Source organism: Micropterus salmoides, unplaced genomic scaffold, assembly GCF_014851395.1.
Source record: "Micropterus salmoides isolate LMB-PRFRI ecotype aquatic unplaced genomic scaffold, ASM1485139v1 Ms_hic_scaffold_9, whole genome shotgun sequence".
Classification (NCBI taxonomy): Eukaryota; Metazoa; Chordata; class Actinopteri; order Centrarchiformes; family Centrarchidae; genus Micropterus; species Micropterus salmoides.
Window position 1 is genome coordinate 21,190,752 of NW_024044681.1, and position 144,179 is coordinate 21,334,930.

The 144,179-nt window shown below is 39.7% G+C and overlaps 15 protein-coding genes across 15 annotated transcripts; 4 read left to right on the forward strand and 11 right to left on the reverse strand.

The window, feature by feature from the left end:
- Window positions 1–10,985: 10,985 nt before the first annotated feature.
- LOC119896142 (olfactory receptor 2AT4-like) lies at window positions 10,986–11,996 on the forward strand. The gene has a single exon (XM_038709633.1). It carries the CDS (start codon window positions 10,989–10,991, stop codon window positions 11,994–11,996), a length of 1,008 nt encoding a protein of 335 aa, XP_038565561.1. The 5' UTR covers window positions 10,986–10,988.
- A 7,875-nt stretch (window positions 11,997–19,871) lies between these two features.
- Window positions 19,872–21,935, forward strand: LOC119896143. The gene has a single exon (XM_038709634.1). The coding sequence runs from the start codon at window positions 19,872–19,874 to the stop codon at window positions 21,765–21,767; it is 1,896 nt and encodes a 631-aa protein (XP_038565562.1). The 3' UTR covers window positions 21,768–21,935.
- Window positions 21,936–24,605: 2,670 nt separating this feature from the next.
- On the forward strand, window positions 24,606–25,592 carry LOC119896144 (olfactory receptor 1M1-like). The gene has a single exon (XM_038709635.1). It carries the CDS (start codon window positions 24,609–24,611, stop codon window positions 25,590–25,592), a length of 984 nt encoding a protein of 327 aa, XP_038565563.1. The 5' UTR covers window positions 24,606–24,608.
- A 13,539-nt stretch (window positions 25,593–39,131) lies between these two features.
- LOC119896145 (olfactory receptor 1-like) lies at window positions 39,132–40,136 on the reverse strand. The gene has a single exon (XM_038709636.1). The coding sequence runs from the start codon at window positions 40,134–40,136 to the stop codon at window positions 39,132–39,134; it is 1,005 nt and encodes a 334-aa protein (XP_038565564.1).
- Window positions 40,137–44,829: 4,693 nt separating this feature from the next.
- On the reverse strand, window positions 44,830–45,834 carry LOC119896146 (olfactory receptor 1-like). The gene has a single exon (XM_038709637.1). The coding sequence runs from the start codon at window positions 45,832–45,834 to the stop codon at window positions 44,830–44,832; it is 1,005 nt and encodes a 334-aa protein (XP_038565565.1).
- A 17,798-nt stretch (window positions 45,835–63,632) lies between these two features.
- Window positions 63,633–64,643, reverse strand: LOC119896147 (olfactory receptor 10A3-like). The gene has a single exon (XM_038709638.1). It carries the CDS (start codon window positions 64,641–64,643, stop codon window positions 63,633–63,635), a length of 1,011 nt encoding a protein of 336 aa, XP_038565566.1.
- Window positions 64,644–66,847: 2,204 nt separating this feature from the next.
- Window positions 66,848–67,858, reverse strand: LOC119896149 (olfactory receptor 1-like). The gene has a single exon (XM_038709639.1). It carries the CDS (start codon window positions 67,856–67,858, stop codon window positions 66,848–66,850), a length of 1,011 nt encoding a protein of 336 aa, XP_038565567.1.
- A 13,347-nt stretch (window positions 67,859–81,205) lies between these two features.
- LOC119896150 (olfactory receptor 1-like) lies at window positions 81,206–82,216 on the reverse strand. The gene has a single exon (XM_038709640.1). The coding sequence runs from the start codon at window positions 82,214–82,216 to the stop codon at window positions 81,206–81,208; it is 1,011 nt and encodes a 336-aa protein (XP_038565568.1).
- A 7,275-nt stretch (window positions 82,217–89,491) lies between these two features.
- Window positions 89,492–90,475, reverse strand: LOC119896151 (olfactory receptor 1-like). Its single transcript, XM_038709641.1, has one exon. The coding sequence runs from the start codon at window positions 90,473–90,475 to the stop codon at window positions 89,492–89,494; it is 984 nt and encodes a 327-aa protein (XP_038565569.1).
- A 12,806-nt stretch (window positions 90,476–103,281) lies between these two features.
- On the forward strand, window positions 103,282–104,834 carry LOC119896152. Its single transcript, XM_038709643.1, has 3 exons — window positions 103,282–103,463; window positions 103,563–103,845; window positions 103,978–104,834. The coding sequence occupies exons 1-3, from the start codon at window positions 103,282–103,284 to the stop codon at window positions 104,431–104,433; spliced, it is 921 nt and encodes a 306-aa protein (XP_038565571.1). The 3' UTR covers window positions 104,434–104,834.
- Window positions 104,835–120,389: 15,555 nt separating this feature from the next.
- Window positions 120,390–121,385, reverse strand: LOC119896153 (olfactory receptor 6C4-like). Its single transcript, XM_038709644.1, has one exon. The coding sequence runs from the start codon at window positions 121,383–121,385 to the stop codon at window positions 120,390–120,392; it is 996 nt and encodes a 331-aa protein (XP_038565572.1).
- Window positions 121,386–122,776: 1,391 nt separating this feature from the next.
- Window positions 122,777–123,760, reverse strand: LOC119896154 (olfactory receptor 6C4-like). The gene has a single exon (XM_038709645.1). It carries the CDS (start codon window positions 123,758–123,760, stop codon window positions 122,777–122,779), a length of 984 nt encoding a protein of 327 aa, XP_038565573.1.
- A 1,224-nt stretch (window positions 123,761–124,984) lies between these two features.
- On the reverse strand, window positions 124,985–126,116 carry LOC119896028 (olfactory receptor 1361-like). Its single transcript, XM_038709498.1, has one exon. It carries the CDS (start codon window positions 126,114–126,116, stop codon window positions 125,133–125,135), a length of 984 nt encoding a protein of 327 aa, XP_038565426.1. The 3' UTR covers window positions 124,985–125,132.
- Window positions 126,117–132,215: 6,099 nt separating this feature from the next.
- Window positions 132,216–133,118, reverse strand: LOC119896155. The gene is made up of 2 exons (XM_038709646.1): window positions 132,604–133,118; window positions 132,216–132,504 (listed from the first exon to the last, which is right to left on the reverse strand). Exons 1-2 carry the CDS (start codon window positions 132,936–132,938, stop codon window positions 132,216–132,218), a joined length of 624 nt encoding a protein of 207 aa, XP_038565574.1. The 5' UTR covers window positions 132,939–133,118.
- Window positions 133,119–141,509: 8,391 nt separating this feature from the next.
- Window positions 141,510–142,487, reverse strand: LOC119896156 (olfactory receptor 6C4-like). The gene has a single exon (XM_038709647.1). It carries the CDS (start codon window positions 142,485–142,487, stop codon window positions 141,510–141,512), a length of 978 nt encoding a protein of 325 aa, XP_038565575.1.
- Between the last annotated feature and the right edge of the window lie 1,692 nt (window positions 142,488–144,179).

Consider the following 144,179-nt stretch of genomic DNA (forward strand, 5'->3'; position numbering starts at 1 on the left):
AGCTACATTACCACATTTGTAAAAGTAACATACAGACAAACATCAACTGCAGACACAAGATAATCACACAAACATATTAGGTAACATTAAAGATAGGTGTAAACATAGTATAACAATAAACCGATATCGTGACTAACTAAACCGGCACAGTCTACACTTACATTGTCTTACCTAATATTAGCGTCGGAAAACACCGCTCGCCCTGCTGTTTTCCAGCTCACCTACAGCTAGATATAATTCATCGTCTCTACTCTGGCTGCTACACCAGTCTGCACTCGTAGCAACAGTTAGCTGAATGCTAAGTAGGTAGCTACGTTTGCTAGCGATGAAAGTAACAAATTACCATCAAAATGATAAAAGCCAGATTACCTGTCCAGCAGAAATAAAGCCACCACGGTGTGTCAGCCCCTTGGTGTCCCTCAGTAGTCACTATCGTGCACAGATCTGAGAGCTGACCGGGTGCGCGCACGGGGCCAGCTCCTGTAGCAGCAGGGCTGGTAGCCATGGCAGCGAGGGAGAGTGACAGTCAGCCAGCCAATCATTGCATTCGGTCCGAATGAAACGAGTGGCTGTGTTTACTGCAGACCTGAGAGGACTACAGACAGACGATTTTTATACTCTCTTTTTCAGAGCACCTAACTTTTTAATATGCATTGGTGTATATAGACAGTTAAATATGACAAAAAGTGTTTTAGAAGCAACTTGCCTACACTGCCTTTAAACGTGTTAACATTTCAACTCTGTGTGCTTTATGTCTGTTCAACGAATAGATTTGTGACTTATTACATTTGAGTGGCTTCACCACATGAATTTTAGCTCTTGGGTTTTGGGGAATCCAGTCAATCCAATGTGTGCTTTTATTGGGATAAATAAAATGATATATATTTAAATAAGGTAGGTCTACTTGTGCCAAGCTATACACTATATGACGTTAAGGTGTCCACTACTGCACATTAGAAATGGCGTGCATGCCAGATCCAAGTTTAGACTTTTAAAGACTGCATGTTAACTTTCACAATACACAGAACAGAAATCTTTCCTGCTGGCCTGCTCAGTAGATAATCCTGGGACACTAAGTTTACAGTTTCAAAGAGCAGTAATTCTGCTTCAGGCCAACAAAAGAAGATAGCAGATCTTGTGGCAGGCTTATTTAATTTTAGGTGGGTGGATTCAAATTCAGGCAATAAATATTATCATCGTTTTGAATGTGAGATTCACTTTATTTTAGGTATCAGTAAACCCCAGTCAAAGTGCCCTGTAAGTAGCTACTGGCATGTGCCATACAGCCCAATGACTTCACACACCAAGATTAAAGAATCTATCAAATTTAACTGCTAAAGACAATGTATCAGAGTACCAAAATATAAAAACTATGAAATGTAATTTATTAAACCACTGTGAGAGGTACAGTCCCCTCAAAAAAGTATTGGAACGGTAAGGCAAATTCCTTTGTTTTGGTATTCACATCTAGATGTGTTAAAGAGGTGGTATTATGGTCATTTTCAGGTTCAAAATCTTAATCAGGGGTTGTACCAGAACAGGTTTACATGGTTTAATTTTCAAAAAACACCATATTTTTTTCATACTGCACATTGCTGCAGCTCCTCTTTTCACCCTGTGTGTTGCACACACCGCTCTACAGAGTGATGCATCTTACTTGTACAAAATCTTTGTTGGGAGTTGCACATGTGCAGTTCCCAGGTAAGGACTACTAGCCAATCAGAAGCAGAGAAGGGCGGGTCGTAAGAAACAGGTAATGTGATCCAAATCAAAGCCGCTTCAGACTGCGATCATAACCTAGCAGATGGTACAAGTTATCCACAAGTCCACAACCACACAACATCATTGTTCCACATTTTTCCATAAACCACTACAAAAATCACCATATTTCAACTAAATTTTAAATAAAAATTGGCCAAACTATTTGAGTTGCTCAGTAGCTCGCATGCAATGATGATGCAGTCATTAGTGACGATTCTCTCTGACCAATCAGCAGTCTGTCTGTTTTCACATTACATTTTAGTATCCCTCAGCTTGCTTGGAACCTTGACGGAGGTGAGGTGTGTTGGACCGTGACTTTAAATTACCCTTTTAAAACTATGTGTAGTCCTTGGTCCTGTATCAGTTCAAGCTGTATCAGTTCATGAAGTCTGACTGGCTATCTCTCCCTGACCCAGTGTTTTAGTATACATCGTCACGTCATAAAACAATTAAACAAAAGTGTAGGTCAGTCCATGATTGGCCCACGTCCTCTGACCCCAAGGTTTGTTATCTGATTCCATGAATCACCATGCCGTTGCAGGCAGATTACGAGCATAGTTCCTGAAATGAGATATCTTGGAGAAGAGATGTTTTGTATCACATTCCAAACCACCCCTCACCCATTATTTAAGTGTCCTTATCTGATCATGCAGAGACCCCCTGTTTCTGCACCTCTCCAAAAAACACACACATCAGGTCTAGTTTAATAAATGATAAACCAACATCTCAACTTCTATCTATAAAATACATCAGAGCTCAATATAAGAAAACACAATAATTTTGGTTACCCTGAGTAATACAAAAATCATACTAAAACCAAACAAAAGCGAGTGGAGCCAAAGGGCCTCTGTGCATGCACAAAAATGAGATATAACTCAATAAAGGAGAGGGAAAAAGCCAAAAAGCATAATACCACCTCTTTAAACAACTTAATAAGTAATGGAACAAATAATCTTAAAGTAAATAACATTACATTAATATTTGGTGGCATAACCCTTGCTTGCAGTAACTGCCTCAAGCCTGCGACCCATCGACATCACCAAAATGTTGCATTCTTCATTTGTGATGCTATTCCAGGCTTTTCTGGAAGCTTTTTTTTTTTTTTTTTTTTTTAGAAGAAGAAGGTTTTATTTATTCACATATACATACATATATTCATTCATATGCACTTGCAATATAACAAAGAACAAAGAAGTGATCATATATGTGAACTGGTCCCCAAAGAAGCTATCTAAAGCTTTTGCTCGGGGGCATTACAATCAAAAAAAAGAAAAGAAAGAAAAAACAAAAACAAGAAAATGTGTGGCCTACATATAAGACATTTCATACATAACTTTCACACAACACATTAAGGGATCCGATTTAACAAGTACAATTTTGTTTTACAGTTTACCTTGAGATTGAAGGAGTAACACTGACATACATTCAGAATATGAGGTAGTACATACATCAAGAAGATGAATACAAGCTTAATAGTTGTTTCTTCAGATTTTGCTTCTGTCAGTTCTTGTTTGTTTCAGGGAGTTTCTCCCTTCAGTCTCCTCTTCAGGAGGTGAAATGTATGCTCTATTGGGTTAAGGTCAGGTGATTGACTTGGCCAGTCTGAAACCTTCCACTTTTTTCCCCTGATGAAGTCCTTTGTTTTATTGGCAGTGTGCTTTGGGTCATTGTCCTGCTGCAGGATAAACTTACTCCAGATTAGTTTCAATGCATTTGTCCGTAAATTGGCAGACAAAATGTTTCTGTACACTTCTGATTTCATTCTGCTGCTACCATCATCAGTTTCATCATCAATAAATATTAATGAGTGTGTTCCAGAAGCAGCCATGCACGCACAAGCCATGACATTACCTCCACCATGCTTCACAGATGAGCTTGTATGCTTCGGATCATAAGCAGTTCCTTTCTTTCTCCACACTTTGGCCTTTCTCCACACTTTGGTAGAGATTAATCTTGGTCTCATCATTCCATAAGATTGTGTTCCAAGATTTTTGCGGCTCATCTCTGTACTTCTACAGTTCTTACACACAGATGGTAAATCGTTAATGTATAAACTGAAAAGAATTGGACCTATAATTGAACCCTGTGGAACACCAGTTGATAATAGTAAGGGGGTAGAATTATATTGGTCGATTCTAAATTCTTACACTTTGTGAACGAGATGAAAGGTATGAATTAATGAGACTAATGAATTTGGAGGAAAAATGAAATGCATGAAGTTTGTGCAGTAAAACTGAATGGTTGACTGTATCAAATGCCTTACGAAGGTCTAAAAAGATTGCTCCCACTATCCCTTCCTTGCCCATATTTGATTTAACCTTTTCCAGAAAATAACAGGTTGCTGTCTCTGTAGAATGATTAGCCCTAAATCCAAACTGCATTGAGTGCAAAGGAAAAGAACTGCAATTAAGATGATTGGTGATTTGTTTAGCAACCAGTTTTTCAAAAACTTTAGATACTGTTGGCAAAATGCTAATAGGTCGGTAATTTAGATGTAAGAAGGGAGTTACCACCTTTAGATATGGGAGTGACACTAGCAAGATTCCATGGAGCAGGAAATTTCAGCCTGTGGCACTGCTGAGGTGTTATGGAAGACCAGGATGCTTCAATAGTGGCCTTCAGCTCTTCTGCATTGTTCGGTCTCATGTCTTTTATCTCATGTCCTTCAAGGTCAGGCGAATTTGCTGGCCAATCAAGCACAGTAAGACTCATGGTCATTGAACCAGGTTTTGGTACTTTTGGCAGTGTGGGCAGGTGCCAAGTCCTGCTGAAATATGAAGTCAGCATCTCCATAAAGCTCATCTGCTGAAGGAAGCATAAAGTGCTCTAAAATGTCCTGGTAGACGGCTGTGCTGACTCTGGACTTAATAAAGCACAGTGGACCAACACCAGCAGATGACATGGCTCCCCAAACCAATACAGACTATGGAAACTTCACACTGGACTTCAAGCATCTTGGATTGTGTGCCTCTCCATTCTTCCTCCAGACTCTAGGACCTTGGTTTCCAAATGAGATGCAAAATTTGCTCTCATCAGAAAAGAGGACTTTGGACCACTGAGAAACAGAGCAGTTCTTTTTTTTCTTTAGCCCAGGTAAGACGCTTCTGACATTGTTTGTTGTTCAGGAGCGGCTTGACAAGAGGAATACGATGATTGAAGCCCATGTCCAGGACCCGTCTGTGTGCGGTGGCTCTTCATGCAGTAACTCCAGCCTCAGTCCACTCCTTGTGAAGCTCCCCCACACATTTGAATGGCCTTTTCCTGACAATCCTCTCCAGGCTACGGTCATCCCTGCTGCTTGTGCACCTTTTTCTTCCACACTTTTCCCTTCCACTTAACTTTCTATTAATGTGCCTTGATACAGCACTTTAAGAACATCCAACCTCTTTTGCAATTACCTTTTGAGGCTTTCCCTCCTTGTGGAGGGTGTCAATGATGGTTTTCTGCACAACTGTCAGGTGAGCAGTCTTCCCCATGATTGTGAATTCCACTGAACCAGACTGAGAGACCAATTAAAGGGGAACCCTTTGCAGGTGTTTTGGATTAATTAGCTGATTAGAGTGTGACACTTTGAGCCTACAATACTGAACCTTTTCACAATATTCTAATTTTCTGAGATTTTGAATTTGGGGTTTTCATAAGCTGTAAACCATAATCATCGGAATTTTATCAAATAAAGGCTTGAAATATCTCACTATTCTATATAATATATTAGTTTCACCTTTTAAGTTGAATTACTGAAATAAATGAACTTTTGCACAATATGCTAATTTTTTGAGTTTCACCTGTATCTAATGTTGGACAGGTTATTGTGATTGCTGGTCACTCTACAATTGTTAGCATGTAGGGATTTACACAATGAACATGTGTATAATGCTGTACTACAATATTTTTTACAATATTTTTACAGTAACTACATTGCACACATTCACACTGCTGAATTCCCTACAGAGTGGAAATAGTTAAACACCACACACACACACACACACACACACACACACACACACATCACTAAAGCCCCTTTTCCACTTCATAGTAGGCCTACCAGCTCGACTCGCCTTTGTTTGGTTTTCCATCGTGGAAAAGTTGTACCTGTACCTGCTTCCAGGTACTTTTTTCTTATGAACCTCCATCGAGGTTCCAAGCAAGCTGAGGTGATACCAAAATGTGACCACTGATTGGTCAGAGAGGATCGTCACTATTCACTGTATGTATGTAATTTCATCAATAAATCCAACTTCTGAGAAGTTTTGTGGTGATAAATCAACTGTGTAGATTTTGAATATTGACAGTTTTACAAAAAGTGATGGCGGAACAACAATGTACTTTGAAGTTTTTGGAGTTGAGGAGCTCTGCAAATGGCTGCGGGGGAAGCCTGCGCCAACCCACAGGAGGAGCTCCCAAGGCCAGCCAGCCGCCCGCTCACAGAGCCCTCTGCCCCTGCCGTCACACAAACCGCTGCAGCAACAACGGCAGAGGAAAACACAACTGTAAGGTTTTCATGCCGCTTATCTGTCTTTACATTCTGAGTAATTTTGAAACATTTTAACTTAAATAAAGCTGTGTGGATCGCTGGTGTGTGTGTGTGTGTCGCATTGAACATTACATCGCGGCAGTTGTGTGAGGGGTAAGTTAGCCTACTATCTCTATCTGCAATGGAAAACAGAGCACGGCCAAACTGAGTCAAGTAGAGTTGAGTCAAGTCAAGGCGAGTCGAGCTGGTACTGGTAATGGAAAAGCGGCATAACTAATCACTGCTTTAGTATAGGCTTGTAAACAAGTCCAAGGTCAGATTACCTGTTTTGAACAATGGATGCCAACAATGGACAGAAAGCAAGGGGTGTAGGACAACTTGGAAGAGGACTAGGTGGAAGATGACGAGGGCAAAGAAGAAAAGGAAGTAGAGCCACTTCTGAGGGGATCAGGACCACACTTCATCAACCACAGGTTGACAATGAGAGAAGCTGGACTGAGAGTCCAGCCAAACTTGAGTCGCTTTACAATGGCGATCAACAATTGTTGATCTTTGTTGTTGTATATTGCAGCCTGCCCATGTCCCTGGCAGTGGCAGCAGCGTACCAGATGGTGATGGAGGTGTAGCTGTTGGTGTACAGGGAGAAGAGCAGAGGGGAAAGAACGCAGCCTTAAGGGGAACCGGTGCTGATGGTCCTGGAGTCAGAGACATGTTTTCCCAGCTTCACGTGCTGCTTCCTGTCCGTCAGGAAGTCTGTGATCCACCTGCAGGTGGAGTCAGGCACGCTCAGCTGGGAGAGCTTGTCCTGCAGCAGGGCTGGGATGATGGTGTTAAAAGCAGAGCTGAAATCCACAAACAGGATCCTGGCGTAGGTTCCTGGGGAGTCCAGGTGCTTGAGGATGTACTGAAGGGCCATGTTTACTGCATCATCTACAGACCTGTTGGCCCTGCAGGCGAACTGCATGGGGTCCAGGCGTGGGTCTGTGATGGATTTTAGGTGGGACAACACAAGGCGTTCAAAGGACTTCATAACCACAGAGGTCAGGGCGACGGGTCGTTTAGTCGTTTAGGCAGTGGTCCTTGGTTTCTTGGGGACAGTGATGATGGTGGAGGCTTTGAGGCAGGCTGGTACATGGTATGTCTCCAGTGAGGTGTTAAAATTGTCTGTGAACACTGGAGACAGCTGATCAGGGTGGATGGAGAGACAGAGTCCGGCCCAGCTGCTTTGCGGTGTTTCTGCCTCCTGAAAAGACCGTTGACATCCCTCTCTGTGATGGAGAGAGGAGGGAAGGGGGTGGAGCTGGCCAGCTCTGAGGAGGGAGGGGAAGATGTGGTGGACTGAGGCTGAAGCTAGGCGGAGGAGTCACGGGGGATGGTGTCCGATTGACTCTCAAAGCGGCAGTAGAACTGGTTCAGCTCATTTGCAAGACAAGAATCGTTTATGGAGTGGGGGAATTTGGGTTTATAGTTTGTGATCTGTCTGAACCCCGTCCAGACTGAAGTGGCGTCGTTTGCAGAGAACTGGTTCTTTAGTCACTCTGCGTACAGTCGTTTAGCTTCTCGCACCTCCTTACTAAACCTGTACTTTAACGCCCTGTCACCACTCCTAAATGCCTCCTCCCTTTTCAACCTTAGCTGTCTGAGTTTAGCTGTGAACCAGGGTTTGTCAGTGTTATAACTCACCCTGGTTCGTGTTGGAATGCAGCTGTCCTCACAGAAGCTGATGCAGTGTCACGAGCTGAAGCTGTCTCCGAGATACATTGGTCCCTTGGTGATTGAGAGAATCATCACCCCAGTGACCGTTTGGCTTCGACTGCCCCCCACACTCAAGGTCCATCCAATGTTCCACGTGTCCCTGCTCAAGCCTGTCCTCATCAGCCCCCTGCTCCCACCTCTCCCGGCCCCTCCACCCGCCCGGCTCATTGATGGCCACCCTGCGTTCACGGTACATCGGATTCTGGACTCCCGCCGTCGGGGGCACGGCATGCAGTATCTCATCGACTGGGAGGGCTACAGCCCTGAGGAGAGGAGCTGGGTTCCCCGACAGGAATGCTGGATGCTGCCCTCATACCGGCTTTCTATCGGTCTCACCCTGAGAAGCCTGGAGGACCACCAGGAGGCGCTCGTCGGGGAGGGGGGTACTGTCACGAACCCCCGGTCGTGACCCTGACCTTCCTGTTAGGGATGTGTGTGTGTGTGATTGTAGTTTTTGAGTTCTTTTCCCCTTGGGGAGTTTATGGTGTGCTTGGTGTGTTTTGGGTTTTGTCTGTCTCTCTGTGTTGTGCTTTCTCCCTCATGCTCTGGGGCTGCTGGTGGGCATGGTGAGCTCCAGTTTACGCACCTGAGACTCATCCAGTAAATCAGCACACCAGTGCCTCAGCCTTCAATCAACTCACCTTAAAAGACCAGCCCAACCTTCCAGTCCCCGTTGGAACACGCCAGCCTGTTGCCCATCCTGAACAGTATCTTGTCTGAACCCTTGCATTAGTATTAACTTGTCTTTCTGTCTCGACCACAGCATACCTGCCCATACCTGACTTGGATTCCCTCCTGTGCCACGGAAACCCCTGAGCTCTGGAACCAGGATCACATGCCCCTTGGAACAACCACCCATCCTCAAGCCACACCTGTCTCTCCCTTGTGTTCAATAAATCTTCGCACTGCTCATACTCTGGTCTGAGTTTCTGGTCCTGGTCCTGACATGCAGGACGTCACAGCCTCTGTAAACTCATCCAGATTGTTGGTAGCCTTCTTGAAAACATCCCAGTCAGTACAGTCCAAACATGCCTGGAGGTCCTCAACAGCTTCACTAGTCCACTTCTTTGATGTCCTCACTACAGGTTTACAGAGGTTTAGAATCAGGATCAGATGGACCATCACGTGATCAGAGTGTCCCAGTGGAGCGCGTGTGACGGCGTGATAGGCACTGCTAACTGTGGTGTAGCAGAGATCCAAAGTGTTCCCCTCTCTGGTTGGACACTTTATAAACTGTCTGTATTTGGGGAGTTCTTGGCTGAGATTTCCCCTGTTAAAGTCACCGAGAACAATAAAAAGGGAGTCCAGGTTTGTATGCTCCACACACAGTATCTGGTCGGCCAGAATGCTCTGTGCGTCCTGAACGTTGTTGTGCAGCGAGATGTAAACACCGACCAGAGTGAATGAAGCAAACTCACGGGGGGAGTAAAACGGTTTACAGTTAATGATAAGAAATTCCATATTAGGAGAACAGTGCTGTTGAATCACTGTCACGTCGGTACACCAGCCATCGTTAATATAAAAACAGACACCTCCACCTTTTGTTTTGCCGGAGAGTTCTGTGTTGCGATCCACTCCGTACAGTTGGAAGCCAGCCAGCTGTAGCGCGTAGTCCGGTATCAGCTCACACAGCCACGTCTCCGTGAAGCACAGAACAGAAGATGAATAAAAGTCTCTGTTTTTCCCCACCAGAAGCTGAAGTTCGTCCAGTTTGTTGTAGTTTTGTTGTGAGTGCACGTTGGAGAGAAATATTGCCGGTAGGGGTGTGCGGAGTCCCCGCCGGCGAAGACGCACAAGCGACCCGGCTCTTTTCCCTCTCCTGCAGCAATTCACAGCAATCACAGCCGAAAACTGAATTAACACACAAAAACAAAACAAAACAAAGCGCACCGAACACCGAGGCAGCTATACTCAGCGCCATCTTGCATAATATTTTAATAAAAATACGATGTCAAAAACCCGGTCAGTAGCATTGTGTTTCTGCTTTGCAAGACCCACTCAGAGAGCCAAGCGTGAGTGGCTGCGTGATCGTTTCTAAAGTCCTCTGTTTTGGCCCGGCTTAACTAAAATGCCCTCCAGAGTTTTGAAACGCAAAAACGGGGTCGGGGTCTGAACGGAGGTGCAAACGTAGCAGAAGGTCTCCGTTTTAATTCGAAAACGCAGTAGTGTGGATGGGGCCTAAGTGTAGCATTTTGATAGTTTGTGTTTGTAAAAGGAAAGCAGTTCACTTCCTGTTAGATTTTTGTTTTATGCAATTGAAAGCTGAGTGAAAGGCTGAGAAATATCTAATGGTTTTGGAGATTTGAGGTGAGGTTATGCTCCTTGAGTGCGGGGTTTCAGAAATCTTGTGACATGTAAAGATTTTGTGTCTAAACAGTTGTAAAAAACTATAGTGACTTTGCTGTAAATCCTGTTGCTGCTCTAGAAACAACATTAATTGTAAGAGTTTATTGTGATGCCTTGCATCCGCGGGTTCCCAGCTCACTCGTGCTGGGACCCCTAATTAATTTTTGTTGATAGAATTGTTGTGAATCTTGTTGTGGGTAGATAAAGAATGAGGTTGTTTCCATTTGCTTAACAGACTGACTTTGGGTAGGCAGGGCTATACCACTGTGAGGTGTGGGGAGGGGGGAGGGGGCTGCTCTCCATGGCTCAAATTGCCATCATTAAGAGAATGACTATTCCAGTATCAGTATGAAGCTTTATCTCTGGAGATCCACGAGGAAAGTATATCTTCCACTGTCCAACACCGCGGGCTGCTGTTGGAGTCAGCATCACACAGAGTTAGTGTTGATCCAGGTAAGCTTCATTTACAGTCTTTCAGCACAGTTACGTATGTTTGAACTTAATTAGAATGCATTTTAAACAATGTTAGACTCAAATGTTATTAATATAATGGCATGAATATGATGCAGCCTTTAAACTCCATCTTTGTAATGTGAAATTGCTTCCATCTTTGTCAGACTGGACTTTACAGAAAGGCCTGTGGAGTTCAGCTATGTCTTATCTCAGGACTGTTTTAAACGACTCTGTCATCATTCATCCTCCAGGTTTTTATATCATCGGATTTGAGACGTATCCCTTCATCAGTGTGTACTTCATCTTTCTAGCATTTGTTTATGTGGTGACATTGCTGTTCAATAGTTTGGTGATCTATGTCATAACCTTTAATCATTGTTTACACACTCCAAAGTGTTTGGCTATTGTGAACCTCGCTGTAATTGATATCATCCTTAACTCATGCCTTATTCCCAGCATGATAAAGGTATTTCTCCTTAAGGACAATTTTATTCCATTCAACTTATGTTTGGTACAAATGTTTGTTTACTATGCTTTCGGGACTTTGGAGTCATATGCACTGGCTATACTTGCCTATGACCGGTTGATTGCAATATGTTTCCCTCTGCGTCACAACGCAATTAACACACTGCAGAGCATGTCTTGTATTGTTGGCCTGAGTTGGGGTATTGCTCTTGGAATAGTTGCGTTTGCAACAGGTATAATGACTCGATTGTCTTTCTGCAATTCTGTCAGAGTGTTCAGCTATTTCTGTGACTACGCACCTGTGTTTAGACTCGCCTGTAATGATTACACATTGCATTGGTCTGTGGCTTCAATATCTAGTTTGGTGAGTCAGGTTGGCCCCTTATCTTTTATTATACTGTCCTATGTCAGCATCCTGGTGACTGTGTTCAGGATGAAATCTATAGACAGTCGGTTGAAAGCTCTGGCCACTTGTGTTGAGCATATTATCCTTGTTGCTGTATATTACATTCCAATTATGACCATTTTTTCTATTGGATTTTATCTGCGTCTCATTGACCCAGACCAGCGTGTGCTGAGTCTGTCACTGGCCTCTTGCATCCCACCCTGCCTCAATCCTATTGTATATTCTTTGAAAACCAAAGAGATCAAAATCAGAGCCCTTGCACTGGTCAGAAAAAATACGTTTGATACAGACCAACATAAGAGCAAACCTCAGAGGGTTAATAAAACATTGCAATAATTTAGGACAATTATTTTCTTCAGTGAGTGAAGAGCCTGAACTGTGTGTTATCTTAATAACGCCTGTCAGCAGAAATGTCAGGGTCAGTGTCCAAAAGGCTATGAGCAGGATACTGTATTGCAAACTACTCAATTTAATGTAAATGTGATTTAATTAAAATTGCTTTACATGTAATATACTAATGCAAACCAATCTTTCTGGCTGTAGAGAGTCGGTTATTCACTCAAGGGCTTAAACTTAATAAAAGTACAATTGGACTTGATCATTTTACCACATTTATGTAATGTTTACTTTAGCTGTATTCTATAAGTGTTGAGAACCTTGTTCAAATGGTCTGTCTTTTGTTTTCCTACATATCTGACTTTTTACAGACATTAAATGTATTATAAATATCATCAGAGCCAATTTGATGCAACCGTATATAAAATCTTTAATCATCTAGTTCATCAGTGATACTTAACACACTGGTTGCGTCTCATAGGTCTTTGTGTTCAGGCCATTTTAGTCAGGGTTATCTTGTATATACTAAAGTGCACGGTTTGTAAACATTTCAATAAATATCTTTGGAGAAGCCGACTGCTGCTACTCATATTCTAATGAAGAAGGTTTTGGACAGACAGATGTTGTAAGACAACTATCTTCTTTTTAGCAAGACTTCTCAATAAATATAATTATATATAAATATAACTGTTTCTCCAGGTTTTTGTTTTAATATGATATTGATGATATGATATTCTCTCAACCCTCTAAGATGAAGGTGTGACACTGCGATGAGATTCGATTATTACAAATTATTTTCAAAACTTCTCTCATATTTAAAGCTGCTTCAACTGCTCTGTAGTAATGATAGTTACATTTGACAAGACATTTCACTGATTTAAACAAACCACTGAATGATCACTCTGGTGGAGCATATAGGGGGGCTAGAACCAGATCAATGCATTATGCAGAAGCAACATATTCAGAGCAAATAATTATGTATGTATAGAAAAGATCACTGAGGTGTCTGAGGTGATTTTAAAACCGTGGAATCATCCTTGATCCAAAGCTGACATTTAAAAGGCAGATTTAAAAAATACCATCAAATTCAATTTGGCTAATTCTAGACACATATCAGACCATATTTAACAACAGAGGCAGCCAAGCTCTCTATGTATGCTTTGATATTTTCCCATAAATCATACTGCTTCACATGTTGTCTCAAACAAACATTACAACTCTGAAACCAATTGAGTCCTGGTAAAAAGAGAAAATAAAAACTATTGATAGAAAGACCCATAGCTACCACCATTGCCATATAATAAAAAAGTACAACCTCTTTAACTGAGGTAGTTTTAAAATTTTGCAGATGCTTGCCTCATCTTTTAGGTGTTACATGGGCTTGCTCCTCCCCCACTGAGCCAGTTCACAAAGCAGAAGGTTAGCAGCACTATTGTAAAAAGAGCATGTGCTTGAGGGGACTGTATTGTACAGTAAAGATGTGTAAGTTTGGACAAACAGCATTCTCAGTTAGAACCACTTGCTTCTGGAACAGTTTACCTATTGAACAGTGAGAATGCACTAATTACCCAACTTTTAAACATAAGCTTAAGACATGGCTTCAGGCAAATCAGACTTGCAGCTTCTAGCAATCCAACCACCTTTCTTCAGCACTTTACTTACCATAATCTTAATGCTTTTTCATACTTCTGTCACTTTTGTCATGTATTTATGTATTATATTATATTGTATGGCATGTTTATTTTAGTACTGTACTGATGACATTGGGCACTAATTTGCTACAGCCTGCCCAAGGACTATGCATGAAAATTAGCTTATTGGCAAATTCTAGTACATTCACATTGAAGTGTAAACAGCAATGTTGATTGCATTGTCCCTGGTAAATAAATAAATTAATTGATTAAATAAATAAATAAGAATAACACATATAAGGCGTGTGTCCTGACCTCTGATATCATGCAATTACCTTTATTCATACCATCATTGCTGTGTCAGACCTCATTTTAAGATTTCCTGCATTAAACATGTTAACCTTTCATCCCTGTGTGCTTTATGTCTGTTCAAATAACAGATTTGTGACTTATTACATTTGAGTGTCTTTACCACAGGAATTTTAGCTCTTGTGTTTTGGGGAATCCAGTCAATCCAATGTGTGCTTTAATGGGATAAATAAAATGATATATATTTAAATAAGCTAGGTCTACTTGGTTGTGCCAAGCTATACTCTGACATGAAGGAGTGCATTACTCAACATTAGAAATGGCGTGCATGCCAGATCCAAGTCCAGACTTTTAAAGACTGCATGGTAACGTTCACAATACACAGAACAGAAATCTTTGCTGCTCCTGGCCTGCTCAGGAGATAATCCTGAGATACTAATTTACAATTTCAAATAGCTCAGTAATTCTGCTTCAAGCCAACAAAAGCAGATAGCAGACCTTGCGGCAGGCTCATTTTATCTTAGGTGGGTGGATTCAAATTGAGGAAGCTGCTGAGTGTGAGATTCACTGACCACAAGGTTAATGGTAACCAATGATATCTTGAGTTTTAACACTGAATGGAAGTTAGTGATTGTAATACAGTAAGACCTTCAAGAAAGAAGATAGCAGTGAAAAGTCCAACACTACTGGCCGTTCTCTTGTTGCCCTTGGAGAGTAAGGGTACTTTGAATGAGATGACAGTTTCATAATAACAGCTTTGTAAACTCCCACCTATTTACTTCCATTTTTAATTGTTTTCTTCTTAATAGGTGCAAAAGGGATTAATTAGATTGAAAAGTAAAAGGTTTGTTTGTTATAGACACGATCATTAACCACAATTCTCTGGTGATGGAATTACAAATTGGGCTCATTAGAACCATTTTGTTTTGGCTCACCATGGCCTGTTTAATGATAAATGCATCCTTAGAGAGCACTGGGCAATTTACAGACATTAAATGTATTATGAATATTTTGTTGGGACAAATATGATGTATCTGTATATAATATCTATCTATAAAATCATTTTGTTCATCAGTGATACTTTACACTGTGGTTGCGCTACATAGGCCTTTGTGTTTGCTCTGTCTCTCCCTCTCCCATCTAGTTCCATTCCCCCCAGCAGCAGCACCTCTCCTGTTTTGTTTGGTTTCTGTTTTGTTTCCACTCATCAACACTCATCACAGATTGGGCTCATTAGAACCATTTAGTTTTGGCTCACCATGGCTCATTTAATGATAAATACATCTTCAGGGAACCATCATAATACACTGTTTATTTTGTGGATACAAAGTTCACAAAATGTTTGAGAGTTTGAATGTTTTGGAAATGTATGTTTAACAACAACAGAATAATGATAAATTTAATTATATTCGTCCTTGCATGGACCAGGATGGAAATCAAGCCAGCTTAGTCTTGCAGTCTCTCTATCCAGAAAGCAATCAGGAATGATGGTTGTGGTGCCTTTAGGGCTTTCTTAATTTTTTTATGAATTATTTCGTTGGTTTTTATTTTTAGTTGGAAATGAGGTACATAACTACTTCTCAGTTCAAAATAAATAATCTGTAAATTAGTATTATTTTCGTTCACACCATGACGTCACTTCCTGTTTAGCTACTTCCGGTTTATCTCCACATGCGGAAAAGAAAGCAGACATGTATGCTCTGAGACTAATCTGCTTGCATCCACTCTGGAACATCATAGAGGCAATGCCGTAAGTTAATTCATTTGACAATAGACATGTTAAAGTTCATATATTAGCAGGGATTTGTTAAAAAATTATGTTTGATAAGTTAATTTAAAAAAACGTTTTTGTTTTTACCCTAATGTGCAAGCTAACAGCCATGCTATATGCATGATGTATGTTCATATTTACAACTATGTACAATTTAGTTTAGTTAAGAACATTGAATATGTTTGTACTGCCTTTATTTACAGTTTTCACCACACAGACAGCATGTATGAAGAAGTGTCTCAGTAAAGGATCAATCTTACTACAAATCTCTCTTCATTGGCTACGGTTTAACTGAGTGTTTAGTCGGTGTTTTACACACACTGCACAAGAACATTACAGTGAAAAGGCAACTTGTGAAGTTTCGAACTGGTCAAAATGGCAACAAGCAGCAAGTCATCCAGATCTGGGAGCATCATGACATCAGCATCATCGGCAAGTGTTGCCCGGGCCCGAGCTAAAGCAGAAGCTGCCAAGGTAAGAGCATCTTATGCTAACCAAGAGGCTAAATTGAAAATGGAAAAGTCTGTCAGAGAAGCAGAAAAGACAACAAGAGATGCTCAAAATCAGTTGGAAACAGTAAGGATAGACACAGAGTTGGAAGTGTTAATGCTACACAGAGAAGCTGCTGCAGCCGTGGTGGAAGCAGAGGTGCTGGAAAACGCTGAAGCAATGCATCCTTTAGACGAAGTGGGAAAATCCGAAGCAGAAGAGGTTAAAATTGAACGCACCAAGGATTATATCCAATCTCAAATCAACCTTCAGAATCGTTCTTCCTCCCCACTCTTGGCAGGCTTACCTGTGGCTTCCCCACCCCATGCAGAATCACATGACAGCTTCGTTACATGGGACCCACAAGTGAAAGACGCTTCACAATTAGAACCTATCAATGAGCCACAGTCTGAAAAAGTGACCAGTACACACTTACCTGCATCAAACTTACCTGATTCGACTAGATTGGAGACGAAGCCTGAAGTCAGAAGAACAGACCCTACCATGGATTTTCATGCCCAGATATATGCTCCGCAACCGATTCCTCCACCTAGAATACCGCCTTTCGCTGGAGCACAGTATTTGGCACGACGAGACCTTGTCAATTCAGGACTGTACCAATTTGACGATAAGCCAGGAAATTACCGTGCATGGTACTCCTCATTTACCAATGCAGCTGATGAAGTTCACCTCACAGCCACCCAAGAACTGGATCTTATGACTAAATGGCTGGGAAAAGAATCTAGCGAACAGGTTAAACGCATACGCTCAGTGCATGTCGGTAACCCCAAACTTGCTTTACACAAGGCATGGGAGAGACTACGTGAGTGCTATGCTGCACCTGAAATCATTGAAAAGTCACTGTTTCATTGGTTGGACAGTTTTCCTAAAATTTCAGCCAGGGACCACACCAAATTACGTGAACTAGGAGATTTGCTTATGGAGATCCAAGGCGCTAAAGAAGACGGCTATCTCACTGGCCTATCATATCTGGATACTTCACATGGAATCGGGCCAATCGTGGACAAGCTTCCATATGGACTTCAAGAAAAGTGTGTGTGTCTTCTGGATCCTGGTACAAAGAACAGAACCAAGGTCGCTTCCCTCCCTTTGAGTATTTCAGTAACTTCGCGCGCTATGAAGCGAAGAAGCGAAACGATCCTAGCTTCATGTATCAAAGCAGTGTAACCACACCCACAAGACCAGACAAATCTAGTGTGAAGAACACCAACAGACCCATTTCAGTGCATAAAACTGATGTTTCTACTACCAATGACGACCTTAACAAGAACTTCCCATTACACAACAAACCACATCCTCTCAAAAAATGCAGGACATTCAGAAACAAACTCCTCGAGGAGAGAAAGGAATATGTTTCAAATGCTGTTCTTCAGTCACCCACCTTGCCAAAGATTGCAAGTCCTCCGTGAAGTGCTCTGAATGTGATAGCACCTATCATGATGCTGCTATGCATCCCGGCCCATCAACTACTTCACCACCACAGGAGAACGGCGGGGAGGGAGAAAATTACCCTAACACAGCCGTTGTTAGAACCAGTTGCACAGAAGTTTGCGGCCCAAACCAATGGAGTCGCTCATGCTCAAAGATCTGCCTCTCAAAGATATATCCGAAGGATGCCAAGGAGAGGGCCATCAAAGCCTATGTAATTCTGGATGACCAGAGCAATCGCTCATTAGCTAGACCAGAGTTCTTCGAGCTGTTCAATGTGGAGAGCAAACCATTCTCGTATCACCTCAGAACCTGCTCTTGAATCGTAGAAACATCCGGCAAAAAAGCAGAAGGATTCCAGATCGAGTCATTGGATGGCAAGGTTCTCATCTCTCTCCCACCACTCATTGAGTGTCACGAGATCTTGAACAATCGGTCTGAGATTCCAACTCCGAGCGCAGTCTTACACCATCCCCATCTTCAACACATCGCCAAGTACATCCCGGAACTGGACCCGGATGCAGAAATACTCCTGCTACTCGGAAGAGATGTCCTTAGAGCACACAAGGTCAGGCAGCAGGTCAATGGACCACACAATGCCCTCTTCGCCCAGCGTTTGGACCTGGGATGGGTAGTAATAGGAGAGGTGTGTCTGGGTAATGTGCATAAGCCGACAGTCAACACGTTTAAGACCAACGTGCTGGACAGTGGTCGCCATTCCATTTTTCAACCCTGCACAAGCTTCATGCATGTAAAAGAGACGCAGCAAAGCTCTAACAGGCCTGAGAGGATGCTGGGTAAGACAGTGTTCAACCAAAGCGAGAACGATAACAAACCTGCTCAATCAGTGGAAGACACCATCTTCCTAAAAATAATGGACACAAACATCTACAGAGATGATGCTAACAGTTGGGTCGCCCCACTACCGTTCAGAGAACCACGCCAGCCTCTGCCAAACAACAGAGAACAGGTGGTCAAGCGGTTCGCCTCTCTGCAACGAACCCTGAAAAAGCAACCTGAGATGCAGGAACAATATGTGGCATTCATGGAGAAGATCTTCGCTAACGGACATGCCGAAGTAGCGCCCCCTCTGAAAGAAGCTGAAGAATGCTGGTATCTCCCAACATTTGTGGTTTACCATCCACAAAAACCCAGTCAGATCAGGGTAGTCTTTGATTCCAGCGCCCAGTACTACGGTATCTCCCTTAACGACGTACTCCTAACAGGCCCCGACCTAAATAACTCCCTCCTAGGCGTCCTGCTACGCTTCCGGAAAGAGAAGATCGCTATCATGGCAGACATCCAGCAGATGTTCCACTGTTTTTTGGTGCGCGAAGACCACCGCAACTTCATCCGTTTTTTATGGCACAAAGACAACGACGTCAGCAAGGAAGTTATAGAGTACCGGATGAAGGTCCATGTCTTCGGCAACAGACCATCACCCGCCGTTGCCACCTAAGGACTGCGAAGAGCCATCAGAGAAGGTGCACAGGAGCATGGTGCAGATACAGTCAACTATGTGGAAAGGCATTTCTACGTTGACGATGGGTTGATATCCGTACCATCTCAAGCTGAGGCAATCGACCTGCTCCAACGCACACAGGCCTCACTCGCTGAGTCAAACCTTCGCTTACACAAGTTTGTGTCGAACTGTCCAGCTGTAACGGAGGCCTTCTCACCTGAAGATTGTACCCCGGTAACCAAGGACCTAGACCTGGGCGGAGAAACCGCACAGACACAGCGGAGCTTAGGTCTACTCTGGGAGATCACAACTGACACCTTCACCTTCTCCACATCAACCGCAAACAAACCCTTCACCCGCCGCGGAGTCCTCTCCACGGTCAACAGTGTTTTCGACCCCCTGGGTTTGTTGGCACCCGTCACGATCCAGGGAAGAGCCCTCCTCAGAGAACTTACCTCTGAACTGTCCGACTGGGATACACCCCTCCCAGAAGACAAACTATGCAGATGGGAAGCTTGGAGACATTCGCTCAGAGACCTAAAACAACTGCATGTACCGCGTACGTACACAAAAACCTCCAACCAGAGTTGTGTGTGTTTTCTGATGCATCAACTAAGGCAATTGGTGCTGTGGCGTACGTGAGAGCAGTTCAGCAAGATGGGAAAGTTGACGTGGGATTTATTATGGGCAAGACAAAGCTAGCACCCCAGTCCAAGCCTACAATCCCAAGGCTGGAACTGTGCGCCGCAGTCTTAGCTGTAGAGATGGCAGATCTCATACAGGAAGAGCTAGACCTGAAGTTAGATGCGACAAAGTTCTATACGGACAGCAAAGTAGTGCTAGGCTACATTTGTAACGAGGCAAAACGGTTCTATGTGTATGTTCACAATAGAGTGCAACGCATTCGACAGTCCTCAAAGCCTGAACAATGGAACTACGTACGTACAGAGGAAAATCCTGCCGACCATGCGTCAAGATCCTTACCTGCATCCCATCTGGCGCAGACCTCTTGGTTCACGGGACCCTCCTTCCTGTATCAGCCTCCAGCAGAAAAAATGCAAGTTAGTGGGACATTTGAGCTAGTTGAACCTGGAAGGGACCCGGAAATCCGACCCCAAGTTCAGACCTGTGCTACATACCTGGAAGAATCTATGCTTACCCCAGACCGCTTCCAACGGTTCTCCACCTTCAACTCCTTAGTAAGAGGAGTAGCATACCTCATCCACATGGCAAGATCCTGCAAGCACTCAAATAAAAACAGCAAATGCAAAGGCTGGCACAGATGTAATTCACCTCGTACTCCAGACGAAATGGCCCAGGCAAGAAATGTTATCCTCAAAGCAACACAAATGGCAGCCTTTGCGAAGGAACTGTCCGCCCTCCGAGCCAACAAAGCAATACCCAAAAATAGCCCCATGCAGAAACTCAGCCCATTCTTGGAAGACAACCTCATTTGTGTTGGGGGCCGATTAAAGCACTCAGAACTCCCTGCTGCCGAAAAGAACCCAATAATCCTTCCCAAAGGTAGCCACATCTCCTTACTGCTCACCCAACATCACCACGAGCAAGTAAAACACCAAGGCAGACACCTGACAGAAGGCGCGATTAGGGCAGCAGGATTGTGGATTTTGGGAGGCAAAACATTAATCAGTTCAGTACTCCACAAATGTGTAACCTGTCGCAGGCTGCGCGGAAAGCTGGAAGAACAATTCATGGCTGACCTGCCACCTGAACGCCTTAAAACCTGCCCTCCCTTTACATATGTGGGGATCGATGTATTTGGTCCCTGGTCCATCTCTACCAGACGCACCAGAGGAGGACAGGCAGAGAGCAAGCGGTGGGCCATCATGTTCAGCTGTATGAGTTCAAGAGCAGTGCATATCGAGGTAATTGAGGCTATGGACACATCTAGCTGCATAAATGCCCTCAGACGCTTCTTCGCACTCAGAGGCCCTGCGAAACAGCTCCTATCTAATTGTGGCACCAACTTTATTGGAGCGCGCAAGGAGCTTGGGATGGACAAAAGGCTGCAGAAGTTCCTCAGTGAGCAAGGATGCATCTGGGAATTCAACCCGCCACATGCCTCCCATATGGGAGGCTCTTGGGAGCGCATGATTGGTGTCGCTAGAAGAATCCTTGATTCAATGTTTCTCCAACATAACACTCGCCTAACCCACGAAGTTCTTTGCACACTGATGGCTGAGGTCACGGCCATCATGAACGCACGTCCACTCCTACCTGTCTCTGCTGACCCGGAAAACCCTTTCATACTCTCACCGTCAATGCTTCTTACGCAGAAGACTGGAGCTCCACCCCCTCCAGGAGAGTTCTCAGACAAGGACCTTTACACAAAGCAATGGAGACAGGTTCAGGCTCTTGCAAACCAGTTCTTGACCCGCTGGAACCGTGAATACTTACCTTCCCTGCAACACAGACAAAAGTGGACAGTACCTCGAAGAAACCTTGAAGTTGGAGACCTAGTTCTACTCAGAGACAAGCAGACTGTCCGCAACTGCTGGTCTATGGCCAGGATCACTGCCACCTTCCCTGGAAACGATGGCCACGTAAGAAAGGTCGAGGTGAAAACAGCTGACCAGGGTAATGTGAAAACCTTTCTTAGGCCAGTTGCAGAAATTGTTCTACTTCTGCCCAAAGACTGATCTAGAGACTAATGTATTGGACTAACATAAATTCTTAGTGACCTCACACAGGTCAGGCGGGGAGTGTGGTGCCTTTAGGGCTTTCTTAATTTTTTTATGAATTATTTCGTTGGTTTTTATTTTTAGTTGGAAATGAGGTACATAACTACTCAGTTCAAAATAAATAATCTGTAAATTAGTATTATTTTCGTTCACACCATGACGTCACTTCCTGTTTAGTGACTTCCTGTTTATCTCCACATGCGGAAAAGAAAGCAGACATGTATGCTCTGAGACTAATCTGCTTGCATCCACTCTGGAACATCATAGAGGCAATGCGGTAAGTTAATTCATTTGACAATAGACATGTTAAAGTTCATATATTAGCAGGGATTTGTTAAAAAATTATGTTTGATAAGTTAATTTAAAAAAACATTTTTGTTTTTACCCTAATGTGCAAGCTAACAGCCATGCTATATGCATGATGTATGTTCATATTTACAACTATGTACAATTTAGTTTAGTTAAGAACATTGAATATGTTTGTACTGCCTTTATTTACAGTTTTCACCACACAGACAGCATGTATGAAGAAGTGTCTCAGTAAAGGATCAATCTTACTACAAATCTCTCTTCATTGGCTACGGTTTAACTGAGTGTTTAGTCGGTGTTTTACACACACTGCACAAGAACATTACAATGGTATCTCTTTTACCGTAAATGGAGAAAGAATCCCATTGCTGATCGAACAACCCACTGGTGTTATTGCTCTGTAGCTGGTCATTAACTCCCACTGACTGTTCATCCACACTTTGTGGTGTCAACGCCAACACTGCATGCTGCTTCACACTCACAATTCCAGACTCCCTTCTTACTTGGGTCAGTTTGTTACTGCTCCATGCCAACATGCTTGCCGCAGCATCTCAATCTCGTGTACTCGCTGTCCCTGCTGTGCTTGCTGTTCCTTTCCTCTCCTTTCCACACTTCCTCTTCCACCTTTTACAGCCTGTGGGTCCATCTTTTGACTATTGATTGGTGGAAAGTAGTTCAATCAAGCACACATCTCCAGAGGTGCAGTCACTCTAAAATCAGGTCAGTCTGGGGAAGTCATAAACCAGTCCATCATAATATAAGAAACTCACAGCAATAATAAAAACACTCCAAACACATCTAATAAAATCAAACAAAAAATCTGCATAAACACCAAAAAAGTATAAAAGCATCACACTTCCAACCTATTACAAGGCAGCCTGCGAAGGGAAGAGGGATAAGTACTCAAACTTGGCAGCTGAGTGCAGAGAAGCTGGATGGAGGGCAGCCACCTTTCCTGTTGAGGTTGGATGCAGAGGCTTTGTGGGATCATCCACCCTGCGCTTCCTGAAGACCACGGGCATCAAGGTGACAAAGTTGAGGAAGGCCATGAGGGAGCTGGCTGAGGAAGCAGAGAAGGGGAGTTTCTGGCTTTGGTTGAGGGGGAAAGATAAGGTGTGGGGTAGGCAAGGGTCTTAAGCATACTAGGGTCAGTTGGAAGGGGCGGCAGGGAGATGTCCCTGCCATCGCTCCACCATCCCAAGATGTTCCGAGAATAATGGAGCGGAGCAATAATGAAGGATGGCTCCCTGCTGATAACCGTGTAGCTGGCCTGATGGCACCGTCAGAGGTGCGACAGGCATTTTTGCCATGCAAGTTTTCCTGTGTTGATATATATTTATGCCTCCTCTGAGTTTCATACGACCAAGCGGAAGTATCCAAATCACTGAATGATTAAACAGAGGATGGTCCTGATTTTTTTATCTAGTCACAAGAGGTCATCGAGATAATTCTCATCAGAATCAGAGTCAGGTTTATTTGCCAGGTATGTATATACATACGAGGAATTTAACTCAGGATTGTACAGTGCTTACGATGTGCTTACTCATACATTAATACAATAATAAAATAATTAAATCAGACACATCAGGCTACAGTATAGAGAACACATACTATAAACAAAAACAATATAGACAGATTGAGACAATAGTGCAATGAGCAGAGTTCAAAGAATGCAGGAGTAAATTCTTATCATTATTATTGCGGTTGGTGCGGTTATTATCTAATAACTCTGAGAAAGTTCCAGGTTCGATAAAGAGAGGAGGAATAGTGTGAGCAGTTGAAAGTCCAATACTTAAGACAGCACTTTGGGTGAACAAAGTTGACTGTTTCACTGCCATTTGATCAGGCTAGAACAAAGTTAATTTAGGCTGAGTGCCACTTTTCTGCCTGACTTTGTGGCCACAGCACCATTATGTCCCTATCATGACCTATTTTAATATGTTTTATTTTATTCTGATGAGATGTACAGTATCCCAGCCTGTAGAAGGAGTAGTGAGATGATCAAACTCATTAAATCACAATTCAAAACAATAATTAGACGTTTGTATTTAGTGCATAAAAAGTATAGTATAATCAAAATGAGGAACATAACTGCTCTCAGTGGATCAAATTAATATCATTAAAAGACTTAGACTTTCTCAGTATCAGTAGGAAGCTTTATCTCTGGAGATCCAAGAGGAAAGTATATCTTCCACTGTCCAACACTCAGATATGCAGCCATCTGCTGTTGGAGTCAGCATCACAAAGAGTTAGTGTTGATCCAGGTAAGCTTCATTTACAGACTTTCAGCACAGTTACGTACTGTATGTCTGAACTTATTGAGAATGCATTTTAAATACTATTGTGTTTGACTGTTATGATTATAATGGCATTAATATGATGCATATGCAACCTTTAAAGCCCATGTGTACTGTGAAATTACTTCCATCTTTGTCAGACTGGACTTTACAGAAAGGCCGTCCTCCAGCACGCAGCCTGTGGAGTTCAGCTATGTCTTATCTCAGGACTGTTTTAAACGACTCTGTCATCATTCATCCTCCAGGTTTTTATATCATCGGATTTGAGACATTTCCCTTCATCAGTGTGTACTTCATCTTTCTAGCATTTGTTTATGTGGTGACATTGCTGTTCAATAGTTTGGTGATCTATGTCATAACCTTTAATCATTGTTTACACACTCCAAAGTGTTTGGCTATTGTGAACCTCGCTGTAATTGATATCATCCTTAACTCATGCCTTATTCCCAGCATGATAAAGGTATTTCTCTTTAAAGACAATTTTATTCCATTCAACTTATGTTTGGTACAAATGTTTGTTTACTATGCTTTCGGGACTTTGGAGTCATATGCACTGGCTATACTTGCCTATGACCGGTTGATTGCAATATGTTTCCCTCTGCGTCACAACTCAATTAACACACTGCGGAGCATGTCTTGTATTGTTGGCCTGAGTTGGTGTTTTGGTTTGGGAATCATTACGTTTTCAACAAGTATAATGACTCGACTGTCTTTCTGCAATTCTGTCAGAGTGTTCAGCTATTTCTGTGACTACGCACCTGTGTTTAGACTCGCCTGCAATGATTACACCTTGCAGTGGGCTGTTGCTTCATTGCTTACTTTCTTGCTCCTAGCAGTACCAGTTACCTTTATTGTTGTGTCCTATGTCAGCATCCTAGTGACTGTGTTCAGGATGAAAACTTTAGACAGTCGGGTGAAAGCTCTGGCCACTTGTGTTGAGCATATCATCCTTGTTGCTGTATATTACATTCCAATTATGACCATTTTTACTATTGGGTTTTATCTGCGTCTCATTGACCCAGACCAGCGTGTGCTGAGTCTGTCGATGGCCTCGTGCATCCCACCCTGCCTCAATCCTATTGTATATTCACTGAAAACCAAAGAGATCAAAATCAGAGCCCTGGCACTGGTCAGAAAAAATACAATCAGCACAGACCAAAGTAAAATAAAACCTTAGAGAGTTGTTTAAATGAAAAAATCACTTACACACAATATTGCTGTTGCAAACTTGTGCCTTTCTATGGTTTCAGTAAATTCCAAAAACTTTTTAATAAATGGCACGACTATAAAAAGGGCTTAGACCAAACCTAAAATATAAAGTAATTATTACCTTAGAGCTTTTAGCATTTTGAATATTTCTTAAATTAAGTGTCTGCGCTTTTAAGGCTTGCATACCATAATGTAATTCTCTTTTACTTGTTTTAAACTGCCACATCAACCATATTCGTAATCTGGAAATTATCTTAGCAGTTATTTTATTTAATTTCACTTCATTTTATAAGTTTCTATGTGTCCTTGTTTGAAAGAGCTGCAAGTTTTTCAAAACAAAGCCAAGAATTGCTTTTCAGACATTTGATTACATAACTTTTGTTCTGCATGTCCCAATGTAGATGGTTTGAGCAGACAAACATAACCATAGAACTATGTGACATGTTTCTAATTATTTTATGTACTTTGATGATCTAGTGTGGAAAAAATGAGGGGCATCTTGTGATGAAATGCATTACAACAATTCATTTTCCAAATTTAAGGCAAACATGAGGAAATGGTCATTTGCAATATTTCTTCAATTTGATGTGTTCAATATTGATGCAGTTTAGTTATGTAAACTTAAGGTTAAGTTTAGTAATTTTGTTTGAGTAATAATGAAACAACTTGTATTTACTTTTGTTGGACAAATTAAAAATATGTAATTTGAAAAGAAAGCCTACTGAATCTTTACTGACTCTTTTCTGAACTTCTGTTTTCATCTTCCTGGTTGAGTAATATACAATAATTAAGGTACAAGGTAAAAGGTTGATTTATTTGTCACAAAACAGGTTGTAGAGTGAAAATGAGTTTGTAACTCCCTTCTGCTACGTAGAACCTACCCCAACAAACCTCAAACAGAGATGATCATTACTCACATGATAGGGTGGTTATTGGAGCAATTCACCACTGGAGGTTTTCTGGTTCTGACAATCCACTGTATTTGTTACCTTGAAGCATAATCAAATTTGCAACATATGATCTCGTATTAAATAGATGTACTTCAATTCACAAGGATATTTTCACAACATGCCAACAGGAAGGGGAAAAAAAGACTAACATGTTTACAGTATGTACTTGAGAATAGTGTGACATAATGTGCTACATTAGATAACTGTCACATCTTGTAAAAATGGATATACTTAATGATATCTTCTCTATCACATTCTCTTATAAACTATTAAATTAAGATGACGAATAACAATACATCACACTGTCTTTTACGCTGTCCATATTGGAGGACGGAGACTTGAGAATAGTAATATGTTGAGGGCCTGCCCTCTAGTGGGTTTATGTGTACAGTGCAAGCTGTACCATGAATGTCTGATGAACAGTTTTTTACAACTGCTTACACACAAAATCTTTACATGTCACACGATTTTTGAAACCTCTCACTCAAAGAGCAAAACCTCACCTCAAATCTCCAAAACCATAAGCTATTTCTCAGTCTTTAACTCAGTTTTTCATTGCATAAAACACTTTTTTAAAACACTAAACACAATTCTCTACCTAAGACACAAAAATCTAACAGGAAGTTACTTGCTTTCCTTTCAAAGCACAACCAATCAAAATGCAACAGTTCTTCACCAGGCCACACACCCACTCCTCACATGTGCAATAACTGCTCAACTGATCACTAACCAATCACTGTTTAGTATTCAGTAGACTTATAGATAGGTCAAAGATCAGATTACCTGTTTTCAGGGTGCAAATTATACAGTGACATAAAGAAAACCCAGTACAGCACAGGTACGTGCATCAGTGAACTAAAATCTTACAATGCTTACAATATCCTCACTTATTTAACTAATGTCATCAGTCTGTAGATGATAAATCAAATTTATTACACCAGTTGATGGGTGTCCCATACCACACAACAACTTTTGTAATCAGAGGTCACCATGTATTCTAGAGCAAAATACAACACACAACAGCAGACCATCAAAATGCTAAAACATAGACCCACACAATGTGAACCAGAACCAAAGATATAAAGATCATAAAATACAGTCTGCATTATCATCTGTAATCATCTCATTATCAAATCTAATTCCTAATTCTTATCATTCCAAGTTGTAAGTGTCAACTTCCTCTTTTACTCATTTTGACTGTGAATGCTATGTAATCTGGGTTCAATAAAGCAGTAGTCATACATCGTTGTGTAATTGGGAATTGTTGGATCTCTTCCCCGCTCTATATAAAAAAGTGCAATGAGATGACTTTGTTATGAATTGGCACTACACAAATAAAACTGAAACTGAATACAGTTGAAATAACAAATCTTGATATTAACATTTATCTGGGCAGGTAAAACCCCTGAATTCCGCACAATTAGATAAAATGTGGATATAGTGCTAATGGAATGATATTATGCTAATTTTAAGTAAAATGCTAATTTTAAGTGAGAAAAATGCTGATTATGAAACTCTGAAGTTTGGAAAGTTGGTTAATTTAAAAAAACAGACACTCACCTGAAAATATTAAGTTACAAAATTGAATCAGCCCGCTACAAAAAGGCCTCAGTTAAGCCATTTTGAGAACTTGGAGGCAGGGAGAGCTAGAGGCAGAGGAAGAGGAAGAAGACCGAGAGAGAGAGGAGGACATGGTTGAAGAGGCCATGCAAGGACAATTATTTCGGATGACATAAGAGCAACTTTGGTAGACCATGTCATAAACCATGGCCTGACTATTAGGGAAGCTGGGCAGAGTCCACCCTAATCTAAGCTGTTTCACAGTTTCATCCATGATAAGGACATTTCCACTGGAAAACAGGTCTGTCTTCAACTCTCTACTAGTATTCTAGTAGACTGTATCTATAGTATTTACAGTACTGTTCCATATCACCTTACCGTATCACATGTTGCAGGGTGGCTAATGCTCCTTTTCCAACAAAAGTGGTAGTTTTGTGAAACATACCGTGATAACGTGTTGAGATGTTTCAGTACTATGCATGGTAAATACAGTAAAGTACAGTACAGTACTGTAAAAAAGAAGCAAATAAGAACAATTTGTGGTTTCATTTTTCTACAGAATGGCTAGAAGACCTACTGGGGGTGGACGCCAACACCTGTTCACCCAACAGCAAGAACTTGCCATAGTGAACCTAGTCAGAGCAAACCAGCTACAGCAACAAATACTTGCAGACAGGCAAGTATTCAACCACATAAATCAAGTAAGCATTACCACTATCAGATGCATCTTGGTAAAGCACAGCATGACCATGAAGCAATTGTACAGGGTCGCATTTGAGAGAACAGTGTCAGGGTGAAAAAACTTTGACAGAATATGTACAGGTAAGTGTTACAGTCCTTTACATTTACAATCCAGAATGGGTGTAGTCCAGTAACAGATGAATATGTACCACTGGATCAGTACCACATAGATACATTCAGAAAGCTACACAGGTACCTGTGTGGTGGGGTGGGTCAGTTCTGTATGTGTAGTAGTGTAGGTGTGTGCTTTGAGTAAAGCCATCCACAATATGTATTTTTTTGTTACAGAGAATCTTGGACATGGATGGCGCTGCCCAGCCGCATGAATGTATTTACATTGACGAGGCTGGATTCAACCTTAGCAAAAACAGACGACAGGGACATAATATAATCCGCCAAAGTGCAATTGTGCACGTCCTGGAGCAGCACATTGTTTTTTTATGCCTCTTCTGCAGGCAATGGAACAGGCCTGCGGAGACACTGAGTTAAGGTCAATCCAGGGATGGATTCGGCACACAAGGGGATGTTTTCCCTGACGCTTAGTGAGAGGAGACATTGCTTGTATGTTGATGAGATCCTATGGCCAGACCCCAACAGACGGCAGGATTCATAAGCCCACTTTCGCACAATTGTGTTTTTCTGTGTTTACAGTAGTGTATTGTTTGTTTTATTTTTGCTTTAACTGAATTTACTGTACTGTAAAATATACTACTGTAATGTAATGATTTTGGTTGTTGTGAAAACATTCCCTCTGTGGAACTAGAATAAAAACAGTGAAAACAAAAGACTGCGGTGTTTTATATAAAGTAGACTAGTGTGTTCCTGCTGATCTGAAAGTGTATTCATATGATGCAAGTGGGTCATCATTTTGTCATCAGAGTGACATTTTGACAAAGGATTGTTAGGTTTTGATAGCAGAGTTTCAATTTGACATAGATGTGAATGGTTTATATCCCAGTGTCGTGTCTTATTTCCTTGTGTGCAGAGTTTTGACACAATGAGGCAAGTTTTGCAAAACGTGTTCAAGCAACAGGCAAAAACTGTAACTTAGAGTGTGGTGGACTGGACTAGAGCTGCCGCTGCCAGTGATGTAGACAAGACGTTCAATTAACGTAAAGGTTAGGAAATGGTATGGTCCATTTTAGGGGCGTCTGAAATTGTATTTCAAGATTCTTGAGTATAAGGTGTGAATACGGGAAATATATTTTACAGTTTTTTCCAACTGTTTACACACGTTTTCAAAACTATGTCTCCCTTTTTCAAAACTCACACACAATTCTCCCAACTGCTCACACAAAATGCAAAATGCCTCATATGTCCTTCAAAATGAAACACTGCATTCAAAATGCCATAAGCACATCCCAAAATGAAACATTGGCATCAGATGGCAAACACTTTTTTCAAAATCGCAAATTATTGGATATACCATCTACTCACTGTTGTTCTAAATCTAAAGCTCATTTGTCTTTCACAGGCATATGTGTACATTTCCATACAATGTTAGTGAGAGTAGAGTGAAACTAATCTGCTAAGATGTGCTGAAAAGTAAACTGTAAACACCACATGCAATGTTGAAACAGCAAATACTTATTTGGAAAAATAGTTATTTTTATAGTTGTAACAACAGCACAGTGTTGTATACAGTAGCATCCAAGAAATGAAACCCATAAACATATGTAAACCAAAAGTCTAATTTTTACTTTTATTGCCAAAAATTAATACTTATTTTACAATACTGTACTGCTGAAATAACCAATATACTGCTGCAACCTGTTCTAATTTCTGAAGGTTCAAATTAAGGACGCCACAGCTATGCCACATTATGGACTCTCAGTTCAGATTCTCTCATGGTCAACCTGTGGTCACATGATCAGTAAGTGTGGCCCTGATCTCATCAGTGATGGCTCTCCTTCCTTCTCTTCTTTGCCCTCGTCCTCTTCCTCCTCCTCTTCTACCAACTCTTCCTCCTTGAACTTTTCCTCTCTGTCCATTGTTGGCATCCATTGTTCAATACAAGTCATTTGACCTTTGACCTATGTATAGGTCTACTGTATACTAAAACAGTGATTGGTTAATGATCAGTTAAGCAGTTTGCACATGCAAGGAGTGGCTGTGAGACCTGGTAAATAAGTGTAGCATTTTCATTGGTTGTGTTTGGAAAAGGAAAGCAGGTCACTTCCTGTTAGATTTCTGTGTCTTCTCTGTGAGAATTGTGTGTAGTGTTTTGAAAAAAGTGTTTTATGCAATTGAAAACTAAGTGAAAGGCTGAGAAATAGCTAATGGTTTTGGAGATTTGAGATGAGGTTTCACTCTTTGAGTGAGAGGTTTCAAAAATTGTGTGAAATGTAAAGATTTTGTGTGTATATATAGTATATATAGCGTTAGTATACAGTAGACCTATAACTTGAGTCACTTTATAGTGGTGTCCATAATTTAAGCCTTGACAAATTAGACCAGGTATGCAACTATATAATGTTTTTTTCAGCAGGACAGTTTTGTAAAATAAGTATTGATTATTGGCAATAAAAGTTACTGTTTAAGACGTTCAACTAACGTAAAGGCGATGGTATGGTCCATTTTAAGGGTGTCTGAAATCATAAGAATCTTGAATATAAGGCATGAATACGGGAAATATATTGTAATATCTACAAATACAAGTAGGGAAGACCACCTGAACTGTTGTTTTTGCCTCTTTTGGCGGGGTCCAAGCCTTACTTAGGGGGGTCAGGCCCCCCCGATCCCTACTGTAATTCGAACCATGTACATATATACATACTCGCTTGCACATACATACATACTGTCATTTGTAAGTATGTAAGGATGCGCGAGGTGAGTATTTATGTATGCGCAAGGTTAAGTATGTATGTATGTATGTGCGAGGTTAAGTATATATGTATGCGCAAGGTGAGTATGTACATATGTACATATGCGCAAAGTGAATATGTATGTATGCGCGAGATTAGTATGTATACATGCGCAAGGTTAAGTATGTATATGTGCAAATTGAATATGTATATATGTGCGAGTTGAGTATGAATAGGCCTATGTTCGAGGGGGGAGGGTGGAATCCATAGTACAGTTAAGGCTCTTGCCTTTGGTGAGGGAGACTGTGGATTGATTGCTACTCACTGCATCTGTATTCTTTTAAATTGGGGGGGGGGATAAAAGTGACTGCAATATCACTAAATGTACATGGAAGTTGATAAGTAGGTGAAATCAAATATCCTACTTGATCAAGCCAAATTGCACAATTTGCTGGCAAGTGTTCTGTGTGGTGCACAGGTACTGTCCTGTGTATCACCGGTATTATGTCAAAGTTTTGATTAAAAAAAAAAGACACACAAACAGTAATGTTAGTTACTGAATAGGGGCAGGTGACCTAATGCCGATGTATCACGTCGACTAAATCGAGTAAATGTAAACGTTATCATGTAACGGGCATGGTTTACTTTAACCTCAAGCTGATAAAAGTATGTCTGTAACAGTGCAATGGGAGTTTACCCGAGTTTCTAGCAGTCTGTCTATAGCCGCTGTCACACTGCTTTTTTTGGAGGGGAGATTATTGTATTATAAACAGAGCCTGAACATGTCTGTGTGAAAAGCTACAGTCTGCATGCCAGTGTTTCACACGTTGATTGTAGGATGTCTGTATGAAAGCGGTTGTGCTTTGGATTATGCTTGCTCATGAGTTCAAGCCTATGGCTGAAGCACACATACAAACACACACCGCTAGTGTCCGCTGAAAACTACAGATTGCCCCTTTAATTATTGTGACACAGCCCACAGTCACTATTAAATCATTACTCCTTTAATTTTCATCAGTCTCACAGTGTATGCAACCACAATCATCTTGTTGTTGATACAAGATACAGAAGTGGCAGGATATGCAATGCTGCAGCACTTTTAACACAAAGCATTAGTTATGTTAGGCTGGCTACATTTTACAGTATTCAATTACATGTTTGAATATATAGGCAGGGCACTAAGACATAGAGTTGCTAATAACAAAAAAGTGACATAGGCCATCCGGCCTCTGTTTTGGTTTATGTAATTCAAGCACCATCCACTAATCAAGTAAAGTACTAGTACCAACCACTAGATGGTGGAAGCCTTCCAGAATTGTAGACTCTTCCATGTGTCAGCTTCAGTCTGTGACTCTAGTTTACCTCTTCCCCTCAGTCTTTTCAAGACTATTTAAGTCATGTCAACTTTTCAGTTATTTTCATTATTTTACCAAACTTGAACTTTTTCCAGCCCTCTGCATGGATTTTAATGGACGTGAATGTAAGATAAATGTATAGTTTGGTTGCTCCCTTAAAAACACAATTCGCCTCCATAGAGTGATATTAGCAAAGACTTAACAACAGCTATAGGTAAGCTCAGAAGCTAAAGGTAAAATAATAAAAAACTGTTCAATGCAGGGAAATTAAAGTGCCATTTAAACTCAAACACAACTCACTGTTTTACATTCAGTTTGAAATTCAATTGCACACTTCTATCAAAACTGTAAACACTGCTCTATTTTGCTACATTATTTTGCCAATTGGCATTCCATATTGACACATTTGAGTTTTTAGTTCACATACCAATCAGAGCTTGAGCATTACACATAAATAGGCCACAGGTGAACACTAGCTTTGACTTAAAATGGAGGCTTTAGAGGGGTGAAAATAAGAGGAGGAAGAGGAGGACATGAGGGAGGAGGTGAAGAAAGACAAGGAGGATGAGGAAGAGGATGAGGAGATGAAGAAGTAAGAGGAGGAGAGGGCAGGATCAAATAGGACCAGGAAGAGGAAAAGGAGTCAAGTCAGAGTGACTGTGGTTTACCATGTTGTCAACCGTGGGATGAGCTTGAGGGAGGCTGGGCAACAGATTCAACCAAATCTGAACGGCTATACTGTTGCTGGTATCATCAGATCGACTGCTCCACCCATAGACTGTCATCGTGACGTCACCCGTTGGTTTGTGGACTGCGGTTGTTTTGTAACCAGCGGCATCGAAGGTGACCGTATTTGGACGAGGCGGTTGAGCTAACGGCCGTGTGTTCAGCTAGCTAGATAGCTTGCTTAGCTAGGTGCATCTTTAATCACGTTAACTGTCTTTTTAACAGGGCTGACAATTTTGTGTAGCGAACAACAGTCTTAAAACTAAATTTACTCACCAGAGAAAGTAAACAGCTCCTCATAAGCTTTTTAAATGGCATTGGTTGATTCAATTTACACAGTGCAGAGGGTACAAGTAAAAGAGGTAATTATACAGGTGAGAAGTAGGGCCATTTTACCATTACTTCTAATGGAGCCAGACTTCTTTTTGCAACCAGAAGAGTGCTGGCCGTTTAATAGAATGCAGGTTTCAGGGACTTCAGATCGCTGACCAGAAGCTTCCTGCTTGGTTCCACCAGATAGGTTAGAAAAGGCAAAAGCCACAAGTGTTTTTTATTTATACTTTAAGTTCGTAGTTGCTGCTTTGTGTGCTTATTCAAAGACATTTGTGTGTACTGTATTGATGCGAAAACACAACTTTTAAGAGTTTGAAGAGTTTTGCAAAGATAGTTTGCTTTTGCAAGAGATGTATAATGTTTTGCTTTTTTGGTGAGAGAAGGTTCTGTGGTTAGTGTGCAGAGTTTTACAAAAATAGCCTATAGTTTAAAAAAATGTAATCCAAGTAATCAGAAAAAAACTGTAAGCACAGCAGTAGGGGAGACTGGGAAAGGTTGTAACAAGTCCAGTTTCTCCAGTTAGGAATCCTGATCCCCGCGAGGAGGGCCCTGGAAGCCACCATGCCTAGAGTAGAGTGCGCCCTTATGGCTATAGGTGAAGGTAACCCACGCACCTGATAGGCCAGGGAAAGGGATCCAGTTGCTGATGGTGTGTTTGGAAGCGGGGAGCCCAGCCTTGGGGGACCCGAAACACACCAGCAACTGGTCTGCTTTCAGAGTGTAAATACTGAACGGACTGGAGACTTCATCTGCTCTGCCCGGTCAGAGCAGACAAGTCCACGTCTATGGGGCCGAACTCTTCGCACAATAACTCCACCACCTCGGGGTGGAGTCTCCATTCCCGGGGCCTCAGCCCCTGTCTCGACAGCAGGTCTGCTCCTTGATTCTGGGTCCCAGGGATGTACATCGCTCTGAGGGACAGCAGTCTCTGCTGGGACCACAGGAGGATCCGATGCGCCAGCTTGCATAATGGGCGCGAGCGCAGACCCCCCTGGTGATTCAAATAGGCCACCACCGCTGTGTTGTTGGTCTTTACAAGGACGTGGTGACCGCGGAGAGCGGGCAGAAAACTCCTCAGAGCTCTGAAAACCGCCAACATTTCTAGGCAATTTATGTGCCAAGAGAAATGATGCTCCTCCCAGGAGCCTCTCGCGAAGCAGCCGTCCATGACCCGTGAGTGAGGCGTCTGTCGAAATAATTGTCCGGCGACATGATGCTCCCAACACGGGCCCTTGGGACAGGAACCAAGGTTTCCTCCATGCTGACAGGGAACGAAGGCACCTGCTCGTAATCCGTATCAGACGGAACGGATTTCCCCTCGGGGAGAATCCCTTGGATTTTAACCACCACTGCAGGGCTCTCATGTGCAGCAGGAGACTTTTTCAGGACAATTTTTACATATTGTAAATATTGTCTGTAGTACGTTTTATTTCTGTCTGGCTTTTATACACATAGTAAACATTTTGCTTGAAAGAAGACCTGTTGACCTGTTGTAATGCTTATTTTTTATTTGCACACATCCCCATAAAGCTTGATGTGTAGTAGGAAGTGAATTTACAGTCCTGTTTTATCTCAGTCCCTCAAACATTAGGTGAAAGTAGAATCACAGACAACACTTGTACTCAAAAAAGATTGTTCAAAATGTCTCTTTAGGCAATTATTATGCATTATCTACAATTTTATTCATATATGTCACTACTTTTGTGACCCCAAGACTTTGGTAAACCCAAGCACCAAAATAATTCATCCACATGAGTAATGGTATGTTTCCATAAGAGATTTGAAGAATTTCAAAAATCTGACTTTCTGATTTTTCAACTTTAGAGCCACATTATCTCTCTCTCTTTCTTTACACAATGCTCTTGGACAAGTGGTGGGCTCATTATAAAGAGGGACGACAAGCAAGACAAACAAGCAAAACCACCCACATTAATATTCAGTTGGTGCACATTTTGTTAAATACTACTATGTCACTACTATGACTGACAGTAACTGAGATACAAACACACACACATACACAGAAAGACACACCAATTATGTAAAAAATAATTTAAGTGTTGAACAAAAAGCTTTCAATATCATGTTTTTATTATATTTCTTGTTACATAATGTTACATTTCACCCTAACGTATGTTACAACTAACATAACATTTTACTCCCTGTGTTTGAGACTAAACCATACATTTTCTGTCTGTGTTGCAGAGATCACAGTTACACCATTTAACAGTAGACACATGTTTGTATCACATTTTGAACGCACTGGCTTAAAGAGCTCCTGAGATATCAAGAGACATGTCAAAAATGTTACAACCATCCCTGGTCTCCCCTAGTAATAATTTAATAATAATAATCTTTATTTATAGAGCACTTTTCAAAAACAAGTTACAAAGTGCTTTAACAAGTGCAAAGACAATGAAACAGAAAACAAAGAACCGATGAAAGCAAGAAAACACTTAAGAGACTAAAATACACGTTAAAAGTAAATAAAAATACATATAAATACAGTGGGGGAAAAAAGTATTTGACCCCTTGCTGATTTTGCAGGTTTGCCCACTTACAAAGAATGCAACAATCTACAATTTTAATCATATGTACATTCTAACAGTGAAAGACAGAATCCCAAAGAAAATTCCAGAAAATCACATCATATGAATTTATAAAAATTGATAACCATCTGATGAGGAAAAACAAGTATATGACCCCCTGGACAAACAGCAAGTATTCTGGCTCCTACAAGCCAGTTAGTCTTTCTTTAAGACACAGCCCCAATCCCAACCAATTATCTACATCAAATACACCTGCCTCACCTCGTTACCTGTATAAAAGACACCTGTCAACACCCAAACAACCAGCATCCAACATCACCACCATGGGCAAGACCAAAGAGCTTTCTACGGACATCAGGGACAAGATTGTTGATCTGCACAAGGCTGGGATGGGCTACAAGAGAATCGGAAAGCAACTTGGAGAGAAAAGATCAACTGTCGGTGCAGTTATCAGGAAATGGAAGAAGCACCACACCACCGCCAACCTCCCTCGGTCTGGGCCTCCACACAAGATCTCGCCTCGTGGGGTGTCCCTGATCATGCGAACGGTGAGGAATCATCCCAAAACCACAAGGGGGGAACTGATGAATCAACTGAAGGCAGCTGGGACCACAGTTACAAAAGAAATGGTTGGTAACACACTACGCTGTCATGGATTGAAATCCTGCAGCGCACGCAAGGTCCCCCTGCTCAAGAAGAAACATGTACAGGCCCGCATGAAGTTCGCCATTCACCACCTGGACGACTCAGAAGAGGCCTGGAAGAAGGTGATGTGGTCAGATGAGACCAAAATAGAACTTTTTGGCCTCAACTCAACTCGTCGTGTTTGGAGGGCAAAGAACACCGAGTACAACCCAAAGAACACCATCCCCACCGTCAAGCATGGTGGTGGCAACATCATGCCTTGGGGGTGCTTTTCAGCCAAGGGGACGGGACAACTCCATCGTATTGAGGGGAGGATGGACGGGGCCATGTATCGTGGAATTCTGGACCAACATCTCCTTCCCTCAGTGAGAGAGCTGAAGATGGGTCGAGGATGGGTGTTTCAGCATGACAACGACCCTAAGCACACCGCCAAAGCAACAAAAGAGTGGCTGAAGAAGAAGCACATCAAGGTTCTGGAGTGGCCTAGCCAGTCTCCAGACCTGAATCCAATTGAAAATCTTTGGAGGGAGCTTAAAATTCGAGTTGCCAGGCGACAACCTCGGAACCTGAATGATTTGGAGGCTGTCTGCAGGGAGGAGTGGGCCAACATCCCTGCCGAAATGTGCACAAACCTTGTCACCAACTATAAAAACCGTTTGACATCTGTGCTGGCCAATAATGGCTTTTCTACAAAATATTGACATGCTGTTTGTCCAGGGGGTCAAATACTTGTTTTTCCTCATCAGATGGTTATCAATTTTTAGAAATTCATATGATGTGATTTTCTGGGATTTTCTTTGGGATTCTGTCTTTCACTGTTAGAATGTACATATGATTAAAATTGTAGATTGTTGCATTCTTTGTAAGTGGACAAACCTGCAAAATCAGCAAGGGGTCAAATACTTTTTTCCCCCACTGTAGAATAAAATAAAATCGGGAAAGGCTCTCCTATAAAACTATGTTTTAAGAAGGGAGTTCACTGACTCAGCTGCCCTGATTTCCTCGGGCAGAAAATATAATTAGGCTGTAGCCTAAAACAGTAGTGTGCTGTTTACAAATAAGCCTGCAGTAATGTCAGTAGTTCAAGTGGGCTACTAAGCAACAACTTAGCTTTGGTTTCAGTGCATTTCCAACTTTTTAACCGGCCTGAATATTAACTGTAGTCTATCAATACCAAACTGGTAGCAGAGTTAGAAAACAAAATATTCATATGTTTCCATTTAAGCGGTTGGTCACTGTAGTTACTGTTATAGGTGAAGCTCTTGGAAATTCATTGGTCATTGTGTCACACCTGTTCTTTAAGACAATGCCAATAAAGTTTTTCAGAACAGAGTTGCACATGGTGTAATTTATGTGTGGGAGGACCTGCATGTAGTACCTGTTAGGAAGAAGTTAAAACATTTGTGCTAATTTAAAAGCAATGTTTCAAAATGACAATAATAGAGTCTTCACTGTTGTGGAAATAGTATATTTCCCGGTCCAGAACTGAACAAATAAATGGATTACAACAAACTGTTGTCTTTTGGTATTTATTAAAAGAAGAAAGAAACACAGAAGTGCAAAGAGGATTCAGCTGGGTCAGACATCTACCACCTGGGGCAGTATCAGACCTGAGCAGAGGACAAACAACTTTTTATTAAAGCAGGGAGACCCCTGCTCCCTCACACAGTGGCCTTGAAAACTCCACTTCCAATCGAATGGAGAGGCATAAGACATAACAATTTCACAGATGTTCATAAACACACACACAAAGCCTGACGTATCGTGGACAGTATAATGTTCGAGAAGGTGAAGATAAGTGCACTATGTTTGGTGCAGTATAATTATCAGCACAAATATAAGACAAATCAATTTTTTGCTTCCACATTCGCCTTTTTGGATGAGGTTGCGTTGCAAATGCTATTTCTTTTGCAAAGTTTCTTGATAGAGTTCAGCATTTCTTCTGTCTTTAAAGAGTATATAATGGGATTAAGCAAAGCTGGTAAGGTGTGTGTCAAAGTGGAGTTTATGATCCTGGCATTAGGATGGATGTAGGAGGTCAATACAGCTATGTTGGTGCTCAAGATTGGGAGGAAGAAAATAGCCACAAGAATCAAATGAGAAGTACAAGTTTTCAATGCTTTGACTCGTTTTTCTCCTGATGCAATCCTGCTCAGTGCTATGGAAATGCAAACATATGTCAATGCTATCAATACAAGAGGAACACAAAGAATTGTAATTAAAACAACATATGCTAATATGTAATTTAAAGACGTGTCATTACACGCCAGACGATATACTGGTCCATGATCACAATAAAAGCTCTCTACCACCAAAGATCTGCAGAAGGAGAGACGATTAATAAGCCCAACCATGAATGCTATTACACTTAGGAAAAAAACCCACGCAAACAGCAGCATTGCAGCAATAGCTGGTTTTGTCACAATGCTATGGTACTTTAAAGGGAAGCAAATTGCTATAAATCTGTCATATGACATTGTGACAAGTGTCCATGACTGCACACCTGTAAAGAACAAAACAAAGAACATATAACTTAAGCAAGCCTCATAGACAATGTATCTCCTGTCAAACAAAAATGTGTCTAAGAGTTTTGGGATGAGAGCAGTGCTCCCACACAAATCTGTCAAAGCCAGATTAAACACAATCATGTATTTAGGAGTATGAAGAGTCTTGACCAGGTAAATAACTGAGAGAAGGAGCCCATTCCCAATAACTGTCAGGATATAGACAAAACACAGGAACACATAGAAATACTTTACATGAGAGATGTTGGACAACCCACTGAGATAGAATTGTGCGGGGCGAATAAATGTGTCATTGAATACGGTAGCAGCTTTCTCTTCTGGGCCCATTATGAATATCTGTTCCTCTAAATGTAAAAAGACAAAATAACAGAATACATAATAAAAAAGGTCACACAGTTGCTCGATAGGAATTGTTGTAACCAAACTCACCTCCAACAACATCAGGTGTGTAGTGCACTAAAGTAGGTTGTACTGTGAGAGATCTGTCATTTATAGGTTACCCCTTTCATTGAGGGCCAGTAGAAATGCAGGTGGCTGAATCACATGGTCATGAATTAGATATTGTTAATGTCAATGTGTGATTGTCTCATGGTTTATGTCATCAGTGTGCTGATGTAATTGACGCAGTTAACTACTTTCCCTCACCAGGATACTGAATTATCCATTTATGGCACAACACATGACTCAAATGTAGAAAAAAAGACACCAAACAGCAGAAACTGTTGTGATGGAAATTCATGTGAGTGAGTCAATTCTGATTGAAGAAAAAGGTTTAAGGACACTCAGGATGTCTTACATAGCATTGGTTATTGAAGCCCTCTCAACTATTGTCACCAGGATACTGAATTATCTGTTTATGGCAAAATCCATGACTTAAATGTAGAAACAGAAAACAGTGATACCAAACAGCTTAAATTATACAGCATAATTACAGCATCAAACACTTCAGTGACATTTTACCTATAATCAGTGCTTGAAGTGGAAAAAATATGTGGCCTGGGCAATATTGCCAAAAATGTTATCACAATAAAACATGTAATATCATTCGATATTGATAATTATCACGATAAACGTCAAATCATTATTTCGTTTTAAGACTGATTTTTGCTCCTGAGTGAAAGTTGAAGATACCAGACAAGTAATTGTGATTTTAAACTATTCGTAATGGTTAAGAACATGACAAACACTTGCCAAACAGTGGATAACTTACCACTTACCATTAGTATAATATTAATTCCATTTGGTCCTTGTGCAAGAAAAATTATCTACATGGTGGTCAGTCTATGATTAGTTAAGTACAAACTTGTCAATAATCATTCATGCAGAACGAGTTCAACATCTTAAAGGTTAGGTGTAGTCAAGCGGGAACCTCCACATCTCAAAATTGAGGCCGCCCGGAAATAACTTAAACCTGCATTCTATCTAACGACCAGCAGGGGGCGACTCCTCTGGTTGCAAAAAGAAGTCTGGTTCCATTAGATATAATTGGTAAACTGGCCCTACTTCTCAGCTGATTTATTACCTTGGTAAACACTTTCATAATGACTTTATGGTCTCAGTCTTTAGTTTCAAGTCTTCTTTAATGCAACATGATGTTCATTTAGTAAATTACGGCCCAATTTAGAGGAAAATAGACAATAAAGTGGCATATGCTTTAGGGCGGGACTACCATGTGATTGACAAGTTGTTACCATGGCTACCTGTTGTTGGAACCAGTATGTATATAAGTTATCTCATATTTACTCTCGCCAATGCAATCTGAAACAATATGGATATATATACATATATCAAGACGTGTACTAATGCAAGTGTGTAAGTCTGTCTGCAGAAATGTACTGACAGGAAGTCTACAGCGGATGGTGTGACTGAAGGAAATGACACACGGAGCAGACAACAACAACAAAATAACAGGAACCGAGTCCTGGCCCTGAGAGGCAACTGAGCTTAACGTACATAGTTCCTGGAACAGTACTGTACAATAATGTATGTCACGTTGAGTCGAGCCGTGCAAATTGTGTGTGTAGTTAGAGCATACAGTACCCGTTTTCCACAGCAGATGCCGCCAGATTACCCGTTTCAGACGGCTAGTCCATTTTAAGCCTGTTTTTAGCTAGCCAATATTATATGTGAATCAAGTTAACATATTCGTGGTGGTGCAGTGGTTAGCACTGTTGTCTCACAGCAAGAAGGTCGTGGTTGGAACCCCAGTTGCCCCGGCCTTTCTGTGTGGAGTTTGCCTGTTCTCCCGGCATCTGCGTGGGTTCTTTCTGGGTGCACTGGCTTCCTCCCACCATCCAAAGACATGCAGACTAGGTTGATTGGTGACCCTAAATTGTCCTTAGGTGCGAGTGGTTGTTTGTCTATGTGTGGATTGGTGACCTGTCCAGGGTGTACCCCACCTTTTGCCCGATGGCAGCTGGGATTGGCTCCAGACCCCAGCGACCCTATGTGCAGGGTAAGCAGTTGACGATGGATGGATGGATGAAATGAATAAGGTCAGCAACACACAATATAAACAGGAACAGACTATTCATTTATTTTAAAATACATTACCGTAATGCCATTTTATCCAAACTTGTGGAATCAGAATAACATACTTCAAAATGTGACTTTTCTGGGTGGGGTGGGTGTGGTATTTCATTTTAATTAAATATATTAGTGGTGTGTGTTGAATAACAGACTTCAAAACTTGTTTTTTTGGGTGGGGTGGGAGTGGTATTTATTTTAGTTAAATATATTAGTGGTGTGTGTATAAATGACAGAGTTCAAAGCGTTTTTTGTTTTGTTTTATTTGTAACTAACATACTAACACACACACATACACAGAAAGACACACTAATTATATAAAAAATCATTTGACCGAGTGACACAAGTGTTGAACAAAAAGCTTTCAATATCATGTTTTTCTTATTCCTTGTTACATAGTGTCACATTTCAACGTATGTTACAACTAACGTTACAAACTAACGTTTTACTCCTTGTGTGACTAAACCACACATTTTCTGTCCGTGTTGCAGAGATCACAGTTACACCATTTAACAGCAGACACATGTTTGTATCACATTTTGAACGCACTGGATTAAAGAGCACCTGAAAAATAGACAGACATGTCAAAAATGTTACAATCATCCCTGGTCTTCCCAAGTAATAATGTAATAATAATAATCTTTATTTAGAGAGCACTTTTCAAAAACAAGTAACAAAGTTCTTTAACAAGTGCAAAGACAATGAAACACAAAACAAAGACACAATAAAAGCAAGAAAACACATAAGAGACTAAAATACATGTTAAAAGTAAATATAAAATACATATAAAATAGAATAAAATAGAATAAATAAAATAAATAAAATCAGGAAAGGCATATAAAAGTAGGTTTTAAGAAGGGACTTAAAAGAGTTGACTGACTCAGCCGCCCTGATTTCCTCAGACGGGCTGTTCAAACGCCCTTTTAGTTTTCAGTCGAGACTCTGGAACAGACAGCAGACCCTCTGCCTGAGGTTCTCAAGGTACGTGCTGGTGAGTATGGGATTAAAAGGTCAGAGATATAGAGTCGATGGGCCATGAAGAGCTTTAAAAGTAATCAATAACATTTTAAAGTCGATTCTAAAACATACTGGGAGCCAGTGTAATGAAGCTAAAACAGGGGTGATGTGGTCATATTTCTTTGTTCTGGTTAAAAGCCTGGCAGTGCAGTACTGTAGCAGCACCTATAGTGTCTACATCTGTCTGTGTCAAATTGATCACTATAAGTGGATGATAAGCTTCACTATTTACTGAATTTACTGAATACAGCTGTATGAAACACTTCTGAAATTACTGTACAAATTAAATTACTGTACTATGTATAATTCAAACACGCTATATAGTAATATAGCACAGTACTGTACATAAAATATAGCTTAGTGTAGTTCAAAACATAATTAGGCTGTAGCCTAAAGTAGTATGCTGTTTACAAATAGGCCTGTAATAATGTCAGTAGTTCAAGTGGGCTACTAAGCAACAACTTAGCTTTGGTTTCAGTGCATTTCCAACTTTTTAACAGGCCTGAATATAAACTGTAGTCTTTCAATGCCAAACTGGTAGCAGAGTTAGAAAACAAAATATTCATATTTTTCCAGCAGTTGGTCACTGTAGTTACTGTTATAGGTGAAGCTCTCGGAAATTCATTGGTCATTGCTCATTGTGTCGCACCTGTTCTTTAAGACAATGCCAATAAATTATTTTCAGAACAGAGCTGCATATGGTGTAATTTATTTTCTCAAATATTTGCAATCTTCACTACAACAATTCACAACATATGGAAATGTTATTTGTAAAATATGTCAATTTGTCAACTATTCAACATAAGAAATGTTGTGGCAGTGTACTTATTATTTTCTTATTTTCATTCTCTAATAGTCACCAGAATTCAGGAATCAAAGTCTGAAACTATAGTTATTCTGGGGGAGGACCAACAAACACTTTCAAAATCCTCCCTATTTTTGATGTCTCATGGTGGTAAAGTATGCCCATGACAATAAAGTCCCATTGATTTGAAAATTGAATTGTAGTACCTATTAGTAATAAGTTAATAGCAAAACATTTGTGTTAATTTAAAAGCAATGTTTCAAAATGAGTCTTCACTGTTGTGGAAATAGTATATTTCCCGGTCCAGAACTGAACAAATAAATGGATTACAACAAACTGTTGTCTTTTGGTATTTATTAAAAGAAGAAAGAAACAGAGGTGCAAGTGAGGATTCAGCTGGGTCAGACGTCTACCACCTGGGGCAGTATCAGACCCGAGCAGAGGACAAACAACTTTTTATTAAAGCAGGGAGACCCCTGCTCCCTCACACAGTGGCCTTGAAAACTCCACTTCCAATCGAATGGAGAGGCATAAGACATAACAATTTCACAGATGTTCATACACACACACAAAGCCTGACATTTATAGTGGACAGTATAATGTTCGAGAAGGTGACGATAAGTGCACTATGTGAGATATACAGTATAATTATCAGCACAAATATAAGACAAATCAATTTTTTGCTTCCACATTCACCTTTTTGGATGAGGTTGCGTTGCAAATCCTATTTCTTCTGCAAAGTTTCTTGATAGAGTTCAGCACTTCTTCTGTCTTTAAAGAGTATATAATGGGATTAAGCAAAGCTGGTAAGGTGTGTGTCAAAGAGGAGTTTATGATCCTGGCATTAGGATGGATGTAGGAGGTCAATACAGCTATGTTGGTGCTCACGATTGGGAGGAAGAAAATAGCCACAAGAATCAAATGAGAAGTACAAGTTTTCAATGCTTTGACTCGTTTTTCTCCTGATGCAATCCTGCTCAGTGCAATGGAAATGCAAACATATGTCAATGCTATCAATACAAGAGGAACAAAAAGAATTATAATTAAAGCAACAATTGCTATTATGTAATTTAAAAACGTGTCATTACAGGCCAGACGATATACTGGTGCATGATCACAATAAAAGCTCTCTACCACCAAAGATCTGCAGAAGGAGAGACGATTAATAAGCCCAACCATGAATGCTATTACACTTAGGAAAAAAAGCCACGCAAACAGCAGCATTGCAGCAATAGCTGATTTTGTCACAATGCTATGGTACCTTAAAGGGAAGCAAATTGCTATAAATCTGTCATATGACATTGTGACAAGTGTCCATGACTGCACACTTCCAAAGAACAAAACAAAGAACATATAACTTAAGCAAGCCTCATAGACAATGTATCTCCTGTCAAACAAAAATGTGTCTAAGAGTTTTGGGATGAGAGCAGTGCTCCCACACAAATCTGTCAAAGCCAGGTTAAACACAATCATGTATTTAGGAGTATGAAGAGTCTTGACCAGGTAAATAACTGAGAGAAGGAGCCCATTCCCAATAACTGTCAGGATATAGACAAAACACAGGAACACATAGAAATACTTTACATGAGAGATGTTGGACAACCCACTGAGATAGAATTGTTTAGGGCGAATAAATGTGTCATTGAATACGGTAGCAGCTTTCTCTTCTGGGCCCATTATGAATATCTGTTCCTCTAAATGTAAAAAGACAAAATAACAGAATACATAATAAAAAGGTCACACAGTTGCTCGATAAGAATTGTTGTAACCAGACACCTCCGACAACATATGTGTGTAGTGCAGTAGGTTGTACTGTGAGGGATCTGTCATTTATAGGTTACCCCTTTCATTGAGGGCCAGTAGAAATGCAGGTGGCTGAATCACATGGTCATGAATTAGATATTGATAATGTCAATGTGTGATTGACGGTTTTGTTTCCCAGTACTGTTTCCCAAAAGGTACCCAGGACGTACTGCGGTAAGTGTGTCGACTCATTTCCGCTTCCGGTGCTTGTGTGTTGGTAGCGTGTTGTGCTGCTCTCGCTAAATACCAGTTACATTTGTTAGATTACAGCGGTTGTCTGCTAAACACTTATTCTTACAGTAATTTTGCCTAAGCACTCACAGTTCTTTCCATCTTTTAGTGACTGCTGTTCAATCTTATAGTTGTTCAAAAGTTTTTGTTTTTGTAGCCAACGCTACAGTGCTTTAGCTTAGCCATTAGCGACATTAGCTCAGCAGCTAGCGATGGCTTCTCCTTCTCCCTCTCTCTCTCCTACTTTCTCCTGTTCGGTGTGTCAGATGTTCAGTTACTCCTCTGCCTCCTTTAGCGGTAATGGTACGTGTAATAAGTGTAGTTTATTTGTAGACATGGAGGCGAGGCTCAGTGATTTAGAAGCCCGGCTCCGCACCTTGGTAGATCAGTCTTTAGCTACTGTAGCTAGCCAATCCCCGGTAGTCGGTGCGGAACGGCCTGAGTTAGCCTGTGGTAGCCGTCCCTCGGCATCCCCTGAGCAGCCAGGAAGGGGTGGCTGGGTGACTGTCCGAAGCAGGAATAGTCGTAAGCATTCAAAGCCCACGGGGCACCATGAACCTGTTCACGTTTCTAACAGATTTTCCCCACTCAACGACACACCTGCTGAGAAACCAACTCTGATCATTGGAAGCTCCATTTTGAGAAACGTGAAATTAGCGAAGCCAGCGGCCATAGTTAAGTGCATCCCTGGGGCCAGAGCGGGCTACATTGAAACTTATCTGAAACTTATTTGAAACTTATTTGAAACTTATTTGAAACTGCTGGCTAAGGATAAACGTAAATACAGTAAGATTTTTATTCACGTCGGCGGTAATGACTCCCGGTTACCCCAATCGGAGGTCACTAAAATTAATGTTGAGTTGGTGTGTACATATGCAAAAACAATGTCGGACACCGTAGTTTTCTCTGGACCCCTGCCAAATCTGACCAGTGATGACATGTATAGCCGCATGTCGTCATTCCGCCGCTGGTTGTCGAGGTGGTGTCCAGCAAACGATGTGGACTTTGTAGATCATTGGCAGACTTTCTGGGGAAGACCTGGTCTGATTCGGAGAGACGGCATCCATCCCACTTGGGAAGGAGCAGCTCTCATTTCTAGAAATCTGGCCAAGTTTATTAGCGGACCAAATCCATGACAACCCAGAGTTGAGACCAGGAGGCAGAGTCGCAGGTCTAACACACTTCTCTGCTCCTCCATTTCAGGAGTTACTTAGTGAAAATCCTATAGTGACAGTGTCTGCCCCCCGACCATCGAAATTATTTAAATCAAAGGTAAACAGAAGAGGAGCTGTGCATAAAAACCTCATAAAAATTAAAACCACAAGCGCAATAGTGCAAACGAATAGGAAAATTAAATGTGGGCTCTTAAACATCAGATCTCTCTCTTCTAAAGCTGTACTAGTAAATGAACTAATATCAGATTATGATATTGATTTATTTTGTCTTACTGACACCTGGCTGGGTGATGGAGAATATTAGCCTAAATGAATCCACCCCTCCCAGTCATATTAATACTCACATTCCTCGAGGCACAGGCCAAGGAGGTGGAGTTGCAGCTATCTTCGACTCTAGCCTACTTATCAGCTCTAAACCTAAACTAAATTATAACTCATTTGAAAGTCTTGTTCTTAGTCTTTCGCACCCAAGTTGGAAATCACTGCAACCAATTATTTTCATTATAGTGTACCGAGCACCTGGCCCGTACTCTGAATTCTTATCTGAATTTGCAGAGTTTTTGTCAACTTTAGTCCTTAAAACGGACAAAGTTATTACTGTAGGGGATTTTAATATTCATTTGGACGTTGAGAATAACAGCTTCAGTACTGCGTTTATATCTCTGTTAGATTCCATTGGCGTTCATAGTGTTCATGAACCGACTCATTATTTTAACCACACCAAATTGAACATTTAATAGTGTTCCCACAGAATCCCTCTTTATGTGACCACTGCTTGATAACTTTTGAGTTTTTATTGCTGAACTACACGCCATTGGGAAAATATTTCTATACAAGACGTCTGTCTGATAGTGCTGTAGCTAAATTTCTCTGTAGCCCCTAATAATAAAACAAAGACGGTTAGCTCCATGGTATAATACTGAAACTCACAAATTAAAGCAAATATCGCAGAAACTTGAGAGGAATTGGCGTTGCACCAAACTGGAAAATTCTCGTTTAATCTGGCAAGATAGTCTTAAAACTTATAGGAAGGTCCTCTGTAATGCCAGAGCAGCGTACTCACTCGTCATTAACAGAGGAAAATAGGAACAACCCCAAGTTTCTTTTCAGCACTATACCCAGGCTGACAGAGAGTCACAGCTCTATTGAGCCACGTATTGCCATAGCTCTCAGTAGTTACGACTTCATGAGCTTCTTTAATGATAAAATTCTAGCTATTAGAAACAAAATTCACCAAGACCTGCCCTTAACTGGCACTGACTTATCTCTAAACTCAGGAACCTTAGAAACAGCTGTAAAACCAGATATATGTTTGGACTGTTTTGCTTCCCTCAACCTTTACAAACTAACTTCAATAATTTCTTCATCTAAACCATCAACCTGCCTCTTAGACCCCATCCCGACTAGGCTGCTTAAAGATGTTTTACCCCTAGTCAGCACTTCTATACTAGATATGATCAATCTATCTCTATCAACAGGCTATGTACCACAGTACTTTAAAGTAGCTGTAATTAAACCTCTTCTGAAAAAGCCCAAACTTGATCCGGATGTTTTAGCCAACTATAGACCTATATCTAACCTTCCATTTCTATCTAAGGTTCTGGAGAAAGCAGTTGCTAAACAGCTGTGTGACTTTCTATAGAGCAATAGTTTATTTGATGATTTTCAGTCAGGATTTAGAGTTCATCATAGCACAGAGACAGCACTAGTGAAAATTACAACCTCCTTATTGCATCAGACAAAGGAGTTGTCTAACGGTCTAACGGCCAGCAGGGGGCGACTCCTCTGGTCCGGTTCCATTAGATATAACTAGTAAACTGGCCCTACTTCTCAGCTGATTTATTACTTTGGTAAACACTTTCATAATGACTTTATGGTCTCAATCTTTAGTTTCAAGTCTTCTTTAATACAACATGATATTCACCAATTTAGAGGAAAATAGACAAAGCTGCATATGCTTTAGGGCGGGACTACCTCATGAGTGAAAAGTTATTACCATGGCAACCTGTCAGTCAGGCTAGAGCAACTCCTATCCAGGCACTGTTGAAAAAGCTTATTAGGAGTCAGCTGTTTTCCAGTAAGTAGGCTAGGTTTTGTTTTAAGCCTGTTTTTAGCAAGCCAAAATTATACGTTATAAATTATAGACACAAGTGAATCAAGTTGACATGTTCATTAAAGCATGCTAGTGGATTTCTCCACCAAATTAGCAGATTTTCGGGACTTGAACAGGTAACAATTTTACAAACAAATTATGATACTGGAAACTAATAAGGTCAGCAACACACAATATAAACAGGAACAGACTATTCATTTAATTTAAAATACGTTCCCGTAATGCCATTTTATCCAAACTTGTGTAATCAGAATAACATACTTCAAAACGTTACTTTTTTGGGTGGGATGGGAGGTGGTATTTAATTTTAATTAAATCTATTAGTGCTGGGTTTGACAGACTTCAAAGCATTAGCACTATTTTGATGAAATATTCAATACTGAAATATAAAAATGAGGGGGCTGGGGGTTGTCCACTAGAAAATATTTGAGCATTAAACACTTAATTTCCTGCACTCTGGAGACATTTTCTGCACCAACTTATGGTAGAATTTATTTATGTGAAATGAAGCATAAAATTCAGGCAACATTTCAAACAGTAATCAGCAGCTTATTTTTTAGCTTAAGTAACTTTTTTTGGACCATGCGCATTTGTTTTTTCTATATTTACATTGCATTGCATGATTTCTTATTGTGCAAATAAACCTTTCTCAAAGGATTTTGATTAGTTTTTTTTAACATTTCTTGTTGCAAGCCATTTTCAGAACATATTTAACAAATGTTTTGAAGAAAAGCGATTGAGACATGTCCCCAGCATCCCCAGTGTAAATGACACCTATGAAATGACTACAATATTTGTTGCAGTAAGAACTCTTATGGTGTGAAATAAATAAATACAAAATAAATTCTGCAGTATGAGTTGTTACAATTAGTTACACCTTGGATAGAAAAAGTAATGTAATTTAATATAATATGCCATAATGTAAATGCCAATAGCTTCAGTGATTATTCATCTTGTTCTGTTTTTGCATCTAAAGGCTACTTGAAATAAAGTATTATTGGCTTGAAAGCAGCAGGGATATGGAGTTAGGCTCTGGTTTGTTTTTTCCTCATCCCGGTGATCGGCGCATCTGGGTGATGTAGTTTAATGTGCGTTAGCATGTTGGATTTTTCATTCACATAACGTTTCCCTACAACAGTGATCCCAGACGTGAAACCCCACTTCAATCTACAGGAATAAACAGTCTTTTACTCTAAACTAATCATAGAGAACAACAGGGCTTGTCTACAAAATGGTTGACATCCCATCTTAAGTGTCAATGAAACAGTCAAAACAAAACAGTCCTTCTGGCACTAAACAAAGAGGTGTCAGTTTTCTTCACATTACAAAGAGGATACAAACAATGGTTTAATCAACATTCTAATGCAATTGCCTGGCCTAAAATCCTGCAGTCTTACATTTGAAGAAAAACACTGGAATACATTAAGTTTGTTGTAACTTTTTAAAACTCAACAGTAGATGTTGGCTGGTTGGCAGGTGGAGGAGCAGTATTTTGGCTGGTTGCTGGATGTTGGCTTGTTGCTATATGTTGGCTGGCTACTATAGGTGGAGGAGCAGTGTTCTTGGCTGGCAGGTGATAGGTGAGGTAGCAATCTTTTGGCTGGTTGCTGGATGTTTGGCGGGCTGCTGGTTGGTAGAGGAGCAGTGTTTTAACTGGTGGCTGGATGTTGGCTAGCTGCTGGTGGGAGCAATGGTTATTCCAGATGTTACCATTGTGTAGCAAGAATTATTGAATGAGATAGGAGTATGGGTCTAATAATTTAAAATACAATATACTATTTAAAATACACAGTGGCAAAAGAGTTAATCAAAAACACACAAAAAAAATGAATCAAAGCATCAAATCAAATAACTCAGACCATTGATTGAAAATAATACACACAAACCGAAAACAAAATGCCTGATTATTTAAAAAAAAACATGTATACATCTTTGTTAAATGAGGCTTTGCCTATATAACCATGTTTTAGAACAACCTCCCAGTTTTAAATTTGTCATAAATGACAAATGTTTGCGGGATCAGAACTAGATTTTTGTCAACACCATCAGAAACATAGAAATGTCAAAAAAATTATTCTGAATGACCTTATCACAGATATTTTTACTCTTAGCTGTTTCTTGGTTCTCTTAATTGTATACACATGTTTTTAAATGAATCATATCTCCTTTTAAAAGTTAGATTTGTCATTGTTTAATAATTACGTTTTAGGTTCTATGTATTAACCAATATAACATTTAATCTCCAATATGAACAGAGAACATATCATCTTTTTGTTTTTTAAAAACAACATAAAGTCCATCTGACAGAATTGACAAGGCATCGACGGTGTTGACACAAAACTGACAATGGTGACAAACTTGTAAGAAACAGAAAAATATTTAATTCAAAATTATCATTGAACTCTCACAAATATTGTAACATTATAAGATGCGAAGAAAATACATTATATAACCAATCTTTTTTTGGATTAAAATCTCAAGGGAGTACAAGGACTAGACAGTAGTCCATGAACATAACCCCATTGTAAAGTCCTTAACCTCTTCAATATATATGCAGCTTATACACAAACTACAAACCCCATCTCCAGAAAAGTTGGGATATTTTCCAAAAAGCCTGTCAATAAAGTGACTACAACAACGTGGCTTCGTACACACAGATTGCGTGTTCTTTAAAGGTCTGGTGCCAGTTCAGATCTGTCTCCTATTGAAAATGTATGGCCCATCATTAAGAGTACAAACAGACAGTGATGACCACAAACTGTTGAGTAGCGGAAGTTTTTGTATCAAGCAGGAAATAACAATAATTCCAATTATAAAACTGGCACAATTAGTATCTTCACTTTCCAAACGATTAGTTGTTATTCGAGGAAAGGTGAGGAAACACAATGGTAAACAAGCCTCTGGCTCAACATTTATTTGCGTGTGTGTTGCACACATTTGTTTATATTTACAAAATACAGTTACATTGATCAGTAAAACTATTGAAAATCTTTCCTTTGTACTTTTGTCAGTTAAATAAAGGGTCATGTAAATTAATCCCAGTTTATTATTTATTTTTATTGTAAAATATCACAACTTTTTTTGTTTGTAGATGCTGGCATTCCTGTGCTTTGTTCTTGAGGTCGCTTGGCTCTTTCTGTGCTTTTTTCCAAAATCATCCCCTATATCTCTTTACAAATTACTAATGTTTTTTATTTTGCCCCCCTCCACCCTATTTCTCAATCTTTCTCTTTCCTTTCTCAGGAACTCCACCTTCAGCTCAGGCTGGCAATCAATTTTTTTCACCTTCTTTTTTGATTCTTCCTGTTCCTTCTCTTTCATTCCTCCACTATAGCTTCTCACTAGCCATTATGGCCTGAAATGCATTTCATTTTGCAGTCAGTATACTTTTCTGATGGATAAGCATAAGCAAATGATGGATAAGTATAAGCAACACCTTATTAAATATTGAGTACTTGAGAGGCTATGAAAATGAGATTCAATTCAAAACATAAAGCTATTTTGTGGCAATGCAAAATCTGGCATTACATTAATTATGGTGTTGACACACTACGGTTGTGACATGCAAGGTATCAACAAGTAGGTATGAAATATATAGAATCTAAACAGCTTACCAGAGCTAGAGTGGTCTCATAGCATTAGAAAGAACAAGGAAGTGATAAAGGGGTCCTCAGAGTTTTAGCAGCCTTCAATTATTCCTGATATTTTTTATTTAGGGGGTTGACAAAAATCTAGGACACAAGTTAAATCTTCTAAAAAGTACATTTAAATCTATTTCAAATTGTAACTATTGATACCTATTAAAATATTTACTGAATTACTAACAAATAGTAAGTATAATGGTTAATTTTGCATTACTTTAAATTCTTTTTAAGCTATTGTAATGTAATGACACCTGCTTCCGGACAAGGATTTTTACAGGCACTGGTCACATTGTTAGGAGACGGGACAGAAAGGACCCAAACGCAACACTCAGAGGGAAGGAGGTTTTATTGAGGGTTCATGCAGGGGGCTAGGGAAGAGGTGAGGGAGGAGAGGTGGGCGCTAGGGGACGCGGGCACGGAGGACTGAGGTGCAGGCGAGGCACGGGTGGTGAGGCGAGGAGCAGGGAGGAGCCGGGAGGGCGCCGTGGAGGAAGCCCGAGAGGTGAGGACCGGAGGATGAGCCCAGCCGACTGAACGGACGGCGAGGGTGAGTGAACCTGGGAGGGAAAACAGACAGAAAGACAGGGTTAGTGACTGGAGCGACAAAATGCAGGGAAAATTAGAAAAAACAAGGAACATGAGAGCCTGGACGTAGAGGTGGCACCGGGTAAGGAGCAACGACGATCAAGCGAGGATGGTGTGGAGAACCGGGGGTTGAAATGCTGGCTGGGATGAGGTTGATTACTGGCAGGTGTGGCAGGCTGACGAGGTGGCTGATGAGGTGCAGGTGTAGGTAGTTGGCTGGGCTCAGGAGCCGAGGGAGAGAGGAGGAGAACACAGGGAGGCAGGCAGAGCAAAACAATGGGTGAAATAAAGTGAGAGAAAAAAAAGTAAAACCAGGACACTCACCGTCAGCTGGGCTGTCCCCACAACACACATATATTATATAATTTATAATAAAAAAATATATAAAACGTGAAATAAATAACTGGGTGTGCTAAAATTGTCCTGTTAATTTTCTGGTTAAATTTATGAATATTATGTAAATGTTTTACCCAAAAACTGTTTTATCTGGTGGACATGTTTTGTCCCAGATCTCAAGAATCACTGCTATAATTAGACCAAACAGCAAAGAAATACTAAAACCGGCAAGCCCGCTTAAGCTGATGATACACGGAGCAACTTTTAGAGCAATCGTGCTGAGCAACGTTGCCGTCAGTGGTAATGAGAAGAGATTACTACCGTAATCCCCTTCCCCCACCACTCCACTCCCGCCGCTATCCGTTCAAATCATAGTCGGACTTGTCTCCAGCAAGATTGCTCAAAAAGTTGCCCTGTGTATCATCAGCTTTAGAGTCAAGACAGAGCTGGAACTGGGCCAACCAGGCAGAGGGCAATCCCACAGGGAGAGAGAGAGAGAGATACCCAAAGCTGAGACACGAGGCAGACGGACCAAGCCGCTGTTCAAACCCTCGCTGAGCAGTGCAGCAGATCACTGGAGGCAGGGGGAATTTAGCACCATTAATGTTTAGCCTGGTATATATTCAACTAAATGGCCTACAGTATGAGAGAAGTGCATACATACCCCCACGGTTTCACAGCGCACACACATAGTCAGCCCACAGGCAAGAGCGAGACAGCCAGCACGGCAAACAGTTCGCTCTAAAACAATCAAGGGAGCAGTGTGTTAAACCGCAATGCACTAAGCGCACTCAGCAGACAGTTACATCAGCATGCAAGCAGACAGCACACTTACCACACGGACCGGGAGCAATGTTGCGTGCACATACACAACGCCGACCAGGCGACTCCACAGGGCCGTTAACACCAGCTACACTGTTCAGCTACAGGCCATGACAGCCATGACAGCCGTGACAGCCATGACAGCCGTGACAGCGCTCGCAAACAGCAACCTTCGCCAAATGTCGAGACATCCAAACAAGGTGTGAGAGAGACCGACACAGGTGCGTCATCACCTGTACTTATAGGCCACGGCAGCGGCATCCAGTTGTCAGGGCGCCAGTGCAGTGCAGTATAGTGGCTGGGGGAGAAAAAACCTCAACCTGCCACAATTGCAACAATCAAATTGCTTGAAAGTACTTTTGGAGCTGTTTGGGGGTGTCCACATGTTGAAGCTTGGCTACTGGTTTTCTTTTTCACTCTTTTGGATTGGCTCTTGCTTCCAAAATGGTATGACCAATCTTAATCCTCCGGAACAGATATCCTGGAGGAAGGTGATAGCCTTTTAGTACTCCTGAGCCTGCTCAAGGTTGTAACTGGATGGGGAGATTACATTAGATCCAACCAATGATCAACCTGCTATAGGAACCACGCTGTAGTGAGGTTGGACAGAGGACGGTTTTCTTGTTGCACCATGTATTTCATTTCAGCACTTGTTGCCTTACTGAATACGTTCGTAGCTGGACCAACCTTCAACTTCTCAAAGTGACTTGGCTTGATGGCTACAGCTGAGAGATGTGGAGCTAGTTTTTATGCCATCCCATCCTGAAAGGCCAGTAGGGCTTTAATTGGTTCAGCTGAAATCTTATTGAAGGGGAGGTTCTCCTTGCTCACAATGTCCTAAGGCAGAGGTCACTAATAGACAGACGGATCCGGACCCAGCCGCCGTACTGTCCGGACCCGGATGTACAGCCGATCTATTATTGAGACTTACTACCTTGCGACGGAGCTTTTCTATTTTAACCTGCGCAGCTTTTCTAGCATTTACTGTCCTGGTTTAGCGGCCCAGGAAACTCACAGACCAACTGCAAGTGTTCCAATTGTCTCGTGTGATGCTGCTCAGCCAATCAAATCTGTGCATTCCGATGTATTGCCAAAGCCATTAACGGCTCTGAACATTGCGAGTAGAGTCTGCGAAGAGAAGAGATTTCACATGGCTTTTAACCAGGAATGTACAGATTCTTATATGTAGTACATTTTTCTCAAGGGCAGTTCAAAACCAGAATATCTCATATATCTCCAATCCAATAGCCAGAGCTCACATTTCTCACTGAACAAGAGAAAGTGGGAAAGTGGTAGCTTTATAATAGGGAATGAAAGAGAAGAGGAGGCATTACAGCTGTTCATTTGTTAAGATGTGTTGAGTGTTTATGATAAAATTGGTTGAGACTACACTTCAGTCACTCAATGATACACTTTTTATTTAGTTTTTTCTGAAATTTATTTTTATTTACAAAAACGTTTTTAAAAGCAGCCTTTAGATAACTTAAACTTAGAATTTATTATTAGAGTAGTTATTAAACTGTAAATAGTGTTAAAATAGTATCTGATTTGACCTTTATATACAGTCGATGGATTTGACAGTCTGTTGTTGACTAAAAATATACAGTGCCTTGCGAAAGTATTCGGCCCCCTTGAACTTTTCGACCTTTTGCCACATTTCAGGCTTCAAACATAAAGATATAAAACTGTAATTTCTTGTGAAGAATCAACAACAAGTGGGACACAATTATGAAGTGGAAGGAAATTTATTGGATATTTCAAACCTTTTTAACAAATAAAAAACTGAAAAATTGGGCGTGCAAAATTATTCAGCCCCCTTAAGTTAATACTTTGTAGCGCCACCTTTTGCTGCGATTACAGCTGTAAGTCGCTTGGGGTACGTCTCTATCAGTTTTGCACATCGAGAGACTGAAATTTTTGCCCATTCCTCCTTGCAAAACAGCTCGAGCTCAGTGAGGTTGGATGGAGAGCGTTTGTGAACAGCAGTTTTCAGTTCTTTCCACAGATTCTCGATTGGATTCAGGTCTGGACTTTGACTTGGCCATTCTAACAACTGGATATGTTTATTTGTGAACCATTCCAGTGTAGATTTTGCTTTATGTTTTGGATCATTGTCTTGTTGGAAGACAAATCTCAGGTCTCTCAGGTCTTTTGCAGACTCCATCAGGTTTTCTTCCAGAATGGTCCTGTATTTGGCTCCATCCATCTTCCCATCAATTTTAACCATCTTCCCTGTCCCTGCTGATGAAAAGCAGGCCCAAACCATGATGCTGCCACCACCATGTTTGACAGTGGGGATGGTGAGTTCAGGGTGATGAGCTGTGTTGCTTTTACGCCAAACATAATGTTTTGCATTGTTGCCAAAAAGTTCGATTTTGGTTTCATCTGACCAGAGCACCTTCTTCCACATTTTTGGTGTGTCTCCCAGGTGGCTTGTGGCAAACTTTAAATGAGACTTTTTATGGATATCTTTAAGAAATGGCTTTCTTCTTGCCACTCTTCCATAAAGGCCAGAGTCTCCAACCTCAGCTGTAGATCTTTTCAATCATATCTGCTTGTCGTCACTAAATATTACTGCTCCTCTAAAGGTTAGGCCTACGTCTAAAGCTAGTAAGCAACCCTGGATAAATGACAGCATTCGCAGCCTCAAAAGGGAATGCAGGAAAGCAGAGCGCAGATGGAAAAAATCCAGTCTCCAAGTCCATTACCTCAGTCTGAAGGATTTATTAATTAATAAACACAATCCCAGGTTTCTGTTTAAGACTGTGGATCAGCTGGTAAACCCAACCCCTCCTTGTACCTCAGCTTGAAGTAATGATGACTGTGAATTGTTTTTATCTTATTTTACCAATAAGGTGGTGTCAATCAGAGCCTCTATTACCCCCGCGGCCTCTTACTCAGAGGTTCCTCACCAGCAACAAGAGAGTTTTAACCAGTTTTATCCCATCGACTTGTCTGAGCTTTTAAAAACAGTATCACAAATGAGAGTGTCCTCCAGCCCACTTGATGTAATACCTACAAAATTTTTACTGAAAGTAATAGATTCTGTTGGGCCCCATTTGATCTCTGTTTTCAACAGCTCCCTATCTACTGGTTGTGTCCCTGATTATTTTAAAACGGCTTGCGTGAACCCACTTTTAAAGAAACCTGGTTTAGATCCCTCCCTCCCACATAATTTTAGACCCATTTCAAAACTGCCTTTTATTGCAAAGATTCTAGAAAGAATTGTGTCCAAACAGCTGCTCATTGTACTGGAAAATAACAAATTATTTGAAAAGTTTCAGTCTGGTTTTAGGAAGTACTACAGCACTGAGACTGCCTTGCTTAAAGTCACCAATGACCTTTTAATGTCTGCTGATGAAGGCATGTGCTCAGTCCTTGTACTCCTGGACTTAACAACTGCCTTTGTGAAGTTAAAAAATGGATGTCAAATAATTTCCTCCAGCTGAACTCAGACAAAACAGAAATCCTGGTCATTGGGTCTCAGCAGATGGCAAATCAAATACTGCCATCTGCTGGTTCCCTAGTAAATCACATTAAGCCTGTGGCAAAGAACCTTGGTGTTTGGTTTGATATTAATTTAAATTTCGAGCAGCACACCACAAAGCTTGTTCAATCATGTTTTTAGCAACTTTGAAATATAGCAAAAATTTGATCTATGTTAACTTTTAAGGACACCGAGACCATTTTACACGCCTTCATCTAATCACGCCTGGATTATTGCAACAGCCTTTTAACCTGTTTAACCCAAAAATCTATTGATCGACTCCAGACTGTCCAGAACTCAGCTGCCAGGCTTTTAACCAGAACAAAGAAATATGACCACATTACTCCTATTTTAGCTTCATTACACTGGCTCCCAGTATGTTTTAGAATTGACTTTAAAATACTATTGATCACTTTTAAAGCTCTTCATGGCCTCTCGCCTTGTTATATTTCTGACCTTTTAGTCCCATACACACCAACACGTACCTTGAGATCCTCGGGCAGAGGTCTGTTGTCTGTTCCAGAGTCTCGACTGAAAACTAAAGGGGACAGGGCGTTTGCAGTCAGGGCCCCGAGGCTCTGGAACAGCCTGCCCGAGGAAATCAGGTCAGCTGAGTCAGTGAACTCTTTTAAGTCCCTTCTTAAAACATACTTTTATAGGAGAGCCTTTCCTGATCTTATTTGACTTTATTTTATCCCTTTTATTTTATTGTATTTTACTAATTTTATATTAATTTTTCATGCTCTTATCTTGTTTTGTTTTTTTTGTATTATTCTTTACACTTGTTAAAGCACTTTGTAACTTGTTTTTGAAAAGTGCTCTACAAATAAGGATTATTATTATATTATTATTATTATCTCTGCAGTTCATCCAGAGTGATCATGGGCCTCTTGGCTGCATCTCTGATCAGTCTTCTCCTTGTATGAGCTGAAAGTTTAGAGGGACGGCCGGGTCTTCGTAGATTTGCAGTGGTCTGATACTCCTTCCATTTCAATATTATCGCTTGCACAGTGCTCCTTGGGATGTTTAAAGCTTGGGCAATCTTTTTGTATCCAAATCCGGCTTTAAACTTCTCCACAACAGTATCTCAGACCTGCCTGGTGTGTTCCTTGTTCTTCATGATGCTCTCTGCGCTTTAAACGGAGCTCTGAGACTATCACAGAGCAGGTGCATTTATACGGAGACTTGATTTCCCATAGGTGGATTCTATTTATCATCATTAGTCATTTAGGTCAACATTGGATCATTCAGAGATCCTCACTGAACTTCTGGAGAGAGTTTGCTGCACTGAAAGTAAAGGGGCTGAATAATTTTGCACGCCCAATTTTTCAGTTTTTTATTTGTTAAAAAGGTTTGAAATATTCAATAAATTTCGTTCCACTTCATAATTGTGTCCCACTTGTTGTTGATTCTTCATAAAAAATTACAGTTTTATATCTTTATGTTTGAAGCCTGAAATGTGGCAAAAGGTCGAAAAGTTCAAGGGGGCCAAATACTTTCGCAAGGCACTGTATGTTGATGCAACTAGGCTATACGTTATGGTAGCTATTGAATGATAATGCAAGTTGATGTTCTGGACCTTTGCTTCTTGAAATTTTCTCTAACTGGACCTCTTTGAATTTTAATTGAATACCCCTGTACTAAGGAGTTAAGAACACCTGTCCATGGAAAGGGGCACTTTTTAGATTTTTGTTCAGATGGAGGACATCAGGCATAAAATAGAGCTGCCTGTCTGGTGCTGCTGAATGTGGCACCGATGTTTTATTGTGGTCGACCCCAAAGGATTTCCACATAGCTTGGTTAGGGCTACGCATGTCAGTGGTCACATCAAGTACATGTAGGCCTATTGATGCTGCTCTCTATATGATTTCAATTCGCCTGTACTCAATTATTCGCCTGTACTCTGCTCCTTTCGTAGAATTGCTACTGAAATGCCACCACTTGCTTCCACCGTGTTGTGTTTCCAGCCAACATAAACACACAATGATGCACCCATGCATCAGTCAATGCATTTATGGTATAAATGACCAAAAATCGCTGTTTTGTTGCTCTTGTCGCTCAATTTCAAATTGCCTGCCTAGAACTTTTGGGAACTATGTGCGGTCTCCATGAATCACGTGACGTTCAAGCATTTTGGACCTCCACTGATGCAACTCTCTTTCTAAAAGGCTCTGCACAGAGCCACCAATTTTGCTGAGGACTGGCACTTCACACACACATCACGCATCAGTTTCAGAATTCTACAATATATTATATATTATAGAACTTTTAGCCCTGCCCTCAAGGTGAACTGTAATAATGACTTTGGTGATCTATTAATATTTCCTCTAATACCATCATCAGGTCAAAATAGTATTTATCCAGTATTTCGGTTTATAACCAAATACCTGTAAAGGTAATGACATTACATGACTGTACTTTTTGTTTAGCGCTATTTACCAAATATTATCAAGCGAACTAAACTAAAATGGGGAATGGTGCACAATATACTTTCTTAATATCGGCATGTTAGCATTCTCAATGTGAGCATGTTAATATTTAGCTCAAGGCACTGCTGCACATAGGTATAGTCTCACAGAGACACTAGCATGGTTGTAGACTAAGTGTCTGACTGTAGACTAAACTGGAATCCAGCTGACAGGATTCAGTGATTTGGAATTTGTGTGTTAAGTGCTTCAATGTGACTTCAGAGTCACATTGTAAGATGCTGTTTATTGTCCTGGATAACTGAGGGTGATGTTTGGTGAACACAGCACATACAGTTGAGCCTATTAATATAATTATATGGCGTATAATAATGCCCGGTGGGCCAACGAACCTCTGGGGCCAGTGTAACGTAAATTATTTATTTATATAAATAACGATCGGCCATAAAGCTTCTTGCGTTCCAGAGCAAAAAACAAAAATTGTTCAGACGGACGCATAAAAATAACCGATATGTTTGCTACCAGGGCTGCACTAGCTTCAACATCATTGTAGTACCCGACGTAGTGCAGTCACAGGCACTTGAAGGAGCAAAGGAGAGTCGTGGCCACTGCCAGGCAGAGGAGCAGGTGTGTGTTAGCGGAGCAGTTACGGGCCGGGGGAGAGAGAGTGGAGGTGAAGTGGTAAGCACCTCGTGGGGAGGTGATGGTCAAGTTGATAAGACACATGCCTTTGGTGTGAGAGACCCAGGTTCAATTCCCACTGCGACACATCCACCTATGTGTCCCTGAGTAAGACACTTAACCCCTTGTTGCTCCAGAGGTGTGCAACCTCTGACATATACAATTGCCCCCCTAGGGCCTCACACTTTGAAAACCCCTGGAGTAGTTAAATAAGGACCTCGGGGGGGAGCAGGGAGGGAGGATCATAGTCCCCATCAATTTTTGAAATCATTTGTTAAAAATGTTCTAAAAAAAACTTTAAGAAATGTTAATTAACAATTAAAAATGCTACGAGAATGGTTTATGTGCACAATAGCTGCAATGCAATTTAAATATTGAACAAACATCGGTGTTGTCCAAAAAAGTAACTAAGCAAAAAATAATAAGCTACTTATTACTGCATTATATTCTATTATATTTTTATATTACTGATTTGTCACCTGCCTCCTGAATTTTGTGTTTCTCGTTATATAAATAAAGACACTTCCACGATAAATTGGTGCAGAAAATGTCTCCCGAATGCAGAAAAATTAAGTGTTTAATGTTCAAAATATTTTGTGGGTGAAACCCCCAAACCCCCCCACACCATATTTTTTCTAAATAGTTTTATAATATTTTCTTGTCTTGTTCATGACCCCAAACTTGTGCAATGTCATGTCTCGTGGGCTAAGTGTTTTGTCACACCCTTAATCTGTGCCCTTAAATGTCCCCACCACTTTTCAACACAAAGTGAAGCCCGGTAGAGTATGTGCCATGCCATAGTGATGATTAGTTCAATTAAGGTCAATGATAATAACATAATCATAATGCTATCATAAAGTGAGTCACCTACTACTACTCACTGTCTTACGGCGCTACATAAGCTATTAGACATCGTTTTTGTAACTAGCATAGTGTTCTTATGCAGTCTTAACTTTGGCTATAGTCTTAACTTTGGCATCTCAGCCATTAGGCAACTGTCCTAATGGCTAATCCCATGCTGCTGTGAAAATTACCTGTAGGCTACTTGTACTTGAGTATAAGTTGTGGACTCATGATCACCATGGAGTCAGTAAATGAGGGCAAATGAGTACATGCACTGATAAACATATCTACGGCACATACCACACAGCTGCTTCGGGGGAATATAACAGTAGGTACACATGTTATATATGGAAGGATGGTGTATTGGTGAGGGGTGTCTGATTTTGGTGGGCCGCCTGGGCCAAAAATACCAGGGCTGATTTTTTGTCCCTGTCCAACCCTGATATCCCGGAAATGTGTTGCATATGTACACACCCCATCTTGGTTTCAGAAACATGAATATGCTACAACTAACAATTATTTTCATTATTGGTAAATATGTCGATTATTTTCATCAATTACCTGAATAAATCCTTTGTTGATAAAATGTGAGAAAATTGAGAAAAATGCCTGTTATAGTATCCAAAAAAGGTTAAAGTCAAGGGCAACTGGACTGACATGCATTAAATGTTTTTGTTTTATTCAACCAACAGTCCCAAAGCCAATGATATCCATTTTGATAGTGTATACAACAAACAAAAGAAAGAATTACTCACATTTGGGAGCTGGAATCAGAGAATATTTGGAATTTTTGCTTGAAGAATAATAAATAAATAATAGATTGCCAAAATACTTTACAGTAAATTTTCTGTCAGTTGATTAATCAATTAATCGCTGTAGATATATTAAAAATCAAGATATTATTATTATTATTATATTATTATTATTACTACCAATATTTTGCCAGCAGGTGTCATTTGGTTATGCACATCCCACCGCTTAATCTTTTAGGGATGCTATTGCAAACTAACCAAATGTCTCTGAGAGCTCCAACCAACTAACAAATTATGAAATTATGTGCAATTTCCAAAATCTTAATAATTTAAATCTTTGTCCTTAAGAAATGTTATTTTGACAACAATTCACTACATACTGAACTCCCAGATTTCATTTTGTGTACTATATTGCTAGTACAATATTTAACAATTTTATCTGTTTTTTTATATAGCCAAGTACAGTAAATTACAAGATACAACATGATAACTATTTCTAAAAGTATAATTATAGTGTTTATAAGTAAGAGGGAATTTGGAAAATGTTATAAAAACAATTGTTCTATTGTCGCATTCCTTAATGTTTCATTATAGCAGTAACAAAGAGTTCACCTTTTGTGGTGCCGGTGCTAGCCCTTTTTCTTTTCCAAAGCTTCCTGATAGAGTTCAGCATTTCCTCTGTCTGTAAAGAGTATACAATAGGATTGAGTAAAGCTGGTAAGGTGTGTGTCAAAGTGGAGTTTATTATCCTGGCATTGGGATGGATATAGGAGGACACTGTGACTATGTTGGAACTCACAGTTGGGAGGAAGAAAATAGCCACGAGAATCAGGTGAGAAGTACAAGTTTTCAATGCTTTGATTCGTTTTTCTCCTGATGCAATCCTGCTCAATGCTATGGAAATGGAAACATATGTCAATGCTATCAATACAAGAGGAATGCAGACAATTATAATAAAAGCAGAAATTGCTATCATGTAATTTAAAAACGTGTTATTACACGCCAGACGATATACTGGTCCATGATCACAGAAAAAGCTCTCTACCACCAAAGATCTGCAGAAGGAGAGACGATCAATCAGCCCAACCATGAATGCTATTACACTCAGTAAAAAAAACCACGCAAACAGCAGCATTGCAGCAATAGCTGGTTTTGTCACAATGCTATGGTACCTTAAAGGGAAGCAAATTGCTATAAATCTGTCATATGACATTGTGACAAGTGTCCATGACTGCACACCTCCAAAGAACAAAACAAAGAACATATAACTTAAGCAAGCCTCATAGACAATGTATCTCCTGTCAAACAAAAATGTGTCTAAGAGTTTTGGGATGAGAGCAGTGCTCCCACACAAATCTGTCAAAGCCAGGTTAAACACAATCATGTATTTAGGAGTATGAAGAGTCTTGAAAAGGTAAATAATTGAGAGAAGGAGGCCATTCCCAATTACAGTCATGATATAGACAAAACACAGGAACACATAGAAATACTTTACATGAGGGATGTTGGAAAACCCACTGAGATAGAATTGTTTAGGGCGAATAAATGTGTCATTGAATACGGTAGCAGCTTTCTCTTCTGGGCCCATTATGAATATCTGTGTCCCTAAATTTAAAAAGACAAAATAACAGAATATAAAATACAAGATGACACAGTTGCTTGATAGGAATTTTTGTAACCAAACTCACCTCTGACAACATCAAGTGTGCAGTGCACTTAAGTGAGTTGTGCTGTGAGAGATGCACCCTTTCTATTTTACCCCTTTCATTGTGGGCCAGTAGAAAGGCAGGTGGCTGAATCACATGGTCATGATTTAGATATTAATATATGTCAGTGGTTGGTTGTTTCATGGTTTATGTCATCAAAGTGCTGATGCAATCGACACAGTTAACTACTGTCACCACCAGGATACTGAATTATCCATTTATGGCACAATCCATGACTCAAATGACACAGTTACACCTTAACAGCTGAAATTGTTGACCATCATGAAAGGAAAGTGTTACATTGCAAGCTGTTAAGATTTATAGTTACGTGTGCAAACAAAGTGGGAATATAATACGAAACAGACTGTGCCAAGAAATTAGGTACAGACAGTCATGGTCCCCAGAGGATGACTCCTACTTACTTTGGCAATCCACTGACTTTCCTGGAATGCCACTGTAAGGTTGATATTTTAGTTTTTTAGTGAAATATTTCTACAAAATTCAGAACACACACTCATATTACACTCAAGACGAACTGTAATAACTTTGGTGATCCCTTAACCTTTCCTCTAATGCTATCATCAGATCAAAATATTATTTATTCAGTATTTTGCTTTATGACATTCCCATCAACCTCAGATGTACTTTGTGCTTAATGCTGTTTACCAAATGAGAGCAGGCAATTAACTAAACTAAAATAGGGAATGGTGCACATATACCTGCTTATTGTCAACATGTTAGCATTGTCAACATGAACATGTTAGCATTTAACTCAAGGCATTGCTGCATATATGGTTGTAGACTATGTGTCCTACTGTAGACTAAACTGGAATCCAGCTGGCAGGATTCAATGATACGATGACAAAAATGATGCTGTCAGAAATTTGACATTTTTGTGTAAAGTACTTCAGCCAATATTGTGACTTTACAGTTACATTTTATAATACGGTTTACTGTCCTGGATAACTGAGGGTGATGTTTAGTTAGAAAAGCACATACAGTTGAGCATTACTATTATTATATGTTGTAAAACTGTAATTGATTATTGAATAATTGAATGTGATTTAAGTTGATATAGCAGTACTTAATGAGCACACTGACATGTACAGGACACTGATATCCTGCTTATCATCATGGTTTTGAAGTATCCTGGTTATGTGTTGAACATTTAACCCCCACATCTTAGTTTCAGAAACATAAATATGCTATAACTAACAAATATTTTTATTAATGATTAATCTGCCAATTATTTTCTTGATTACTTAAATAAATCCTTTGTCTATAAAATGTGAGAAAATTGTGAAAAATGCCTGTTATAATATCCAACAACCCACAGAGATGCATTCAATTTCTTTGTTTTATTCAACCAACAGTCCCAAAGGCAAAGATAGTCATTTTATTATTATATGCAACAAATAAATGAATCAAGTGCTCACACTTGAGAAGCTGGAACCAGAGAAAATTGGGCATTTTTGCTTGAAAAATAACTAAGACAATTAATTGATTGCCAAAACAATTTCCAATAAATGTTCTATCAGTGGACTAGTCAATTAATTCACTAGGCTAATTGCTGAAGATATAATCAAAATCAAGATAAGACTCAAAACTGGGATTGTTCTTAATTCCCCATCTTTTGCCAACAAGTGGTAATTCGCATAAGGTATCATCTGGTAATCTGGTCAGGCAGTGAGTTAGACGTATAACGCACATACCACAGGTTGATGTTTAAAAGGATGCTATTGTATATGTAAACTAACCAAAGTCTCACTGAGAGCTCCAGCCTACTATGAAATTGTGTATATTTTTCCAAAATTTAAAAGAGATGTAAACAAAAATGATGTAGGCCACTGCGTCTTTGATAGGAGTGGACAGTCACAACAACAATTCACGACGTACTGAACTCCCTGATTTAATTTTGCCCTGGAGATCATTGAACAGCATACAGTACTATATTGCTAGTACAATATTCAGCAATATTATCTGGTCTTGTTTAAAAGTACAGTAAATTACAAGATACCACATGATAACCATTTCTATAAGTGTAATTACAGTGCTGATAAGTAAGAGGGTATTGGGAAAATGCTTCTTAATTAGTCATCATAACAGTGATAAGTAGTTTGTCTTTTCTGTTTGTGGTGCTAATCCTATTTCTTTTACAAAGCTTCTTCATAGAGTTCAGCATTTTTTCTGTCTGTAAAGAGTATATAATTGGATTGAGCAAAGCTGGTAAGGTGTGTGTTAAAGAGGAGTTTATGATCCTGGCATTAGGATGGATGTAGGAGGTCAGTGCAGCTATGTTGGTGCTCACAATTGGGAGGAAGAAAATAGCCACAAGAATCAAATGAGAAGTACAAGTTTTCAATGCTTTGACTCGTTTTTCTCCTGATGCAATCCTGCTCAATGCTATGGAAATGCAAACATATGTCAATGCTATTAATACAAGAGGAACACAGACGATTACAATGAAAGCAGCATTTGCTATTATGTAATTTAAAGACGTGTCATTACACGCCAGACGATATACTGGTGCATGATCACAGAAAAAGCTCTCTACCACCAAAGATCTACAGAAGGAGAGACGATCAATCAGCCCAACCATGAATGCTATTACACTCAGTAAAAAAAACCATGCAAACAGCAGCATTGCAGCAATAGCTGGTTTTGTCACAATGCTATGGTACCTTAAAGGGAAGCAAATTGCTATAAATCTGTCATATGACATTGTGACAAGTGTCCATGACTGCACACCTCCAAAGAACAAAACAAAGAACATATAACTTAAGCAAGCCTCATAGACAATGTATCTCCTGTCAAACAAAAATGTGTCTAAGAGTTTTGGGATGAGAGCAGTGCTCCCACACAAATCTGTCAAAGCCAGGTTAAACACAATCATGTATTTAGGAGTATGAAGAGTCTTGACCAGGTAAATAACTGAGAGAAGGAGCCCATTCCCAATAACTGTCAGGATATAGACAAAACACAGGAACACATAGAAATACTTTACATGAGAGATGCTGGACAGCCCACTGAGATAGAATTGTTTAGGGCGAAAAAATGTGTCATTGAATACGGTAGTAGCTTTCTCTTCTGGGCCCATTATGAATATCTGTTCCTCTAAATGTAAAAAGACAAAATAACAGAATGTAATAATAATTGCTGTAACCAAACTCACCTCTGACAACAGCAAGTGTGCTGTGCACTAAAGTGAGTTTTACTATGAGAGACCTGTCATTTATATGTTTCATTGTGGGCCAGTAGAAATTCAGGTGGCTGAATCACATGGTCATGAATTAGATACTGATATACGTATGTCTGATTTTCTCATGGTTTATGTCATCAGTGTGCTGATGCAGTTAATTATTGTCACCAGAAACAAACAAAGAGTGAATTTCATACTAAATAAAATGAAATTCATGTGAGCAAGTCAACTCTGATTGAAGAAAAAGGTTTCAGGACACTCAGGGTGTCTTACACAGCATTGTTTATTGTAGCCCATTCAGGGAGATCAGCATACAGAGTGAGAACACTAAGTAGTATCAAACCAAATCTGAAGGATCCATCCCGGCATGGAGTATTAATCCTTTCTAGACCTATAGAGATTCCAGGAGATTCCAGAGATTCCCATAAAAGCGCCAATGTAAAATGTACCACAACTGAAGTAGTGTTCATGTTTTCTGTCAACATCAATGCAAATTAAAACAATTATCTGATTATTATAGTGTATATGGATGGGCCTTTGTCTCCAAATTGTTGGGCAGAGGGTACTAAATGCATATTTAGCATTCAGCTCTGTTCCTTGTGTTTCCTGGTATTTTTGGAGTGATTTAGCTTTTGGATCATAGCTTTGCCATTCTGGATTTGTTTCCCCCCAGCCTGCTAGTTTTCAGCCAGCACTCTGGCCAAGCAACCTGCTGCCCATCTGCTTGAAATTTCCTGTGACTTCTATGAATTGTTTGAGTGGCTACGCTGACACCCTGCAAACTCCTTCTGTGGGAACTCAAATGGGCCATTTTTTCTGGGTCCTGTGGAGGCCACAAAAGGAGAAGTGGTCATCATGGTTCCCGATGCCCTTGTCAGTCTCATTTTTTCATCACCATTGATGTTAAGTCATCATAGTCTAGCTCCTCGTCCTCATCACTGTCCAGCTCTCCAAGTCAAGTCAGCTGTATATATAGCACATTTTAAAACAACTGGAGTTGACAAAGTGCTTTTCAAGAACACAATACACACAAATACAAGTATAAATGAACAAAAGAACAAAGAGTATATACCATTGTGTATCCAAATACACAATAAAACACTAGTCATTTTTCATAGTCGCATTTCTTTCTAGCACTATTTTACAAGTGTCCAAATCAGCGGCTATAAAATGGTGGATAAATTCTTTGGAGCATCACAACTCCCGAAATGACTCGTTTTATAATCAGAACTTGATCCATTCAGTCAATAATCACAGACATAAACACACAAGTATAAATGCTCACGATGTAGGCTACGGCGTGGACTCCATGCAGAAGTACAAATCAGGCTTAAAGAGAATCACGTCATTGAGGGAAGCAAAAAATACACTTTATATCCTTCTTCCATTATGCTTAATGCAAGTTCCTCTAGAGTAAGCATTAAAAGCTAGACTAAAAGGAGGAACAGAGAGTGAATTTAGGGGGTGGGAACATCATGACTGATAAAAAGGTCTTAAAATTTGTCAAAGAAACCAGTACTAAATGAAGGGGTTGTTGTGAATCAACCAGCCTCACTCAAAAAGGGAGGTGAGGTCAGATAGTGCCAAAAAAGGGGGGGGGGTTCCACCCCTGGAGTTGGCCTTTTTACATGCAAAAAACCAGAGACATCGGCTGATGTTTGGTAAGGATCTGCAGAGACTCAATCAGACATGTATCGCTTAAGGATTGTGTATTCAAAGAGTCTTAGTAACCTCTCTCACCGTAAAGGTGTCACTGGAGACACATAACAGGACAGCAAAGGGCCTGTCCAACCCCTCTCTCTCCACAGATCACCTCCGAACATCGAAAGTACCACCCGTCTGGCCTCAACCTGACTCTTTCCCACAGAACGCTGAGCCATAAAACACCAGTCCTTTCTCGCTCTAGCTGATGTGCAAATGTCATAAGCCAGGAAAGCAAAAGAGGAGACCGTAACATCCCCTGTTTTTCTCGAACCAACAAAGGTTCCATTATAAACTGTGTTTAATCTGTTTAAATAATAACCTTGCTTAGTAAGTAGTGGCGTTTGCCTCTTAGTTTAGTAGTAATGACCTGTTGTTATTCTTTTTAGTGATGTTTGAAAACTAGGAGAACCATAAGAAGGTAATCTTGAAGAGTTCCCTAACCTCCTCTTTTTGTTTTGTCTTAATTCCTCCCTGTTATTCCCTAGTAATCACTGTCTGTGTGAGCGCCAAATAAAAAAATTCTTTGCTGCCATGCTTACATCTAAATTATCTCTTGAGTTAAAACCTGTAACCATCAAGTTTACACTGAACACATGTAGTTAAGCTTTATGTTTTCTTATAACCATTAAGGAACCTTTAATCCTCCAAGTGTTTAGTCTTGTTTTGCTTGTCTTTATCCGAATGTTTAGAACTGAGTATTTTTCAAATGTCGATATTGTGGATAGAGAGATTAAATGAAAATACGCGCAACATATATATATTTTCTTTATCCCACTAAAAAGTTAACACTTTTGGGGTAACTTCCCCCAGAGAAACCCACTCCCCAAATTGACGTCACCACGTCCTAAAGGAGGTAGATAAAAGGCCTTGTTGTCTTTTGTCTCACTCTCTTCTAAAAAAAACTCTCTTGAAACTAAACTCTCGTGTATCCTCTCGTAATTACGCTTTGGCTAACTTCCTTTACTTTTGAAATTTCGATCTTTTCGTTTCGTACTTTAAAATTTCCTTCAGACGAGCTGAGAAAGCTACTGCCCTTGAATCCCCATTTTTCTTAGCGGGATATTTGATTTTGATTTTTGTTTGGAGCTGCCTGGAATGAAACTTTCCCCAGACTTGTTTATACTCGGCAACATTAAATAGCCTATATTCCCGGGAATGTATGAGTCTTATTTGATTTTGTTGTTTTAACACCATCCGATTGTTCTAAGCGACTTTAGACACCGAAACTCAGAAGCCCGTTCGCTTTTTGCCTTGAATGAACGAAGTCACGGCTCCAACGACAGAGTCTGGAGTGTGTTCCGCTGAGCTATAGCAACACCAAACGAACTCAGAGTGCAAGCCAGGGCGGACTGCCATTGCTGCAAGCGTTTTCCCGCAAAGGACTCCGGAACGAATCCACCGGTTTGAACTCAAGACGCCACTGGGGTGTTTGGCCAAAAGCCAACCGGCAGTGAGCCTTTGCTACAAGGGAATTGCGACAAAAGTAAGGCAAAACAAACTACACTCTGTGACTCGTTGGTGTTCTCTAGTTGGCCCTCATCTACAGTTAATAAACCACTAGGTTATTCAAACTAAATTTGCAACGCAATTTCCGACCATTCGTTCCCTCATCCTCGTAGAATCCTCTCCCTCTGCAATATAAACTGAAATTCCATCGAGCCTAACATACTCTGTTCATTACCTTCTGGTTTTCATGTTGACTGTTGTCCCCGTAATATTCCCACATTTACTCCCACTGTTGTACTCCCTTTTGTTAGTTAATAAATTTCACCTTGATCACAGTGATATTGTGTGTGTATTGTTAAGAATCCGGAGTCCCTGTACAGAGGACTTACCCTCAGATTTGAGATTGACTGATTTAAGATAATTGAGCGATTGTTAACTAACTGATCACGAGTGAATAATTAATTAATTAATTATTAACCATACCCACGAACGAATCTTGGGTGGTGTCCCTAGTTTCGAGGTATGAATTAATATTCCCGGAAATATTAATTTTCATAACTGTATTAAAATTATACATAGCTTTAGACCTGCTACAGGGTTAAAACAGGTGTTCCTAAACTTTTGCAAACTTTAACTTGCCCAACAGTGTTCGCGATCCCCACTATCCCCAAAGGGGATTGAAGCATACAAACACTGCACGCAACAGAGCATGCTCACTAATAGGCCTATCCAAACACGAGCATAATGACAACACAAAAGAACACAACAGCCTAACAACCAGAAAATAATTTTATAGAAATGTACTCATTACTTTTTTTTAATTTTAAGGCAAACCTCACCTAATGAGATGGGTGGAGACTATGATTGGAGTACAGCAAGTCCATTCTTCATTTCATTTGATGATTTGCCCTACACTGAAAGATTATCTTATCCGGTCATATTGTTCTAGAGCTGTTTCCTCTGAATATTTGTTAAAGTGTTCCAGGAGGCCTTAAAGGTGGGTAGTAATAGACTTCTTCACTATGTTAACACTCTGTCAACACACTCTTAATTTTCCTCCATGAATTTGTCCAGCTCAATCACCCATTTGAACTCACTCAGTCCAGCACTCAAGTTTTTCATAAATGTATGGATTTTATCATTCAGAGAGATTATTCTTGTGTTTTCACCTTGCAATGACAAATTAAGTCCACTTGGTTTTTCAAATATGCAAGACAGATACACTAACCTTGTTAATCAGTCAGGATCAGTGAGGTGGTCAGCACGCTGGCGGCTGAGCAGATACCTTGCAAAAGCCACCTGACTGTATGGAACAACAGGCACTTATGCTTACATCCTAGTTCGTTACAGAATTTGATAGCCAGAATAACAGCCTGATATTGAGTGGTTGTGCTTTTATGTAGCTGACAATTTTTAAACCAGTCTCAATAATACATTTAAGTTCCGAGTCAAATGTTTTGCTTGTAAGAGATTCTCTGTGTGTAATACAGTGCGGGAAATTTGAGTGAGGCGCCACTTGTTAAACTCTTGCTTTAAGACTTTTCCCCCAGCATTGCTACAGCATCCTCTGTGGATTCATCAACTTTAAGGCATATTTCTCTTTCTTCACTTCACCAGTTGACACTGGGCCATGTGAGAGATGCGCCAGGCAATCGTCCTTTTAGACAGGGGCACTGATTCTAGCTCACGAGCCAGTTTATCCCCTTGTATAGCCCAACTTATAGCTATAGCAGAGGGTGTTTAAGGGTTTCCCTGATCATATTTATTTTACCATTACAGAATAAATGGAGATGCAATTAAGAATAATATATTTTCATCCTCACCCGGTAAAAAAGCTATTTTTTAAATGCAATAAACCATCAAAACCATCATCAAATGGATTATAATGCAACTGAATATATTTTAATACACATGGAATGCTGTTATTTGATGAAGATAAATTAAAATACAACAGTTATAAAAAATTTTTAAATATACCAGTACCAATATTTAGTGTTTAAATGTTGACTTTTATTGGGAGTTATCTTTAAAACACTATTTCTGTCCATACAACCACATTCCAAATAAAAGTATAATAAAGTTTCCAAAATATTGAAATATTGATAAAAACAGTGAATATTCATCAACATTCATATGACCAAAAGCACTCCCTTGCTTTACAGGCATATAACTTGAGTGTGTTTTATGAATTTCTCATTTGCATTTTGCGCGGAAATCGTGTGCTGCCCCAGTACAGGGGGCGTCAGGGCTCAAGCACCTCAGTACACACGACATTCAGGATGCATCCAGCATCCAGATGTTGTACTTTGTTGACGATGACATGTGAATCCATATTGAATAAATTCCTCTCGATATTTTTGAAACTTGGAGGAAGGCTGATCAGACTGCTGATGGATGTCCTCCTTATGCACACGATGGTCTCTTCCCGTACCAGAGGTCGATGGCCTTTCTGCTTCTCAGCTCTCCTCTGCTGCCTGCTAATATGTCGTTAATAAGTTGTAATCACCTAGGGGTCACACCTTTTTTATTTGCATGGTTTTTATTTAAAATTTAACTACTATTTTTTATTTTGTGCTAATTTTTATGCTATTTGTAATAGTTTTAAATGTTATTTTATTTCTCGAAATCATCTCGAGAAGAGGTTTACATCCCATCAGGCCACCCATTAGGAATTATGGATAACATTTTTCAACCTGGGCCCCTCATTGACTACCACTCCAGCACCACCTCCATCCACCCTCTAATATAAACATGGGCAATTTCAAAGAAGATCTTGCCCATTAGCCTTATAGTGACACAGATAGAGTCCCTAACAACCATTTCCAAATGCAGTGTTGTAGACTCAACCTGGCCATGCTCCCATATTTATTTAATTACTCAATATGATTATAAAGCACAAAAGGTCAATACAGTTTTTAGAATAATTTTAAAATTGGACTGTGACAGTTGCGTTCCTCCTTTTAACTTAAAACAAGACAAGGAGAGAAAAAAATGCCCTTCGATGCTTGAGTGATAAGAGAAAAGTAAAGTCAGACATGGAAGAAATTACTGCAAAGCATTAAATCATAAAAATCGATTTATATTGAACAAATAAACATACTTTATTTCAATCTTGAGGACTACATTAATCAAAGTAGACAACTGGTCAAATTGTGTGCAGAGCTGAAATACTGTATGGCTGTGTCAGCTGAAATGATGATAATAATAATATAAACAGAGGCTTTGTTCCCCCAAAAAGTATTGGAACGGTAAGGCAAATTCCTTTGTTTTTGTTGTTCACTGAAGACATTTGGGTTTAAGATCAAAAGATGAGTATGAGACAAGAGTTCAGAATTTCAGCTTTTATTTCCTGGTATTCACATCTAGATGTGTTGAACAACTTAGGACATGTCACAGTTTGTATTAGACCACAGCATTTTAGACCGCTTTAGACTGCTAATGTTGTATTGGAAATATAGACTGTTATCTAGATATTTTGAAGTGTTGCTGCCTTGTTACGTTTTCTCCTGTAACGTTAGATGTGACATAGAAGAATTTATTACACTCATTTATTTTACACCCATAGTTGCAGTGTGGATCATTGGTGACAGCTATATCTAGCATGGTGGCCTGAGAGCTGCAGAGAGCTTAGGAAACATCTTCACCCTGCTGGACGTCTCTTGGTCTGGCTGGCTTCAAAATATCTTGATAACAGTCTATATTTCCAATATAACATTAGCTGTCTAAAGTCTATTGCAGTGTATGCTGTGTGACCAATAACTTCAGTTACCACAGTCACAAAAAAATAGTTTAGCTGGATATCATGTACAATGTGTTTAAAACATGAGTAGCTAACCTTAGCCTAGCTCATCATGTCTGAGTGCACAAATGCACTGCCAGTCAAGCATGCCAAGACGGCTAACGTTAGCTAACTGTTGTATTGTCATTCTAAAAAAGGAGACAGCGATAGACTCCGTGACCTTGCCAACAGTAAGTATAAATAATCATTAAATCATGCCATACTACATTTAAAAAGCATTTCTTTTTAAATGAGCGACACAACGTCAACTTACCTCCATGTAGACTGTCCACGTTGGAGCGAGGGGATTGTAGGCGTGGCCATGCGGTCGATGCAAACCCATGATTGGTCAGTCAAACCACCAATAGAATCTCTTATTTAGACCTTTTTTGACTTGAAAGACTTTTCAACTTGCAAAACTCTCTCACTTGCAAAACGGTTGAAACTGCAAAACTCTCTGACTTGCAAGGAAAACCTGTCCACCATCACAGGAGGGGGAAGCGGGGAACCGTCTAAGCTGTCTACAGTAAGGATGGGACCCTGATGACCTCAACTGGGGAGGTAATTGGGCGGTGGAAGGAACACTTTGAGGAACTCCTAAATCCGACTGTAGAGGCAGAGCTGGAGGCTGATGGGGGTTTCTCGTCAATTTTCAAAAAAAGGAAGTCACTGAGGTAGTCAAACAACTCCACAGTGGCAAAGCCCCAGGGATTGATGAGATCCGCACAGAAATGCTAAAAGCTTTGGGTGTGGAGGGGCTGTCTTGGATGACACGTCTCTTTAACATTGCATGGAAGTCGGGTACGGTGCCCAAGGAGTGGCAGACTGGGGTGGTAGTTCCCCTGTTCAAAAAGGGGGACCAGAGAGTGTGTGCCTACTACAGGTGTATCATACTTCTCAGCCTCCACAGTAAAGTCTACTCCAGGGTGCTGGAACGGAGGGTTTGGCCGATAGTCCTCAGATTGAAGAGGAACAATGCAGTTTTTGTCACGGTTGTGGAACAACTGACCAGCTCTTTACTCTCACAAGGATCCTGGAGTGGGCTTGGGAGTATGCCCTCCAATCTACATGTGCTTTGTAGATCTGGAGAAGGCGTATGACCGGGTCCCCCGGGAGATACTGTGGGAGGTGCTGCGGGAGTATGGGGTGAGGGGGGCCCTTCTCAGGGCTATCCAATCCCTGTACATCCAAAGTGAGAGCTATGTAAGTAAGTCGGACTCTTTCCAGGTGAGGGTTGGCCTTCGCCTTCCTGTTTGTTATATTCATGGACAGGATATTGAGACGTAGTTGTGGCGAGGAGGGGCTGCGGTTCGGTGGGCTTGGGATCTCGTCACTGCTTTTTGCAGATGATGTGATCCTGATGGCGTCATCGGATCAGTGGATCAACTGGATCAGTTCGCAGCAGAGTGCGAAGCGGTTGGGATGAGGATTGGCACCTCTAAATCTGTGGCCATGGTTCTCAGCAGGAAACCGGTGGAGTGCCAACTCCAGGTAGGGAATGAGTCCTTACCCCAAGTGAAGGAGTTCAAGTACGGGTCTTGTTCACGAGTGAGGGGAGATTGGAGCAGGAGAGTGGCCGGAGAATCGGTATTGCACTCGCTTTACTGCACCGTTGTGACGGTAAGGCAAAGTTCTCGATCTACCGGTCAATTTTCGTTCCTACCCTCACCTATGGTCATGAAGGCTGGGACATGACCGAAAGAACGAGATCGCTGGTACAAGTGGTCGAAATGACCTGCTGCATGATAAACTTCCTCCGGATTAGTTTCAATGTATTTCTCCGTAAATTGGCACACAAAATGTTTCTGTACACATCTGAATTTATTCTGCCACTACCATCATCAGTTACATCATCAATAAATATTAATCAGGACATTCCAAATTGTTGTGCGTGCTATGCCTAATGTTTGTCCAATGGCTCTGGTCGATTTTCCTTCTTTTCTCAGCTTGACAATGGCTTGCTTTTCTCCCACAGACAGCTCTCTGGTCTTCATGTTGGTCTATCCTCTTTAACAGGAAATGCAGTCTTTATAGGTTTGAACCAAGGATGAAAACTTAGACTAGTCATGTAGAGCTATTTAATGTTTGGACAATCAACCTAAAAGGCAACACCTGGGCAACAAGAAACATCTGTCAGTCACATGTTCCAGTTTTGCTCACTTGAAAAATGGGTGGGTTCAAACAAAGGGTGGTATGTCCTGAGTTGTTTAACACATCTGTGTTGCTTTTAGATTCTCCTGTAGATAAACCTTTACAAGGTTACAGTGTAATTTATTTGTCATTATACAACACGAGATTGTTATATACTGAAACAAAAGTTAATATATATTAATATTTCAATAAACATTAAATGTGTGTTAAAATATTCTTTCATGTAAAATCATCTCTGCTGTGTCTTCCCTCCTCTTTTGTCTTTGCCTTTGTTTGGGGAAGTAACCTCTTTAAATATGTCTGTGGCACCTTTTCTCACCTCAATGATAAATTAATTAATTTTAATTCAGTTAATTCAGACTTTAATAGCCCCTGTGTTTCAGCAGTTTTTTCTGCTCATGTTCAAAATGTTCGGCACATTTATAAACTTTTCATTCTCTGACATGTTGAGAAAAAAGTTGTAATATTACTGTTACAAAGTGAAAAAGCCCAAAGTCCACCCCAAAGGGAGTTCCCATCTGCTCTGAACTGCCTGAAAACAGCTCGTTTGTAGTCCAGCCCTTTCCCTTGAAAGCAAAATGCGCGTTATATAAAAATGGTGGAAAAACACTGAGCTGCACCACTTATCCCTCCCTTCCAAACAATAGCTACCCTCCAGGCAGTTGTGAGAAATACATTATAAGTTGCTGATTTCTTAGGATTTCACTGTAACTAACTTGTGATTAAATAGCATTGGTCACAGGGTTTTTCCTAATAAAAGGCTGTTTTTACAATAAACGTCTGCTGACATGTAGGTGAGAGTTAGATATAGACATAGACCAATCAAGAGACAGAGAAACATCTCTGATGCCACATACATTTGCGTTTCCTTTCTCAGCTCAGGAAGAGTTTTTGAGTGTATGCTAATACTCTGCCATTTGTTTACCTTCATCTACCATTTGTTGGCTGTTGTTCTTTGTACTTGTTCTGTACTTAAGGAGAGGAAATGCTGAGTTCGAGAGAGTAACCGTGCGTTCTCTCCGTGGCCATGTTACATAAAGAATGATTCATCAGATCTATTTGACTCTGTATTCTTTAGGAAGGAATTATTTTTCCTGACACAGTCGATGGACATAAAGTTGTTACTGTGATGAAGAGACAGAGCTCAGTTATAACTTTATGGATGAAAGATACTTTTGTTACAGATTAATGACTCACCACTTGAAACTCTTGCTCCTGTCTATGTTGCTAAGCTGGAAAGGGGTCTAACTGACCCGCCTTTCTCGGCTTCTGATTGGCTAGTAGTCCTTAACTAGGAACTGCGCGTGTGCAACTCCCAACAAAGATCATGTAGAGGCAAGATGTATCACTCCATAGCTAAAACGAAGCGTTCAACACACAGTGTGAAAAGAGGAGCTGCAGCAATGTGCAGTATGACAAAAATATGGTGTTTTTTGAAAATTAAACCAAGTAAACCTTTTCTGGTACAACCCCTAAATGAGATTTTGAATCTGAAAATGAGCATAATACCACCTCTTTAATTTCCACATCGAACCATTTCAAACTGGATTCCACTCACAGCACAGCACTGAAATAGCCCCCCTCAAAGTCATCAATGACCTCCTCCTCTCGTGTGACTCCAGTCAGCTCACCATCTTCGTCATGCTCGACCTCACTGCAACCTTCGACACCATCAACCACTCCATTCTTCTTTCCCGACTGAAAACCTACTCCAACATCACTGGCACCACTCTCTCCTGGCTCCGATCTTATCTCAACAGTTCATCAACAACAACAACTGCACCTCCTCCACTGCTCCTTTATCTCAAGGCTTCCCATAAGGTTCGGTGCCTGGTCCTCTCCTGTTCATCATCAACGTATCCAGTACAAAATCCTCCTCCTCACCCACAAAGCCCTCCATAACCAGGCCCCTTCCTACCTCACAGACCTGCTCCACCGCCACAATCCCCACTCTGCTCCTCCGACACAAACCTCCTGTCCCCACTACTCAGGACAAAGCACCATTCCTGGGGTGACAGCGCTTTCACCATTGCAGCGCCCCTCCCTATGGAACTCCTTACATTCACATCTGAGAACATTGCGACTTGGACTCTTTCAAATCACTCCTCTTTAGATTCGCTTTCAACCTCAAATAATATTACATTTCACCTGCTGCCATTTGTTATTTGTATGGTCTCCCCTATGCTTTTATCTATTTTGTATTTTACATTTTTTTTCATCATTTATGGATTTCATATTAATGTATCTTATCTATTTTTTGTTTGTACTGGTTTTATTGTAAAGTGCCTTTGAGTGTCTTGAAAAGCACTTTAGAAATAAAATGCGTTATTATTATTATTGTTGTTGTTGTTGTTGTTGTTATTATCTGCTCTAGCTTTTCCAACTATTTGTTAAGAGATATGGTAAAAAACAATGGCCCGAAATGATTCATTGTAGAACGTAAAATGTTTTGGGGGAGGACCCCAAAATAAAATCTTGTAAAATTTTCAGTTTCAGCAGTTGACAAGATGTCCTTGTGCTATTTTCAAATATGGGGTTATTTTGCACATTATCACATTTTGTTTTTATTTACATTTTACACAGCGAGCCAACTTTTATGAAAATGGAGAAGACTAAAGAACCACTAACATAACTAACATCATAACTAACTATGAAATTGTTTCTGTCTAGACTGTGAGTAGATGTTGGTCTTGCACACTGTCTTTCAGTAATCCTAACAGGAAAGAAAGAATTAGTAAGGGAAGTAAAACCACCACCAGCACTGACCCACTCTGTGTGGGAGACAGGGCCTTTAATGATGTTATGATGACAAAAATTATTCTGATGATTAGAAATCTGATGTTTGTGTGTACAGTACTTCAGCCAATGTGACATCAGAGTTTCTTTATATAATGCTTTTTATTGTCCAGGGTGACATTTGTACAACATGTGTAGTGGGTCTGACTCTCGTTGTGTTGTATAGAAAGCCAGGACACACGTCTCAGGATTATCTTGGAGCAATTTATTCTCTAGCAGCTAGGACAGCAGCAACAGGTCTGTAATTGTGGAGAAACAAAACATTCACAGAGTTTCCCTCGCGTACATGCTCTCAGCTCCTGCGTAACATCATGAATAAAATCACTAAATGCTTCATGCTAGTAAGCGTCACTCTCCAAAGCACACTTTAGCGGAGCAAGTCACAAAATAGCCTCCCGACACACACGCACATGCTCATTGTTAAATTTCTCCTTCCTTAGCAAGTTTAGACATGCAAGCTAGTAAAATGAACTCCAAAACGTAACTATGTAAACAAGAAAATTTTTCAAGTGAGTTCAGTGACTTAACTTCATTATTTACAACCAAATAAAATGTAAATAGAAGGAGCGACGAAACAGCGTACCTTCCCAGAGAACGTCCCCGAAGCAAGAGGAAGTGCAGCAAGTGAGGTTAGCAAAATAAAGTGTCCACTATACTTCCCGTGGCAAAACTCTAACATATTTCTAACAAAGAAATATCCTCGTCACATAGAGACCATTAGAAACGTAAACACATTCATGAAAAGTCCCATAATGTTTGATATAAAGAAATATAACAACAAAAACATCATAGCGGAAATATTAACTGCATCCTTCAAAATAAAACCCCATGTTACAATATATACTGAAATGTACAGAGCCCTGTCCACACCATAGCGCAACAACATCACACTACCACACATGTACAGTTTAGTAGTACAGTAAGAGTTTATTGATTTAAGTTGATTTAGTTTGGTTTGATCACTTCAGGAGCGCATAAACATGCACACTAATATTCAATTTTTTGGAGTATCCCAGTTACGTGTTGCACATGTATAAACATGGATATGCTATTGTTATAAGTTGGCTCCTACTTGTAACAAAGAGAGGAAGCTCACACAAACATAGGCTTATTGGTCTTATTGTATCAACTAAACATAAGGCATTAAGGCAAAACATGGAAATCAGTATTGTCAGGAGTGTCTTGAGTGTATAGGTGAGTGTAAAATGTAGTGAGTGCAAAAGGAAAAGCTACATCAGTCAAAAATGTAGAGCCGGGGTAGAAAAAAGGGGTGGAACGGGAGTCATTCTTCAGTAATAATAGTGCTTCTAAGTAAGAACGTAGTGGTAAAAAGTTATTTAAAAAACCCAGTTGTTCTATTGTAACACTGCTTAATGTCTCATTTTAGCAGTGATAAAGAGTTCACCTTTTGTGGGTGTGTTGCTAATCCTATTTCTTCTGCAAAGCTTCCTGATAGAGTTCAGCACTTCTTCTGTCTGTAAAGAGTATATAATGGGATTGAGCAAAGCTGGTAAGGTGTGTGTCAAAGTGGAGTTTATGATCCTGGCATTAGGATGGATGTAGGAGGTCAATGCAGCTATGTTGGTGCTCACAATTGGTAGGAAGAAAATAGCCACAAGAATCAAATGAGAAGTACAAGTTTTCAATGCTTTGACTCGTTTTGTTCCTGATGCAATCCTGCTCAATGCAATGGAAATGCAAACATATGTCAATGCTATTAATAATAGAGGAACACAGATGATTATAATCACACCAACAATTATCATCATGTAATTTAAAGATGTGTCATTACACGCCAGACGATATACTGGTCCATGATCACAATAAAAGCTCTCTACCACCAAAGATCTGCAGAAGGAGAGACGATCAATCAGCCCAACCATGAATGCTATTACACTCAGTACAAAAACCCACGCAAACAGCAGCATTGCAGCAATAGCTGGTTTTGTCACAATGCTATGGTACCTTAAAGGAAAGCAAATTGCTATAAATCTGTCATATGACATTGTGACAAGTGTCCATGACTGCACACCTCCAAAGAACAAAACAAAGAACATATAACTTAAGCAAGCCTCATAGACAATGTATCTCCTGTCAAACAAAAATGTGTCTAAGAGTTTTGGGATGAGAGCAGTGCTCCCACATAAATCTGTCAAAGCCAGGTTAAACACAATCATGTATTTAGGAGTATGAAGAGTCTTGACCAGGTAAATAACTGAGAGAAGGAGCCCATTCCCAATTACAGTCATGATATAGACAAAACACAGGAACACATAGAAATACTTTGCATGAGGGATGTTGGAAAACCCACTGAGATAGAATTGTTTAGGGCGAATAAATGTGTCATTGAATACGGTAGTAGCTTTCTCTTCTGGGCCCATTTTGAATATCTGTGTCCCTAAATGTAAAAAGACAAATAACAATATATAATAAAGGATTACACAGTTGCTTGATAGGAATTGTTGTAACCAAACTCACCTCAATATCAAGTCTGCAGTGCACTAAAGTGAGTCGTACTGTGAGAGACTTGTCATTTATATGTTGTATCATTGTGGGCCAGTAGAAAAGCAGGCAGCTGAATCACATGGTCATGAATTTTATATTGATTTACATCAATGTGTGATTGTCTCATGGTTTATGTCATCAATGTGCTGATGTAATCGATCAATTAACTATTATAACCAGGATACTGAATTATCCGTTTATGGAACAATCCATGATGCAAATGTAGGAAGAGAATCCAATTACCCAAACGTCCGCTGTAAACTTTCTGCCCACAACAAAAAGCCTTCTACCACAAATAATTTTCCATCTAATTTATCGAAGCATGTGAAACTTAGGCTACATACACACTATTACGTTTTCTTTTTAAGCGCTACACTTTTGCGAAAATGAACGACTCCAAACAGGTGAAAGGTGAAAACAGAGGACTGATGCGGTCTTATCGGTCACGCAAAGCAAAAACACAATGCTACTAACAGTGTTTTGGTATTTTTACTAAAATATTTTGTACTGTGCAAATAACACTTATAAAAACATAAACATATAAAACATTCTTTGAAACGACTCCCAGTCTGTTTAAGCTAATAACAGCAGTTTAGATTGAAGGCAGGAACATACATTATTATCAGCATCATAAACTTTCTAAAGTTTAAATTATTTTGCCTTTAAGGCCTACATGCCACTAACTTACACTGTGGGCTTGGACACAAAGATCGATTAAATGTAGCCTGCTGAAATTATACAAATGGCAATGTAAAGGCTATCATTCATTTGAAAGCTGATATAAATTTTTTGTCTCTGTGTTTCTGCAAATGAAGCATGACTAGTGAAGTCTAGTGTTTCATTCAAAGAAATGTTTTATTTATTTGACCTAATCTTGTATGACTCAGAGAGTGATTTGTTTATTTTCATGCATGCGTTTATAGTATTGGACTGTGCATCACTCATCATACAGCAGCTGCATGGTCTCCGTCAGCACAGGAAACAGAAATGATTAGTTCCCGACTCATAACTGTGGGTCTCTGGATTTGAGTTGTTCATTTGTCACGTGACAGCTCGGCTACTGTGGAGCAGACATGATTTAATCATTCACCACTCACATGGGTCCTCGGAGTCTTTCGTTCATTCATCAGCCTGAGTTCCTGCCAGCGCCGGAGAATGAGAGGCATGTCCGTTTTCAGGTAACAGTCACTGGACTGACATTATATATCTATTTTGTTAACTATGTGACATTTAATAAACCCTAACATTATTACAACGCAGTGATGTGCTATAGTTTAACACAGCTAACAGCAGATTATAGTTGTTGCGGGTCTGCTTTGCTTTAGTGCCCTGGCAGGGTTGTACCAGGAGCCGAATAACCTCTGAGGTCGTCTCCTCTCCAAAACAAACGAACCCGGTCATTAAAACATTAAAACACAGCCAAATAGCAACGTTAACTTTAGCCCTGTGGTGTTTTTATAGCTAACAGCTGATCCTGGTCCGCCAGAGAACCCAACGTAACTTTTACTTTTTATTTATCAACAGAGGCAGTGTTTGAGAGGGATGCGCTCATGTTTGTTTGTCTCTGTCTGCAGAATCCGGACCTGATGTGGCCCATTCTGCATCCTGACCTGCCAAACTGCCGTGTTTATATTATGTGTTAATATTTCTTCGTTCCTTCCTCTATGCTGGAATCCTTTTAAGAACTTGATGGCTTTATTCAGATTATTATTAAATTTGTTATGTGTTGTTGTGTGTTTTATTAATATAGTGTGTCAAGCTTATTACTTAAATTTACTGACAGCAAATCTGATGTTAATATATTGATTTTACTCGACGTTGAATGCATGAGCACTTTAGAGATATAATGATTAATGATGTAATTATAATGACATATGGCTGGTCTGGTTGTATACTCAGGTAAGATTGTGAAAATATTGACAACATACGTATTTCTGTAGTTTTTACATGGTTTGACTTTGGTTGTGGGCCCATGGGGCTTTATAGAAATATTATAGAGAATGATCACGAGGTGAATTTGTGCATTATACTTTTTCTATTAAAGCAAACCAGGCAGCCTTCCATGTTTGAGAACTGTGCTGTTTTTTTTACATCGCCCACTAGAGGGCTGCAGTGCTGCAATAACCAGCGTAGTTCACAGAAACGAAATTAACAAAACGAGTCAAAGAAAAGAGTAGTTCATTTTAATGAATGAGATTTTGACTTACCATCACTAGTGAAGTCTTGTTCAGTTGTCTTTTGTTATGCAGTATTGTAAGCATTTTCTCAATGTAGGGCTATGTCAACTAAGATGGTATTTTTTCAGCGCTGTCTTATACCTTAGGAATGACGAATGCTTAAATAAACATGAAGTAAATAATGTTATTTTAGCATGATACTCACAGCAGACCTCATTTTACCTTAGTAAAGTAATTGTAGGATTCAAGGTGTTTTAAGGTGCTTGTAATAAGCAGTAATTAACAGTTAAGACACTTATAAGACCTTATAAGATGCTTATAAACTCAAATAGGTCCATTTAAGTACAATTCTCATATATATTTGCTTATAAGACACTTATAGGCTCTTATTAGAAACTTGCTGATGGTTTACATAACTGACATAACGATAATAAGATGTTTATTAACATAATGTAGACTTTATAGGTGTTGATTATAGAGAAATTAACGGATTTGTTATTTCCTTGAAAGACATGTAGTGAACTTATTAAAAAATTCTTAACATTTATAGAACGCTTATAAAATTTATGTTTATTAACATTAATAAGACAAGTATCTATCAAAATATTAGCACTTACTTGAAACTTGTTAACAAGTTATATATACCCTTTAAACCTAATAACATGTTTATTAACATTAATGAGCATTACTAATATCTTAAAACATATTGGCTTGTAAGATATTTATGAGCACCACCCAAAACATAAGTTTGTCCTCCTACACTTTGGCCTGGAGTGGAGTCAGAGTAGGGACCCCTCTTTATAAGAACTTTCTTAAGACTGCACCAAGTTCAGCACTGCTCACAAGTTTGAAATAGATTGGATGAACACTTCTCGAGAGTGGGTCACTGAGATAAAGAGAGAAAGAATAAAGTATCTTTACATAAATATATCTAGTTTTGAATTAATCTGCATTTGTTCGAAACACAAGACACCGTGCATTTTTTCCTTTACAAAATGTATCTCAGTAATCCCAGCCAATCTGGGCAATCTTGTGTGCACACAGAACAAACCTTAATTGCTTTGTTTACTTAGTATAAAAAATGAACTTTTTTATAGGAAAAAAAAGGAACTTCCCTTCCTGTTCTGTTGGTCTGGAAACCTCTTGCATTCCTCTTTTAAACAGCACAGTAGTTGGTTAGCTACATTACTACAGTGTTTACAGTTTTCAAATTGTACAAAAACAGGGCTTTATATTTCTATTTTCTACTTTCTTTTCTTTCTCTTTCTATGCCATGCAAAGCTGGTAGGTGGCTATAGTTGCTTCACGTGACAGAAACATGATGTCTTGGTTTGTCTTTCCATTGTTCCAACAGTCACCCCTCTGGTTGGGTTGAAATAAAACCTAAATTCACCCATTTACCTGTGACAATATGCTGGCTCTGTCAGTGACAAAAAAATCACTTTTAGTGGACAGCAATTGATGCACATATGCCCTGTAGGATTTTTAATACAAAAACTAACCAGCTACCGTACAAAAATAAATAAAATAAGAAATGTACAGCAGGATACGGGGTAGGTGGATAAGGAACGCAAATTACAATGTGATGTTCAATCTGTACGTACTGAAACTGTGAATGTGTAATGTCCGTCAGATATAGGTCCTCTGTCCTTGCAAACAGGGGAGTCATTATACACAGAATTACTGCAGGTAGGAAGAACTTCCTGGATCAGCCCTTTTTACAGTGGAGTTTGAGGAGCCTCCTACTGAAGACATGTAGGTATGTAATAAATGTGTTTATTGTAGTGAGGAAAGTGGGGGTAAAGTTACATTAAAGAAATCATCATCAAGACAGCTTTTTTCCACCTATGCAACATTACTATAAATTAGGTATTTTTCTGTCCTTTGTTGTTGCAGAGTTTCTAATTAACAGCTTTGTTTCACCCAGACTAGATTTTTAACTAAAACTAGAAAATGTGATCATATTACTCCAATATTAGTTTCCTTTCATTGGCTCCATCTCCACCTCAGACAAGAATATTTCATAAACCAAAGTATTAGACAATTGGAATTTTGAAGCGATCATTGCGCTAATGTAGTGTAGTGAACAACAGTGTGGATTTGTGCATTTTACATTGAATAAATTTGGAGCTACCCTAAATTCCTTTCTCCTCCCCAGAGAAGATGGGGAGGGGTCAAAGTTGCTTTCTCTAAGTGCTAGCCCGACCATAAAACTGGCACCTTTTTGATTCCGAAGCTGATAACGCGGGGCCTGACTGTTAAACTGACAAAGGGACACGAGCCAGCCATTGGCATCTCCCTGAACAGCCTATCAAAACTGGCCCCCACACACGTTTCCGTGGCAACTGACCTTATTCTTTGTTTTATTACCACATCAAAAAGGGAAACCCCTGTCTCACCTAAGTGTGACATTGTCCAGACACTGAACTTTGGATGACAGAGGACTGCAGTCTCCAAAGACTCAAAGCATTTAATTAAGTTTAATTAAATCTTTAGTTACCTGATTACGTTTGCCTCTATTTGAGTAGTTATGTTAACTGTTGTTGCTATCTGTTGTTGATATTAGTGCTGAAAGAAGTTACTTGTGCAATGTTTTTATTTCCAGCAAGACACCCCTTCATCTAATGTAATCAATGCTTGTTCATAATACTTTCTTACAAAATCCCTTTAGAAATGATGACAAGCCGGCTTGAATTTAAGGATGAATCAACAATATTCCCCGGTTCCTAAGGAGAGACGATCTTTGATTTAATCCAAGCTTTCCTCATGTAACCTGAGCTCCCCCAAGTGGACGAAATAAGTATTACATGCCCTCGTCGGAAATGCCGTTAAATGTATAAATATCCTGACCAATAATGTGACAATTGTTTCCTGTTACCAAATGCTTAGAACAGTACAACCGTTCAACCATTGAGGTTCGATTGTAGAAAATATTTGATTATAATACGTGCAAATAGATTTCTTTTCTTTAGACATTAAGTTTAGAAAGGCAGTCCCTGGAAAACCTGAGACGCCCCCTGGTGAACCACGCCCCAGGCAACAAAAGAGCGACACGCGACCTGCTCGCTCTCTTCCCCTTCTCTTCGCTTCACTGTTGGCTCTGCCACCCTGCTTGTCCCTCTGGATGCTTCGGCACGCGCGTAGCGTGCCTCGCCAGGCGACGCCCAGACTCGGCCAGCGAAACAAACAGGCCCTTTGTTCGCCTGAAGCTACACACCTGAAGTGCCGCGACATCGATCTGCCTTCAGTTTGTTTTATTTTCTTTATTTCTTTTGTTTGTTAAAGTTATGAGTCCGTTAAGTTACACTGGACTAATTCAGGAACGACCAAGTTCCATTTTAAGCCTTTTTCGTCGAGCCAACTTCACCGAGGTCAGACCAAGCCACGTGGTCTCGCCAGCTACAACGAAGGAAACCTGCAAACTGCCGAATTGCCAGACTGAGGAGGCGTTTTCAATCAGACACGGAGAACCCTGGAGAATCCCTAGCAAAAAGCCAGGATCGGGCAGCTAGAGTGGGACCCGTGCAACAGGCCAAAAGCAGGCTGTCGACAAGCAGTAAGACTTAACACACGTTCTGTGATCAGATGTCCATTTTAACTCCTAAAATCATAGCATTAGTTTACTTTCAGTAGCTCTTCTATGCCGTATGAGTCAAATGCTTCCCACAATCGAACCTCCAGGCTCATTGTTCAGCAAATGTTTATGTTCCCTGTATCCAACCATCTTTTATCACCTTAGTTAGAGAATAAATTCACTGTAATATAATCAAGAGCTGTGTGTGTTGCCTATTTATAGTTCCTGCCAAGAGAATTGACCCTTTAGATATGAGACTGACTGACTGATTTAAGATAATTGAGCGATTATTAACTAACTGATCACTAGTAATAATTGTATAATTATTCAAAACTACCTAGAGGTCCGGAGACTCTAGGATTATAACAACTCCGGTGGTGCCCTTAACGAGGAAAAATGATTTTATGAATCTTAAAAATTCATAATTGGGTATCAATTCTCATAAATTTATTAAAATGCATAACTAATAAATTTAGGCCTACTACAAAAGTTAGTACAATTCATCCAGACATGAATGTATCCACCAAATTTCATGGCAGTCCATGCAATAGTTGCTCAGACATTTCACTCAAAATCACAAAGGTCAACCTCGTGCATAGAGAAAGATCAGAGAACCTCCAAAATCAGTGAGCATAATCCAGATAACAATTAAAAAGAGAGAGATTTAAATGTGTAAACATAGACTGTGGCGGAACGCAGCGTATTTAATAACGTTAAGCAAAAAGTCAAAATATCTTGCACAAATTATAATTCAAGCACTTTCAATGATCCATGTCTATGCATGTCAATTTTCAAAAAGTTATTGATTTCCCTCAAATTCACAAAATTTCAAGGATTTCACCCTGGGAACAGTGCTTATAATATACAACAGCCTATGGATTCAAATGTTTTGTTTTATTTAACCAACAGCCCAAAACCCCAAAGATATTCATGTTATTATCATATACGATAAGGATAAGAATCAAATCCTCACAACTGAGAACCTGGAACCAGAGAACATTTGGCATTTTTAATTAAAATATGACTAAAACAATTATAAGTTATTAATTGTGTCATTTACAAAATTTTAAAAAATTATTCCTGTGGGATGGGAATCAATTTCACTATTCATCATGGATACAGGATGTGACTGGAGTTATTCCTCAGTCAGTCACAACAATAATTCACTGTTTACTGTACTTGGCTATATAACAAGATAAAAACGTTAAACATTCTACCAGCAATATAGTACTTTATGCTGTTCTGTTCAGTTCACTCCTGCACAAAATTAAATGACACGATAAGCATTTCTAAAAGTATAATAATAGTGCTTGTAAATAAGAGCATAGTGGTAAAAAGTTATAAAAAACAATCATTCTATTGCATCACTCCCTAATATCTCATTATAGATGATAATGAGTTCACCTTTTTGTGGGTGTGGTGCTAATCCTACTTCTTTTGCAAAGCTTCCTTATGGATTTCAATACTTGTTCTGTCTGTAAAGAGTATATAATGGGATTGAGCAAAGCTGGTAAGGTGTGTGTCAAAGACGAATTTATGATCCTGGCATTAGGATGGATGTAGGAGGTCAGTGCAGCTATGTTGTTGCTCACAATTGGGAGTAAGGAAATAGCCACAAGAATCAGGTGAGAAGTACAAGTTTTCAATGCTTTGACTCTTTTTTTTTCTCCTGATGCAATCCTGCTCAATGCTATGGAAATGCAAACATATGTCAATGCTATCAATACAAGAGGAACACAGAGGATTATAATTATAGCCACAATGGATATCATGTAATTTAAAGACGTGACATTACACGCCAGATGATATACTGGTGCATGATCACAGAAAAAGCTCTCTACCACCAAAGATCTACAGAACGAGAGGCGATCAATCAGCCCAACCATGAATGCTATTACACTCAGTAAAAAAAACCATGCAAACAGCAGCATTGCAGCAATAGCTGGTTTTGTCACAATGCTATGGTACCTTAAAGGGAAGCAAATTGCTATAAATCTGTCATATGACATTGTGACAAGTGTCCATGACTGCACACTTCCAAAGAACAAAACAAAGAACATATAACTTAAGCAAGCCTCATAGACAATGTATCTCCTGTCAAACAAAAATGTGTCTAAGAGTTTTGGGATGAGAGCAGTGCTCCCACATAAATCTGTCAAAGCCAGGTTAAACACAATCATGTATTTAGGAGTATGAAGAGTCTTGACCAGGTAAATAACTGAGAGAAGGAGGCCATTCCCAATTACAGTCATGATATAGACAAAACACAGGAACACATAGAAATACTTTGCATGAGGGATGTTGGAAAACCCACTGAGATAGAATTGTTTAGGGCGAATAAATGTGTCATTGAATACGGTAGTAGCTTTCTCTTCTGGGCCCATTTTGAATATCTGTGTCCCTAAATGTAAAAAGACAAAATAACAGATTAAATAATAAAGGATGACATGTTGCAGAATTGTTGTAACCAAACTCACCTCCGACAACTTCAAGTGTGCAGTGCACTAAAATAGGTTGTACTGTGAGAGACTTGTCATTTATAGGTTACCCCTTTCATTGTGGGCCAGTAGAAAGGCAGGTGGCTGAATCACATGGTCATGAATTAAATATTGTTATACCTCAATGTGTGATTGTCTCATGGTTCATGTCAATAAACTACTGTCAGCAGGATACTGTACTATCCGTTTATGGCACAATCTATGACTTAAATGTAGAAACATCAAACAACAGCATAATTTGAGGTTTAATGGGAAGGGTTACATTGCAAAATGTTAAGGATTTTTATAGTTACATGTACAAACAAAGAGAGAACAAACAAAGGGGGAATTTCATATTTAAAAAAACTGTAACTTGACACTCACTTGACGTCTTGAAGTCAAACTGTTGAAGGCTCTATTTGATTTGCTACAAAGGAGATAAGGAAAGATTATAATGACTCATTCAATGTACACATGGGCATGTGAACTTCTCCTTCAACAGAAAAGTGCAATTGCAAAGCACTCGATGGTGCAAGACTCACAGAATTAAAGACCATTATATAGACCATTTATAGACCAGTCGACTCAACTCGGTTTTTCTCACCTTTAAAATTTACAAAGATGGACGGAATAGCATCTGCTTTCAGCCTAGTCTTGCCCTTTTTGGTCCTGACAAGCTGGTCTGCTTCAAAATGTGCCTGCAGAGTGACTTGATCTTATTTTTCAACAATTCAGGTTTATCTAACCACATTAATACATTATAGTGGCTGAATGCATCATATTGGTGAACACTCAATACTTACTGGATATGTTTACACTAATTACATAATTAGGGCCTTCTAAATACAAATTCATATGACATCATCATCAAAGTTCCTGTGTGTCAGAACCGTTTGAAAAAATAAAAACATTCACTAACAAACTAACTGATGCCAACATCAGCAGCAAAAGCTTTTAATGAAGTTCCAAAACTTAACAATCCATAACTTTCTCATTCAAACCTTTGTAGCTGTTTACATAAACGGATTACATGTAACAGCGTTACGTAATCAGGATACAAAAATAAAGTAACTGTATTCCGATACAATACAGAAAAAAATAGAAGTAATCAGATTACTGGTACATTTTATAAAAACAGGGATTACACATAGGGATTATTTTGACCACCTGAAACCAAATGTTTTCCAACCATTAAAGAAATCTGTAACCAGGCTGTAAGTCGGGACAGACTGGGCCTCTTTTGGACTGCATTTAGTTTGAAACGCCGCTTCACAGATATTTCCTTGGCTGACTGGTGACTGTGTGTGTGACGCAGGCGCCAATCACCTGCCAATGTGTCTTTCTGCATTGTTCCTGTCCGTCAAAGCTGGCCCAAAGATGGCTCGACAATTTCACCCACCACCAAGGTTATTATAGTTTTAGATTTTTCATTAGTTTTTATTTTTATTTCGTTTTGACTTTTTGTTTTCAATTTAATTTTAGTTTTAATTAGTTTTTAACGTGGGTTTGCTAATTTAGTTTAGTTTTTATTAGTTTTAGTGTTTAGTGTGTCTTTGTCGCTGCACGATGCCAAGCTCTGTCCAGTTTAGTTTTTCCACAAAACATCAAAATACAAGTACAATCAGAAATATTTGTGAAAAGGGACACCCTTTTTTAAGCTATATGCAGCTTGTACATAAGGGCCCATACACTAAGCAAATGTATATTTATATACATACTGTACTGACACATTGTCTGATGGACCTGGGTTCAATTCCCACTTTGAGACATCCACCATTGTGTCCCTGAGCAAGACACTTACAGCCCCTAGTTGTGACCTCTAAATATAAATTAATATTAAGCTGAGATATCAATGACCCCATAAAACACACACTAGCTGACATGCAGTCAATAGAATAACCAGCAGACACGTTAACCCAGAGCAAGGGGAGCTCACAGTCAGTGGGCAAGGGGCAAGTTAATCCCACACGTAGGATGCTAAGCCAGACCATCAGAACAGAACAAAAGAAAACCACCAAGACAGTGACTCACTGAGTTACCTAAACACAACTCTATTGTTGAATTCATATTATTTTGTAAACATGTATGTATAAAAGATAATAGAAAACATGTTCAAATCGCACCAACTACGCAGCCGATCCCTACCTGGGTCTCCCCGATTAAGTTAGCCTCCCGCTAACGTTACATGGGGCTCTCCTCATAACAGTGGTTGGCACCTGCTACGCTGTGGCCAGACGCCGCCCTGACCCCGGGTTCTCTTGATGGACACGCAGTATGTCAGCTCAGGACAAAAGCATAACACACCTGCGGCTCACCGACAGCTGCCTATTGGCTAATCACTGCACGCAACACAAGTTATTGTTTTTTTTGTAATGCCTCGTTTTTATTTTTATTTCAGTTTACGACAATGTTTTTTCACATCTAGTTTTCGTTACTTCGTTCGTCTTCGTTAACGAATATAACCTTGCCCACCACCACCACCGCCACGTTACCCTCGGGTGGCGGGTGCTACTTTCATTCCCTGTGTGACATTAAAGTTTCTGTAGTGTCAGCTTCTGTCAAGCTTAAGGCTGTTGTACAACAACAAGTGAAGGTACAGCTAACGTGCGAAGTTGATGCTTCGTCTCCAGACTGCTTTACTCTTGGGTGTCATGTGACCAGAATGTAATCGCAGCCTTTGCGATTAGAAAATCTCGTTTTATCACATTGCGATAATATCGCAAATGCAATTAATTGTTCAGCCCTACCATGTGTTTTAACACTTTTTTCATCTTTCAAAACAAATGTGCAGTTTCATAGCTAGTGCTAAGGGAGCTGTCACACTTAAACAGAACTATAAAATAAACCTTGAGGGTAAATGTTTTAATTTTTAAAAATTTTTGGATGGATGTTATGGTGGTTGTTGTTTTTCCCCCCTGCAAACATAAATATTAGTGAATTAGACCAATAATTCACACAATGGCCTTGAGGGGAGGCCGCTGGCAGACCTGCTGTGGGTGGCTGACCAGCTGGAAAACAGGAAGTTTGAACTGTTACATTCAGTGCTTCAAGTGAAAAAGTAGGTGCCTGTACTCCCCATTCACATGTTGGTGTGTGTATTGGTTGATACACACAAGGGAGAATGCTCCGTAAATGTTCTGTATTTGTATAGCGCCTTTCTAGTAGTGATGGGCAAAGCGAGGCTTTGTGAAACACTGAAACGTTTGAAGCAATTGTGCCGGAATTGTGTCGAGGCTTCGAAACACTTCGACACCATCTCCACGGGGACACCTACTGGTCACTTTTGATATCGACACATCTTGGTAGGGGTTTAATTGAAATGACCGATCCGCATTTACAATTCTAAAGTCTTATCAATACATGACCAACAGGATTTCAGAGAAATCACCATACCATACAACAAATCACCATACAACAAATCACCATACAACAAACGCTTTCAGATTGTCAGAGACAGCAGATGGGGATTGCAAAAGTGTCTTTAAATAAAACACATCTGTGTGTTGTTTCAAACACACAAGTAATCACTCATTTAGCCGACACTTTTCTCAAAAGCAGATGATAATTGCCATGTCAGAAGCAACACCTTGGGAGCAACTAGGGGTTAAGTGTCTTGTTCAGGGACACATGTATGACAGTGGGAATCGAACACAGGTCTCTCACACCAAAGGCATATGTCTTAACCACTACCCCATAGAGATAACTTGCTCATGGTCAGAAGTCTTTGTTGTAGATACTCACAAGGCATAAAAGGAATAGAAATAATAGGTAGTTGAAGTTAGTGAGTAAAGAATATAATAAAGTATACAAATCTAAGAATATTGCCTAATAATAAATGATAATAAATGTGGATATCTACAGTATTATACAGTAGCTTATTAACAAAGGTGTAATGATAATTAGCAGGAAAGATATAGGACCTTGTGTAATAATAATAAATAATAATGAGTGCTGGCAGTGATGAGGTGTAATGGATTAAAAAGCTGTAACTGAGTAAAGTTGAAGTTGTTTCAAGAATGATAAATGATATTTATAATATAATAATATTCAGAAATATTCAGCTGTTTTGGGGCTGAGTCAGGGTTTTTTTCATAATTGACATCCCCAGCCTTGGAAATATTTGGTCACATGGAACATTTGTTGCTGGCAAAGATAAGTATTTTTTTGCCATTATAGGCCTACCGGTGCGGAGATACTACAGCACGTCGCTCCAATAAATCAACTGATTGTGTGTCCTTGGAACAAATCTGTCAAATGAGTTAGAGGCTGATAAACACTGTGAATCAAGCGTAGCAGCGGCAGGTGTGTCACAGGGGTGAAACCCACCGAAACTTCGCTTCACTATGGTCACGTGACATTGACGTTTTGAACCATGCTTTGGAGCAGTGTTTCAAAACGTCTGTGCTTCGGGATCACGACACAACGTCGACACACCAGTTTCGAGCATCCCATCCCTAGCAGAGGCTGCTAGGGATGGCCAGCTTTGGCCTGGAAGGGCACATGTGCTAGAGCCCAGTAGTCAGGGCCTAATATATATTTTTTGTGTTTAATATCAGTTTGTAATGATCATTTGAATAGTTTATACTTAGTTTCCTTGTTGTTTGTCAATGTCTCCTTCCACCATGGGGATAAACATTACAGTTAGTATAATGCTATACCCCATTAACTAAAAAAGTATAGTGATAATATATTTTAGGTTACACTTTTAGTTTATAGAATATTTGTAACATTTCAACACCTTATTAGTTATTAAATAGTAAATAGTTCAACTGTCTACTTTAACAAATAAAAACAGCACTCTTATTGGATGGTAAATAATACATATATATATACATATATATGAAAAACTAACCAATTGTTTTTGCATTTCACAGAGCAAATTGATAGATCTATCATAAAATAAGTATTGTTCACTCTTTTTTTTTACTAAGAACAGCAAGACTTTATTTCTAACGTGTATGCACCAGATGTTGCTGACTGTACGTTAGTTCACATTACCTTGGTAATCTATTTTTGTTGATCCCATGGTGGTATGTTCTAGGGTTACTTTTTCATGGTATTCTGTTTCTCTTTCCCTGTGTCTATAATTCTTTTCTCTCAGTATCTCAAGATGTTTCTCTTTCTCTCTCTCAGTCTCTTTCTCAGATCAAGGAAGAATTCTCGAGGATCAGACTGAAGCCACTACAGTCCACATTCCCAGGGAAGTTGGACAAACACACGTAGATTGGAAGACCCTTGTCATCATGAACGAGGCATGTACTTTTAATATTGTAGCTGTTTAATGTTGTAGCATTCTGATTTCTGTACTGTAAGATAATCCCGTATTCCATATATTTGTATGACAGCAGCACTAAGTCCTGAAGAGAAGCTGTGATCAGAGGCCTCATTCTCCACCTTGATGAAAAGACAGAGGAGTTAATCAAGGACTACCAGGTAAAGAAAAGTTTTTTTTCTGACCTCTCACCTTTTATTAATGCACAATGCAGGAATTACAAATTTATTTCATGATTTATATATATGACTCTCTCCACAATATTTTTCAATTCACAGAAGATAGTTATTGTTTATAAATGTAGGCAAATCCATGTGAGAAAAACATTTGGGTTCACAGGTTAAGTATTTCTGATGCACACACACATTTCTTCACTTAAATGCCAACAACGCTACAAAACTACCACAGCAACTACATAATCCCACCCAGATTTCTGTTTAGAGGGAGAGCAAAGAGCTATATGTGTTCTTAACATCTAGCAGAAAAATTAGGTTTAATTCTCTCTGGTATATTTCACAGGTTTGTGATGACAACAATGCTTCAGCCATCCAAGAGACCTTCCCTTCATTTGCACTCAACATATTTGTGGTCAAGAAAAATCAGGGAGGGAGGTCTTTAAAAGCAAGCTGGAATAGCCATCGCAGGAGCAATGGTCCTTTTTGGTATTCCCATTGTAGCACAGGCTTTCATCTACCTAATGGGCCTTTTGAGGTTTTTCAGAAGATCTTGGTGGAGCTGCAGGATGGGAACCAAGTCCACAATCTCAAGGTCACGGGGCTTAAAGTTCTCTGGCGCGAGGCGTTTTTGTATTCGACGATATATAAGTATGCCTATAAAAACAAATTTCTTTCTTGTTTTTAACTTGTGCGTGTTTTGTGTGTGTCTTCATCTGCACAATTGTTGTTGGTTTTATACCGAAAGAAAGGGGACTGGCACTTACTGGGCCGTGAACAGGGCATGGAAGTTTCTATTGGGTCAATTAAGGTGTCACTCAAAGAGATGCGTTTTCTGTTGTAGTTAGGCTAATATAAAGCAACGCAATAGCAGTCCGTGTGTATTTATTGAAATAATAATGCGTTTTGGACTAAATATTTTACTGGATTGGATCGTCTGGACCTTTGCCAACGTAACAAGGCCATTTTTGTGGAATGTAATTCATCAAAGTGGTGTCAATTTTTATAATAGGCAGTGCTTGAAGTGAGCCAAAATTTCTTGCTTTAAGCCCTGAGGTCATCTTACTGGCCTAAAAGCCATACAGACATTGTTGAAGGTGGAGGACTGAAAAACACTCTTGTATTGAAAAAATTCTGTAAGTCATTTTTTTTTATTGAAAAAAATCTTTTGTCATACATAATGTTGTTTAGCGTTAATGTTCACGAAAATGTATTAGTAATTGCACTTTTTTTTCGTGTGTTTGAGTGGAAGTTTGATATACTCTTCTTTTGGTTGCTGCGTTTAGTTGAAAGTTATGAAATTTCATTTTAAACAAAAAATGAGTATGATTTTGTGCTTCACAACTATGACACTAACTTTTTAAATATTTTTCCACATCCTTCTTGTATTAGTTCTTTTTATAAACATTTACTCATCTTAATAAGACACTGTTCCCACTTTAGTTTAGGAAGCTGCAAATGTGCATTCCTAATGGTTAACAAGTGCATAATAAAGGATTTATTAATTTAAATAAGGCACTGTTCCCGCTTTAGTTTAGGTAGTTGCAAAGGAGCATTGTTAATGGTTAATAAGTGCATAATAAAGGATTCATTCATTTAAATAAGACACATAAAGCATCTTATTAAGGTTCATGAGGTTTATATAACTTGTTAACACGTTTCTTACAAGTGTCTTATTAACTGTTAATTACTGCCTATTACAAGCACCTTAAAATAAAGTGTTACCATAAATACTGTCAATAATCATAACCATTCAACATTTCTATGCTTGCTGTAGAGTGTGAAACTTTTTCTTATCGCCCAGAGTTCCTGATGAAGAGGGCAGAAAACACCTGCAGCTTGTGAGAATTGCCAGTGTGCAGGAAAAAGACCCGGTAACGTTATGCTAAAGAGTAAAATATAGAGGTGCAGCAGTGAGTAGGGGAGGTCAGTAGGGAGCTAAGCTTCAGGTTCCTGAACCAGTGAAGCAGCAGTGGCGCCACCAGGGGGGACAGAAAAGTGTGATTTAATTAATATACAGACAGTCAGTAGCCTGGCTAGTTTATAATACGTTTGTCACACTGCTACACAGTTTAGTGGATTGCACTGTGTTACACAGAGCTATACTAGTCTGCAGATAGCAACAGGTTAGCACCATCGCTAACAGCAAGCTAACGTAAAACGGACACTGTCCCACTGACAGTGCCGTGCCTTACCTGATAAGCACCTTTGGCTTCGAGGGAGACCATCCTGTGACTGTTTTCATCTTCATCTTCATCTTTCTGAGAGGATTGCAAAACATGAGAACAGCGGGAGTCACTTGGACGATTCTGTGAAACTGGGCTTAACGTTACTTTAACATTGCTGCCCATCAGGCACTCCAATGAACAGCACAACAAATAAGTGGAGGAAAACAGCTATAAGCTCAGTGACAGTTGGATTGTAACGTTCATTAAACTCCGTGGAAAATGTTAAACAGCACTGCAGGGCCGCAACAAATCAGCAGACTGAAAAACTTAAGAGTCACCTAGAAGTTTGCCCAGAGGAAAAACCACTGTGCCACCTTTCTCCTCAGTTGAATCCTCGGCCGTGGTGAGTGAAAGCATCTTACCATCCTGACTCTGTGCTGCTGCTCCGTGCATGGGCAAAATTGTTGTGCTGGATTGATTGATACTTGGCTATGGATTGCGGTTGTTGTCATGATGTTGCTGTCATATAACCACTTTCATGCTGCTTTATTATCCATGGAAGGTACAGAGCCGGGAAGGGGATATATATTGGCAGACATTCTTTTCGTTTTGATTGCAGGATCTCTGTGGAAAGAGGCTATAGAAGGGGTCTGGATCTCTAAAACCTTCTCTGTGCGCGTTGTTGTTGACTTAAGTGTTGGGCTCACTGCTGTTTGCTTATGGCCCTGTAGGCTCACTTGTTCCAAGCTTGTTTGTGTCAGCTTAAATATTGTATTCTTAATTTAGGTTTGTGACAGTAGTACTGCGTAAATGAACTCCTTTCTCTCTGTTGTAGTTTTACTGGCATCGTAGTTTTGAAACCATTTTCATTAAATAGTATAGTTAATAAATAATTACATAACTCTGTACAGACATATATTGTATTTTTCAATTAAATTAGTATATAGTCTAATATGAATAAAAAATATTTATGCTCCATGATGTCTGTAATCTTGAGTAGGCTTGTTCCCAGTAAAGTTTTTGTTCTGTGCAGTCAGTGCACTCCTACAAAAGCTGTTGTTCTTGTGCTGTACTTTGATGCTGCCAGCTAGCTGGCACATTGGCCTCACAGCTGACATGCTAGCAGACAGGGTTAACCTCCTTCATGTTTCTGTGCATTATCACCACCACTCCACTAGATGGCACTGTCGCAAAAGAACTACGGTCCTAGAACTGCAGTCCCTGGATTGCGGGGGCCTGAAACTGCAGCCTCCGGTACTGCAGCTAGATAATATTGGGTCTGGTCGGTGTCACACAGACCACTCATCGCTGCCACTAGGGGCACTAAAGATAGTGGTCGGGACCACAGGGACAGTTAACGTGAATTACAGATGCACCTAGCTAAGCAAGCTAGCTATCTCCACACACGGCCGTTGCCACACATGCCATGGCTCCACCGTCTCGTCCATATGTGGTCACGTCCACTGCCGCTGGTAGAAAAAAACCAACGTCTTCAAAACGGCAGTCCACAAACCAACAGGTGACGTCATGACGACTACGTCCGTTCTTATATACAGTCTTTGGTCTGAGGGGAGGCCTGCAGTCTCAGACTTTGAAAACCCCTGACCTAAACTACAACGTCTTACCCATCTGAAAGATCACAGTGTGTCCTATAATAATAATACTACATAAAAATGCAGTTTCACTATTCGTTGGGTCCGGAAACCAGTCAGGTTGATCAGGTTGTTGTCCCTTCTTCTTCAATGGCTGTGCGAAGTTGCAGTCAGGTCGAGACCCTGATGAGGACGACGAGCATGCAGATGAGCTTCCCTGAGACGGTTCCTGACAGTTTGTGCAGAAATTCTTTGGTTATGCAAACCGATTGTTGCAGCAGCTGTCCGGGTGGCTGGTCTCAGACGATCTTGGAGGGGACTATGATCCCATACAAGTGCTGAGTAACTGTATTGAGCAGGTTAACGATTGGATGTGCCAGAATTTTCTTCAATTAAACAAAGATAAAACTGAAGTTATTGTTTTTGGAGCCAAGTCAGTGCTCAACTTCAATCTGTAATGTTAAGAACCACAAATCAAGCCAAATCTTGGTTTAGTCATGTACTCATACCTGAATTTGAGGAGCCACATTAAGACAATTACAAAGTCAGCCTACTATCACCTGAAGAATATATCAAGGATAAAAGGACTAATGTCTGAGCAAGACCTGGAAAAGCTTATCCATGCATTTATCTTCAGTCGACTCGACTACTGTAACAGTGTCCTTACAGGGCTCCCTAAGAAATCCATCAGACAGCTTCAGCTGATTCACAACGCTGCTGCTCGAGTCCTCACTAAGACCAAAAAGGTGGATCACATCACTCCAGTTCTGAGGTCTTTACATTGGCTTCCTGTCTGTCAAAGAATTGATTTCAAAATCCTGCTGTTATAAAGCACTAAATGGTTTAGGGCCAAAATACATTTCTGATCTCCTTCGTTATGAACCATCCAGACGTCTCAGGTCATCTGGGGCAGGTCTGCTTTCTGTCCCCAGAATCAAAACTAAACAAGGAGAAGCAGCGTTCAGTTATTATGCTCCGTATATCTGGAACAAACTCCCAGATAACTGCAGGTCTGCTGAAACTGTCAGTTATTTTAAATTAAGACTGAAGACTTTTCTTTTTACCATTGCTTTTCATTAAATATTTAAGATTTTTCTTTTTACCACTGCCTTTAAAGCCCCCCTCCAGCCAGTTTTAACTGCTGGCAAACGTTCTTTCTCAAACAGAGAATGGGGGTGTGGTTAATAGTCGGATGTAATACATTACCATGACAACCAAAAACTGACCGGCTGGAGTGTTCACTAACGATATGCTGTGTTAATATCACTACACTGTAAAGTTTAGTACACTTTACTGTCTGGCAGGAGTAGCTATTACTTACCAATGATAGAAACTAATGTGCGAGTATCAGCTGTTCAGTCAATCATACAGTCGATGGTCCTGTCACACACTGCACACGATAACTCCCATTACGTTTTATGGTGCGCTTGCTCCGCCGATGCATTAGTAAAACGGCCATCAGTAAAATGTATGTTGCGGACTGTGTATAAGACGGTGGCAGGTGAAAGTGCAGCCTGTCATCTGTCCTCCAACACCGCACGCACAGATGCCATAATGAACATACCTACTGTAAGTTCTAAGTAAATGACATGATAAATTGGTTAGCTAGCTCACAACGATGTTTATCGGTTTGATGCTCTGACTTAACGAGGCATGATGGCGTGAAAGTTTTTTAACGAGGCATGACAGTGCGCCTACGCAAGCTTGGAGAATGACGTATGACTTATGGAATTACTATAGTCATAAGTTACCATCCCGTTTTAACAACTAAGCAACTTTTGCAACTTTGAGCACAAAATTAAGCTATTTGTCAAAAAATATTTGGCAAACTATGTGGGTAATCAACACTGTAAGGAATACACTGGAGGGGGGCTTTAACTAGTAGATTGATAACTTACACTGCACTGTAACTTTTACGGTCTTGTTTTCCTTTTCTTTGTTTTTAGCTTTTTACCATTGGTTTTAATTAAATATTTACACGGTGAGAAATGAGTAGGTAATTGAGTGAAAAGATAATGAGAGTGAGATTGAACAGAGTGAAGGAAGTGGTCTTAAATCTAGCGCCCGAGTGATTTGCAGGAACCTCTGTCCACCTCTGTCTGTAAGCGCGCAAGTGGGTCCAGAGTATAACTGGATCAAAGTGGCCTGTGGACAGACATGTCCTGGTTTCTCTTTGGTGTTCGAGGGTTTTTGGAGTTTCAGTGGACCCAAAGATTGCTATGGACCCGAGTACAGACTAGCTAGAGAGAGTAGATTAAGTGTACTTCTCTGTTTATTCTCTTTTCAAAATAATTATGATTTATATTAAATTTTTTGCTCAACCCCTCAGCCTGTTTTTATATTTTCCATTTAACTCTTTTAATCCTGATTGTACACTGCACTGTAACTTTTATTATATTTTAATGTGTATTTTTTTCAATTTCCCTATGTTGCTTTTAAACTTTTTTATATTTCCCTCTTGCTTTTATGTTTTATGTAAAGCACTTTGAATTACCTTGTTGTTCAAATGTGTTATACAAATAAACTTGTGTTGCCTTGGAGGTGAAGATGCAGGATGTGAAGATCCTGGGCTGGTGTGGTTACGCGTGGTGAGCGGATGTGAGGCCAGTTAGTGTACTGTATGTGTTTTAATCTACTGGTCTGGATTAAAACAGTTATACTTTAAAATAAAGTGTTGTGACTCCAAAAAGTGGAGAAACAGCCAAGCCAGACTTAAGAACAACTAAAACTAATATTTTATATAACCAGTGCTGGGCAAGCTACTTGGAAAATGTAGTGAGCTAAGCTACTAGCTACTCTACATTACAGTTTTTTTCAGTCGCTAACAAGCGTTTGTCCAATCAGTTGTCACATTTTCAAAACTCTAAACACAGTTAGCACAGCATCGGTCTTTTGTGGCCATACCATTCACACATTTCATGTCGTTTTCACACAATACGCAGTCAGTGAACACATTTCCACAATGCTTAAATTTTCTTAACAGACAAGCTATTCCTCTCAACAAAATTATGGATTATTTTGGTAGTATTTACGATATGTTAACACACACCATCCCACAATAGCAAAAACAATATTCCAAACCTTAGATATAGTATAAAAACCTCTGTTTCTGCAATGATATCAGTTCGAAAACAATATATCTTGGCTGATAATAAACAAACATTTAAATAATTGACACACAGCTGATTTATGTTGGGTAAATTGGGCCAACCACAGCTGATTCCAGTCTGGCTTAGTGGCAGGGTTTTTTTCTTCTATTACATTGACACATATATAAAAGGAGGACTTTGAGGAGTGATGTGTTTGGAAACAGAAACAGAAAAAGACAAACACTGTAATGTCTGGACGAGGAAGAGTAAGAGCAAGGGGCCCAGGGAGAAGAGCAGGCCCAGTGAGAGGTACAGGAGCAAGGAGAGATGCAGGAGCAGTGAGAGGAGCAGGACCAGGGAGAGGAGCAGGACCAGGGAGAGGAGCAGGCCCAAGGAGAGGGCAAGGTAGAGGTGTAAGAATGCGTGGTGGTGGCATTCCAAGGGCTCCAAGAACAGTAGTCAGTGATGAAATTCGTGCCACTATCATTGACCATGTAATCAACCACGGTCTTTCACTAAGAGAGGCTGGTGAAAGAGTGCAGCCCAATTTGAGGCGGTCAACAGTTGCTTCCATTATACGCATCTTTCAACAAACCAACAGGTAAGTATTGCATTTTACATGGATTGTTTCTATTCTCACTTGACATGTCAATAAGGTCATACAGTAATGCATATGTTTAATTTTTTTGTCCCTCTAAAGAATGCAACGTCTTCCACCCTCTGGGGGAAGAGGAAAGCTCCTCAATAATGATCAAGAGCTTGCCATTGTAGAAATAGTTGTTGCAAACAATGCAATAAAACTGCGTGAAATTCAGACTAGAATTGTGGAGGACCATGAGATGTTTGATAACATCGATAGCATCAGCCTCACAACCATTACGCGGACATTGTCCAAACACAGAGTGCGGATGAAGCAGCTCTACACTGTTCCCTTTGAGAGGAACAGTGAGAGAGTCAAGGAGCTACGACGACAATATGTCCAGGTATAGTGTATATTCAATTCAATGTCCAGTTCTATAAGCTTTGCACTTTGCAAGTAGGTAACCTACACAGTAATAGGTTACAGTACAGTATGGATTACAGTAATGACATGATTTACATAAACTTTGTTTCAGAGAGTTTTGGAATTGGAGGCCAACCAGGCCCCTCATGAATTCATTTACATAGATGAGGCAGGATTCAATCTGGCCAAAAGGCGTCGACGTGGACGAAATGTAATTGGAAAAAGGGCCACAGTTGATGTGCCAGGACAGAGAGGGGCAAACATTACCATGTGTGCAGCAATTGCAAATGCAGGATTACTCCTTCACAGATGTCAGGTTGGACCCTATAATACTGAGCGCATCCTTGCCTTTCTCAATGATCTCCACCAGCGCCAGGTTCCAGAGCAGGATCGGGAGGGTGAAAACATGAGGACCTTTGTAATTACCTGGGACAATGTGGCTTTCCATCATGCGCAAGCAATAACAACATGGTTTGAAGTTCACCCAAGACTGGTAAGTCTCTTCCTTCCACCCTATTCACCTTTCCTCAACCCTATAGAGGAGTTCTTTTCAGCATGGAGGTGGTAGGTTTATGACCATCAGCCACATGACCAGATGTCCCTCCTTGAAGCCATGGATGCTGGCTGCAGGGACATCACAGTTCAGGATTGTCAAGGGTGGATCCGACATACCAAGCGGTTTTATCCCAGGTGCATCGCCTTGGATAATATCAGATGTGATGTTGACGAAAACATGTGGCCTAACCCTGAAGATCGCAGAGATTAGATACAGCAATGTTGTGCTTTTTTTTTTTTTTAGTTTCCCCAATTTTTATCTGGACTTTTTGCTGTTGTTTTTTTGTTCAGAATGGTCTTGTGTGTTTCACGGATATTTTGTTCACTGTAAGAAATACTGTAAAACTTTTTCTGTTCTATCATACCGTGTTTCTACTGTACCTCCTGTAGTAAACAGTAAAGGAAAAAAAAAAACGGATTTGCTTTTTACTGGAATGCTTTTGAATGTGAACATTACTGTGGACATACAGTTACCAACCAAGAAATTTAGTGTAAAAACGGTGGATTGCATGTTTTGCATGCAAATACCTGTAAAACTGAAACATAATGGTCTAACATAGTCTATGTAGTTTTTGTAATGTCAACATTTAGCCAGTATTTTGAAACCTGGTGTACTTTGATTGACTGCATGTACTTTGTGAAGTGAAAACAAGTGTCATTCTTTGTTTCATTGACTCAATTTCATTTTGAGTCAGATTTCCAGTGTTTTGGTAAAAATAGTGTGTGCAGAGAAAAATGTGTTATATTTTGAAATGAAGAGTTAGTATATATTTAACAAAATGTGTTTTTGAGAAGAAAATTATCCATTTGGCCAATTGTGTTTTGTAGGTGTGAGTCTGTGTTAAGAGTTTAGAAAAAGTATCTGCAGCAGATAGGCCCCGTGGCACACAGCAGTTCCAGTGCAGGGACGCAGCAGGCAGGCCCCGTGGCAAACAGCAGTTCCAGCTGTCAGATTAAGTGCAGTCTTTGTAGCGAGAACACTAATGCTGAACAATTCTAAGAGCATTTATCTAACTTCCATGCAGAGGAATGTTGTGAGCAGTGTGGGAAGAAGGTCAGTGGTGCACTTGGGCACAACAGAGACAACCTCCTCCACAACCAAGACATCCTCCTACACAACCACAACAACCTCCTCCACAACAGAAACAACCTCCTACACAACCACAACAACCTCCTCCACCACCACGACAACCACCACCTCCTACTCCTGTTACATCACCATATATTATCCCCCTGAGGCCGTTGGAGGTGAATTGGCCAAGTTTTCTGCCTAAGCAGTTCAGGCGGGTCATTGCAGTTTTTTTCGATTGCTAAACGACAGTGAGCACAACTGGAGCTAAATGTGCAAAACTCTAACTACAGTCTGCACTACCAGCAGTCACCTGAGCTAAACAGTTCACATCACCTGCAAAACTCATTCCAAGCAACACAACTCTTAACACATGGCTCAAAACAGGCTCAGTGCAGCCAAACACTATGCACAACCCTCACTGAGATAACACACACTGTCACTCAGAACACACTGAGAGTAAAAACACTAGCATCAAACACCAATACAGAAAATACAAACTTTCATCTTTACAGTGTGAACAATTTCAGTGACTTCATACAAATTAATATTTTCTTCAAAGAAAAGAGTGACATTCTTTCACATGATTTGAATGAATGAATATGAACTATTCCTTAAGGAAAATGAAAATTAGCAGTTTGCTTCAATAGTCTGTAGTAATTTACGGAATTACAGTAATGAGAAAAAAAAAGGTAGAAACTAAAAGTACATACTGTAATTCGAACAAATAATTGAGGGCTAATCCTGCCTCTCTCTAGCATCAGGCCACAGGTTTTCATCAACATCACATCTAATGTTCTCTCTTGCCATGCACCTGGGGAAGAACCTTCTGGAGTGCCTTATCCATCCCTGGCAGTCCTCTGGACTCGTGTCCTCACATCCGGCACACATGGCTTCCAAAAGAGATATTTGGTCATGTGGATGGTGATCAAACACTTTCCACCTCCAGGCAGAGAAAAACTCCTCTATTGGGTTGGGGAAGGGTGAATATGCAGGCAGGTACAAAACCATAAATTTGCGATATGCTGCAAACCAATCTGTGACAGCTGCAGAGTGGTGAAAAGCAACGTTATCGCAAACTATGACAAAAACTTGGGGGTTTCTTACTGGCTCCCCCTGTTCTGCTGGCACTAGCTGAGCATAGAGCTGTTCTAGGAAAGCTATAAGCCTTTCTGTGTTGTATGAGCTAATGAGTGGTGTGTTGAGAAGCAAAACATCATTGGCCATTGCAGCACACATGGTGATATTTCCCCCCCTTTGGCCTGGAACCTCCACAGTGGCCCTTTGACCTATAACATTCCTTCCTCTGCACCGTGTTTTGGCAAGGTTAAATCCAGCTTCATCGATAAATACAAATGAATGTGGTGTTTCCAGTTCTTCCACCTCCATTACTCTCTGAAAAACAGTAAGTGCACAGTTTTACTGTAGTAATGCTAGTGTTTTTTTTACTTTAAATATTTTTTATAGCTGTGCATGTAACCTCAGACATCTTACCTGGACATATTGGTATCTTTGCTCTTTTACCCGTTCACTGTTTCTCTCGAACGGTACAGTGTATAACTGTTTCATTGTAACTTGGTGTTTCTGTAGGACTCAAGCAATAGTTGTTGTACTGACAGAATTAACATTTTCAAATATATCATTATCAGCCAGCACTCTATCTTGAATCTCCCACAGTTTTATTGCATTGTTGACAACAACCATGTCAACAATAGCATTTTCCTGCGCATCTGAAAATATTTTTCCTCTTCCTCCTGTTGGGGGCAGCCTTTGGGTCCTGTTGTAAAAATATATTTTACAGTCAAACTTACTGTAATATATCTGTGTAAATATTCTATAATTGCAATACAAAATAAATTCCTGTAATGTTTTCATTTACTGTAAGGATGTCACTCCCACCTATTTGTATGATGGAAAATTCGCATTACAGATGCCACTGTGGATCTTTGCAGATTGGGTTGCACCCTCAACCCTGCCTCTCTCAATGAGAGACCATGGTTCACGACATGGTCTATAAGTGTAGCCCTTATTTCATCTGAAGTAACAGCTCTTTGTCTTCTTTGTCTCCCTCCACGAACCCGTCTTCCTTGTTCCATTTCCAAAATTAGTCTTTCTGAGCTCTACCTATATATATATATATATATACTACCAGCAGACGGCTTTACATGCCAGCAGGTGGAGACAGTTGTTAGTGGCAGTGAGGCAGAGATCTGTTCAGTGAGCGGTGGTGTGTCCAGGTGTGCTGAATGAATGATTAGTCATTCACGTAAGTCATGTGTGGACCGCACCACATGCTGTATGTGAGCAGCTAACATTTCTGAGCCCCGTTTGTTTGGGTGAAGTCCGTCTGTCTTAAAAAGAGACATTCTTTGCCAGAAACTATTAAAATTATCGACATAACACACACGATGAGCCCTGCAGGCGGACTGGAGCCAGTCGTGGAGGCCAATGAGTCTACTGAAGCGGCCAGCACCGCGACCAACTGTGGGAATGGGACCAGAGATAAAACGGACTTTCCACACTGATTTAAAAAGTTAAAAAGACGGTTAAAATCTGATTTTGTCAGCTCAGACTGCTGAAGAGCTGTGTCATTTGTTCCGACATGGACTATCACTCTTGTGATGGAGGACGGGAGCGACAGCATCAGGTCCTGGAGTTTTTTTTAAATGTCAGCCGTGGTGGAACCGGGAAATCAGTGAGTGGTAGTGTTAAAGAAACGGAGGTTTCTGGTTATGGAGTCACCAATTATTAGTGTGGTTGGGGAGAAAAGAGGAAGAGGAGATGCCGGTCGGGTTCCAGAGCAGGACTGAGCAGAATCTGCTTCAACACTGCGTGTGGACTGAGGATGGAGTGTGTGAGCTGCCGAGTGTTGTGTTGGAGTAGCAGTAACATACCTGAGAGAAAGGCTACCCGACAGTGCAGGGTAGAGACGGCCTCCGGAGCGTCTGAGCACAGCCTCCTTCAGGATCCTACGTCGGGAAGCGGAGGTTTTTGACCGGGATGACGGCCGCCGATCAGGCCCGGCAGCCCAGCGCGGGAGATGTAGCTGGTGAAGGAGATGCAACAGTGTCGACAGGCACTGTCCACCGAAAGAGATCCGTATCAGGGAGACTCGAAGCCGCAGGTGCATCCGCTGGTTGGACCGGAGTGTCGTCAGACAGGGCTGCATAGCGGTTGGAGAGGCCGATGTGCAGAGGAGAGGCAGCCCCATCCGAGCTTTAATCTTGAGAAGAAGTTTTGCTTTAATCTTGAGAAGAGCAGAGCTGCAGTATCTATTCATTACTCACTTGAACTTACACTGTACATTTTCAGCTAAAGTTATTTTTATTGTTGACCATTTTCTCTCTGCACGCCTGTCATTCACCGGTCTTGTGCAGAGTTTTGTGTGCATGCCACACGGCCGTCTGCTGCATGCAAGTCGCGGTTCCTCGCGGGTCTATTTCAAGTAGCCTACTATTTAAAAACTATATAATATTCTTTGTGTGGTTCATCAATGGTGATAAATGATCCGAATGTCCCACAAGGTGCGGACAACTCGGCACAACACCGATGAAGTTAAGGTCTCTACAGCAAGTTCCTCTTCTGTCACTAAACACTCACACACTCATGGGCCTTTTTGAAAGTAGACCCTCGCCACTTCCACTCCGTCACGGAGTGAACTCTGGTTGGAGTCACCCTCAGCCAAATCAAACTCCCCTAACCCGTGTAGGGTTTAAATACTGCGGCCACCCTTCAGACAAACTACCCTCTTCTTCCAGAGTAAATAGGATCTGACGTTACTTATTGTGTGTCTGTTCATGAACCAAATTATTTTGGTTAGACTTCGAATATTTCTTTAAGACTATGACTTCAGATATTTATGAAAAATAACATTATATTCTTTTATCAAAAGATTGATAGTCATTGTAAAAGAAAAGCCTATATATTTGAACCTCTTTACCTTATATGAAAAATATTACATTGACAAATACAAATGGTCTAAAAACAAACCACAAATACATAATTTCAAAATAGAAATCCAACCTTATATTGAGCATTATATGGTCTATAGAATTTTAAACCGTTACAATGTCTAAAGACTTAACTATTTTCTTTAATGCCTTTGTTGCTTGTTACGTAATCCCCCTGTTACGAGGGTGGTGTGGTGTGGGGACAGAGAGGACCCAAACGCAGGTTTATTTAGGGAAAAGGGGGGTTGAGGGACTGGAGTGGAGGGAGAGGAGGATGCCGGGGAAACACTGGCACAGGGAAACTGACGGGACAGGAACCAGGGAGCCGGGGAACACTGGGCCCGAGGAAGGGAGAATGCAAGGGAGAACTGGGAGGACGCCGTGGGGGAAGCCCGAAGAGGAAAGGTCCGGAGGACGAGCCCAGCCGACTGAACGGAGGACGAGGGTGAGTGAACCTGGGAGGGAAACAGACGGAGAGACAGGGTTAGAAATAACGGAGACTAAGCACAGGGAAAATGTGAGAAAACAAGAAACATGAGAGCCTGAACACAGAGGTGGCACCGGGTATGGAGCAACGACGATCAAGCAAGACACCCCATGTGTATCTAGTTGTGCCATGTTCTATTATTCTGTCGTTTAATGTAGGCTATTTTGTTTTGGCTGAAGATTTTTGTATAAGATGAATACGATTCTATAACAACAACAGTTGTACTATCAGACGAGCATTTTTTTTTATTAAACACAATATAACCTTTGGGCTACAGTGTTATCCTGTGAATGGTTATATGCAGTGTTGGGTAGTAGCGTCACTACAAGTAGCGCTGTTACTAGTTTAACTACATTTCTCAGTAGCTTGGTGGTAGTGTCGCTATTTTCTGAATCAAATCAATCACTGAGTTTTCTATGGTGATAGTTATTGTAACACCTCTTGTGAGAAGGCTCAGGCTGGACTCCTCTTCCTCTAGTGAGGATGAAACTTTGATATGTAGTGGCAGAAACCTGTTTCCATGATTGCCCATGTTGCCAGAGCACAAAGTCACATATGAATAATAAAAAGTAATTTGTTTCAATTGTTTACACACATTTTCTGAAAGAATGCCTCATATTCTCAGAACTCTACACACAAATCAAAAAAAAAAAAAAAAAACACACTGGGCAAAACCCCTCAATTCTACTGCAAAATTAAACTTTACATTCTCATGTTATTTCTTCTCAAATGACACACAAACCATCATATGAATAGACATTCATAAGAACCAGTTGAACACTAATGTGCGCAATGTAAAACACTATGATGAATGGAAAAATACTTCTTCTCCATTCATCATAATGACTTAGGGCTTTTTTGTTCAGTGTTACACTTACAACAGTACATACATAAGTGTGTTGTAAAATATTTGAGAATATTGTTTTTATACTCAGAACACACAAATACACGGTAACAAATACATTTTATTTGTCCCACAAAAACAATGTACACAGTGTATATCCCATTCCCAACCAACACAAAGTTGCACATACACAAGAGAAGAATTTACTGTACACAGTTACAGTAAAAAAAAACACAAACAAAAAACTAAACAAACTATGCTGCATCCTCTCTTCTGTTGTGGTCTGGCCACAGCACCTCATCCACATCACAAGCAATGTTTTCCCTGGCCAAGCAGCAGGGGAAATATCGCCTAGCATGGCGATTCCAGCCATGAAAAGCATCAGCTGCTATATCTCCACATGCATCCTCCATAGCTTGGAGAAGAGGTATACGCGTTTGTGGATTTCGGTCACACACTTTCCATCTCCAGGCAGAAAAAAAATTCCTCAATAGGATTGAGGAATGGAGAATATGGAGGGAGATAAACAACTAAAAAGCGTGGGTGGGCAGTGAACCAGTTACGAACCAGAACAGCCCTGTGGAAACTTACGTTGTCCCAAATGACAACGTACCCGAGCTGCTCTGGGCAATCTACCTGATCTGGTGGAATGAGCGTGTTGTCTAGGGTGTCCAGGAATGTGATCAGATGGGCGGTGTTGTAGGGGCCAAGGGTAGCATGGTGATGATGACGCCGTGGTGGGTAATCGCTGCACACATTATGGAGGTTCCCTCTGTGCTGGCCAGGGACTTCAACAATGGCACGCTGGCCGATGACATTCCTTCCCCTCTTTCGTCTTTTTGTGAGGTTGAACCCAACCTCATCAATGAAGATGAACTGGTGCTCCACTGCAGCCACCTCTAGCTCAAGGACTCTCTGAAACACACATGACAATATCAGAAATAGACATGGAGTGGTCACTATTGTGAAGCACAATCATTATGATTACAATATTGAAATATGTATAATTTACTGTATACAGTGTTGTGTATGCATCAATTGTGGGACTCACTTGCACATAGTTATATCGCAATTCTTTGACCCTTTCTGAATTGCGTTCAAATGGCACCCTATAGACCTGCTTCATCCTGAGATGATTTCTGTGCAAGACACGGTCCAGTGTTGATAAGCTTACCCTATCAATATTTTGAAATATGTCATTGTTTTCTATTATTTTTCTTTGTATTTGCTGTAATGTTATGGCGTTGTTTTCTAGGACCATGTTTATGATTTCAGTTTCCTGTTCAGGAGACAGAAGACATTCCCGACCACCTTGTGTTGGTAATCTTTCAGCTCTGCCAAACAAATAGTAAAATACTGTAAATACAAAGTAGGTATACATTTCCTAAATACTTGAAACATACTTTACAGTATTTTTACAGTCCTACAGAACAGTCCACAGGCAATACTGTACTACTGTACTCATTGAGTACTGTATTGATATGCAGTACTGCAATTTGCTAGATTTCTTACCTATTCTCATTTCGGAAAGCCCGGATGATGGATGCTACAGTGTACCTGCTCAGATTTGGCTGTACTCTTTGCCCAGCCTCCCTCATTGTTAGACCATGGTTGACCACATGAGCAACCAAAGTGGCTCGGATCTCATCAGAGATTACGGTCCTCGTCCTCGTCCTCGTCTGGCTCTGCCTCTGTTTCCAATGTTGGCATCCATTGCTCCATTGAAGAGCTCACCTGTTGCCCTTTTATGCTAAAGCTCTGATTGCTAATTGGAAAACTGTGTGACGGGTGTTTGCCCTTGTGATGAGTCAGTATGCATATTTGAATGGCAGTGTGTTCCTTGTGAAAACAAGATATTTTCTGCATGAAACTTGTGCCAAAAGCAGAGAATTGTGTGTAGTGTTTTGAAAAAAGTGTGTTTTAGAACTGCAATTTGAGTGTAAAGCAGGAATTGTGCTTGTAGTTTAGCAGAATTGGTTCAGGGGGTTGGTGAATGAGTTACATGTTGTGGTCATTGTGTCTCAAGTACCAGAATTTGTGTGTAAACAATTGAGAAAAACTGTAATAATGTGATATTAAGTTACTTTATACAAACAACAATGGTTCTCCTTTTGTTGCATTAGGAAATACATTAGCTGCAATGATGTGGCACTAAGTAGAAGAGTATCTGTGTGTCTGATTTAGCTCTCTCGCACTCACACAATGTTTGGAGCAGGTTTTTAGTCTTTCTTCTATTGCTATGTGTAATGAAGTTGGTTCAATATAAACTATAAACACAGCCTATGCTGTGTGTGTGTGTGTGTGTGTATATCTATATATATATATATATATATATATATATATATATATATATATATATGACCTAACTATAAAATGTTAAAAAATTAAAAGTAGCTCAGATGTAACTAAGCTACTTTTGCCACGTTGCAGTAGCTTACCTTGCTACAGTTCAGTACAGCTTCTGTGTAGTGAAGCTTCATTTACAGTTTTTTTCCGTCGCTAACAAGCGCTTACCCATACTTCAGATACTTTTTCTAAACTCTTAACACAGACTCACACCTACAAAACACAATTGGCCAAATGGATAATTTTCTTCTCAAAAACACATTTTGTTAAATATATACTAACTCTTCATTTCAAAATAACACATTTTTCTCTGCACACACTATTTTTACCAAAACACTGGAAATCTGACTCAAAATGAAATTATTCTGTCAAAGAATGACACTTGTTTTCACTTCACAAAGTACATGCAGTCAATCAAAGTACACCAGGTTTCAAAATACTGGCTATTGTTGACATTACAAAAACTACATAGACTTTTATGTTTCAGTTTTACAGGTATTTGCATGCAAAACATGCAATCCACCGTTTTTACACTAAATTTCTTGGTTGGTAACTGTATGTCCACAGTAATGTTCATATTCAAAAGCATTCCAGTAAAAAGCAAATCCGTTTTTTTTTTCTCCTTTACTGTTTACTACAGGAGGTACAGTAGAAACACGGTATGATAGAACAGGAAAAGTTTTACAGTATTTCTTACAGTGAACAAAATATCCGTGAAACAAACAAGACCATTCTGAACAAAAAAACAACAGCAAAAAGTCCAGATAAAAATTGGGGAAACTAAAAAAAAAAAAAGCACAACATTGCTGTATCTCTGCGATCTTCAGGGTTAGGCCACATGTTTTCGTCAACATCACATCTGATATTATCCAATGCACCTGGGATAAAACTGCTTGGTATGTCGGATCCACCCTTGACAATCCTGAACTGTGATGTCCCTGCAGCCAGCATCCATGGCTTCAAGGAGGGACATCTGGTCATGTGGCTGATGGTCATAAACCTTCCACCTCCATGCTGAAAAGAACTCCTCTATAGGGTTGAGGAAAGGTGAATAGGGTGGAAGGAAGAGACTTACCAGTCTTGGGTGAACTTCAAACCATGTTGTTATTGCTTGCGCATGATGGAAAGCCACATTGTCCCAGGTAATTACAAAGGTCCTCATGTTTTCACCCTCCCGATCCTGCTCTGGAACCAGGCGCTTGTGGAGATCATTGAGAAAGGCAAGGATGCGCTCAGTATTATAGGGTCCAACCTGACATCTGTGAAGGAGTAATCCTGCATTTGCAATTGCTGCACACATGGTAATGTTTGCCCCTCTCTGTCCTGGCACATCAACTGTGGCCCTTTTTCCAATTACATTTCGTCCACGTCGACGCCTTTTGGATAGATTGAATCCTGACTCATCTATGTAAATCAATTCATGAGGGGCCTGGTTGGCCTCCAATTCCAAAACTCTCTGAAAGTTTATGTAAATCATGTCATTACTGTAATCCATACTGTACTGTAACCTATTACTGTGTAGGTTACCTACTTGCAAAGTGCAAAGCTTATAGAACTGGACATTGAATTGAATATACACTATACCTGGACATATTGTCGTCGTAGCTCCTTGACTCTCTCACTGTTCCTCTCAAAGGGAACAGTGTAGAGCTGCTTCATCCGCACTCTGTGTTTGGACAATGTCCGCGTAATGGTTGTGAGGCTGATGCTATCGATGTTATCAAACATCTCATGGTCCTCCACAATTCTAGTCTGAATTTCACGCAGTTTTATTGCATTGTTTGCAACAACTATTTCTACAATGGCAAGCTCTTGATCATTATTGAGGAGCTTTCCTCTTCCCCCAGAGGGTGGAAGACGTTGCATTCTTTAGAGGGACAAAAAAATTAAACATATGCATTACTGTATGACCTTATTGACATGTCAAGTGAGAATAGAAACAATCCATGTAAAATGCAATACTTACCTGTTGGTTTGTTGAAAGATGCGTATAATGGAAGCAACCGTTGACGGCCTCAAATTGGGCTGCACTCTTTCACCAGCCTCTCTTAGTGAAAGACCGTGGTTGATTACATGGTCAATGATAGTGGCACGAATTTCATCACTGACTACTGTTCTTGGAGCCCTTGGAATGCCACCACCACGCATTCTTACACCTCTACCTTGCCCTCTCCTTGGGCCTGCTCCTCTCCCTGGTCCTGCTCCTCTCCCTGGTCCTGCTCCTCTCACTGCTCCTGCATCTCTCCTTGCTCCTGCACCTCTCACTGGGCCTGCTCTTCTCCCTGGGCCCCTTGCTCTTACTCTTCCTCGTCCAGACATTACAGTGTTTGTCTTTTTCTGTTTCTGTTTCCAAACACATCACTCCTCAAAGTCCTCCTTTTATATATGTGTCAATGTAATAGAACAAAAAAACCCTGCCACTAAGCCAGACTGGAATCAGCTGTGGTTGGCCCAATTTACCCAACATAAATCAGCTGTGTGTCAATTATTTGTTTGTTTATTATCAGCCAAGATATATTGTTTTCGAACTGATATCATTGCAGAAACAGAGGTTTTTATACTGTATCTAAGGTTTGGAATATTGTTTTTGTAATTGTGGGATGGTGTGTGTTAACATATCGTAAATACTACAAAAATAATCCATAATTTTGTTGGGAGGTATAGCTTGTCTGTTAAGAAAATTTAAGCATTGTGGAAATGTGTTCACTGACTGCATATTGTGTGAAAACGACATGAAATGTGTGAATGGTATGGCCACAAAAGACCGATGCTGTGCTAACTGTGTTTAGAGTTTTGAAAATGTGACAACTGATTGGACAAACGCTTGTTAGCGACTGAAAAAAACTGTAATAAGAGGTGCATAACATCAGCTGGCTGTTTCTTTTTACCTCTCTGTATAACCTTCACAATACCTGTGTATTTGCCTGGGAATACCTCAGAGTTTGAAACATTGCAATAAATGATACTGCAGAGTGGGATTCATAATTACTCAGTGTGCAGGTCATTCAAATTTTTTTTCACTCTAAGCCCTTTCATTCAGCACTATGCTCACATGTTTGTTGGATGTGCACATGTTCATTTGTGTTTGAACCAGACTTACAGTATATCAGAATGTGAAATTTAACACTTCCAGTCAGTATTAAAGACAAAAAGGAGTCAAATATATAAATATAATTTATTGCAATTTAAACCATGTGGGGATTTTTTAATGTTCACAAATGTGGACATGTAGTAAACACATTTATTCAAATAAACAGACGGGCCTGTGCAATTGGTAACAGCTACTTTTCAACTCACAAAACTCTCTCACTTGCAAAACGGTTTAACTTGCAAAACTATTTAACCTGCAAAACTTTCTGACTCGCAAGGAAAACTTTTGACTTGCAATCAAATAGTATGACAGAATAGCAATTAAAACTTTTTGTGACACAAAAAACGCCTGTTTATTTTTAGTTACAAAATTGATTTTTGATTGCAGGGTATAAATATTCTCTCAAAACATTGTTTGCTTGCATTAAAAAGACATAATGTAGTGAACAACGGTGTGGATTTGTGCATTTTACATTGAATAAATTTGGAGCTACCCTAAATTCCTTTCTCCTCCCCAGAGAAGAAGGGGAGGAGAAAGAAGGGGAGGAGAAGAAGTTGCTTTCTCTAAGTGCTAGCCCGACCATAAAACTGGCACCTTTTTGATTACGAAGCTGATAACGCGGGGCCTGACTGTTAAACTGACAAAGGGACACGAGCCAGCCATTGGCATCTCCCTGAACAGCCTATCAAAACTGGCCCCCCACACACGTTTCCGTGGCAACTGACCTTATTCTTTGTTTTATTACCACATCAAAGGGATACTCCCTGTCTCACCTAAGTGTGACATGGTCCAGACACTGAACTTTGGATGACAGAGGACTGCAGTCTCCAAATACTCAAAGCATTTAATTAAGTTAATTAAATCTTTAGTTGCCTGAATACGTTTGCCTCTATTTGAGTAGTTATGTTGACTGTTGTTGCTATCTGTTGTTGATATTAGTGCTGAAAAGAAGTTACTAGTGCAGTGTTTTTATTTTCAGCAAGACACTCCTTCATCTAATGTAATCCAAGCTTTCCTCATGTAACCTGAGCTCCCCCAAGTGGGCGAAATAAGTATTACATGCCCTCGTCGGAAATGCCATTAAATGCATAAATACCCTGACCACTAATGTGACAATTGTTTCCTGTTACCAAATGCCTAGAACGGTACAACCGTTCAACCATTGAGGTTCCATTGTGGAAAATGTTTGATTATAATACGTGCAAATAGATTTCTTTTCTTTAAACATTAAGTTTAGAAAGGCAGTCCCTTGGGAAACCTGAGACGCCCCCTGGGGAACCACGCCCCAGGCAACAAAAGAGCGACACGCGACCTCGCTTCGCTCTCTCTTCTCTTCGCTGTTGGCTCTGCCACCCTGTTCGGCCCTCTGGACGTTTCGGCACGAGCAGCGTGCCGCGCCAGGCAACGCCCAGACTCGGCCAGCGAAACAAACAGGCCCTTTGTTCGCCTGAAGCTACACACCTGAAGTGCCGCGACATCGATCTGCCTTCAGTTTCATCAATTCTCATAAATTTATTAAAATGCATAACTAATAAATTTAGGTTTACTACAATAAAAATACCTTCATAGTGGTGGTGGTGTAATAGTGTGGGGGATATTTTCTTGGCACACATTGGGACCCTCATTACCAATTGAGCATCGTTTAAAAGTGACAGACCACCTGAGTATTGTTGCTGACCATGTCCATCCCTTTATGACCACATTGTACCCATCCTCTGATGGCTACGTCCAGCAGGATACTGCACCATGTCACAAAGCTCAAATCACCTCAAACTGTTTCTTGAACATGACATTGAGTTCACTTTACTCCAATGGCCTCCTCAGTCACCAGATCTCAATCCAATAGTGCACCTTTGGGATGTGATGGAACGGGAGATTCGCGTAATCGATGTGCAGCAGACAAATCTGCAGCAATTGCATGATGCTACCATGTCAATATGGACCAAAGTCTCTGAGGAATGTTACCAACACCGCTGACACCACCAACACTGTCACCAGTCCTGTCAGGTCCCCACCGATACCTCCTCCTGATCCCCAGTTGGCTGCCTGGTCGACACCTGCCCCTGGGTCCCAGTCAGTGGTCCAGCCAACACCTGCTCCCACTCGGCAACCTGGACGACAACACCTGTTCTTGCTGAGCTGCAGCAGTCCCTCATTCCCAAGCTACAACGGTCCCTTGTTCCTGAGCTGCAGCAGTCCTGACTTCCTGTGCTTCAGTAGTCTCCTGTATCTGACCTGCAGCCACTCCAGAAATAAGTAATTAGAAATAAGTGTATGAGAGCAGAGACACATCATCATCTTATGTTTTGAAAATGCAGCAAAACAATAACTTTACAATAAGCTTTGCAAGGTTTTCTTCTTTGTGTTGCCTTCATCATTTAGGTTTGTGAATGTGCATGTGTTTTTTCCCAAAATTGTATTTAAAATAAGGCGCTCATGAAATATCCATCTGGATTATGACATGTTACATCATTTCTCCTAAATTATGTGTGTTTGTTTTTTATTCATTCATTTAGTTTGTTTACTCTGTTTTATTTTGTTACTCACCTCTTCTCTCATTTCATATCCTGCCCTTGTGTGATTCCCACCGCCTTGTCTCGATTGTCTTCCCCTGCCCTGATTAGTTTCACCTGTCCCTCACCATACTATTCCCTCTTGTGTATTTAGTTTTTGTTCTTGACTCTTTGCCAGTTTGCCTCAGTACCTTTGTTGTTACATTCTAACATTATCTCCTAGTGTTTGGCATTTCTGTTCTTTTTGGACAAAGTGTCTTTTCAGACCCGGCCATTGCCTATTCCTAAATCCCCCATGGTGTAGGTAGATACAGGGTCACACATCAAACAGATGTTTACCCCCACTTCTCTCTTAAAAATGGGTGGCGCGGTGGCCCGGCCTTTCTGTGTGGAGTTTACATATTATCCCTGTGGGTTCTCTCCAGGTGCTCCGGCTTCTTCCCACCATCCGAAGACATGCAGGCTAGCTTAATTAGTGTCTCCAAAATTGATCTTTGGTGCAGATGTGAGTGTGAGTGGTTGTTTGTCTATGTGTGGCCCTGCGAAGGACTGGCGACCTGCCAGGGTGTACCCCACCTTTCGCCCAATGTAAGCTGGGATTGGCTCCAGCCCCCACTGCGACCCTGTATGCAGGATAAGCGGTTGACGATGGATGGACTCTCTTAAAAATTTTAGGAGAGAGGGTTCTAGCAAAATTTGATGCATTTACTCTGAAACTGAGTTTCAGTGGCTTTAAGTTTTTAGTATCAAATCAACCAGTATAGACAGAAAACATGCAGCTGTCATTAGATTTTAGTAAAACAGGTTCCAATAATACAAATTCAAAATGAGCCACAGGAGGAAGCAGATTTGTCTGGAGCAACTACTTTGTCCAAAATGCAACAGGAGAAGAATAATTCAAGTATCTGTTTACAGCATACCCAAACAAACAAACAAACTGGTATAATCGTATAGGTTCAATGACTATTAATGTATAAACAGAAAGAAATTCAATGAACATAAAATTATTGTTTAAATGGAGAGAGGAAGATCCATTGTGACTCTGTGATTTCATAAAATATTTGCTTAAGCACTGATTTTAAACATACAAAAAGCTGCTTCTTTAAATGAACTTCATATAGAGAGACAGAAAATGTTTGATAATCAATCAATATCTTGTTTGCACAATCATTGATTTGATTTGAAACAATACAAACGTGCATTTATTTTTAATGTTTTGCTTTTGTATGAAACTCTATACAGTATATCTTATCACAAAATTCTGTAACTCTATAAAGAACAATTTTAACTCTATAAAGTTTGTTGATATTTTTTTAAATCTACAGCCCCAGAAATCTAAAAAACATATAAAGAGAACAAATCAGAATTCTTTCTTCTAAATAACTACACATAAAAACATAAGCAAATAAAAGCTTTTTCATATATATTTTTTTCTCATTTCTTTCCATCTTCTACTACAAATTTTGAAAACTTGATGGAGGGCAGGGATAGTGTTGTGGATTACTTTGACAACCACATTGTTGTATGTTTTTAAATATTCCTTAACTTCCTTTTATTTGACATCATTTTATGCATTACAATTTTGCTTTTACCATACAAGCAGAAAGGACAAGAGGAGTTTGTAGTTATTGTATAAGGCTACCTTTAAAAATGTTATTATTGAATTAATTCACATTATGTTTACAGTATGGTCATTTTTAATAATCGGAATTTTGGAACGCATTCTGGTTTTTAATAACTTACTGAGAGATTCTTTGATTTCTTGTGTCTGCAGAACATAAATGATCGGGTTCAACATGGGAGGGAACACGGAGGTCAGAGACAGGTTTATGATCCTGGCATTTGGATGTATATTTTCCATCAAGGTACATGTGATTAACAGTGGGATGAAATAAATTGCCACTAATGAGAGATGACCTATGCATGTTTTAAAGGCCTTGAGTCCTTGTTGAACTGTGGCCACTTTAGCCAAAGTACAGACAATATATAGGTAACTTAACAAGATAAAAACGAGTGGAACCCAAAACATAAGAACTGGGTATAAACAACTAATGACATAATTGGGAAAATGGTCATTGCACGCAAGTCTGTATATCTGGCCATGGTCACAGAAATAGCTGTTAATAACCACAGATTTACAGATGGAAAGTCTTGTAAGAAGACCAATTGCAATAAGTTGAGCAATTAAAACAAATACCCAGAAAAAGGCAATCAAAGAAAACATGAACCTATGGGTCACCTTCACGTGATAGTGCAGTGGGAAGATGATAGCCATCAGTCTGTCATAGGAGAGTGCAACCAGATTAAAAGACTGCATTGAAAGGCAGGTGTAGCAGAAAAAAAAGAATGTCAAGCAGTCGTTGTACGGGATGTAGTGATGGTTAAACAGAAAAATGTCAACAACCTTTGGCACCAAAATAGAGTTACCAAACAGGTCCACAAATGCTAAGTTAAAAACTGCAATATATTTTGGAGTTCTCAGATTACGATCCAAGCATATTACAGCCATCACAATTGTGTTTCCCAGCACTGAAACAATATAAAGAAAAAAGAGAAAAACATAGTAATACAATATATTTGGGATGCCAGATAAACCACTTATTATGAAATATGCAGGACGCACAAAAGTGATGTTTTTCCCAAGAGCAGAGTTGAAGAACTCCATTGTAAACCTTCCACAGCCCAGTGATTTATGTAGGTAAGTATCCTCTTCTGTGCATCAGCATCAGCACTGTTGTCTTATGTAGATAGAGATGAGCTCTTCTCTCTCTCTTTGTAGTGACCGGGCTCTGCCCAGCTTTAACTGTCTTGACAGGAGTGGCTACTAAAAGAAGCAGTCCTCCTCTGCTGTAACTGGAATTAATATTATACTAGTGGTAAGCTTTATATGAAACTTTTATCATCCGCAGATACGTGTGAAGCAGAATGCTTGACCTGCAAAGCTGGTATGTATGTGTTAGTTTCAGATGAAGGTGCTAGCAATCAATAACTTGAATCCCCCTCAGTCCCAGCCTTCCACCCACTGTGGGTGTCCATCTGCCTCCTGCCTCCAATGTTCTCTTTGAAAACCAAAATATGGCCATCCTACACTTAGCTCAAAGCACCATCGTGTCTAAGTACAGCCTCACAGAGCAGCTAGCATGGCTGTAGACTCTTTGTATCATTTTATTATAACTCATAATAAAATACAAAATAATTTTCTAGATGTAGAAAGAACACTCAGTCGTGACACAAAGAAACAACGAAACATTTGTAACAATGACCAGGTTATCACAGATTTCAGAAATACGAAATTCAGCTTCTTTACGTGGTTTTGATATTTCACCCAGAAATATGAAAATTAATAGAAAGTAAACTTAAATAAACAAAGTAGGCCAGATTACCCCTTCAAGATAACATGCGAGGAGACAAATTGTTTTATGACAATAATTTGTTTGATCAATTATTGATTTAAAGAAGATAAACATATATTTCTCTGTAAGGTTTTTGCTTTTGCTCCGAACTTTATATATGACCACAAAATGTTACTCTGTAGAAACCAATTTCAGTGCTGCTTTTTTTATTCAATAACACCTTTAAAAAATAAAACAAAAAATGCACAAGGAACAAATCTGACATTTTACTTTGTAATAACTGCCAGCACATAAAGACAAGATTAAGTAAAGCATATATTCACGGTGATTTTTTAGATATTTATGCATTCTTTCATATTTCTTTCTTTCTTCTTTTATTGCTTTTGAAAACTTTGTAGAGGACAGAGACCGTTTTGTGGATTATCTTGAAAACTAGTAAAACATAACTACAACAGAAACTACAGTTTTACCTCAGTGGGCTCATACACTGTAAGAGGAGGTTGTCATTAGTATTGTGTAGTGTAATTTTTTAAATTGTTGTTTGGACTCGATTGTTCAAGACTTATTTTAAAAGACATTTATGATTAATGGATATTTTGTCATAATATAATGTAATTCATTGATTTTTAATTGTGTGATTTTAGCAAGGATAATGCTACCATTTACAAGGGCCAATTTACTACAAATAAAACCAAAAAGATGGCTACATTATGGTTAATGTTTGCATCGTAATTTTGGACTTCTTTCTGATTTTTAACAACCTTTTCACAGATTCTTTGATTTCTTGTGTCTGCAGGACATAAATGATCGGGTTCAACATAGGAGGGAAGATCGAGGTCAGAGACAGGTTTATGATCCTGGCATTTGGATGTATATTTTCCATCAAGGTAAATGTGATTAACAGTGGGATGAAATAAATTGCCACTAATGAGAGATGACCTATGCATGTTTTAAAGGCCTTGAGTCCTTGTTGAACTGTGGCCACTTTAGCCAAAGTACAGACAATATATAGGTAACTTAACAAGATAAAAACGAGTGGAACCCAAAACATAAGAACTGGGTATAAACAACTAATGACATAATTGGGAAAATGGTCATTGCACGCAAGTCTGTATATCTGGCCATGGTCACAGAAATAGCTGTTAATAATCACAGATTTACAGATGGAAAGTCTTGTAAGAAGACCAACTGCAATGAGTTGAGCAATTAAAACAAATACCCAGAAAAAGGCAATCAAAGAAAACATGAACCTATGGGTCACCTTCACGTGATAGTGCAGTGGGAAGATGATAGCCATCAGTCTGTCATAGGAGAGTGCAACCAGATTAAATGACTGCATTGAAAGGCAGGTGTAGCAGAAAAAAAAGAATGTCAAGCAGTCGTTGTACGGGATGTAGTGATGGTTAAACAGAAAAATGTCAACAACCTTTGGCACCAAAATAGAGTTACCAAACAGGTCCACAAATGCTAAGTTAAAAACTGCAATATATTTTGGAGTTCTCAGATTACGATCCAAGCATATTACAGCCATCACAATTGTGTTTCCCAGCACTGAAACAATATAAAGAAAAAAGAGAAAAACATAGTAATACAATATATTTGGGATGCCAGATAAACCACTTATTATGAAATACGCAGGACGCACAAAAGTGATGTTTTTCCCAAGAGCAGAGTTGAAGAACTCCATTGTAAACCTTCCACAGCCCAGTGATTTATGTAGGTAAGTATCCTCTTCTGTGCATCAGCATCAGCACTGTTGTCTTATGTAGATAGAGATGAGCTCTTCTCTCTCTCTTTTGTAGTGACCGGGCTCTGCCCAGCTTTAACTGTCTTGACAGGAGTGGCTACTAAAAGAAGCAGTCCTCCTCTGCTGTAACTGGAATTAATATTATACTAGTGGTAAGCTTTATATGAAACTTTTATCATCCGCAGATACGTGTGAAGCAGAATGCTTGACCTGCAAAGCTGGTATGTATGTGTTAGTTTCAGATGAAGGTGCTAGCAATCAATAACTTGAATCCCCCTCAGTCCCAGCCTTCCACCCACTGTGGGTGTCCATCTGCCTCCTGCCTCCAATGTTCTCTTTTGAAAACCAAAATATGGCCATCCTACACTTAGCTCAAAGCACCATCGTGTCTAAGTACAGCCTCACAGAGCAGCTAGCATGGCTGTAGACTCTTTGTATCATTTTATTATAACTCATAATAAAATACAAAATAATTTTCTAGATGTAGAAAGAACACTCAGTCGTGACACAAAGAAACAACGAAACATTTGTAACAATGACCAGGTTATCACAGATTTCAGAAATACGAAATTCAGCTTCTTTACGAGGTTTTGATATTTCACCCAGAAATATGAAAATTAATAGAAAGTAAACTTAAATAAACAAAGTAGGCCAGATTACCCCTTCAAGATAACATGCGAGGAGACAAATTGTTTTATGACAATAATTTGTTTGATCAATTATTGATTTAAAGAAGATAAACATATATTTCTCTGTAAGGTTTTTGCTTTTGCTCCGAACTTTATATGTGACCACAAAATGTTACTCTGTAGAAACCAATTTCAGTGCTGCTTTTTTATTCAATAACACCTTTAAAAATAAAACAAAAAATGCACAAGGAACAAATCTGACATTTTACTTTGTAATAACTGCCAGCACATAAAGACAAGATTAAGTAAAGCATATATTCACGGTGATTTTTTAGATATTTATGCATTCTTTCATATTTCTTTCTTTCTTCTTTTATTGCTTTTGAAAACTTTGTAGAGGACAGAGACCGTTTTGTGGATTATCTTGAAAACTAGTAAAACATAACTACAACAGAAACTACAGTTTCTGTAAGAGGAGGTTGTCATTAGTATTGTGTAGTGTAATTTTTTAAATTGTTGTTTGGACTCGATTGTTCAAGACTTATTTTAAAAGACATTTATGATTAATGGATATTTTGTCATAATATAATGTAATTCATTGATTTTTAATTGTGTGATTTTAGCAAGGATAATGCTACCATTTACAAGGGCCAATTTACTACAAATAAAACCAAAAAAGATGGCTACATTATGGTTAATGTTTGCATCGTAATTTTGGACTTCTTTCTGATTTTTAACAACCTTTTCACAGATTCTTTGATTTCTTGTGTCTGCAGGACATAAATGATCGGGTTCAACATAGGAGGGAAGATCGAGGTCAGAGACAGGTTTATGATCCTGGCATTTGGATGTATATTTTCCATCAAGGTAAATGTGATTAACAGTGGGATGAAATAAATTGCCACTAATGAGAGATGACCTATGCATGTTTTAAAGGCCTTGAGTCCTTGTTGAACTGTGGCCACTTTAGCCAAAGTACAGACAATATATAGGTAACTTAACAAGATAAAAACGAGTGGAGTCCAAAACATAAGAACTGGGTATAAACAACTAATGACATAATTGGGAAAATGGTCATTGCACGCAAGTCTGTATATCTGGCCATGGTCACAGAAATAGCTGTTAATAACCACAGATTTACAGATGGAAAGTCTTGTAAGAAGACCAACTGCAATGAGTAGAGCAATTAAAACAAATACCCAGAAAAAGGCAATCAAAGAAAACATGAACCTATGGGTCACCTTCACGTGATAGTGCAGTGGGAAGATGATAGCCATCAGTCTGTCATAGGAGAGTGCAACCAGATTAAAAGACTGCATTGAAAGGCAGGTGTAGCAGAAAAAAAAGAATGTCAAGCAGTCATTGTACGGGATGTAGTGATGGTTAAACAGAAAAATGTCAACAACTTTTGGCACTAAAGCAGAGTTACCAAACAGGTCCACAAATGCTAAGTTAAAAACTGCAATATATTTTGGAGTTCTCAGATTACGATCCAAGCATATTACAGCCATCACAATTGTGTTTCCCAGCACTGAAACAATATAAAGGAAAAAGAGAAAAACATAGTAATACAATATATTTGGGATGCCAGATAAACCACTTATTATGAAATACGCAGGACGCACAAAAGTGATGTTTTTCCCAAGAGCAGAGTTGAAGAACTCCATTGTAAACCTTCCACAGCCCAGTGATTTATGTAGGTAAGTATCCTCTTCTGTGCATCAGCATCAGCACTGTTGTCTTATGTAGATAGAGATGAGCTCTTCTCTCTCTCTTTTTGGTGACAGACCTCTCCAGCTTCAACTGTCTTGACAAGAGTGGCTACTAAGAGGAGCAGCCCTCCTCTGCATTTCTATCATATAAAGTCAACGTCTATTCCCTTGTGTCTTTTGTATGTGCGCCACTCATCATCACCCATCAAACCCATTTCAATCCATCTTACTGACTGCAATCATGTAACTTGTCATTGTATTTCAATGAGAAACCTTTTGATTAGTTTTCTATTTAAATCCACATTACATAGTTAATATGAGAGAGACAATGGATAAAAATATCATAGCTATATGTTTCATGGTTGCAATGACCAAGTTAAACTTTAAAATTACTTAATAACAAGACTAAATGTCTACAGTCATGCCAGCAGCTCTGTGAGGCTGTACTTAGGCTTCTGGTATCATTTAACACTTCTCTGTTCATTTTTATTTGCTATTCACATCACACGTCACTGATCGATCACTGCGTTCACAGCTGCAGCTGCTTCAAGTGTAGTTGGTTTGATTGACTGGACGTGCAACCTCTCTTTTCCTCTGTTTGTGTGTCTTTAGTGTAGTTTAGTGAACTTACGTGAATGACTAATCATTCATGCAGCACACCTGGACACACCACCGGTCACTGAACAGATCTCTGCCTCACTGCCACAAACAACTGTCTCCACCTGCTGGCATGTAAAGCCGTCTGCTCCCAGCGCTGTTCCAAAGACTTCTATTCCTGTCATCATCATGCATAGACCAGTAAACCGAAATGTGCACATCCCACACAGAAATAATAGTAATCTCTTAAGGATTAGGACAACTGCACCAACTCCAGCACCCAGAACAAACTCATTTAAAATGGCTCTCTTCAATGTGAGATCACTTTCAAGTAAGACTTTTATCTTAAATGATTTTATCTTGTCTGCAAATCTAGATTTTATGTTTTTAACTGAATCCTGGTTGCAAATGAATGAATATAGCCAGCTAGCTGAACTGTGTCCGCCTCAATATGATTGTTTTAGTCAACCGAGGGTCAGTGGTCGTGGTGGTGGGTTAGTGAGCGTGTATAGGAAAAATTTAAAATGTCATCAAGTACGCTGTGATGAATTTAACTCCTTTGAAGTTCTCACTCTTAAAGTTGGAGGGCTGCAACCTATCATATTTGTTATAATTTATCGCCCCCCAAAACCGCCTGGAGGATTTTTATCAGAACTTCCTGAATTTTTATCTACTCTGGTTTTAAATTATGACAGAATTGTTCTTTGTGGCGATTTTAATATTCATGTTGATGACCCCAACAATGTTAATGCAACTAACTTTTTAAATATGGCCACTTCTTTTAACTTCAAACAACATGTCAAAGGGCAAACACATAACCGTGGTCATACACTGGACTTGGTTTTTACCCTGCATGCCGCCTCACCAAGCTCCGTGTGTTCTCGCATCTTTAATGAACAAAGTGTTTCAAAGTTTTGCGCATTCTTTCAGAGTCAAAGCCAACACCTGTCTGATTCCAACACCAACAATCTGGTCAATCACTTCAATCATATCTGCTTGTCGTCACTAAATATTACTGCTCCTCTAAAGGTTAGGCCTACGTCTAAAGCTAGTAAGCAACCCTGGATAAATGACAGCATTCGCAGCCTCAAAAGGGAATGCAGGAAAGCAGAGCGCAGATGGAAAAAATCCAGTCTCCAAGTCCATTACCTCAGTCTGAAGGATTTATTAATTAACTACAATAACATGGTTAAGGATGCGAGAACACACTATTTTTCTAAACTCATTACTACACATAAACACAATCCCATGTTTCTGGGACTGTGGATCAGCTGGTAAACCCAATCCCTCCTTGTGCCTCAGCTGGAAGTAATGATGACTGTGAATTGTTTTTATCTTATTTTACCAATAAGGTGGTGTCAACCAGAGCCTCTATTACCCCCGCGGCCTCTTTCTCAGAGGTTCCTCACCAGCAACAAGAGAGTTTTAACCAGTTTTATCCCATCGACTTCTCTGAGCTTTTGAAAACAGTAACACAAATGAGTGTCCTCCAGCCCACTTGATGTAATACCTACAAAGTTTTTACTGAAAGTAATAGATTCTGTTGGGCCCCATTTGATCTCTGTTTTCAACAGCTCCCTATCTACTGGTTGTGTCCCTGATTTTATTTTGTCCTTATTTTAAAACGGCTTGCGTGAACCCACTTTTAAAGAAACCTGGTTTAGATCCCTCCCTCCCACATAATTTTAGACCAATTTCAAAACTGCCTTTTATTGCAAAGATTCTAGAAAGAATTGTGTCCAAACAGCTGCTCACTGTGCTTGAAAATAACAAAATATTTGAAAAGTTTCAATCTGGTTTTAGGAAGTACCACAGCACTGAGACTGCCTTGCTTAAAGTCACCAATGACCTTTTAATGTCTGCTGATGAAGGCATGTGCTCAGTCCTGGTACTCCTGGACCTTAGCGCTGCTTTTGACACCATTGATCACAACATCATGTTAGACAGACTGAGGCACTGGGTGGGGATCTCTGGTACTGCCCTAGAATGGTTTTCATCCTACCTGTCAAATAAGAAGTTTTGCGTGTCTGTAAACAACTCCTTGTTCTGTCCAGTTAAATATGGTGTGCCTTAGGGGTCGGTCTTAGGACCCATTTTGTTTTCCTTGTATCTGCTTCCCCTTGGACATATTATCCATAAACATGGCATTTCTTTTCATATTTATGCTGATGACACACAAATATACTTGCCCGTCAGATCCACAGACCCTGGAATGCTGAGTTCACTTAACAACTGCCTTTGTGAAGTAAAAAAATGGATGTCAAATAATTTCCTCCAGCTGAACTCAGACAAAACAGAAATCCTTGTCATTGGGTCCCAGCAGATTGCATCATACTGCCATCTGCTGGTTCGCTAGTAAATCACATTAAGCCTGTGGCAAAGAACTTTGGTGTTTGGTTTGATAGTAATTTAAATTTCGAGCAGCACACCACAAAGCTTGTTTAATCATGTTTTTATCAACTTAGAAATATAGCTAAAATTCGATCTATGTTAACTTTTAAGGACACCGAGACCATTTTACACGCCTTTATCTCATCACGCCTGGATTATTGCAACAGCCTTTTCACCTGTTTAACCCAAAAATCTATTGATCGACTCCAGACTGTCCAGAACTCAGCTGCCAGGCTTTTAACCAGAACAAAGAAATATGACCACATTACTCCTATTTTAGCTTCATTACACTGGCTCCCAGTATGTTTTAGAATTGACTTTAAAATTCTATTGATCACTTTTAAAGCTCTTCATGGCCTCTCGCCTTGTTATATTTCTGAACTTTTAGTCCCATACACACCAGCACGCACCTTGAGATCCTCGGGCAGAGGTCTGTTGTCTGTTCCAGAGTCTCGACTGAAAACTAAAGGGGACAGAGCGATTGCTGTCAGGGCCCCGAGGCTCTGGAACAGCCTGCCCGAGGAAATCAGGTCAGCTGAGTCAGTGAACTCTTTTAAGTCCCTTCTTAAAACATACTTTTATAGGAGAGCCTTTCCTGATCTTATCTGACTTTATTTTATCCCTTTTATTTTATTGTATTTTACTAATTTTATATTTATCTGTATTTTAGTATTTTCAATGTTTTCATGCTTTTATCTTGTATTGTTTTTTGTATTATTGTCTCTTGGGTATTATTGTCTTTATTGTTAGCACTTTGTAACTTGTTTTTGAAAAGTGCTCTACAAATAAGGATTATTATTATTATTATTATAGTGACTTGTTTAAACAAACTTCTTACTCGTTTTATACTTGTTACTGTCATTTTTGGAGGAGGTTTGCGACTCACCAATAAAGGAAATGGCAAATAATTTTCAACAGATATCAAAAAATTACCCTAAATTTGTTTCCTACAACTTATTTGGTCACTTAACTGTTTCACTCCTCTCTCATTCAAATATTTAAAAAATCGCATGCTGTAGTCTTTCCCCATATAATACTACCCGTGAGGATTACCTAATTACAATACAAATAATAATAGGCTACCAATAAAATACTATGGCTTCAACGGGAGGTATTTTATGCAAGGTATAGAATGAAGTACTCTATTGGTATTGGTATAATTTTAAAGCTACTGGTTTTGGTACTTGTATTGTAAAATTTTTAACGATACCCAACCATAACTACGGTCAACCCCCTGGCATTTCATATCAGAATCAGAATCAGCTTTATTGCCAGGTATGTGTAAACATTTGAGGAATTTGACTCAGGATTGTACATTGCTCACAATGTGCTTAGTCATACAATAATACAGTAATAAAATAAATCAGACACAGGCTACAGTGTAGACAAGACAAATATACACACTATGAATAAAAAACAATATACCGTAGACGTATTGACAAATAGTGCAGTGAGCAGAGTGCAAAGGATGCAGGAGTAAGATATTATTATCATTATTATGTACATGTCAGAGGTGGATGTGATATACAGGTACACATACATTTATATTGCATCATCGTCAGGTCAAATTGTTTAAATTTTCAATATTTTGATTTATGACCTACCTGCAAAACTATTAGTTTTTTTCAGTCGCTAACAAGCGCTTACCCATACTTCAGATACTTTTTCTAAACTCTTAACACAGACTCACACCTACAAAACACAATTGGCCAAATGGATAATTTTCTTCTCAAAAACACATTTTGTTAAATATATACTAACTCTTCATTTCAAAATATAACACATTTTTCTCTGCACACACTATTTTTACCAAAACACTGGAAATCTGACTCAAAATGAAATTATTCTGTCAAAGAATGACACTTGTTTTCACTTCACAAAGTACATGCAGTCAATCAAAGTACACCAGGTTTCAAAATACTGGCTATTGTTGACATTACAAAAACTACATAGACTTTTATGTTTCAGTTTTACAGGTATTTGCATGCAAAACATGCAATCCACCGTTTTTACACTAAATTTCTTGGTTGGTAACTGTATGTCCACAGTAATGTTCATATTCAAAAGCATTCCAGTAAAAAGCAAATCCGTTTTTTTTTTCTCCTTTACTGTTTACTACAGGAGGTACAGTAGAAACACGGTATGATAGAACAGAAAAAGTTTTACAGTATTTCTTACAGTGAACAAAATATCCGTGAAACAAACAAGACCATTCTGAACAAAAAAACAACAGCAAAAAGTCCAGATAAAAATTGGGGGAACAAAAAAAAAAAGCACAACATTGCTGTATCTAATCTCTGCGATCTTCAGGGTTAGGCCACATGTTTTCGTCAACATCACATCTGATATTATCCAAGGCGATGCACCTGGGATAAAACCGCTTGGTATGTCGGATCCACCCTTGACAATCCTGAACTGTGATGTCCCTGCGGCCAGCATCCATGGCTTCAAGGAGGGACATCTGGTCATGTGGCTGATGGTCATAAACCTACCACCTCCATGCTGAAAAGAACTCCTCCATAGGGTTGAGGAAAGGTGAATAGGGTGGAAGGAAGAGACTTACCAGTCTTGGGTGAACTTCAAACCATGTTGTTATTGCTTGCGCATGATGGAAAGCCACATTGTCCCAGGTAATTACAAAGGTCCTCATGTTTTCACCCTCCCGATCCTGCTCTGGAACCAGGCGCTGGTGGAGATCATTGAGAAAGGCAAGGATGCGCTCAGTATTATAGGGTCCAACCTGACATCTGTGAAGGAGTAATCCTGCATTTGCAATTGCTGCACACATGGTAATGTTTGCCCCTCTCTGTCCTGGCACATCAACTGTGGCCCTTTTTCCAATTACATTTCGTCCACGTCGACGCCTTTTGGCCAGATTGAATCCGGCCTCATCTATGTAAATGAATTCATGAGGGGCCTGGTTGGCCTCCAATTCCAAAACTCTCTGAAAGTTTATGTAAATCATGTCATTACTGTAATCCATACTGTACTGTAACCTATTACTGTGTAGGTTACCTACTTGCAAAGTGCAAAGCTTATAGAACTGGGCATTGAATTGAATATACACTATACCTGGACATATTGTCGTCGAAGCTCCTTGACTTTCTCACTGTTCCTCTCAAAGGGAACAGTGTAGAGCTGCTTCATCGGCACTCTGTGTTTGGACAATGTCCGCGTAATGGTTGTGAGGCTGATGCTATCGATGTTATCAAACATCTCATGGTCCTCCACAATTCTAGTCTGAATTTCACGCAGTTTTATTGCATTGTTTGCAACAACTATTTCTACAATGGCAAGCTCTTGATCATTACTGAGGAGCTTTCCTCTTCCCCCAGAGGGTGGAAGACGTTGCATTCTTTAGAGGGACAAAAAAATTAAACATATGCATTACTGTATGACCTTATTGACATGTCAAGTGAGAATAGAAACAATCCATGTAAAATGCAATACTTACCTGTTGGTTTGTTGAAAGATGCGTATAATGGAAGCAACCGTTGACCGCCTCAAATTGGGCTGCACTCTTTCACCAGCCTCTCTTAGTGAAAGACCGTGGTTGATTACATGGTCAATGATAGTGGCACGAATTTCATCACTGACTACTGTTCTTGGAGCCCTTGGAATGCCACCACCACGCATTCTTACACCTCTACCTTGCCCTCTCCTTGGGCCTGCTCCTCTCCCTGGTCCTGCTCCTCTCACTGCTCCTGCATCTCTCCTTGCTCCTGCACCTCTCACTGGGCCTGCTCTTCTCCCTGGGCCCCTTGCTCTTACTCTTCCTCGTCCAGACATTACAGTGTTTGTCTTTTTCTGTTTCTGTTTCCAAACACATCACTCCTCAAAGTCCTCCTTTTATATATGTGTCAATGTAATAGAAGAAAAAAACCCTGCCACTAAGCCAGACTGGAATCAGCTGTGGTTGGCCCAATTTACCCAACATAAATCAGCTGTGTGTCAATTATTTAAATGTTTGTTTATTATCAGCCAAAATATATTGTTTTTCAACTGATCATTGCAGAAACAGAGGTTTTTATACTATATCTAAGGTTTGGAATATTGTTTTTGCTATTGTGGGATGGTGTGTGTTAACATATCGTAAATACTACAAAAATAATCCATAATTTTGTTGAGAGGTATAGCTTGTCTGTTAAGAAAATTTAAGCATTGTGGAAATGTGTTCACTGACTGCGTATTGTGTGAAAACGACATGAAATGTGTGAATGGTATGGCCACAAAAGACCGATGCTGTGCTGTGTTTAGAGTTTTGAAAATGTGACAACTGATTGGACAAACGCTTGTTAGCGACTGAAAAAAACTGTAACACTCCCATAAGCGTCAGCTGTACTTTGTGTTTTTATCAAATGTTAGCATGCTAACATGCTAAATTAAGAAAGTAAACATGGTAAACATTATAGTATATATAGCCAGGTGAACCAGGGGTACAGAGATATATAGTGTAAAACATTATGTAGATGCTGGTGGGATTACTGCTGCAGTAGCGTTTCCCTTTCTTTAATGACACTGTGACTTTAAGAGTAGTATTCAGGTCAGATCGCGCAGGAGCGCAGATTGATGGTGTGTTCCATTTACCCCGGAAGTCGGAGGTTGGAGCTGGGAATGATGTTACACCCAAGTTGATGGCGTTCCAGTTAACAAGTTGGAAAAACTTGCTAGGCCAGCCATTTTTTACAACTAGACAGGTTGATAAAAGAAAAAATGCATTGTGTGGTATACTAAACACTGTAGCATCACGTCCATAGACAGCACTTTGTGTGCGAAAACATTTATATGAGACACAAGTACACAGAAGTGCTAATAAACAGTATAAACAACAGCTTTCACTAACTGTTGATACTCGGAGCAGCCATCTTAAATCACAAAGTCGGGTTAGTGCAGTTCTCCCAACTTCCCAAGTCGGAAATCCGACTTAATGGTTCAGTGTGTAAGTTTTAGTGAAATCTAGTGGTGAGGGTTGCAAATTGCACCCCCCTCCTCCCCTATCCAATTGAGTTGTATAGCTACAGTGCCTTAGACAGGATAAAAATGTCATCTATGATATAGCGGAGATTTGCCAGTCAAGAATTGAGGTTTCTTTAGATAGATATATTAAAATATATTTACTTAATTATTCAGTAAAACCATATGTTTTTTTGAAAAAAAAATGTCTTGTTCATTAATAAACAACAGCCACATCAAGAAATGAAGTGCTATATGATGTCTCATACTCCTGTAATGCATTATTTTACATCTTGGGAGGGTTGGCTCATCTAGACTAACATACCAAAGTAAATGAAGAACATCTCAAAAACTATCACATCTTGTGCATCAAGTATGACCACTGACAGATACCAGAAAAATGTAAGCCTCACTGTTTCTGCACCGCAGTCCATTATAAACCACATAATACATGAAGTTTATGAAGGCATTGAAAGGTGAGGATCAAGGCTCCTCTCACTTTACTTAATTAGATAAGCAATCTGCAAATCTTACCAAAATGTCAAAATTTTTTAAACTACAACAGAAACACAAAGTAGTACTGACAGCCATAATTTCAGCTTGTGGTTAAACGGTGCAATGTTGTTAATGGGCATTTAGCATGTGAAAGTACAAATTACACATTTGTGTGTAATATCCAAAAAACACCTTTTTTTAATGCAAATTCGGAAAGTATTTATTATTGGTCACTTGATAGGCACACGGTCTTGTTACATATCACCATTAGCAGTAAAAAGAAGTACATGTTTTCTACCAGGGCAGTAAAATGTGAAGCTTAGCTGCTGATCTGAGCTTCCCTGCTGGTACCGTTTCATTACTAATAATATTCAGAGCCGACAGACTGAGAGCAGGATTTTAAAGGACAACTACTGAGGACCGGACGGATTAAGGCTCGCCCAGTGACTTTTACTACAAGTTTTATTATAAATGACTTAGGATCCCTTTTCCTATTTTAGGTCTTTTAATTGTGTTGCTTTTACTGTTTATTGTTTTAATGTAATAAATATATTGGGCATTGGTTTTATAAACAGTACTGGCCTGAGCCTGGTTTTGTTGTGGTGCAGCCTGTTCCCCAGCAGAACCCTATCTAAACTTAGTTTTTAGATTTCAGTGTAATCATATCAGACGACCCGTTCATTTGTCCAAATGTCACTTCTCTTCTTACTTCTAATAAACCAGAGGACTACTCAGAGACTGTTTATTATTATTATCATTATTATTTCCTCTTCTTCTTCTACAGACCCATTTAATGTAGTGACGTATACAAGGAGAAGAAGAACGCCGTGATGATGAAACACGCTCTGTAGCGCTGTTTGACCTTTGTCGGCTATTGTAGAAACATGACAACAAAATACAGCGACCTCCATAGAAGGGGGACCTGCAGTTATGTAGATAAAAATGGCTCATTCTAAGGTAATAAAAACATAATGGTTCATTATGTAAGGTCTTTATACGCCACTGAAACATAGTTATGGATATTATATTGCATTTCTGTCAGTAGATCCTCAGAAATATTACACACTGAACCTTTAAGGGGGCGTTCCCTTTGAAATTTCCGACTTTGAACTTGAAATTCCAACTTCCAATGTCAAATGGAATGCACCGTTTTTGACGGGCCTTGGGCTAAGTGGAAGTGTCGGTCCTGTGGAGAAGAGTCACTGTGAGAGGTTTATTTTGGTTTATTGGTAGGGAGAATATCTCCATAAACAAGCCAAAAGGTCAAGTACATAAATGATCATTAAGATCGGCAGATGAAAGAGTGAATCAACTAGCAGGCCGCAGTAGATGAGTGATGATTTGGTGTTTAGTCGATTACTGTTGATTGAATTGTTATTGTATCTAAAATGACATTATGATGGTGAACGCTGTCTGTGTAAATAAACTGTGCAATTTGCACTTTTCTGCTGACTGAGAGGGAAGATACACATGCTGAGTTTTTGTGTGTGTGTGTGACATTGAGTGAGTTAATGATCTATTCTAATATTAGTTTCAACTTCTTGTACATTGTATTTGCCAAACTGTACTTGTATTTTATGTTATCTGCTGAATTTCAGTATTTTTACTTTGAGTTGTGTGGCTGACTGAATGCATTTATTTATATTATATTTCTATAGTTTTTATTTTCTTTATTTAGAAAGAGACACTGCTGTTGTCTAGATTCTAGAGTCGTTATTGCTTCCTAATGTTTAGAGGTAACTAAAGTTTATTAGCATGGGTGTAAATCTGATTATGGCAGCTGTTAACATACTGTGATATGGTTAAGGGGTACTGTTGTGTACTGTTACATCAAACAGTCGAGATCAGATATTACAAATGAACGGCAAAAGTAATTCCTTGGTTTTGTACAACCTTCAACTGCCTTAAATCCTCAAAATTACATTATTAATGCTATTCTCACTGGTGGACCGTTTGGGAATGAAAACCCACAAAAATTGTATTGTCTGTATTGCCTCATCATTCCTGGCCGGGCCATATATACATCTGCATGTTAGCATGTTAGATTACAATGATACCATATAAAACAAAATTAACTGTTCAGGTGAATAGTTAATAGTGTATTCAGTGAGACTGTGGGGCTTGACATTAACTTTTTTGCTCACTAGCCAATGTGGCTAGTGGTTTTCCAAAGTTTTCACTAGCCACATTTTTGTTGCTGGGAAATGACATTTTATATGATTAAAGTTGACAATGGCATGCTTAAATTGGCGTGCTAAAATGTACTAATATTATCATTAGCTCTGATAAGATTGTGTGTAAAGCTCCTTTTTTGAAAACATGTAGTCTATTAAGATAAACATGGGTGTAAAAGATTAACTGAAAAGATAAAAACTAAACTGAAAACTACATTCACCAGAAACATTGTTAAAAACTTATTTATTTATAAAAGCAGTAGGCTACATACTGTCATATAGAGTCGTAAAATTATCTGCATTAGAAACAAAGAGCAAAGATGAGCAAATGATGTGCACTTTTGTAGTGTTTGTTTTGCATCTGCATTTCCTCAGAGCTCTGACTTGATTTATGTTTATCATCATGAAGCTCTGCAGTAGCTCTGAGTAACTGTAGATATGAATTGAGTATACAGGTATTTATTTTCCAGATTATTCCCCTACAAACGCATCTTCTGCTTTCATATATGGTAAGACAACTCTTTATTAAAACATATCTACATCTATATTTTACAGCATTTAACGGCACTTTCCTCCTGCTTTTCCCTGCCTCTGCTCTGCCTTTTCTCTTTCCTTCATTCACCTGTGCATTTTTCTCCACACTAGACGGCCACGCACACTCACGCACTGAACGCTGTGTTGATGTGTGTGTGCATGTGACCAGTCACTTATGATGACAGAGGTCCTACCATCAACGCGTCTCACCCTCGCGAGAGAGTGATTCACCTACTATTAAAAAACCTTGCTTTGTCATGGCTGCCGCTAGTTAAGTGGTTAATTAACGGCAGGCCAAACATCCCTCGGTCCAACGGCCAGTCCGCTAGTTTAATCTCCACAACGTCTTCTTGTTGACAGTGTTGTTTGTCGGTAGCGCGCAAGAAAAAAGGCTTCACTAATGGACCAATGAACAAACATTATGTGCAGGTAGTACTCATGGGAGTTGTAGTGTCATAGTGTCACATTGCAATTCGTTTGTTATTTATGCTTTTTGACAAAACTACAATTTTTCAACACGCCAAAGTGGCTAGTGGGAGTGACTGTGTTACCCGCCACTGCCACATTTGGCGGGCTGGCGAGTGTTAAAGTCAAGCCATGTGGGAGAACAATTTCAGTGAAATCTCAGTAACTGAGTAAATTTCATGCATATTTCTTGTAATCTTTAAAGGGCAATATGTAGTTTTTAGCGGTCATAAGCGGTGTGGTTTTCAGATTGCAATGAGGTATGTGCTCGAATGCGTGCTTGGCTCGAACTCATAAAGCATAACCGCTTTCATACAGAGATCCCATAATAAACACAGAAACACTGGCACACTGGCTTTTCACACAGACGTGTTCCAACTCTATCAACGTTCTGACCCCCCTTTCCGGCTCCGTAACGTTACCTTTCAGACAGTGCAGTGAGCCAGCATATTGGCATAATACTAACGGCAAAAAGAAGGCAGCGTGAAAGACTCACTGGGAGACAGCTTCACACATGCTGGAATCTTAGCTAAACTCCCACTGCAGCATTACAATGACAATTTTATCAGCCAACAGGGGGCGACTCCTCTGAAGTCTCTCTTCATTAGAAATAATGGCAAAATAACCTAACTTCTCACCTGGCTTATTGCCTCAGTAAACACTTTCATGACGAGTTTATGGTCTCAATCGTTAGTTTCATGTCGTCTTTAATACAGCATGATGTTCATTTAGTTAATTATGGTCCCATTTACAGGAAAATAGACTATAAAGCCGAGTATGATTCAGAGCGGGACTGTCTGTGATTGACAAGTCGTTACCATGGCGACCTGTCAATCAAGCTAGAGTGACTCGTACCTACAGCGCTCTGTAAATTTAACCAGCGCCGTTGAAAAAACTTATTTCACTAAAACCTCATGAACACTAAAACCTAAAACACAACCAGGAAAAACCAGGATCCAATGTCCTATCACAGACTGTCCCTTGCACACATAAAGAGGCAGATACAAGGATGCATACAGGATGCGGCCGATGCTGCAAGAAAAGCATTTCAAAAGATCACCCTGCACTCTGGATACAGATGATGTGGTCCAAGCCATTGCGCATATGTCAGAGCCAGACATTGAGGTGCTGTGGGTGGCATTTGGGACTGGTAAGAACTTTAGATGCATACCTCCCCATGATATTGCCAAGTCTCTGGTTCCTGCCAAATCCAAGGCCTTTCCTGTGCCCCATGCTTTCACTTGCTGGGACACAGTATCGGCATTTGCAACCAGGGACAAAAAGACAGCATGGGATACCTGGAATTACAATGATATGGCAACACAATCCTTCATGGCTCTGTCAAAGGCTCCAAAAAGCATTTCCATTGTGGAGCGCTTTACATTTCGCCTCTACGGTCGCACCAGCATCTCCAACAGACTGGGGTTGGATAGACGTTTAAAGTGCATAGTTCTGTGTCAATGTAGAGGAGAACTCTACAGAAGAATAGGTTCAACAACAACAAAACAATTTAAAAAAAGTAAATCCTTTTGTTTGACACATAATAATGTTGAATTTTAAGCTAACTTTCAATGGTCATATATCATTCTACTCTTTACAGTCACTGCATTGCCAGGGTTAATGAACAAAAGGATTAAGCTTTTAAAACTCTACACTAGGGGTCGGCAAATAAGTCTGGCATCGGGCCTAATTGTTTTCAATTGCCAAAACATCGTCAATAGACCATTTATATTCTAACATTTACTGTGTGTGTGATTAGCTCAGTTGGTAGTGCACAGGACTAATTTTTTTCTTCCTTTTTCAAAAATTTATTGTGTAGAGATTGTATTACATATTATTAAATTGATTGTGTAGAGATCGTGTACATCATAGCGGGTGGTCCACAACAACCTATGGATGCTTATTTTTGTGTCCCCAGTATCTCCAGGCAGAGGAAATTCCTGCCTTTCTCATTCTGGGGAATCTGATCTCACCTTTTCTGACGGCTTTTTCATGGGTGTGTCAAGTAAGCCAGAGACTCTTTTGAATTTCCTTCAGAAGTAAAAGCTCTCACTTAAACATGAAATAAATTACTGCTGCAAATATGTTCTCGTGCTTTTATTTTGTAGGCACAATCACTTAAGAGGAAGTGATTATGTGGCTAACTTTTGCTGTCATGGTTTCATTTTCATGGTTTTTATTTATTTTTTTTTATCAAAGTAATCTGGCCACGGGCCAGATATTATTGCAGCCAGCTTTGGCCCGCGGGCCGCCTATTGCCGTCCACTGCTCTACACAACTTGCTTGCAACAGACATGATATCATTTGTAAAGTGGTGGTGCATTTTAGCTAATGCTCCATTTTTGTTTTTTAAATTTTCAGGGCCCCAAACTGTACAAATGCACCAAGGTTTAAGCTTTTATGAAAGAGTGAACATATCACCTCATATGGTACATATCACCTGGACTATAGCGCAAATCCACAGAGCACCTATAATAGATTTTCTTGATATTTGGTATTGTATTTTAGTGACCTTTAATCATCATCATTCAGCTGTACATTTTATGGTGGCAATGAGAAATAAACTTGAACTTGGACATAGAGAAACTAGTTACAGTATATAAACAATGTTTCCCTCCATCATTGCCTTCAAAAAACCTAAAGCATGCTGTCATTACATACTAAAAGGACAGAAACTCACATCTGGTTGAACTCTTGTATGATAAAAACCTTGCTCTGAATAAACCAGTCAACACATTTTTGCATTTTGCTGTGGTAATCATACAAAATCTCAAAAATTCAAAACATACAGGCACAAAAAGAGCAGGTCAGCTCCACAGAATACACACTTCATGTAGTTCCTTCAGAATATGATTCTTCCAGAGAATAAACATTAGGTTGCCCCTGAATGGCTGGAGAAGTTTAATGTGAAGCAACACAGTATAGTTTAACCCAGCAAAGAGAAGCTAATAAGAAAACAATAGGAATCTTGTTCATCCTCTTTGAAATGCAACTGTAAGGTATCCATAACCCTAAATGTACAGATTAAAATGGTAATTGTTGATCACAGTTAATTGTTTTCTTGATCATTTCTGTTATGTTATGTTATGTATAGATTTTTCTGTGAGGTTTTGATTTTGCACCACATCTGCTATAATTTAAGCTGTGACTGTACAGAAAAACTTAAGCGTATAGGCTGCTTTTCAAATTTTATACCCTTCTTAAATATAAATAATTCTAATCATCATTGACTACAATTTTTATTTTTTTTTTATAATTTCTAGCACATAAGAAAAAGAGAAGTGCAATCCAATTTCAGATACTTATGTTGTCTTTGTTATTTCCCTAAAACATAACCATATTTGGCATGGTGGGTTTGTAGAGAGCGACAGAGAGCAACAGATTTGTGGATGACCTTGAGAACTTATAAACATATAACTTTGTTGTACAACTACAAACATTCATATAATCAGTTATCAGTTGCTTTCTTTGTTCTTGCAGTTCTCATACATGGAGAAAATAAAATATTATTGTACATAAGTTCATATACTGTAAGATAGGTTTGTATGGCAGTTATTACTGCATTATGTTTTAATTTCAGTAATGTAATTTTTCTGACAAATGTGTAATTAATACATACAAACTAATTTTTTAGACATTTGTGGGATGTTACAAAATAAATCTAGTATTTATAACGGCCCATTCATTTTCTTTATACAAATAATGCCACAAGTAAGAGGCCCAAAACATCAACAAATGCTTACATTGTGTTTTTTACCTTACTTTTGGATTGCACTTTGATTTTCAACAACTTTTTGACAGATTGTTTTATTTCTTGTGTCTGCAGAACATAAATGATTGGGTTCAACATGGGAGGGAACACGGAGGTCAGAGACAGGTTTATGATCCTGGCATTTGGATGTATACGTGCACTCATTGTAAATGTGATTAATATTGGGATGAAATAGATTGCCACTAAGGAAAGATGAGCTGTGCAGGTTTTAAAGGCCTTCACTCTTTCGTGAACTGTGGATACTTTAGACAATGTATAGCCAATATATAAATAACTTAAAAAGATAAATACCAGTGGAAGCCAAAGAATTAGAAGTGGTAACAACATACCAATGACAGTGTTGGGAAAATAGTCATTGCAGGCAAGCTTGTACATCGGGCCATGGTCACAGAAATAGCTATTAATGACCACAGACTTACAGAAGGAAAGTCTTGTCAGAAGACCAACAGCAATAAGTACAACAACAATGACCAAGACCCAGAAAGAGGCAATCAAAGACAGCATGGACCTGTGGGTCACCTTCACGTGATAGTGCAGTGGGAAGATTATAGCTACAAGTCTGTCATAGGCGAGTGCGACCAGATTAAGAGCCTGCATTGAAAGGCAGGTGAAGCAGAAAAAAAAGAATGCCATGCAGTCATTGTATGGGATGTAGAAATGGTTAAACAGAAAAATGTCAAGAAGTTTAGGCACCAGAGCAGAGCTACCAAACAGGTCCACAAATGCAAGGTTAAAAACTACAATGTATTTTGGAGTTCTCAGATTATAATCTAAGATTATTAAGGCCATTACAGCTGCGTTTCCCAGTACTGACAAAATATAAACAAAAAGGAGAAAGACATAGTAATACTTCATATTTGGGATACCTGAAAAACCACTTATGACAAAATATGCAGGACGCACAAAAGTGATGTTTTCCCCAAGAGCAGAGTTGAACAAGTTCATTGTAAAAAGCTTTCTTCTCCACAGTGCAGTTGTTGATGTAGATAAACGTCCTCTTCAGCGTGTCAGTGCTGTGTTCTGTTGTTCTCTTTGTGATGTTGATGACTGGCTTTAACTACTTTCACATGAGTGGCTAATAAAAGGAGCAGCCCTCTTTCTAAGCTCATATCAAATAACATCAATGTCTGATCCCCTGTGTCTGGAAGCCACTGAGCATCATTAAACCCCTTGATCAGTCCAATAGACTCATTGCACTCATCCAAACTACTTATCACATTCTCAGATACACTTGTCAACTGGAAGCCTATGAAGAATCCAGTTTACAGCCAAGTCGTTATGTACTGAGCTACTGCAGCCCCAAGTTGCAGTATGTCTCAAAATTCTTTACTGTGCGAGTCTGCGGCACCGACAACTGCTTGACAACTGAAAGTATGACCAACTGTTGCTGTCAAATATCAGGTCTGAACATGGAACCACTGAAGGCGTGATCAGTGATATGCTTAAAAGACAGACTGAGCTAAAATTCCAGCTAGCTGTTGTATTGTAATGAAATGGTCTGTAGGTCAACATTGGGTGGGATATGTTTTCGGTTTTTTAAAACAAAAACAGCACTTTTGTCTTAGATTCAGATAATTTACTTGCTAGTGGGACAATTGTCATTTTCAAAATATAGTTCAACCATTGCTGAAAAAGCGAGAGGGGACCAGCTGCAGACCTCCACTGTGGAGTCACTTTCAGTGCAGGACAGGAAATAACAAACTTATTTTTTCTTGTTTTCGTGTCACCTATAGGGCGTAACTTAATGTATTCTCAGTTGTTTTCGCTACACTACACATCGTGGCAATGATAGGTGAGCAATGGTAGCATTATCCAAAACATTGGAAAAGGTCTGAATGCATGGGTCTTGGCATATGTTCGCCGTCAAAATAGCTACCTATATCAACATTTGTAAACCTAAATCACACAAATTACAGAATGCGGGTACGCTATTTGTCGCTTTAAAAGAGACTATATGTAGTTTTTCAATGAAAACACAATGAATCAAATTTTCACTGCCTTATTGTCAATGTAAACTCCACATAAGGATAATAAAGGTTTATATGATGAAGCTCGTCATACCAAGCGAGATTCAGAGGTTGTTGGTGAAAACATTGAACATCAGAAAGGCTGGAGGCACGGAGAGTCATGCCAGAGTCGGTGCAATATATAATATGCAATGTTATGTGTTTCCACATTACTTCACCAGTTAATGCGATCCACATTACTATCCTGTATACCACCAGTGTTATGTGAAAGTGTTGATTTTAGCCTGCAAGAAAGGATGTAACGCTACAAAGCAAATCTAGAGTGATTTGTTTATACTAGCCTTGATTCAAGGCAGGAATACCCAGCTACATTAGCACAGCTCTACCGCTGTTTGCTTCGTAACGTTCAATTTAGATTTATTCTGGATTTACTGATACTTGGGTACACAGCTTCTCCACCGTCCCAGTCACTAAAACTTACGTGACCCACATCTTCAGGTGCTAATGCTAGTAATACACCGTTGGCATATACTAATTTGAGTGATTTAGATCTATAAATATTGATAGCAGTAGCTATTTTGACGTCAAACATGCCACGACACATGCATTCAGACATGCAAATCAGTCACTGCTGCCAACTCCTTTTCTAACTGCGTAATGTGTGTGTATA

Bases quoted from the DNA above. Each gene is read 5' to 3' on its own strand.
- LOC119896142 (XM_038709633.1), top strand. From the start codon at position 10,989: ATGTCTTATCTCAGGACTGTTTTAAACGACTCTGTCATCATTCATCCT.
- LOC119896143 (XM_038709634.1), top strand. From the start codon at position 19,872: ATGGCAGATCTCATACAGGAAGAGCTAGACCTGAAGTTAGATGCGACA.
- LOC119896144 (XM_038709635.1), top strand. From the start codon at position 24,609: ATGTCTTATCTCAGGACTGTTTTAAACGACTCTGTCATCATTCATCCT.
- LOC119896145 (XM_038709636.1), bottom strand. From the start codon at position 40,136: ATGGGCCCAGAAGAGAAAGCTGCTACCGTATTCAATGACACATTTATT.
- LOC119896146 (XM_038709637.1), bottom strand. From the start codon at position 45,834: ATGGGCCCAGAAGAGAAAGCTGCTACCGTATTCAATGACACATTTATT.
- LOC119896147 (XM_038709638.1), bottom strand. From the start codon at position 64,643: ATGGGCCCAGAAGAGAAAGCTGCTACCGTATTCAATGACACATTTATT.
- LOC119896149 (XM_038709639.1), bottom strand. From the start codon at position 67,858: ATGGGCCCAGAAGAGAAAGCTACTACCGTATTCAATGACACATTTTTT.
- LOC119896150 (XM_038709640.1), bottom strand. From the start codon at position 82,216: ATGGGCCCAGAAGAGAAAGCTACTACCGTATTCAATGACACATTTATT.
- LOC119896151 (XM_038709641.1), bottom strand. From the start codon at position 90,475: ATGGGCCCAGAAGAGAAAGCTACTACCGTATTCAATGACACATTTATT.
- LOC119896152 (XM_038709643.1), top strand. From the start codon at position 103,282: ATGCGTGGTGGTGGCATTCCAAGGGCTCCAAGAACAGTAGTCAGTGAT. The intron at 103,464-103,562 runs GTAAGTATTGCA...GTCCCTCTAAAG, and splicing joins ATCTTTCAACAAACCAACAG to AATGCAACGTCTTCCACCCT. The intron at 103,846-103,977 runs GTATAGTGTATA...ACTTTGTTTCAG, and splicing joins TACGACGACAATATGTCCAG to AGAGTTTTGGAATTGGAGGC.
- LOC119896153 (XM_038709644.1), bottom strand. From the start codon at position 121,385: ATGGAGTTCTTCAACTCTGCTCTTGGGAAAAACATCACTTTTGTGCGT.
- LOC119896154 (XM_038709645.1), bottom strand. From the start codon at position 123,760: ATGGAGTTCTTCAACTCTGCTCTTGGGAAAAACATCACTTTTGTGCGT.
- LOC119896028 (XM_038709498.1), bottom strand. From the start codon at position 126,116: ATGGAGTTCTTCAACTCTGCTCTTGGGAAAAACATCACTTTTGTGCGT.
- LOC119896155 (XM_038709646.1), bottom strand. From the start codon at position 132,938: ATGTCTGGACGAGGAAGAGTAAGAGCAAGGGGCCCAGGGAGAAGAGCA. The intron at 132,505-132,603 runs GTAAGTATTGCA...GTCCCTCTAAAG, and splicing joins ATCTTTCAACAAACCAACAG to AATGCAACGTCTTCCACCCT.
- LOC119896156 (XM_038709647.1), bottom strand. From the start codon at position 142,487: ATGAACTTGTTCAACTCTGCTCTTGGGGAAAACATCACTTTTGTGCGT.